This window comes from Battus philenor, unplaced genomic scaffold, assembly GCF_028537555.1.
Source record: "Battus philenor isolate CCGP_79_NKW_IND1 unplaced genomic scaffold, ilBatPhil1.0.hap1 SCAF_3, whole genome shotgun sequence".
NCBI classification, from domain to species: domain Eukaryota; kingdom Metazoa; phylum Arthropoda; class Insecta; order Lepidoptera; family Papilionidae; genus Battus; species Battus philenor.
In genome coordinates this window covers 8091129-8194094 of record NW_027181693.1, presented here as the reverse complement: position 1 = coordinate 8194094, position 102966 = coordinate 8091129, and the positions used below count along the sequence as shown (strand labels likewise).

At 31.0% G+C, this 102966-nt stretch overlaps 7 protein-coding genes and 1 non-coding gene across 10 annotated transcripts; 5 read left to right on the top strand and 3 right to left on the bottom strand.

Moving 5' to 3' along the window:
* Positions 1-11557: 11557 nt before the first annotated feature.
* Positions 11558-47629, bottom strand: Roc2 (Regulator of cullins 2). The gene is made up of 2 exons (XM_068770490.1): positions 47388-47629; positions 11558-11845 (listed from the first exon to the last, which is right to left on the bottom strand). The coding sequence occupies exons 1-2, from the start codon at positions 47539-47541 to the stop codon at positions 11664-11666; spliced, it is 336 nt and encodes a 111-aa protein (XP_068626591.1). The 5' UTR covers positions 47542-47629; the 3' UTR covers positions 11558-11663.
* LOC137926787 (facilitated trehalose transporter Tret1-like) lies at positions 30384-36418 on the top strand. The gene is made up of 4 exons (XM_068770488.1): positions 30384-30868; positions 33392-33853; positions 34373-34486; positions 34640-36418. The coding sequence occupies exons 1-4, from the start codon at positions 30794-30796 to the stop codon at positions 35894-35896; spliced, it is 1908 nt and encodes a 635-aa protein (XP_068626589.1). The 5' UTR covers positions 30384-30793; the 3' UTR covers positions 35897-36418.
* On the top strand, positions 40129-44892 carry LOC137926788 (facilitated trehalose transporter Tret1-like). Its single transcript, XM_068770489.1, has 3 exons — positions 40129-40271; positions 41746-41865; positions 43390-44892. The coding sequence occupies exons 1-3, from the start codon at positions 40185-40187 to the stop codon at positions 44650-44652; spliced, it is 1470 nt and encodes a 489-aa protein (XP_068626590.1). The 5' UTR covers positions 40129-40184; the 3' UTR covers positions 44653-44892.
* A 1544-nt stretch (positions 47630-49173) lies between the features above and the next one.
* On the bottom strand, positions 49174-60460 carry LOC137926786 (uncharacterized). The gene is made up of 13 exons (XM_068770487.1): positions 60307-60460; positions 57510-57753; positions 56853-57030; positions 56274-56428; positions 55656-55954; positions 54586-54845; positions 53701-53899; positions 53173-53442; positions 52704-52898; positions 52475-52630; positions 51638-51869; positions 50444-50634; positions 49174-50315 (listed from the first exon to the last, which is right to left on the bottom strand). The coding sequence occupies exons 2-13, from the start codon at positions 57740-57742 to the stop codon at positions 50173-50175; spliced, it is 2511 nt and encodes an 836-aa protein (XP_068626588.1). The 5' UTR covers positions 57743-57753; positions 60307-60460; the 3' UTR covers positions 49174-50172.
* Positions 60461-60832: 372 nt separating this feature from the next.
* TRNAS-GCU (transfer RNA serine (anticodon GCU)) lies at positions 60833-60914 on the bottom strand. The gene has a single exon. It is a non-coding gene; the product is annotated as a tRNA-Ser (tRNA).
* Positions 60915-72381: 11467 nt separating this feature from the next.
* Positions 72382-98528, top strand: LOC137926945 (GILT-like protein ZK669.3). Of its 3 annotated transcripts, XR_011107722.1 has the most exons (4): positions 95256-96166; positions 96405-96557; positions 97791-97976; positions 98222-98528. XR_011107722.1 is itself a non-coding variant. In XM_068770693.1 (3 exons), the coding sequence occupies exons 1-3, from the start codon at positions 72402-72404 to the stop codon at positions 98462-98464; spliced, it is 462 nt and encodes a 153-aa protein (XP_068626794.1). In that variant the 5' UTR covers positions 72382-72401; the 3' UTR covers positions 98465-98528. The 3 variants fall into 3 exon arrangements, 1 of the variants encoding a protein (XP_068626794.1); XM_068770693.1 differs by lacking the exons at positions 95256-96166; positions 96405-96557 and adding an exon at positions 72382-72434; XR_011107721.1 differs by lacking the exon at positions 95256-96166 and having other exon boundaries at positions 96200-96557.
* Positions 92610-94750, top strand: LOC137926979 (gamma-interferon-inducible lysosomal thiol reductase-like). Its single transcript, XM_068770743.1, has 5 exons — positions 92610-92753; positions 92833-92903; positions 92975-93124; positions 93722-93907; positions 94203-94750. Exons 1-5 carry the CDS (start codon positions 92672-92674, stop codon positions 94434-94436), a joined length of 723 nt encoding a protein of 240 aa, XP_068626844.1. The 5' UTR covers positions 92610-92671; the 3' UTR covers positions 94437-94750.
* A 552-nt stretch (positions 98529-99080) lies between the features above and the next one.
* On the top strand, positions 99081-102639 carry LOC137926652 (GILT-like protein 2). Its single transcript, XM_068770322.1, has 5 exons — positions 99081-99217; positions 99291-99364; positions 100055-100228; positions 100997-101170; positions 101851-102639. Exons 1-5 carry the CDS (start codon positions 99160-99162, stop codon positions 102076-102078), a joined length of 708 nt encoding a protein of 235 aa, XP_068626423.1. The 5' UTR covers positions 99081-99159; the 3' UTR covers positions 102079-102639.
* The last annotated feature ends 327 nt before the right edge of the window (positions 102640-102966 follow it).

Here is a 102966-nt window from a genome sequence, read left to right as displayed (position 1 = left end):
CTATAAAGGCATGTGGTTACTGTAGCTGTTTCAGTTTTAGTTAAAAAAAGTAAATATTTATTATATTTGCATTCACCAATATTTCTTCGAGTTTTGTTACATCGTTATAAAAATAAATGTTTTAATTTCACACCAAGTTTTGTAGCTATGAAGTTACCAGTGGATATGAGGAAAACGAGTTGAAAAGTGACTCATTACGATTATTATTTAGGTGGGTGTGTCCATATATATTAATACAACAAGTTGTTTTGTGAAACAAATGTGACCGAAGTCACGAGTCACTGTGACTACGTGATATCGGATGACGCGCGGGGGCTTGGTATAGCCAGCCAATGGTAGCTTGCCAACGGACCAGTGTGTTAGTGACGAAATCATGCTGTAATTATTGTTAAATTTTACCCACTCTCTGATAATTATTAATACTTCGGGAATATTAAAAAGGGTAAAGAGAAATAACTACTTATAGAATTAAACATGCTAATTTTTTTATTAATTGAATTAAATTTCGTCATGTCTCTCCTGTTTAGACGATTTATTTTCTATTCATTATGATTTAGTTCCAAAGGTCTGAACCTACAAAATAATATTAATTTCGCTTAATCCGCTTAATTCGCTTATCCTTAATATTTTAATGTGCAAATCTATATATTCCTTATCCAAATTGTACGCGGTTAAACGAAACGTTGTCGTTCTGACATTTGCCTGAATTAAATTAAATTAAATTTTATCTTCACATTTTCATTAGTCTTACCTTTAACTTTTAACACGTATACTTTGTTTTTTGGTAAATTACATGTAGTTTTTATTGTAATTGTTAAATTGTTATAAGTATACGTGCATAAAAATTTAAAAAATATGTAGATATTTTTTTAGCATTGAATTGAATTTGGCTTTTCTGATCGTAACTTTGTTTGGGCGACTAATAGATACAATTATGATTTTGTAGAAGAGAAGAAATGGAATTCTAAATGTAAAAATTCATCCAACTGATGCAACGTTGCGTAGAGGTTGCCAGCTGGCATGACGGAATTAGACGTCGTCGGCCAGTCAGCGGCGAACAGTATGTGCGGTGGTCGAGCCACGCCTTCGCGCCTGGCACTGCATAGCGCAGCAACTTTCTAAACGTTTGACGTCATTGACCTCAACAGCCTAAGTCTATTACTAGATATAGATACTTATGGTAACATTTTTTTTTGCAAAATTGACAATAAAATATTATCTCACTAAACTAAATTGCCAAATGTAATGTATATCTTTTGTGTACGATTAATAATGCGTTGTAAATGAATCTTGCTAATAAATATTTCCTTACCATGAAACACTAACTTAATGTTTTCTTATCGCACGAATTCAAACGTATGACTAAACACGTGCCCACTTTGATATTAAGTGCCCCGTCACGATTATTTATTGATAAACTTTATTTTTGAACACATCGATGAAGTTTCATTTTTATACTTTTTTTAGGAAAATATTTTCAAATAAATTCTGGTGACAATAATTCCCACAAATTTACCATTTCACAAAACATTCACGTTTTGTGGTATTAAAATGATAAAATAATACATTATTAGATAGTTAAAACATCTACTACATTCAAGTAAATCTTAAAAAGCAAACCACATCATACCAAAATATACAAATTTCTTCCTTACTGCGATCAACTAACCAACATTTTGTTTTTAAATATTAAATAATTATACTACCACACACTTATCATATGACAGGTTTAAATTGTCCGGTAAAGGTTATGTTGGACACCCAAGCATAATTTGCTCTATATGTAAGATGGTTGTCTTTTTTAATGAGAATTGGTAGTTTTTTTAAAATAGATACAAAGATGGAAAATAAAAACAAATTTTTCCGGGCTTATTAATGAAAAGAAATTTTTTATTCTTTCCACGTGTACGTGCACGTGTAGTTCGTAAACTCGATACCAATCTTAAGATATGTCGATTAACAAATTTTGATTAGTCCTAATTAGTTATATATGAATGCAGATTATTTATCTACATATATCCATCATCTAGTGACCTGCCAAGGTTCAACATACAAATAATAATTTTCACATTGTCAAAAAAGTAATGTGATAAATAAGTTTTTTTATGCAGTCACATAATTTATAACATTCAAAAATTATTAATTTATAATTTTATTGTAAATAGATACGTAATGAAACAAATAATTAATAACATGTACACAATTCGAAAAAAAGTACAAATTTAATCTTAACAAAAATTTTTGCATTGAATTAATTCGGTTCGGAACGATTTTATTATTTCCACCCCTATTTGTCAAAGACTCACATCGTACAATGACCAATGGCCTTTTTTTTTAAAGTTTTCTTAGAAATTTTGCGAAGTTAGTGTTGTACTCATTTTAGTATTGATAAGATAGCAAAAATTACAATTTGTTATATGAGTAAATTCAGATTGGTACTTAGTTTATTATCGCAGGCGATAAGATTTATTGTCTGTGGCCGATTGTGAAATGACTAAATGTTTTGAACTATAAAATGCGTTTGTTATGACTTTATCAAAAAACATGTAATCCGTGTTAAAAATAAATTTAAGAATCATCCATTAATATTCTGTAACATTGCTTAATCAACTCATTCATTCGTTGCGTGTAGTGATCATATTTTTTTATATATAAGAGTTACATGAGATTTTTTTCTTTTTTAATCTAGTCGATTTAAGGAGTAAAATAAGTATGTATTCAAAGTTGACAAGCAAATAAATTGATTTATGTATACATAAATTTAGATATATTGAAAAATAAAAAAATAATTTTGATTCCACCGATAATTCTGTTATAATTTTTTTGCTTTATTACTAATTACTTTAATTTATATAAACCAAGGCTAACAACGCTGTAACATAAACGCGTAAAAAAAATGTAAAACTTTTTAATGAATAGAATAGTTGTCAGCCTATGTCTGTTCCTGAATAGATTATGTATGCAACTATTATCTGCAGGGATAGCATTTCTCCAAAAACTTCCTTTAGTTATACAACGTGTAGCTGAAATCAATGCTATGTAATGATTACTTAAGATGCAAAAAATAACCAATAGGATATCTTTGTCAGTGCACAGAACTTTTATTATGTAGTAAAAACTTTATAGCCTCATGGCGATTGTTTTCTGTATTTAAATGGATGGAGATAGGTTTTTTTTTATGGTATAGTAAGCAATAAACACAGACATGGTCATAAAAAGATTATTTCGACTGTAGTATGACGCTTATACATGTACATGGGATCCGTGGACATGGAAAAGTGTTACCACTCTTATTGAGTGGTAACACTTTTAGTTCTTTTATATCAATTTAATAATATTTCAAATTGACTCAATTTTTGTAACCAAAACATTTCCGTTCACCTTTAATTATAATACTTTTAATTTTAGTATAACAACTTTAAAAATTATAAATTTGAAACTGTCATTTTGAATTCAGCTTTTCCAGAATCTTCCACTTAAAGCAACTCGCAGTATCGTAATAAAACTATTAAAGTGTTATAAACAATAATTATCGTATCATGGACCATTATGGTCCTATAAACGAACTAATGAATATTAATCGCTTGAATCAAGCAAGTGCTTACATAACTTTATAGAATAATTAAGTGTTATTTGACATGCGCATTACGACTCCGTTGACACCGACTCAATAATATTGTTTTAATAAAAAGAAATAGGATACAAACAAAATGTTTATTCGTAAGAGTTGTTAGGCTATGTCTGTTTTTCAATAGATTTAGTATTTAACTATTATCTGCGGTTCTTCCCTTTTCTCATTCACCCAATTCCGAAAACCGTTGCTCATTCTAGAGATGATAGAATGATAAAGAACGATATAGGTCTTACTATTTTGTCCAATACTATTTCACCTGTCTAACATTTACCTAAACTGTACTCATAAAAACGTTGTCAATAATGTTACGATCCACGCACCCTCAAACGCAACGAAAGACATTCATCCACAATGCGGTCAGACCTTGTTAGAAGATGTTGGTTTCAGACAGTTTCCATCTGATCCAATTGAAAATTTATTGGGCAGGCCTACACCTAACAGCTGACGTCCAGTGGCTTAAATGATAATGATGGATACATTTATGGTATTATAAAGTAAATAGAATTTTGTAGTACAAAGTTCTGCCTTAAAACATTCGCTCTTATCACCTTAGCAGGAGATTGTACGATTTATAGTAGCAACTTTGTCCCCTTATCAAAACACAACAATGTAATACTCTACTGTTTTGTAGTTATAGGCTTCAAATCGAGGTCCTATTATGCTCAGTAATATTATGACACAACCGTCTAAGGGCTCTTAGTTCATTAAATTGTAAATACTAACGGACAAACAGGATTTTTCCGTGACCAAAAATATAATTATATGCGACGCAGTTGTTTACCTTCACTAAGAGTGAATTACCACAGGTATTTTAATAGTAAATAATAATAGTAATTAATGTTGCAGGTTGTTGCGAAATTTATGATATCAGCAAAAAACAAACTAAGCTTTTAGAAATGATTAGCAAAAATTATTGTCGGCTGACGCAATGATTGTTTCATCCAAGGCTAAACAAAGGCCAATGCGTTGAAAGTACTGATTACAGTACGCGGTGGAGACTCCTGATTGGTCGCGCTGGGAGGCCTGGCCGGGTGTGGCGAAACGTGTTATGTTTCATTCTATTGAAATGTTTGTAGTCTTTCAAGGTGCTGATTTGTAAAAAAATAGTATACCAGGAACTGGCTAGCCATTATAAATAAACTCAGCTTTCGGTACGGTCGCTGAGAAAAAAAATGATTAAGGCAGGCAGTTATGTTAATATTGACATTTTAAAAATTGACAAAAAATAGACTCTAAGTTGTATGTTTAATGACAAAAATGCTTTAGTACCTACGCTTATTCATGAATAAGTATATTTAGTATCTTCAAAAAATTTAAATGCATTCTATTACAAAAAGTTATCATAAAGAAATAATTAAAATGGTACAGAAAAAAGTGTCGAATGCTATTACACTAAAGATAAGTCTTTGTTTCTTGACCTATTTTCATCAAAGCAATGTAACCTTTCATTAAAAGTAATAAAGTCTGGCGTCAAGAACAGTTGGCAACATGTCGTACATTTTTAACATTCATTGCCTATTTAAGTAATCGACAACATCAGAAGAGTTGATTTTTAAAAGTACCATACTACTCATTAAACTTGTAACGTATACAGATTCTATATATTGATAGGTAGAGCATAATTCTTTATTTAAAACGCGCAAAATTATGTTACATTACTATATCTAAGTATATCTAAGCTATGGAAAGCTAATTCGCATGTAATTAAATTAAATTTCGAATAATTTATAAATCAAAATCCATTGACACTTTAAGATTGACATTAATTTTCGTAATTTTGTTGAAATGTCTTTTATAAAAATTATATTTTATATGATATATGCGATATTTGATCGCATATCAGTACACAAATGACTATACTTTACGTTGTGACTATCGGTATGCAAATATACAAGTACTGTATGCTGTGTATTTAATGCAGCTCGTTGCGCAGTATTCAACTGCGCAGTTCTAATCATGTCTTCATATCTATAAATTTTTAACTAATTTCTGTTTGTTCTAGAACTAATTTTATTGACATATTCAATCTGTGAAGAGTCAGGAAATTTTGTTCCACCACTTTTAATATAGATTTATATTGTGCCATGTAATACAATTTTTTTTATTTTATTACTTTGATCGTTGTATAGGTGCCTTTTTTTCTTTACATATGTCTTGAAACGTTAGATCGGAACATCTAAAAGCAAGGAGGGAAACATTTTCATATTCAATTATGTTTTACCAATACCAATAAATTACAATCAATAGTCTCCATTTAATTGTATTAATGTATTCTTTACGAATTCTTTATTAGACAAAATCTGACTAAATAATAGGTAAATGATAGGATATATGGGCGGTGTATTTCACACTCATTTAAATATGAAAAAAATTGGGAAAATGTGGAGAATGTTGACCATAGATTATTGATTCTTTTTAATTCAGGCGATTAAGCAATTCGAAGACGGATGTGTTCGTTTGAATTAAGTGATCACGAGTAAAACATGGACATAAAGAAAGACTTATTATATAATAATTATTTATTATGCAAATACATTGTATCAACATTACAAAATCTTATTACTGCGCGTGCCTGTTTTAAAACCTTCCACATGGTGTATCCATTAGCATGCATAACACTAAAACAAATACGCTACAACGACGTTCTTTGAATATCATGGATGTATTTAAACGACATTATAACATGTATTATTTAATAAATCAAATGGCGTTATTTATTTACCTTGAGAATTACAAGTCTATGCTGTAGTTTTCCATTTAATAGATATAATAAGTTGAAAGAATGCAACAGTATGATGAAAGATGCACATGCGAGCGATGTACCTCGACTTCTCACTGGTGTGCAAAAATAAAACGATAACGGATACCGTCTCGAAAGTTTAAATTAAAGACTCACTCTTGTAGTGCTAAAGTTAAAACTCTAATGAGAGAAGTGTATTTTTTTAACAAATTAGGCCTTTTTATTTATAATCAGAGATGTTGGTCGCTGTAACCTTTTTAATTTCTTGCAACTCGTGAATTCTGTATCTACAATCTAAAAAAAATAGCTTAAAGTAAATGTTACAGAATGCAGCTGTAATGCCTTTGAATCCTGGACGAAAATTCCAGTCAGGCAGTTTAACGACAATTCTAAATATGTGACCTTGGAGGTTAGATCAAATCCGTCAATTTCAACAAGTTTAACAAGTTTTCATTATAACATTTCGAGCAAGTTTTGCATAGTCAATTTTTAACGCCTGTTCGTTTTTTGATATTGAACACGTAATAATTTTTTTTTTCATAAACCAATTTGCATATGTGTAACACTTTGTTATTTATATAATATAATAGTACAAAAGTAAGGTTTTTATCTTTGTTTTAATTAATATATGAATATTTTAAATTCTTTGGATCTGCTCATTGTTTTTTAATTAAATCTAAATTTTTCTCATTTGACTCGATACTGGATATCAGTCATCATTAGCGACATTTAAGAAAAGTCGTACATTATTTATAATAAAAATCATTACTTCATTTGAAGACATTATTAATTCACCTATGAATATAAATTCTTCTAATTTATTTTACTATCTAGATTTTGAATTAACTCATTTATTATTAATATACACACCTAAATGTATATATACATGTTTACGTTTTGGATTCGACAGGCATGTAATTTAGGAACGCTTAAAATAAACATTTATGTATCGACAAATATAAACTCAAGTGCATGTTGTACGTGACGTTTTATCAATATGTTCAAGCAACTACGCGATCAGGTTGAGACAGAAAAAGTAGCTATTTTACTTGCACCGACCGGTCCACCGTACCGCTTTGTTTCAGAACCGGTCCAAAAGTAACTTAATAGACAATATGAGAAGGCAATTTATGTATTGAGCCAAACAAACACAAAATAAAGAATTCTACAAAAGGACGTCGTAAATTAAAAGCTACGTAGAACTACGATGTTTTCAACTGATTTGACATTGACATCATCGATCAGATGAATTAACCAAAGTGGGTGAATGTAACCGGTGCATGACTAATAACTGCATTATTGTACAGCTGTTGGTTTATTTATATTTAAAAGCTACAGTTATTTAATATGAACACATTTTATTCAACAGGACACATGACTGGACAAATGATGTGGAAGCATTTTACATTTTGACCTCATTTTTTTACCTATAAAACGATGACGGTTTTTCAATTTTAGTGACATTGTCTAATAATAATTATAACACTAATTCTCGGTCTATCTATGCAAGTGCCAGTCTCATAGTATCTCCTATGTACACTTGAGACCACAGTGTGAATTTGCTTCAGCTAATAGCCAACATTGTGTTAACAAAAGTTTGAAATATGTAATGTAACAATGATTGTGAGTTTCTAGTAATTTGTGAGGAGTCGGTGTCTATCGCGATTTTCTAAGCGAACAGGTCACACGCATATTGTGATGCATGCGAGATGCAACGGATGCATGGATTGATAAACAACGTTTAATCTCTTAGGTATCTAATTTTTAATTCAAAATAAATCTTTATAAAAGCCTTAAGGTCATCCAGAAAGCAATGGAAAGAGTTAGATTCGGAGCTTAGCTGCGAGATCGAAGTAGAAACGAAGAGATCTGCATCCGATGTAGCTTGAAGAACTGCTCGGCTGAAGTGGCGGTGGGCGGAGCATATCACACGTGCAATCGACGGCCATTGAGGCCGAAAGGTTCTCCAGCGGTGATCTCCATAGATGCGGCGTGAGTACGAGGACTGATGGTATAGTCAAGGTCGCGGGATACAGGCTGCGCAAGGGCCTTGCAGTGATCGTCTATCGGCTAACATTACGACGATAAAACCTTTTCAATAATGAAAGACGAGACCTCGGTAACATCAGGAGGATAATTTAGTTATTTTACAGGATTAGTTTTAGAGAACGCTTTTTACAGAAAGTAAAAGATTAGAAAATGGCAAAACAACGATTTTATTTTTTCATATTATTAGCTGGTATACTTTTATATTTTGATAGTTTTACGTACTGAATAGGAAGTCAAAAATGAAATTGGTATTTATATTATTTCAGACCATTATCAAAAATTAAGATTATTGAATATATTTATTGCTCTAAGTGCATTTTTTTAGATTTTTTTTACATTTTAAATATACATTGTATTATTCATTTACAAATTTTAGCTTTAAAAAAACGTGGTGAAATTAATTTCGATGTATTCAAGTAATACCAATACGTGCACGAAGAATCGCGGAAATTCGCAATTCTCTTAAGTAATCTACAGTTTTTATATCGTGTTTTATTATTACTAAAACGTGATCTTTTTTAAATACACCGATAAGGAGTGTTGAAAAAAAATCTGAAAAATTTGATGAAATTGCTGATTTTATTACAACAGCGGCACGATTTTAGCCTAATTTTCATGTAACCAAGCAAGAATCTATTACAAACAAATTGATGAAGATGTCCATCGATAATTCCCTAGAAACAATATACTAGTTTTAAGTTTTAGAGGTCATATGTAAATGAGAAATCATGAAACGTTTTTAATGTTAGCTTGTATAGTGATAGGAGTCACCATTTAGTTAAGAGTGATTACTCTAAAATAAGTATACATTTTATTTTCTAGGAACCTGACAGTTCAAGAACTTCTAGCACTACAAAGTCTATAGAGAAAAATAGTAATAAATAAATTATTAAAAATTGAATTCGAACTTTATAAACGCATTTTATTACTATATTACAATTACGTTAATTATTATTATTAGGTGGTACGAAGTTCGCCGGGTCAGCTAGTACATCATATAACCAATGACTTCGTATACGCGTACAACACAAATATTGTTGATAAAATACCAGAAACAATAACTAGTAAATAATTTTATCTTATTTTAGAAATCTTTTTCAAAAACTCAGTTCAGAATTACAAAAATGGTAATTATTATTTACATTTTAAAAAAACTAAACAATGAATAATTTTTTGCAAAAAAATATCTTTTGCTTGAGGTTGGTTTTAATACAAAAAAAGTACTTTGTTCTATCACAGCTCTCGTAAATTAACATACGAACGTGCACGATTAGCATTATAAAACAGATTTCAAAAAGTCTTGCTGTAGGGAAATACTTACCCGCTGTAGTTAAACATTTGCCCCAAATAAACCTGATCTCGAGGTTTCATAAGAGGTCGCAATGTTCTTCTTATCCAAGGTTGGTAAAAATAAAAAACAAAGACGCATCGTGAACATGATCAAAGACAAGTTACTCGTTTGTGCCTGCATTCCGATGCGAAAATATAAAGGATCGTAGCCTTGATTAAGAATACCTTTCTTTAACTGTAATTGCGCCTTTCTTAATTTTATGACTCGGTGTTATGAAGTCAAACATTTTTTAAAGCAGATTTTAAAATAAATTAATTATGTCCAGGAAGTATTTCATCTATCTAAAATTTATGTAAATATTGTTTTGTTTTATTATACAAGTACAGTAATCAGATATGCAAAATCGCTTGATATTAAGCGATAGTCTCCGCATAAAGGCTATATAGATAAGATTTCGTAATACGCCATTGTGCATAATGCTCAGCTGGACAGTGTTCGTCTAATATCCCTTAGTACCTAAAGAAGAAAGCCTGCAACCAATGTGGTAGCAGTGTCGACTTACGATATTGAAAGGTGGTCTTTCATTCTGGGCTTCATATGCAAGCTTACAGTATCTCAACGAGCTATGTAGAGGGCTATGTACGGGATTTCTCTACGAGCTCAAATTTAGAAATATGTATGTAGACGGATGAAAGTAATCGACGTAACTCAACCATGGGCAAGTTGAAGTCCCAATGTGCAGGCCATAAGACGCGCAAAACTGATGACCACTGGAGCCTTAAAGATCTGGATCGGAGACCACATACCGGCAAGTGCAGTGAAAGACGTCCATCCATAAGGTGTAGGGACTACTGCCTTGAAGTCGTCGAAAGACGGTAAATTGTGGCCAGGCACAAGCGTTTCTATTGAAAATCATTGAGTACACTTAGTTCCGGCAGTGAACGTCCTACGACTGAAATGATCATGAAGTAATAAAAGACAAAGTGTTTATGTCAAAGTATATTATTAGCATATGTACTTAAATAAAAGTGTAACAAAATATTCACTTGGAGAAATTACAATAATACGTGCGAATGTATAATCTCATAATTGAACGGGAATTATTAAAATTATTAGAAATATTAATAAGGGATTTTTAAGAGGGAATTTGATAAGACACAGAAATACTTTTTTTAATAATAACGATAATGATAGAATTGATTTTTCATCATAACAATAGACATAAGGCTGACTCATGTGGTAAGTAATTGAAATCTTCTTAACCTTTTAATAAACAAAAACAGAGTAAGATAAGCGGCGTTTTCCATATCATGATGAATTACTATTTAGAATTCAGTGATTTATGATCACCAGCAGTGTATAAGTATAAGGTGAATGGAAAAATATCAAACAGCCAAGTGCTGTGTATATGGAGGACATGACCGTAATACAAAAAGCAGACTTCCATGAAGCCATACGTTCAGGTCAAAGGCCTCTATAATCTCAAACATTTCAACTCGGCTTTGGAGAGTTTTTATTTTTATTTTAAAACATAATTTAAAAACATTAAAAAAAAAAAATCAAGAATCAAATTACAGACGTATTAATTACTGAACATGAAATATTTAAAATCCAAATAATTTGAAACAAAGCCAATCTATGAAGATTGATTTCTGATTAAGCGATGTTTGGATTTAATAATGTGTGAATTATATATTCAGCAAACACTATGACACGTGGCTATACAGATGTTTATTGTAGTGGGGACGTTCGAGGGGTTTGAATAAAATTACACTTTTACATTTATTTTCAAATATAATTATTTTTTGGCGAAAAGTCACAGGAAAGAAAGAAAAAAATATGATTAAATAGTAGATCTCCAGTTTATTTTGAAAGAAATATTGTTGCAATTCAAAATGAAATCTATTTTGGAGCCACTGATGGAACTTACATCTTCTTGTGGGCAGTACCTACTTGCCCATTCGTTGAATAGACCACTCTTGTTGGCAGAGAGGGCATCGGTTGTTCTGTTTTACCCACAGTGACATGCAGCAAAAATGGAAACTGTGATTACACTCGCCCCACACTACGACGCAATCTTGTTTCCCGTAAGAATCCTTTTTGCTTTCACCTTGACATCTGAGACATGCATCTGCAAATGAAAGAAAAAAATATCTGTTACTAAGCCATGACCGAATTATTGGTCGCCATACACCTATGTACTAAAACGGTAGAGACCTTCGACCAAATAACTGTTATACGAATATAACTGTCATAGATTATTTTTATTTGCGAAGTACTAAAAGTACGAAGTGCGAAATAGATAACGCAATACATAAATACAGGGAAGAATCATTCGTGTCTAGTAAGTAAAGTGAACATAGTCTAAGTGGTTACAATACCGGAGATAAAGTAATCAACGGAAATCGTGAATGTCACGTAGGAACCGCACGATTGTATACTTTCCGGTAAATTTTCCACTTCTGTACAAAAATGACGTTATTATTGGCTCATAGTACATATTATCATATGGAATATTACAAGAAATTTTACCGCAGATTTGATGAAGCACAAATACAAATTTGTTAATTAATTTTACATGAGCGTTGCATTAGTTATTTGATGTGGTTTTCGTTGCGTAAAAAAGAAAATTCTAAGCTCACATTAAGGAAGGAGCTCGCATATAGAAAAATTAATAGTACTCTTTAATCGGACTTAAATTAATCAATGGAAAAAATACACAATATTTTAGATGTCACTGAAATTAGATAAGCTTTAAGTTTTCTACTAATAATTGCGATCACATAATATAACTAAGTTTTACACATACAATCAATGTTGCTACAAATTTTCTGTTATGAAATTCAATTTACACTTGTGGTAGGTTGTGACTATATATAATATTATATAATATAATATAACATATTTTATATAATATAATATAATATAACATATAATTTCATATAAAATATTAAACAAGTATTCTTATAAATTTATTTATTATCAACACTTAGTTTTTGATACAAATAACTACCAATGTTTGTTTATAAAATTATGTGCATTATTGAGCTTCAAAGGCCCCGCTAGATAAATATTTACTTCTTCTTGGACCAAAAGGTGTCTCAAAAACAGGTTTACATTTATAGTTTCTTGGTATCTAAACTGCTAAATTATTTTTTCGTATCCGTCCAATCTTTCTTTATGCCTTTAACACGCAAGCAAAAAAAAATCCACTTGTGTTATTCCTAAAATTTAGTGAACATATCTTTCATTATTAAATATGAGACAACAAGACTTTTTAACTCCTACTCATATAAGATGTTACTTTCCAGATTATTCCTACACATATTACACACACTAAATCTTTTATGTTAAATTTTTGGTTATAAAACTATATCCAGGACGGGTTTCTGCTTATATTAGCTTTTACGACCTTCTGATTCAAAATTTCTAGCTGTTCTATCTTTGCATTTTTATTTAAATTATACCATATAATACAAATATACATTTCTTTTAACAAGAATTGGAATAATTTATCTGAAATAAAGGTTTCGCAGTAAAGCTATAATAACACAATTGAAATTTTTGGCTCTTTCAGACATTGTATTTCAGGTCACTTTTCAATTTTGACTATTTTTTTAAGTTAACACCTGCTATAGAAAGAAATATAAGCTTGGATATACGGTAGGTATAAAATGTAGAACATCGCTTTCGACACTTTCTAAACAACCTTTTCTAAGAAACTTATTGAGCATATCTAAAATTTTGAATTATTAATATTTATATAACTTTGTCACTTGTTTATTAAGCCCGTTTACTATTTGATTTAGGTAGATGTTAAGACACTGAAGTAAATAGCTTTGTTACCACGATTAATTAAATTTATTTTCAGAAGACATTGACGAGGGTTATATAGCAGTTAAAACGACAAAAATGCACCACGAAAAATTGAATAAGTTCGTATTAAAAATACAGCATTGTTATAAATTAATTGTAGTCGTCTGATGTAGTGACGGCGAAATCGTTGTACCACATGTACATGCTGTATACGCTTGACCAGACGAGCGACGAGGTTTAGGGCGGTTCAACATCGGCCGTACCTTTGCGCCGAGCCACCGTGCTTACCCCACCTAACCACGCTTTCCTAAGACGCGGTACAGAGATTTCGGTAGCAGTCTAGTAAGACACCATTGTAAGCGACCATTTAGTTTATTAGAAGCGGCGGATATGACCATGATTCATTATTATAAATGAGGAATGTACATAATTATATCTCAAGGTGACAAGCGCGAAAACTCCGTGGAAAAGGTCATCGTCCTTCCACTATAACAAAAAAAAAGAACAAATTTTTCCTTTATCGCGCTTGGTTACGTACGATGGAAAGTGCTGATATTTACTCACTAGGGTAAACCCACTATAAAAAAGACAAAAAAGTAAAAGACCTCTCAGTGTCTACTAATCAGAGGTCAATTCGATAACTCGACACTTCATGACTTGAAAAACTATTTTAATTTTTATCAACCAAGGAGCTCGAAAACCTTGTACAGTATCCGGCGATAAACATTGCACGTCGAACTTTGGAAAGAGACAATCGGCTTATTTCGGCTTCGTAGAGCACTATCTCTGTCCCACACTACCTATGTGACGTTTTGTTAGTCGTATTTCGTGCGATAGAGATATTAATAGATAGAGAAATATAAAAGTACCGGTATATCGATTAGCGATAGATACACTAGGCTTGATGATTTATAACGTTGCTAAATCTATCATTACACCTGGTTATTCAGGAAATGCGCAAATTAACGTACGTCAACGTCATGTTCACGGATAAAAATACACGGCTATAAATGTTTGGTATTACCAAAACAGAGGTTAAATTTAAATAACCTAACACAAAATTAATGTTCCAGATTTTTGATTGTAATTACGGTAACATCTTTTTTTAAAAAAAGGTCATTCTAATTATTTTTCCATTAATTAGTCCAAATCGGCTATTTTTTATACTGATTATAGTTGTTTTTTGATTGAAATTGGTAATGTTTTTATGGTTATAAGATTACGCATATCTTCATCAAAAGGGAAAAGCAATTTTAATCACTAAACGTACAGTTTTATACGTAATTACGATTTTCGTACGATAATTAATTGCACTAGCAAAATCAAACGACAGGAAAATCGTTTTAGCGACGTAATGCTATTATTATGAATATACAACTAAATCTGTTATTTGGTTTACAAGGTCTAATACATAATCGAATATTTAATGATTTATAGGCCGAATAGAATGTCGTTGTATTATTTAGACGTTGATGCGTTAAGAAAAAATTAGGTGACTGCCACTGACCACATTTTACAAGAAAATTTAATACAGCAACAAATTTCTTTTTTCAAAAAAATTCCTTTTATTGAAAGATAAATTGAATTTATTATTAGTTTTTCCATAACGTTATATAAATAAATACTATTAGGCAAAAAGCGGTCTAGTAGCTAGTCTGTAAGCCAACACGGTAAAGTCCGGTCTAGCACGGTGTCAACACTTGACGAGACGAGTAAACAGCAATGAAACGAATATAAAAGCGAATCCAATGAAGTACAGGAGGTTGAAAAAGCAACATAACATGTCGACAAATGCACATTTAAATATGCCAAAATCGTTACAATTACTTTTTATATATTATATAATAAGAAATAGATTATACTGTTGACCACTATTAACATTATAATACTAGATTAACATATAGAAATAATAATGTTTTATTGATTTATGAGTAATTTCACGAAATAATCATTTCATAATTAGTAATAAAATTAAAAAGAAGAAAGGGAAATATTTATAAGGCATGATTTTTTGTAGCTGACGATAACTTTCAATGACATTATCCAAATAACATCTTCACGTTCTTATGTGACAAGTATTATCTAAAAAAAAATAATGATCTTTTTAAAACTTGTCAAAAAAAATTTTTTTTTTGTTTCAATTAATTATTATAAGATAATACAAAATACATATTATATATATATATATATATATATAATATGTATTTTGTATAAGAGCCACACATATATATGTATATATATATATATATGTATATATATATACATATATATGTGTGGCTCTTTCCTTTCAAATAATATATGGTAAACCCGATCTAAAAATTCATGGTTTGAGAAATAACAAATAACGTCATGATAATAGTAAAGTAAACAAAAGTGTTTATTCGGATTACTTCATATTAAAATCAATTGTTCTTTGCTATATGTTCCTGCAGATTTTGTACTACCAGAAGTTATTGGATTGCCGCATTTTAGCATAAAAAAATAAGTTAACGTAGCATATTTTATAATGATCACTTCAGACGAGGTATTTGGAAATAGGCCAGAAAGCTTTAAAGTTTTTTTGCTGATAAATTATCTATAAATTCAACCTTTTAAATCTTTAACACCCACAAACAAACATCCTGTATTTAATAAACAAATAAACTTCAGTTAGTTTATTTAATAAAATGCGAACATTAGAACAAATACACGCAACCCAATAATGTGTAATTTAATGTACTATATAATAAGTACTACATTATTTCAGTTGGTCGTCCAGCAATAGAAGGATTAGACTAGCAATCGTAGATCGTGGTTCGATTCTAGAAATATCTTCTTTATTTCTCAAATAAAGAAAAATATTCTAAAGGACATTCTTTCGTCACCACTTACATAATCGTAAACAAAAAGTCATATGGACGTTGTCATATCCTCGATTACAGAATACAAAATTCTGTACAGCACTTGAATTATCACTTATCTATATAAAGGATTAATTCCACTCACCATAGCGCTCTCTAATATGGAAAATAAAGGAAAATACTAAGCGAGAACGGACCAACATTTACCAATAATCAGCAAGCTACATTACCTCCTAACATCCACAAAGAACTACTGTATCTGTACTATTTTTAACATCCTTCATAACAGACATTCCGTGGAAGACTTCAAATTAGACTTCAGCCTCTAACTTTTGAATCTATAACCGAAAGTTTTTGCAATTGATTACATGTTAATGTAAGTATATTCTGAACAAGAGTAGATTAAAATAGAATATTTTGTTAGGCCAGTCTAATAATGCAAATAAAAAATTAAGAGATTGTCGATAAGAAAAAGTGCGAATGCCATAAAAGAAATATTGAATATTATTACGATTTTTAAAACCTTAACTAATACTGCGAAAAACATGAGTCATGACAATAACGGTCGCAATGCGGCGTTTTTGTATGTAAAAATAAGGATGTGTAATTCGTTGAAGTATGAAACAATTAAATCATCGGCTGACAACCCTAAACTTAACGATATCTCTCAGAACAAATATTCTCAAACTCGGTTCCAGGAACGACGTCACACTGGTAGGCTTGTAAAAGTACATACACGTTACTCTTTATTTTAGCGATAGGATGTGTTACGATAAGTGTGTTTTCGAGACCAACGTTGCACATAATTGCTTAAAAATTTTTTTATACAATCGCTACGAATGGTAGACTGCACTACAGCACGTATTTCTATAGACCATGTAAATTGTTCTTCAAAACTCTTACCTAAGTTTGGTATGATATTTACCTTTGGATTTTTTGCTCAATTTATTTAAAGTAAATGTTAGAGAATTTATAATCATAATTTTATTTAGAAGCTAGTGCACTGATAGGCACCTGATACACTCGTATAGAAACACAATCTGTTCATAACAGTATGACGTACATGATTGTTGACATTGAATGTGTTTTAAGCTAATATACGATGTTATCAAAGCTAAAATACATCAAGTTCATCTTCATAATCATATGAAAATAAATGTTCCTTTTCAACATAAATATAATTATGTTAGGAGATCAATGAAAGGTTTGTAGAAAGTGTCTTTGATAATAAACATTTTCCTAAATCCTTGACCTGAAAACATAAAATTTACATTTCATTTTAAACATGTTCAGTGTTCTTATGAGTAGGCACCACAGTATTATTAAAGTATTTAATTGCTTCTAATTAGTATACACACATATATATGTAAATTTGACATTGAGATAATTAACTGAAAGAATTTGATAATGCCCAATATATTTAATTACACAATGAATTAATTACAGATTAATTGCAAAGTAGTGTTATTACGTGTATAATAAAGTATTTTAAATGATTATTACTAACGCAAAGCATTCACTCAAAAAATGAGCCCCAAAAACCTTAAGATATACGTACGACCTATTTAAATATAAAAGTAGACACATAACTTATTTACTGGCCAAGTATTAAAACACGTATAAAAACATATATTTTAGATCCATTTATTTTTATATGTAAAACCACGCACGTGTATATAACACGATGATCTTTACAACTATGTACGCACGTACATAGTTGTAAAGATCGATGATTATAAATTTAAATGTACCAATTGTAATATTATTTTCTACCCCTGACATCACGATGACCTAAATGTTAGTTTTGTGTTGAAACGGGACGATAAAAGGGAATCTTTCTTATTCGTTTACATTTACATTGTTTTATCGTTATTAAATGGAAATCATAAATTCATAAAATTTTGAAAGCAAATATAAAAAGAGGGAAATGTAACGTTTAGGACTTATAAAAAATATGAGTAAGTAAATCAAGTATTGGAGGCGCTTCGGTTTACATTTTCACACAGGCGCATGTTAATGTACGTGAATAGTGTAGAGATGTGTGGGTCGTATTAACATTACAAAACATTGAGAGAGTGTGACCGGTTTACGTTTGTATTTCGCTGCTTATTCAGGTTCGTCAGTGGTCCTCAATCTTTATGAAAATGATTCTTTATGTTGCCAACCGAAATATCTTTAATATAACCTAAGTGAAGAATGGTAAAGATTTTGTCATAGCAGTTACTAATAACTTTGTATAAACCTTTAAAAAAATTGACGCCTTTTATAATATTAAATAATATTTGCATTAACTTATACTTGTAGAAAACTAGCTAATTTTAATTTTAGAAATCATTTTGATAACAATTTACTTATTGTTCACAATGTCAAAGCGACATATTAAACCTGTACAAAAAATGTTTGCAACAACGTACCTACCAATGGACCGTTGGTTCGTGTACTTTTCTTCCAGTACTTTTCCATCAAAACCTTGGCGCATTTGTTAGCCAAAACAGATGAACGTATAACCATCTCTTTCGAACAAACGCATACATCAGTACTGCTGTTTCAGTTTGCTGGGTAGTTTTAGACATTGAGTAATTGAGAATGATGGTATACCAAATGATGGAGAAAAGTTTAAGATTTATGTACTATGATTGATTAAGAATTCTTATGATTGGTGTTGTAGATTAAAAATATATTTAAAAATAGCCATCCGGACAGAATTCATAACGTCCAAAGTTATTATTAGTTATTGCCTGTTGCAGCCCAATAAAAAAATTTCAGCTTGGTTTATACTTTATTTATTGATTTAATGTCTTAATTAAAAAAGCATGTATTATTAACAAAAATAATTTTTCTTTTTCGTAAATTGCATCACTTTAATAATGATTTGATTATATTTTCATTGTAATGTTTTAAGGTACACAATATTTTTTTGTATAATTACATTTTAACACGCCTTTTTGTTGATTATGACTTATCAAGTAGAGAGAGGTGTTTTAGTTTACTCTGTGGTTTGTATAGGAAATGAATTGTGTTATTTTTACTATTTTACTTTCAAATTTTCCACTTTTCTCTCCTCAATAACTTTCCTCGTCTTATCGAAAATTTAAAAAATGCCGAATGAACTGAACCGTATTTGCTTGCTTGCACTAAGTAACACATTTGGACTTGAATTTTTATTTTCATATAGCAATAAGAAACCAGATGATATATATTATAGTTTTATGATCTAGTCACTCGATTGAAACGCCATTTAAAATCGTACCAAATTTTAATGTTTTTTTTTCAAGGAGAAATAACTAGACTTTTTCACCACAGATCCACATTTATAAATCTACATCTCCTAAAATAAATTATCTGTAAATGTCGTCCATTACCAGTAACAAAAAGAAAGTAATTTTGAGATACATATAATATTCTACCATCGTGGACTGTTATAAAAACTATTTATTGGTTAAGATTTGCTTTTTAATATTTTTAAATATTAATTATTTAGGCCATACCATTAGGTACATTTAATGGTATCATTAAGCGAAATAACTGATGGCCATATTACATTTCATCGTTGTTTCAGCCCATAGACATTCAGTACATATATATATAAGCGTATATAAGCATCCCCAAAGATATCTATGGGAGGATATACCATAATTAGCGATCGCGATGCTTTAACTCTGGAAACTTGTTTGTGAGTAGTGGCAATCTTATATAATTAATGTACAAATTGTGAATTATTTAAGATTTAATTTTGGGAATCGAACTCGCGACCTTGCCGCTGGGCTAATACTACTCATATCATATTAATTGGTCACATTGAATCTTTACAGAAACAACAGAGTTTTTATTAATGAACAGTTCATAATGACTTTTGAATATTCAACTATTGGCAACAAGATTATTATCTAATTAAAGCTTATGGAAATAATACAAACATTAAAATGCAAAATAATCTATTCGAGGGAATCTAAAAATTGCGCCCAAATAATCTAAAATTAAAAACTTGGAAATACCTTTTTTACGTTAACACAAAAATTAAGTTCTCATGGATATAAAGACAATACAATTAAAACAGTAATTATAAATTGTAATGCATATAATATCCGATATCAACATAACCTCAAAAAAATTAAAAAAAAAAACAAAACTTTAACATTTCAGTTACATGAAAACAACAAAAAATTTGAAGACGGAAAAAAAGTTAGGGTTAGAAGCAATTTTTCTTTAATGTGAATTAAACAAAGGAAAAAAAGTGTTTTTGATTTTTATTAAAATTAAAATAATTTTTTTTTGCATTACTTTCTGACGTTTTAAGATCAATAATGTTTTATGAGATCTTATTTTAGCTAACGATACTAAGAAAATAAGTATAAGGATTTAGTATTAGATTAACATAATCAGCTCAACTCCTTTGTCTACTAGGTGCGCTTAATAATGAATTAATGTATATTTCTAATTAACAGAATTATGATACGTTTCTGCAAAAATTTCTAAAACAGCTTACATATAATATGATCAACTAGTTATTTCCATAATAAGACAACCTACGTATACGCAGCACTGCGAAGAATCAAACATTTACTACTGATAAATAATATTGTATTTACTCGAGAAGCAAGCCGCTACTAAGTATCTGAACATTGTGCTTTTAAGATAAGTAAAATTATATAAAGGTGGGATCAACCCAATGCTTGCAAGCCCCATTCAATAATAAACCAGAGATAGACAAGGAGCGATAACAAAGTAACTTAAAATTAATATTAAAAAAGTAACTAAAAACAGTATTTGGTATAAAACGATTGATATCACGAGAATTTTTCCAAGCATGTTCTCTCAAATTATAATATTAATAATAATGTTGTAAACTACAAGAAAGAAATATATTATTTTTTATTTACATTTACTACATAGATGAATTTAAAAAAATAAAAAATAAAAGATAAACGCAGATCTCAAAATATTATATTTAATTATTTATGGTGACAAATATACGTTATATATGTTTTGAGAGTTTATAAGTTGATTTAAAAAAAATTAAAGTCTTTTTAATAGAAATAAAATAAAATTTTCCTAATTATTATTATTATTATTTTAACATACATACCTTTAAACCACGTTATATTATATGTAATATATTAGATAAATAATCATAATATAGATCAAAAGATATCTCAGGTTCACATAAATTACCTGAGAAAAGTATAATACAATAAACACATATTTATTTGAAATAAAATAGTGTCTTGAGTTTTAAAAATTTATAACACCGGGGATAAGTCAATGTAATGTTCTTAATATAACTCTCGGGAATGTACCACAAATAGAATCAGTCGTACGATGCACTCGCGGTGGATAATTTTTTTAGCCATGCAGCCCGACTAACATCTAGGCTTTAGTTTTTATAAACGGTGCCTACTTAAGTTTTCTTAGTCTTAAAGTTATAAGTGAAGATACTTTAGGAACAACTGAATTATAAAATAGTATTATAGTAGAAAAAAGTCTATTTACGTAAATAGATAATACGACTCAACATATGAATATAAATTAACTTCATTAATTACAGATAATTGCGTTCATTTTAATAAAACATTAATCTTAAAATCTGTTGACTACAGCCGTAGAACGTACACTGGTGAGAAATAGCACCTAGCACCAGCAAGGTCGTCCTTCACCTCGCTCTGTGGCAGTCCATGGTCTCCAGGCCGCATTCTTACGACCTAAGATAAGAGCTGGGGCCTTAAGGTGTTGGAGAGGCGACTACAGAAAGAAAACAGCTTTATTCCACCTCTCTAATGATTGTAGAATTTTTTGATGCTTTTTGTACGTTGAAACACACTGGTATATACCAATCAGAGCGTTGAAAACACAGCCTCTACAACCTAATCCTAGCAACTAACGTCAATAAGGGATCGGGAGAGCGGCAATTTTTAAATCTTTTCAGCAACACTCCGTTGAAGGTTTCTTTTTAGACGCCTTTATAGTTTGATTTAGGGTACCAAAGTCAAACTCCTAATGTAGCTTTTATATTATGTACAACTTACAATAGTACAAAACATATTATGTTCATACTGCGTAATAGTTAGTGCAATTACTGGTTTAAACAAATGTACTATTTGATGAACTAAGCGCGTGACGCCAGTGCGGTGTTAAAAATAATTTACTTATTTTAACCACATGTAAACTTAAAATGTATAGGGAATATTCCTTGCATACTTTAAAATGCAATATTTTCGACATAGTTACCTTTACCAAATCTATCATCCTCTGAAAAAAGTCCATGGATGAATTCCTAAGCTAGCTAACTAAAATGAGGTAATATAGTTTATATAAAACGAATCTTAAACATGTTAAAATTAGATTAGAAATAAATAATTATTACTTAAAGTGGTAGACTTTAAAAGAATAACTAGGCTGAAGTCAATGTTAGTGTTTACATAGTTTTTAAACAACATTAATTTTAAATATATATATTATCGATATGTCTGAAGAAATAACATGAAAACTTTTCTTTAGCACTAGAAATGAATTACTGCTTGAATTGTTCTCAATGTAATGGTCGTATTTTACAAAGTATATATTTTATTATAGATACTATTTTTTCATGAAATACACAAATATTTGCTATTTCACATAAATGTTTTAACTTTTTTTTAAAATTACACCTATCATATATGCTATGATAATACAAAGATATAAATTAGGTTTGAAAAATGGACGCATTTTTCCTATAAAACTTAAAAAAAAACTTTATTATCAATTAAATCTCCTGCTTTGTAATAAATATCAATGACTTGTTATAATTACAAACTTGTGTTTTATATTAAAAGAATCATGGATTTATAATAAGACTTTATGACGGTTTTGAAAGTCATTAAGGTACATATGTTAATAATTATATGAATCGACAACGCATGATATTCTTAGTAATTTTTTCTTATATCAGAGCTACCAATATTAATTTTATGAATCAATATTTTCTTTTGATGTTGATGATTAGACCGGAGAAGGCAAAGTGCCAAATTACGAATAATTCTTTCGTTTAATCCAGTAACTTCGAAAATAAGGGTAACGAAATATTCATTATAAAAAAAAACATACAGTGAGACTGTCATAAGTTTAGATAATCTTTAAAGTTAGATAGGCTCGTTAAATTTAAATATAAATTTATCAAATTCTCGCTTATAATTATTATATTAACATTAAAAGTATATGTTATTTTTATTAAAAAGGCAGATAAAGATGAAGAAATCTCAAAGTTTTATTATTCAAGTGGAATAGACAAGGAGCCGACGTGTTTATGTTGGGGGCTCGACTTGTATGACCTTCGAGCTTACGCAAGAGTCGTTCAGGCAAGGACGGCCATTGCTACTCGTTTTATCGCACCACCTAGTTCCACGAGTCCAATTCACGACTTCCTTCTTTACGTTTTACACGATAATGTTAAAGTGTAAATGTTACTTTATGCATAATTCTATTGACTTTACAACAATAACCATAAAGTATTATAAACATTTGTTTTCCTTATTTTCTTAGTAGGATTTCAACGATATCTTACATATATTTTATTGAATAGTATAAACGTTTAAGACATACCAAAATAAAAACATATTACACGTGTTTTATGTTTACTTTACGTGCAGGGTGTTAGATTGTAACGGAATAATCGCTAACGTCACAAAACATACCGAAATCATGATTAACGAAACAAAGCGTGAAAATAACATTTGCGTGTCTTTTAGAAAGTTAATGTTAATTTAATGGAGGTTACAGGTCGGCAAACGCCGTTCAGGACACACCCACAAGGTGGGTAGACGACTTTGATAACGATGGTTGTCAGAAGACGCTGGATGCAGGCGCATTTGTCGGCGGTCTGGCGGGCAGTGCACTTTGCTGCACGACTACCACTGCATGTGCGGAAGTGGCTAAATATTGGCCCTTATCTTACTTAGGATGGACTTCCGCAACGTAACACCTCATTCCATTAAATAATTGAGATGACGTTACTTTTAAACATTAGATATAGCACCAGGTTCTATCGTCTGCAATCAAGTTTATATCCAGCTATGTCACTGATCCCTGATGTTTATGTCTAGCAATAGATGTCTTACGACTGAAATGATGATGAAGATGTATAGCTTGATATTATGATTAGTGCGAAAATAAAACATTGAGATTCATAATAACAGCCGGTTAATTTTTAAAGGATAGAAAGATTTTAGTAGTATGTTTTGTCAAAAAAGTAGCTTAAATCACTAGGGTCTCTTATGCATTTATAACCACAACAAACAATACTTAAAACGGCAACTAACTGGACTGGACAAATTAATTAGAACATGTCTAACAAATATGCTAAGTGAGTGCTGCATTTGTAATATGTAATTAGTTCAGTTAACGTTAACGGTTAGAACCAACCAGTTAATATTCTTTGTAGTTAGTTGTCAAAAGCATTTTGAATTATTTGTTTTAAGGGCTAAAGAGAACGGAATTTATGTACTTTAAGAATATGCCTGCAGTTATTGGCCTGTCGCATTCCAATAGAAAAAATAAATTAATGCAACTTATATCTGAGTTAACATTATGTACAGGGTCGTTGGACTACATGTTAAACATTTAAAGATTTTTGTTGACTAACAAGCTATATATTCACTCATTTCAAGCTTTTACGCCTGTAAGGAATTACCATTAACAATTTAACATATTTTGTTATAAATACTTTTACTATTTCTCTATCGCGTCTTTTATACACCTGTCAACTTGTCGCTTCGGCATTACTCTAGATTATCTGGTAAAGAATGTCTAAACGTTAGTAAGCCATTACAGAAAGTGTGAATACAGCTGTTCTAAGCGTGATAGCTACTGTCACTGAGCAGTTCTGTTTGAACATGACATTTCATTTTAAGGGGGCGTGACTATTAAGTCACAAGGTAACTACTTTAACAAGGTGCTATGTCGAATTTTATAGTTAAAAATTTATTACTTACCATCAAGTTACCGTTATTCTTTCTTTAGCGAAATAATTTTTAAAATAGAAATAAAGCGCAAAACAAAAGTAACGTAACAAAAACTTGGATAATTTCCAAATTTCATTAACACTTTCAAATTATTCTTTCAGACTTTTATCATGGTAGGAACCGTATTTAGAGCACAAAACTAAGTAGATGGAAAAATTACGTAGTCTATGTCTCCGTAATTTATGGTATATTGGAAAAAAATACTTCTTTACACACCTCCTCCTTGCATAGTTTCCCCAATGCTGGGATTGTGACTACCATGTTGAGGTTCACCGTGAAGTGTGCCGAACACGTCACAGAAACAATAATACATATATTTTAAACAGTTTTATTACTTGGTATAAATGTTATTAAAAGGGTAACTCTTGTAAAAATTATCACAAAAATTAATAAACTAATTAAAAAAGCTTAATACACGAAGTTAAATTAATACTTGTACACCAGAACGGGCAGAGAGCTTAAAAGTCACACAAAATCCTGCTTAGTACTATGTTTGCACAAGTATGCCTATAACACCAGGCTTTGTTTACTTTTCTCGTAGTAAATTTCATTAACTAAGGCAATATCCAACTTGTAGGATAGCTCTTACTTACTGCTGCTGTCAGGCGATAGATAAAAGTACAAGTAACATAAACGCTATTATGCTATAGGCTGTCCAAGTTGAAACACGACTATTGCATGTTATAATAATTTATTATGACTAAGTTATAATTCAGATTTGGTTAATTTTTAGACGCTTACGAAAAACTGTCTCAAGTGCTTTAAATATCAACAAAAAAATCTTTGATTCAGAAACACGACATATCTATTAACTATTTAAGTGCTGTGCAAGAGGCATATCAAATTAAGTCGACTGAGTGCTTAATCATGTGAAGATATTATACGGTAAAATGACACTGTGACAAGTATGAAAGTGTTGATAATTCATGGAATATCATTGGATGCAACCCTGCAACTGCAATGTCAACCACTTTGTTTCGAATTCCAAAAATTATATTAGTCATTTTATCAACTGTCATTGTGTAATTAATTATGCTACCTACGTTACTCTGTAGGAAAATTTCACTCATATATTACTAGTAGAAAAAAAGTAATTATCATAAAAAAAACAATACCAGTTATATTTACTTACAGGTTCTGTTTTTCATGAAATGTTTGCATTCTGTATCTGTTCTGGTTAATCATATCAGCCGATAGACGCCTACGGAACAGTCTTGCGCTGCCCGCAGCCGGTGACTTTCCGCGACCTTGACTATTTCGTAGGTCCAACTAGCATGAGGCTTACCCACGCTGCGTCTACCGGCTAGTGTGGGCCACTCAAGTACCTTTTGGCCGCAACGGCCTAGTCAATATTTTACTTTTCTTATATAATTGATTAAGGTCGCTTAGGTTTTAAAGACGCGACGTTAAAGTATATTTAAGTATCAAATATCTTTGCGGTAATCTATAATTAGCCGTCGTTTATATAATGTTTTATTATTCACGTAACGCTTTGTGTTGTTTCTTGATGCGCTACTTAGTAGAAATTGTACTTAAAACGGCTATTTCGTTGTCAATATTTAACAGTAAACTCTAAGTGACAAATAACAATTACTTTTTTTACACTGTTCAACTTACAGAACTGAGAATAGAATAGACATTCATCCATGATATTTTATAAACTTTAGTATGTTATTTTATGATTGTCTTATGCAAATTACAAGTATATTTTTTGTAGTGTGCTTCTTCATCATCGGTCGCAAGACGTTTACTGTTGGACATAATGTGGTTAATTCTTTATTATGAAGACGTTTTAAAGGGATAGTGAAAGTTTTCGTAATATTACATTTTTCACTATTAACTGGTTTATATTATTCCACAAACTTAATATAGATTTTTAAATATATTTAAATAATACGACAGCAATGTGATATAACATTGGTATTGAATGCCGTAACAATTGAATTATGACGAAACTTCCACCTCCTGCACCAGCGGAAAGTTTTTAATCGTTCCTTTATCTAAATTTATTGATAAGATAAGACACTGCCGATTAGGCGAGACGCGTGACACGCATCTCTATATTATGATTAAAAATTATCTTTATCTTACCGTCTCGGAAATACACCATAGCGTCGCGATGATAGTCATTGTCGCAATTTTCAATAGAAATTAATTGAAAATATGTAATTGATTTCGCGAATAAATGTTTTAATACTTACTATACTTTCATACAAACACTCAAAATTCTGAATATCAAGAACATAAATGACAAATAGACAGGTCTTGTATAGATAAAAATTGTATATGTAAAAAAAATTTACGTGTAAAGAAAATTGTGTAAAAAAAATTCACACCGACTTAATTATTTACTTAATAACTTTGAAGATACTTCGGAATTACTGTGACATATGGATGTTCAATACCTTAATTCTATCCGTGACCATGGGTTTCGCAAAACATCTCGAAACATCCGAAACATCAAAATACAACAGACCGCGATATAATTTGCTGAAAAATAGTTTTATTTCATATGTCAAAGCTATAAATAATTGAAGATAAAGCTGTTGACTAAACACGTCATACTAACGAACATACTTTCTTCAGTGTAAGCGCGGGCGATGGGCAGTGCCATGTAATGCATTCCGTTCAAGAACGTTCGAGACTCGCGGCACCCGCTCTTTGCACTTAGTAATATTCCACTGACTTTTTGAAATCGTGACGTGTATGCGTATATACGGATGTGTGGGTGCGGCCTGCGCGTTGCTTCCCGCCGATTTTTGTGGGCTTGACCAAGCTACGTAGTAGTTAATAAACAGGAAAAGTATTAATAACCGTTTTGTATGTACCAAAAACATTGGAGTTAGTTTTACTAGATCGACGAAAATCACATAAGGTTTAATTTTTAGTTTATTAAATAATTCATTGGTGTCAAATAAATGATTGATGTTAAAAAAATTGTGCAATTTTAAATCAAAATCGCATGTGTTCGTTGCCGTAGTCACGTTGGCAACATATCCAACCATTGACCGTGTTTCTGCGTGTTGCTCTATGACGTATATCTGATGCAAAAGCTAGCGAGCTAATGTTTGTGTGTGCGTTATTCGGAAGCAGGGGCAGTTAACGTATGGTTTCTAAGCTTGGAGTACTGGGCGTCTCGCGCCCAATGTCTCCGTTGTTTATTCCTTGCGCACGTGATCTGAAGCACGCTTGCCTAACCATTTTTTTTTTTAAATTGTTAGGAACTTACGCCACAAGTAAATTGATTTACGTGGTCGTATAATATGAAACAATTTACTACCTATAATAACTGTAGTGAACCGTCATAATTTTTATAAATAAATAAATAATCTTAATAAAGTTTATCGCCTTAAAAAAGTTAATATAAAACAACGAATTACACACATTAATAATGATTAATAACTGAAGCATGAATGTAAACACTTCAAATATGCTTTGTGTTAAAACGCTTTCATTCCGAAACTTGAATAAAAAGTTGATTTCTTTGTTATCATTTGAGCGTAAGCATGAAGTTCCTAATAACCAAATTTTTAACGAAATATTCATGAGTTATTACTTAGGAAATCTGGCGTTAATTCTGCATACCGTCTTTTTTAACATACAGGATGATTTCAAAGATGTAAAGGTGTATATAACTTACTTGCCTTCAATTAATGTTTGGGATACGTTATCCAAAATCAATACTTTCTAAAATAATAAGCAACGTAACGATAGTATTGCAAGAATAAGCGTTTGTATTGTCAAAAGCTATTGGCCTGTCGAATTCGAACAGAGGCAATAAATTGATATAACATAATTCAAAGTAATCACTTTATACAGGTTGATTGAGAATCAGCGTAAAAGCTTTATAACTTATTGCTGACAAATGATCTATACAGTCATCCCTTTCAAACTTTCCCACCAATAAACATGTACATTTTTTATCTGCAACACGTCTGACCGTTAATAAATTTTCCTTACAATTTTATAGGGCTCTATTATATTATCTGATGTTAGACTTACATTAAACGTGTGTCTGAATGCTTGTTGTAATTAGAAAAATAAATATACGCGTTTACTAACAAAACACACAAAGTCGTAAAGCTAATAAGAAAATTGCAGTAGTTCGTTTGCGTGCGATACTTGTTATTCGAAGCAACGAGCCCAGTCTTAAATGAAAGGCATACCACAATACAATTAATGAAGCGTCCGTCCGCACCGGGTTTTACAGGCCACGCGCTCGCTATGACGTACACGCTCCGCCTACATTTCAACATAATCATAAATACTATTGTGGTGGAAATGACGTGAAGGTGTATGTATATTAAAAAAATGTGCTACGCAGATAACAGTTGGACTTTTTAAAAAACTATCATGTAACTTTAATATCCTCCTATGGATTTTATGAAAAAAAAATATATACGATTTGTTCAGTAAATATTTAATCGGGTAGTATGTGAATACTGCGTCTAATAAATATTATTTTATCGATACCAATTTATTACACTTTAGCCAACGACTCTTTTTTTCATAACTTTGATAAGTATCACCAAGGCCAATGAAAATCATTATTTGAACGATTGTAAATTACAATAAATTCAATTACATTCTGCGTACGTTTACTTTATAATGAATCATAACAAAAAATTAGCATGTATTATAATCATTTTAGCTGTAAGGCGTCCAGTGCTGGACACAGGCCATCCCCTTATATTTACAAGACCAGTTGTTATCTTTTTTAATTTCACATGAATTATTACAGCTAAATTCTACAAATCCAAATATAATAAATTATAGACAAAATCTGATTCTAATGTATTATGCAAATATTTAGTTCAGGTGTACGTTCAGAGACGCCCGGTCGTAGTGTGCGTGTACTCACACAAAGGTATACACACAGACGCGGTGTAGCACATTCGTACGTTCACGTAAGGGGTTTGCGCGGAGCGAGCGGGGAGAGCGTTGACGCCGGCGACTGCCAACCTCCCTATAAAATACGGCGCTGCCATCTGCAAGTTTCAATAGATAACTTGAGCTCTAAAGAAATAGATACGTGCTGCCAACATTTTCGTGTGTTGAGCGGGCCTGAAAAATACTTGGAATGTTGTGCACCCTTGCAGGACAGCGACGCGGAATAAATATTTAATTGCATGAAAACCAACCGGTTTTATTTCTATTTACATTTCGGCTAAATTAAACTGTGTCAAGTCGCGACTGTAGTGTACGTTCGCTTTCCGGTCGCCAGGAGTTACACATCCTCGAATAAAATACGTGCGAATGATGTGTATTATTTAATTGGTGATTTCTCGCGAATCTGGATTATATAGAACTTTTACAATTAAGAATAAAAACTGTTTTTTCAAGTGTTATATTTTATAGACATTATCACTTCGACGTTCCTTGACGTTATTTAAAAACTATACTTAAATTTATATAAATAAAGTGGTCAAAATGAGCTTCAATAAGAACAACCCCAATCCGATGGGGAAAATCATGGGATACTTGAAGCAGCTCTCCACCGAAATGGTAAGTTAATATGACACAATACTTTTATACACTATTTTTAATTTACTAACTGGCGTAATGAACACACTGAAAACCACAATTATTTTAAAACATGTAATAAAAATTCCGGACTTCCTTAACTACTGCATAACATTTTTTTTATTTTGGTAACGAAAACTCTGGAACGAACGTGACACGCTGCGTAAAGCGACTGCCTCGATGTGCGGTCGATGCCGTCTGTTGCTCGGCAACCAGTTTACCAAATCATGCCCTGTATTTGTTTGGAATTAGAATCTCTAAACGAAATAAAATTGGAAAAAAAAAAACTAGTGGTAAACACACGCACTAACAAGGTCGTCAACAAATAGACAGCCTCCGTCTTTGAAATATTTGTTTCGTTTTTCAAGCGAAGTTATGTAGTTATAACCTTTCAATATCCTTTTAAACATAGTATTATAGAACAGTTTAAAAAATTAGAAATATAATCATTAACATGTGATGTTATTATTAAGTTGAAGTCCAAAATATATAGAGATGAGGTGTAATTTACACCAACTTAATTTACCCTTTTGTAGTGCCATCTATCGACGAAGTTGTAAACATATAACTTATAAATCTATGTGTCTTTCAAACAGTAAGTGTTGGTATTATTTACCGGTAGATGGCATTGTATAAAACAATTAAGGAATTATGAAATCTAAAATGAAGAGATGATTTTGGACTTTTGGGATTCGTATTTCAATGTGAAAATAACACACAAAAATGGACAGCATAAACTTTCATGCAGGTCCTAAGTTTTGCCATAGATTTAAAAATTTGCGTATTGAAAATACATTTTTGGTGAAGTCCCACCAAAAATATAAGGAAGATATGTTCGTTAGTTTTAATCTTAATTTCTTTTTTTACCTGGCTTACACTGCTGCCCTAGCGGCTATTGTACAGTCCGCGGGATCGAGGGGTCAGAGCGTAGCTTGTATTTAACATATTAGTTTGGTCTGAAATGATAATTAATCGCAAACCGGTATTCAACTTGTCATAGTTAACAAAATGTTCAACACTAACATTTCTTTAATTCGGTTTCAAACCCGGAAAAAAGTAGTCCTTAAATATCTTTTGCGACATATTTTTTAAAAATCTTATTGAAATTTTTTTACGACTTCCTTTCATAGTCAACTTGTTAATACTTACTTTTAGATTGCGATTAATAAAAACTAGCAAACTTGCAACCAGCAACTACGTAACCGATAGAAAGAAATTAGTACAAGCAAAAAATGTAAATTATATATTGTTTTCACGTGATTTATAATAATTATCAATAAACTTTTACACTTTTCAATTAGTGTAAAAGTAAATTATTAACTTGTAATATAAACTAGAACAATACGATTTAAAACATTAGAAGGAATAAATTAATCATTAGAATAATAAGATAAAATTGAGCAAATAATGATAAATTGGGACTACATTTACATTAAACGTACACTATATTGAAAGGATTTTTTGTCTTGACATAATTTATACGTTATTTAATTTTTTTTTATGAAATAATTGCAAGCACGTCGCCAGCAGTGCGAACTTTAGAATGTAAATGAATGTTTCTTCTTATCAGGCACGTGCTACTTGACCCATTAACGCAAAAGACCGGGAAACCGACACAACAATATAGAATTTCTTGAAATGCCAATTAATAACCATATTTCATAAAATTCTATATCAACCTTTATAGTTACTAAATTTGACTCTGAAGTCTAATGACAGAAAGTACTTGTCACTATCAAGGATTTATTTATTATGTTTTTTATACAAAATATCCTAAATCTATAGTAAAATGGTTCGTGATGATGAATTGCATAAAACTGTCTCTAATTATAACACATTTCATAATGACGTCTTTAAGGTAATGGCTATATTTTCCCATAAAACAATATAGAAATTGTGATATGATATATTTATACTCGATGAAAATCATTACAAACCTTTGTAGCGGCTCGTCAATAGAAGAGTTTATGTATTTTGTTTCATAAACATCATTATACTCGACAGCCGTCTGTCTGATGCTATCAATAATCGATATAAACAATCGTCTGCTACTGGTCCATTATTCGAGGAACCTCCGTTCTGGATAGTACCACACTATCGTTTTGTCACCACGTTCATTACAAGGAAATTATATAAAAATTAATCCTGTGTGATGTCTGAGCCAGGAATTGTCGTGGTGATCGGGTCAGGGTGGATGTTTTATGTATCATTAGGTTATCATGTATATACTACGATAATACGGACAGTAGTTAATAAAGCAATGTTTTCTTAAGCCTGACCTCAGTCTCGGTTGCTTCTTATCTTCTATATGGTTCACTTACGAACATAAGATAGTAAATATAATAAATGGGGTATATTTGCGGATATTAACATCAGTATTGACTGTTAAGTGAGCAGGACATATCATACTATTTTAAGGAGCAAATTGTTGGTAAATATTCAACATGAAATTAAAATGGTTTTTATTTTTACAAGTTTATTAATGAAATATTTATTTGTTATCAGGGTGGGAGCGAACAGACCCGGCGCGGGCAGGGTGACGAAGAGCGCCTTTATCGAGCCAGGGGACAAAAGTACGCCAGGGTGCCATCTCGGCCTACATTATCAGCATCTACCACCTGCACCTCGTTAGCAACCTCGTGTGGCTCCCAGGGAACTCTCGCACCTAACTACGCAGCAATTCCAGAAAACGTTTCGACAGAGAGTAGCAGTGAAGACGAACAAGATTCCTTTGAGAAAACTCGTCGCCATTTTCAACAGTTGCGGCAAATCAGTTTAGGAAACGAGTTTAAATACAAAATGGAAATGGAAATCAAAAGTGCTAAGGAGGAGAATCTCCGAAATTCTGTGCCCTTCGTAAAACAACTAAGTACCGACAGCAACAAAGTTAAAACCGATTACACAATCAATGGGGACAGCCAGCCGTACAGCGCTCCGACTACTCAACGTCTCTTCCTTTGGACACAGGTTAGATTACTATTAATGCATTGTAAAATTAACTACACGTATTTAAACAATTTAATTTGCTTACTTAATTACAGAGTAACATTAATGTTGATACTTTGTAAAATTTATTTCCAAGGGTGTGATATTTTATGCATGAGGTATTAGAACCTAAAAATAGAACTTATAGTAGCTAAATAACCATTGGATTCTTTGCATTTCTGTATGTACACTAAGGGGTTAAAGGAAAAATCCATATTTATGAATAGATCAACAGGGGTGACGTACATATAAGACCAACCCTACCTCTGAACTTCAGCACTTTTCAAGAATACTTTCTGTAACTACGTCTTATCGAACGATCCCAGAGCTTTTGTAAATGGATTTTAAAAATACATATTAATCGATAAATTAATAGATTTTTTAATTTAGTGATACGAATAAAATTAAATTTGAAAAATGGTTTTTAAACAGGTCATAGTTTTTAATTACCTATGCTTAACTTTATTCAAATAATAATTATTTAAAACTACTTTGTTACAGATATTTGCGGCTCTCGCTGTTTCTATGGGTTCAATGATAGTCGGTTTCTCATCAGGCTACACATCACCGGCACTTACGAGCATGAACGCAACTTTAGTTTTCGGAAAAGAGGAGGTAAATATACATTATCTTTGAGATGCCATAGAAAATGTAAAAGATGTTAATAATTAAACGTTAAAAACTAAATTAATTTCATGGAATTTATTGAAGCAGAAATTAAATATTTTAGTCTGAATCGAGACAATAATGTGTTATTTTGTTTTACAGAACAGTTGGATCGGTGGTATAATGCCGCTAGCAGCATTGGTGGGTGGAATTTTAGGCGGTCCCCTCATAGAAGTCATCGGACGGAAGTTAACTATAATTGGCACCTCGATACCATTTTTTATTGGATGGATGTTAATCGCCAATGCAAATGGAGTGGCGATGGTATTAACGGGACGCGCTTTTTGCGGATTAAGCGTTGGAATCGGCAGTCTTGCTTTCCCTGTTTACTTAGGAGAAACGATCCAACCGGAAGTTCGTGGATCACTAGGATTACTACCAACTGCGTTAGGTAATACTGGAATACTACTGGCATTCTTTGCCGGCATGAAGCTAGAGTGGAGGGAATTAGCTTTTTTGGGCGGTGCTCTTGCTATTCCATTTTTCCTATTGATGATAATAACACCGGAAACCCCACGTTGGTATGTTACAAAGAGACGCGCAGAGGATGCCCGCAAAGCTTTGCAGTGGTTGAGAGGAAAAAATGTAAACATTGAGAAGGAAATGCGAGAACTTACTAGATCACAAGCGGAATCTGACCTTGTCCGCGGTAATCAGTTCAAACAACTGTTCACAAAGAAATATGTGCCTGCGGTGCTTATCTCTTTAGGACTAATGTTTTTCCAACAACTAAGTGGTATAAACGCAGTCATATTCTATGCCTCAAATATTTTTGAATCTGCAGGCAGCACCATTGATCCTAAATTATCTTCAGTCATCATAGGAATTGTGAACTTTATGTCAACTTTTATTGCAACAGTACTTATTGATAGACTTGGAAGAAAAATACTTTTGTACATTTCGTCCGTTTCAATGATTGTGACATTGGTAACATTGGGATCTTATTACTACCTTCAGAATGTTGGAGTCGATGTCACAGCATACGGATGGTTGCCACTTGCCTGCCTCATAATATACGTGCTAGGATTCTCTATTGGATTTGGACCCATTCCGTGGTTGATGTTGGGAGAGATTTTGCCATCTAAGATCCGAGGAACAGCGGCATCGTTAGCGACTGGCTTCAATTGGACCTGCACTTTCATTGTCACCAAAACATTCCCAAATATAATCGTAGCTATATACATGCATGGAACTGTATGGCTATTCTCTGTGATATGCCTAATTGGGCTATTCTTTGTCATTTTCTTCGTGCCAGAAACTCGTGGTAAGAGTTTGGAAGAAATAGAGAAAAAGCTTACAGGCGGTTCACGTAGAACAAGAAACATTAATAGTAACAAACAAATGCAAAATGGTTGTTAAAACATTGTGGGAGTAAGCTGGATTTGGTGCATGCTTCGGGCCGGAGTAGAAACTCCTTTACCCAATATTTCGAATTTGAGTTAGGACAAAAGGGGGGAAGCGGTGATACACGTGCAGGTGTACGCAGAAGACTGACTTGGATTGTAATCATATATTTTTGTAAATCAGTAGTTATATATAGGAAAGCACTCGTACTTTAAATATAAGTAAATTATAGTTCCTTTAGATGTAATATATAGCAAATTTCACCATTTTTAAGCATAAATAAAATTTTAAGTGTATGGATTAAATATATCATTGGTGGTTCCATTAAAAGCCCAGTATCTTTTAGTTTTTATATATATAAATATAAAAAAAACATGACAAAGCTAAGGACTAACAGAATGTACTTTAGAAGTTTAAACTAATAAATGTACTTTGAAGCTCGATTTAACTTAAAAGTAATGGCGCTGTAATATTTATAAGGATAGAATCATGCGAATACGTTTCCGTATATTACGGAGGCATTATTTATTATATTTGTTACTATTTTAAATATAAAAATTAACATATATGTGACTTTTATTTATTCGTTTGCTTTATATGAGAGAGGACTTTTCAAGTGTTTGTGTGTAATAAAAATGCCTTTGATTGCTAGGGAAAAATTGCGTTGGGTCTTTCTGAGTAACCAGTTATGTTAGGTTACATACGCCGGAAGGAATGAGGGTATCAAGCACGTATTGCATACTGGGAACAAGTTTATTCCCGTTTTCCGATCATACTGAATAGAAGCGTTGATAGAGCTTCTTTTTGTCACTCCGTCACCCAGCGCTAAGGCTTTCCGAAGTGGTAGTAGTGATATTAGCCAGTCAATAGCAACCGATTAAGTCGACGTTCGGTGTTGTCGAGCGCCCTGCTGTCGGGGTTCTAAGCGGGTGTTCTTGTCGAATAACAGCTCAAGCCAAAGTCCCCTTGTGGGGGCCCTCGAGTCTAGCTATTCCATGGAGCACCAGCCCCTGCAATGTAAAATAAGACTTTGGCGACTGTAGTGGCCCGAGCCGTGGCTCCTCCGGGAGCTCTTGCTACCTTAACGGAGGTCTTAGGTTTAGGCGCCCTCTACTTCCTGCCGCCTCGAACCAGCAAAATTCCTCCGGTCCGGTCCAAAAAACTATCCCCTTTTTATAGCTGTATTACATATGTACTTATTGTTTTAAGACATGGTCTCACAGTATTCTACATATGCATTAATTGTGTAACCTTTAATTATTCCACAATATTCTTATTGGGCATAATTAAAATTTTTCAATGTTGACTTCTGCTATTAGGATAATACAAATATTGTCAAAAATATAAAAATCTATTTTTCGGATTTTGGTTATGTGAACTAAAGGAAAGTCTGTTCAGCAGTTATTGATTTGACACAAGTTCTGTTTAAAGAGGCAAAAGTAACAATTCGACAAGATATAGCTACAATAGAATTGGAAAAGATGTATAAAAAATGAATTTCATTGCAAAAATTTCTTTAAACTTTTTTTATTTTCGGATCTAAAGAGAGCTCTTAAAATAGTGAGAATTAAATATATGTAGAAACGCTTTATTACACAACAATAATCGAAACCAAGAAATTATCAAGCTTAAGACATTTTTATGTAGGTAACTGAAAAACGCAATAAGGAAAACAAAGGTCTCTACCATATTGTTTTAGGCTTCGATTTTTAGGTGCGAAAATCACCTGTAACATTCTGTTTAACTATTCCAGAAGTTTCTATTAGTATAGCCCTAAGAAAAAAGGGGATACGATGGCATGGAAACAGCTTATCTCAAAAACGAAGAAACGACTGAGAAAGGGAAACAGTTCGTAGCTTTTTTTAAATAAAATACATATCAAGTCTTAGTAAATCAATTCAAATTTAATCGCTCCAATCAAATACTATGGTCGAGTGTTGGCTTTAACAGAAACCTTAACCAATCTAGCGATGTCCAAGCATTTGTCTCCGTTTTATAGGCTCTAATAATAATACGATTTCCAGAACTAGATGTAGCTACCATCGCATATACGTATTTAAATGTAGCCTTAGTATGTAGTATAAGAATGAAGAGTTACCCTCTATTACGTAGACACTAACCTTCGAGTAAAAAGAAGCGAATTACTAGACTGTGTACGATAACCTTATGTCAAAGTTCAAGAAACTAATGATGAAGTGTTGACTTTTTGGTTTTCATCATCATCATCATTCATCTTTATGATTTCTAAACATAAAGTTTCAACAGGCCCGGTAGGAAGAGGCCTACATTAAGCATCTTCTGACAACCTTAACATGGTCGTCCACCTTGGGAGTCTTGAACGTCTTACACTACGCTTGTTCATCCGTGGTCACTACTCCAGAATCTTAATACTTCAACGCCCGTGGGTTCTGTGCGCTACGTGGCCTGTTCACTGTCGCTTCAATTTGACAATCCCCTGGGCTGTCGTCAGTAACTATTACGTTATCAAATCAGTTTGTCTCCAAACCTCCTTATTCCTTATTTGATTTCGCAAAGATATTCTAAATAAAGCGCTCTCCGTGGCTCGTTGAGCGACTGTGAGCTTGCCAAAAAGGCCCGGAATGGGATATCACATTTCAACGCCGTAAATCATCACTGATAACATACATTGTGCGTTCTTTGATTTAGATGACTTTGACGAGCTTCAGATACAAGTAGAGTCAAAATTGATACATTTTCTGCCGGAATCAATTTCAAGGGACCCATTTGTGTAACGCTAATTAAACGACCACCAAATCATAACTCCGAAATGAATGTTTTAAAACACGGTACCCTTCGCATTTAACGATAACTTGCAATTACGCTTTGTTAATAGAACAACATATGCATCATGTACATACATAATCGTTTAAAACATCCTTGATTACGTTCATAAATTTTGTTTATCGATCGATCGTCAAAGCGCGCAGTAACATCACGTGTGGGAATAAACTGATTAATTGTTTTTAATTTCTCGTATGTCGCATAACTACTGTTATAGTAGCATTCCATTATAGCAGTTTTTAAATAAAAATCATAAAGCCGTTGACTGGTTACAATCTGGCATTGATCAATCTCAATCTCAATCTGGTATTGAGGATAAAGTTTTAAACTAAAATTATAATGAAAAAAAAGATATACAACTCAATAATTTTACCTATCTTGGTACCAGCGTTTTGGTATTTTTTTGATACTCTTATATAAAGATATTACTGTTATAAATGGCAGTATGTAAACGTGGTAATATTTTTTCAAAACAAATCGTCTCTTATGGAAATAAAACACCAGTGAGAAATAGCGAAGGGATAACTTCAAGGTTCAAATCGCACTGACCGTTTCAAAACTTAAAATACATTTCTAATATTTTTTATCATAATAAACCGTATACCATTCTAAACATTTTAAAACAGTTAACTAAATACACACATGCTTTATGCAAAAAAGGACTAATAGATTTATTCAAAATGTTCTTTAAAATTTTCTCAATGTTATAAACCTTTATTGTTAGTCGTCTAAAACAAATATTTCTGAAAACTTCATGTTATAACGTTTACAATTACAGTTCTTCAAACCAAACACTACAAAAAACATTATCGTAATATTTTTGTTCTTCAGTCCATTGGCCAAGTATATATTTTTAATGAATTTTTGGAAGTATTTCTTTGTTCATAAATATTTCTAGGCATTTATCATTCTAATACCAAAATCAACAATTATATACACTAGTATTTAGTCGCCATCGACTGACTATCAATGAAAATTGTATGGTAGTATAAAATAACTTACTAATATTTTGAGCAATGAATTGCGTAGCAACAATATGGGGAAGCCGATTACGATAAACTTTGCTTTAATAAAAGAAGACGAATAAGAAACTGAAGAAGATTTAATGCCTATGCATTCCAAACAAAACTAATGTCATAAAACTTACAAACCGCGAAACGTGTATAATTTTAGTCAAATTAATTTTCTGCTTTGATAGAGAAATCATTCATTGAATTCTTCACGCAACGAGTGTACGTAATAAGAAACGTTGAATTTCAAACACAACACGACCACTAACGAAATTGTAGCTTGCCGGCGTCAATTTGAAGAAGCACATTGTTTTGAATCGCACAGCCTCGAAAGCCAATCAGTTTTGTCAATCAATTTGTGCTCATATAAATCGCGCCGAGACCAAGTTAGAAGCTTACTTCTTCAGTCGCCTATGCCGGACGGGTGCAGTCCGTTTTCAGACATCATTACGTAAAGAACTTATATTTGAAAGTTAACTTTACTAATAAAAATGAAAATATTAATGAGAGCGGACACTCATTACAGTATAGTGGTTAGAGACAGTGAATATGAAGAACCAAAATATACTTTCTCGCAGGTGTGTATTGTAATAAACCAATTAATTAAAAAATTATGTAGCATTTTTTTTAAAAGTTTATATATATGCATTAAATTGAACATTAATTTTCTGGTATAATTAGCAGTACATTATAAAGAAAATAAAGAAATTATTGTGCATGGTTAGAAGTATTTTTTCCACTAAAGGAAAGATATGCGCACTATAATTCAAAATTAATATTTTTGGTGATATCACTAAATAAGATTCAAATAGATATACCATTAAAGTATAGAAAGGAGGCGATAGACTGCAGTAATTACTTAAAATATATTTATGTTCATTAAACATTTCTTGTTTAAAACTCGTACCGCGAAGTCTTCTTATACTTTGATATAGAGTTTGCGTTTATTTTCTCAATGGTTATTTTCACGATTTTTAGGTTTACAAGCTTTTTTATGTAAATCAATTATTAAGTTATTTATAATTTATTCGGACAGAAGCCTAATTTTTAAGAAAGTTAAATAACACGAATACTTTTTAGGCCCTTAAATAGTCAATGCTCAACATCTACGATGTTATTTACTGTAAGTATGCGTAATAGAAACAATCAAAGTCGATGATTGCTTAAATTAGCTGTAGGCGGAGCGCACACACCTCTATCTTTAACGTCATACATGGTTCGATCAATATTAATTAGAACAATACAATTTTTAGTAATGAAGATGAATGGTGATTTATTTACTAAACTTTATTAAAGAATATTACAATTTATTTCAAGTAAAAACATAGCCAAGATTTATAAAAGTTTTGCTATTTTTGATCGGCTAAACACGAAGATTCTGACAAAATATTTTATTACGACCAAAAGGACAGATTTTTCGTTAATGTTCCAAATTCATTTTAAGATTTTAATATTAGTTCAATTTTTATTTTGACTTTTCGGTCATACGTAATCTGCATTCCGGGACTATTATTTTATGTAAAAAAAGAGTAATGAACGAGATAATGACATAATTAACAACTTATAAATACTAACTGGATGTTAGGTTCAAGAACGCGAATTAATCTTCTTTGTAATTGGATGATGAACACGAACCTAAAGAAATCATCAGTTAATTTATTGTTGTTGAAATCGTATTAATTCTTTTATTATTGTCATGTATAATTATTGTCATTTATCTCAGTAAAACTGTGAAAGATACAACAATAAAAAAGAGGAGGATACTAATGAAATCTTTAGTTATATTTGGACAGGCCATAAATGTTTTTTTTGTTGACTAGTACTTTCTTTTTTATGTATATTTTGTTCTCGTGACAACGTAGCGATTGTCGATGTTACTCTATCAAGCAGTGAATATCACAAGTATAGGAATTTGTAAAAATCGGCCAATGAACTGCATACTGTATTAACGGTACTATTGCTAAAGTTACAACGATGAATACATTTTATTTTAGTTATAACTTTTAATTATATATAGCCATATCCTAATTACAATGTTAAAAACATTTTCAGGTATTAGCCGCAGTGGCAGTGTCTATGGGCTCTATGATAGTAGGCTTTTCTTCCGCTTACACTTCCCCCGCCCTGGTTACAATGGAGAACAGTACTTCAATATCAGTCACAGAAGAACAGGTGATATTATTTTTCATATTTGTACGTCGCGCTTTATTTTAGCATTTAACAAAAACTGTTTTTGTACAATTATAAATATAATAGCCATTTCTACCAAAACATATACCAGGGATGGCCAACCTGCGGCTGGTAAGGCACATGCGGCTCTTTGAAGGATTATTTTTGGCTCTCGATAAATGTACCCAACAAGCTCCCTTTTCATTTTATGTCATAATATTTAAAAAGTGTGATCGAGAAAATCAAGCACTCGCCATTATTAACTTAACCAGCGTCTGACATAATTACTGAAAAGTGTTTTCACTCTCATTCATTATTCATCAAACTTTAAAGACTTTTTTGTACCAATTGTTATGTTTTCAACAAATGTAAGTTCTGTTATTTTTTTTAAATAATTTTTTTGCATACTTTTAATTGCGTGAATAATTAAAAATATTGAAAAATGCCTCGTTTCAATGAGGTTGGCCACCCCTGTCATATACCGCCATTAACGTATACGTAAAAGTATGTATGTGTGAAATTGAATTACAGTCAAGTTCTAATACCGTAGCAAATGGCTACATAACAGATTTCGATTAAATTAAAGAAAGAAATCTTTAATGAGGTGTAAGTTGAAAATTGCTCAATTTTTTGTCTCTTTTGCCAGAAAATTTATAGTGACTGAGAATAGTCAACAAATAAATTTTGTCTATAAATAGAAAGAAATTTATAGTGATTTAAATTTAAAATGAATGAAGTTTTTTTGCGAAAAATTACCCTAATTCAATCAAATATACTACAGTTTTTTTTACATCTAGCATCTAACTCGCTGTACTTGAACTTCAAGCCACGGTTAAAAAGCTTTTAATTATTAAAATTATTATAATGCTCAACACAATAACATGTTCATGTGCCGGGTTTGACTATTTAAAGACAATACGTAAGAGCAAAATATGTCAAAACAATTACTTTATTATCACGCGATTTTTTTTTGTTATATTCTGTTATAAATGAGAAATGTAGCAAGTAATTTGAGCGAAGCAATACACAGTTATGTTATGACATTACAATATCTACAGGGATAGATACGTATACAGGGATTGGAAATTAGAGTAAAAGCTTTAAAGAATTAAACATATAGCTGAGATACTAATAATAAATAAACTAATGATTACATAGTAATAAAAAGCGTTTTAGAAATTCGTATTACTACGTATTAAAATTAAATACTATTTACTCTATCTATCCTTGTAGATCTTATACTGCCAGAAGATATTGGGGGTTATATTAAGGGTTATAATATATATAAGGGTTGATATTAAAGGTTACAAAATGATCTTCCTGTATGTATAACCTAAAAAATCATAAAATACGAAAAATCTCAGCATTATTAAAAATATGATTTTAAATATTTCTTAAAAACGATTACAACTACTTGTCGGTTTAATTGAATTGTCTTAAATGTGCTAGCTGTAGGTACTTTTTACTTTTTTCAAAATAACTTTATGGTTTTTTTGATTAAAATAACGCAAAAAAAATTCTTTCCAGGCCAGCTGGGTCGGCGGATTGATGCCTTTAGCCGCACTTGCTGGAGGAGTAATAGGAGGTCCATTGGTTGACTACATCGGACGACGCAAAACTATATTGTTTACAGCTCCACCATTTTTTGTTGGATGGATTTTAATAGCTACCGCTAATATTGTACATCTAATATTGGCGGGACGTGCTATCTGTGGTTTATGTGTTGGTATTGGTTCTCTGGCTTTTCCTGTATATCTTGGAGAGACAATACAACCCGAGGTTCGCGGTACACTTGGGCTATTTCCGACTGCTATTGGGAATATTGGAATTTTATTATGTTACGTCGCAGGCAAATACCTTGATTGGTCACAACTAGCTTATCTCGGAGCTTGTTTGCCTATTCCATTTTTAATACTCATGTTCATGATCCCAGAAACACCACGATGGTACATTTCACAAGGGCGGAACGAAGAAGCACGAAAAGCATTGCAGTGGCTTCGTGGTTCTCACACTAAAATCGATAATGAAATTCGTGACATAGCTTTGTCAGACGCGGAAATAGGCAAAGAATCGTCTGTTGCTGAAATTTTTAGCTTAAAATATATGAAATCAATATTCATCTGCTTAGGTTTAATGGCTTTCCAACAGCTGTCAGGTATAAACGCAGTGATATTTTACACGGTCAAAATATTTAAAATGTCGGGCAGTGCAATTGACGAAAATTTGTCAACAATTATAGTGGGCCTAGTTAACTTTATATCCACTTTCATAGCTACAGCTTTGATAGACCGGGCTGGCCGAAAAATGCTCTTATACATATCTTCAGTTACAATGACTGTAACGTTGGTAATACTGGGTACGTTTTTCTACGTACGTGACAACCTTAATTTGGATGTATCTACATTAGGATGGCTTCCACTTACTAGTGTCATGATTTATTTATTAGGGTTTTCTTTAGCATTTGGACCCATCCCCTGGTTGATGATGGGAGAAATATTGCCAGCAAAAATAAGAGGTGCCGCCGCATCAATTTGTACTGCATTTAATTGGCTTTGTACGTTTACAGTTACTAAAACGTTTCACAACATTTTAGTGGGAATAGGGCCATCAGGCACATTTTGGTTGTTTGGTTCTATTTGTTTTATAAGTTTATTTTTTGTGGTAATTTGCGTACCGGAAACTCGAGGCAAAAGTCTTGAGCAAATAGAAAACAAAATGATTGGTAGACCCGCTCGAACAAGAAGAATGAGTTCAATAGCTAATATCAAACCATTACCTTGTGGTTGCTAGTATGTACATTCATTATTGATTATTATTAAATTATGAAATATTGTAAAAAATAATTAAAATCCTTTTGACTATTGACCTAAATGTTTAATTTCAAAACACTGTATACAAAAATTGAGACTGTTGCATATCTTTAAACATAGAATTAACACATTTACTATTTAGTTTTTCTGATCATTATTTTACAATTAACAATTAAAAATAACATTTTATTTAAATTTTACTCCACAGTTTATGATTAGGTACACAGCTATTGAGATTATTGTGAGCTATTAATTTAAAATACAGATAGTATTTACTTATAAAAATGTATTTTATTAACTATCAGAAGAATTCATTTCACATTTTAAAAAAATGTTATAATAACCATCACACCATTGATATACAGGATTATTTCTTATAGGTGTAGAAGCTTTTTGGTGACAAATAAACATTCACACCTTTGAAGCTTACACCTTTACCTATTCAATGTAACAATATTGAGTTTTCTAGAAAAAAGAAGATAATTGATAGAAAGTAGTAGTAGATATAAGCGATTATAATTTATAATTTTTAATGTATATATACATTTCAACACAATATTAATCATATACTTATTAAAAAATGCGGAAAAACTACATAGAGACATTAATAAATAACTAATGAAAAGTCTAAGTATTTGTAATTCCTCATATTTTTAATATAGAATCTTCATTATTTGAAGAGTAGAAGCTATATGTATAAGGAAGTAGAAAAGCCAGGAGTTTGTAATAACTATGCAAAAATAAAATATTAATCTTCTTAGCATAAGATACAAGATTTTTTACTATTATTGAATATTACTAAAATTTATTATCATTTTAATGTTCACTTATATTTATATTTACCTAACAACACATTTTTGTGCTTAATGTGTACTTAAATGTTTTAGTTTTTATTTAGTGATGTAGCTAACTATATTATTCACTCATTCTTTTTTAAATTCATGAAAAATAAATTTGTAAAAGGAATGGTTAATATACGAACTTAAGTAGTTTTAAAACAAATCAAAGAAAATTGTTGAAAAATGAATTTATTTATTTAAGATTACATTTAGTTGTTAAATTGTATTAAATTAAGTTTGTCATTATCAAATAAATCCACTTATTTATTTTTAAAATAGTTTTATTTTAGTGTAAAATTTGATAATATAAACATTTAAAAATATTACCTTTCATAACATAATCTAAACACAGTGTGAGCCTATGGATAGGATATGGATAGGTATAACATTGTATTTCAGTCAGTTTTCATTAAAAAAATCAAGCAGTGTATTTTATGTAATGCATATGACTTATCAGCTTATCCTTGTTCATCTTGTTGGTACATAGTGAACAATACTATATTTATTATCATTCTTATTGTTGCTGTCACTTATGGAACCCAAATTTTATTGGCGTTAATACTATTAGAATGCATTGTTTTAAAAGATATATTTGCCATATGACCAATTATCAGGTAAAAATAATTATAAATTACTAAACATGTGCATCACACTAAGATCTCTTACTTATAAGACAACCTTTCCTATATTAATTTTTTTTTATCTTGCAAATTAACCCTTCCAAAGTAGAAATTGCAGACAAAAAAATGCAAGCATTCTCTTTATCTATTGATGTTGAACTATGAGTATGTATGCAATTAGTAATTATATGCCATTTTCTAACAAAAGTCAAAACTGAATGTAATAAAATTACATGCGAGGATATGTAGTATTATGACAATACTATATTTACAAACCAGCATATTTCTTCCAAAAACAAACAGTGTCCATTGGAGATGTGTAAGCAAAAAAATCAAGGATAATTCTTGTCAGTCTCAATAAACAGCTTTCTTTTATTTCATTGGGATTCAAATGTCAGCGATACATGCAAAATTCTAAACAATATGTTATTGGAACAATCTTAGAAATTTAATCAACAAGTAAATACTACAAATTTAATTTGTATTGACTGTAGATGGGTAATTAAGTTACTATGTAAAAATTAATGTTGAGAAAATTGTGTAAAAAAAGAATTTATGACCTCGAAACATCAATAAATTCAACATTTATACATCAATTTTATTTCTTGTTATAATTATTATGTCTTGCATAGATTATGTATTAATTAGATGAATCTGTAATTGGTAACCGAACTATAAAAATTGACGATTTAAACTAAGAAATCAATGGTACTTATTTAAAATTTAGGTTTAATTGTTCTATTATCAATAAAGCATATATATCAATAGATTTTACATGACTCGTTAATGAAACTGTAATAATGAACGAATACAATTATTTACTGATGCTTATTACTCACTTTTTATAATTTTAAATGACTTTAAAACAAAAATGTAAATAATGCAAAGAAATTCTTTAACTAAACTTAAACTTAAAAATTAGCAGGCATAATAGGAATTATTCTAAATGATGGAGTAATAAATATTTATAAGGTTTCAAAGATATGTTAGAATAACAATAACATTTTGATGAGAAATTTGGATTAACCATATTGCTCACTGTAAATTGATGTTACACACTTCTATTAATGTTTTTAACTATAAAGGTACATAAATATAAATTTATTCCCTAAAAGTTATTTTATTTCTTAAGTTAAGAACCAACCTTATGGAACCCCTTTTCAAGGTTTGACATACAGCAATATTAATTGTAATATAAATGCAAATAGAACAGTTCCATGTAATGATAGAGATATGAAGAAATTCAATTTACTTACCCATAACCTGAACGCGGCAAATAGCACAAGTATCACATTCTACATCCCAGCTCCACATAGCGACTGCATTCCACTTCTTAAGCGTGAACATTTTATCTGACTTTTGACCTTCACCATCACCACGATCAGGTATTTCGCAATCTTCTCCTGACATTTCCAAAAAACTTAAAGATACCCCAAAACTGTTTTTTGGTTGTGGTAAAAGTAACTTGTTTATTTACTAATACATTTACGAAGACTGATACAAAAAAAGTAAGAAAATTGTACCAATAATAGCAAGTACTAAAACATAACTTTTATTATTCTTAACTATTTTTTAATATTTCTGTCTTTATTTTGTAGTAAATTTACAGATAAACTAGAAATACTTTAATCATAACTTACTTTTTACAGCTACGGTCTAAACAAAGTAAAACACGAATGTCAAACACAACGGTAATGTCAAAATAACAGCATTATTTATCATTGCCTTTTGAAACCTTTATTGACCTTGAGAATTTATAAACATCAAAGCCTAATCTATTTTCCATGGATTTTGTTATCGCCTAGAAAATTTGTTATTAACGCTTGTTTTTTAATATTCCATCAATTATATTATTTGCTAATACTAAACTTTAACTACAGAGAGAAATAGATAATTGTTAGTCAATAGTAGAACAGAATTGTTATTAATTAACACTGTGAATTAAAAAATCTTGGAAATGTAAGAAACAATTGCAGAAAAAAAAGATTGTATGAATGCCTAGTTTGTCATATCTATTTTATTGGTTACAACATATAAATATTTATAATACCTTATTACTTTGCACCTAAGTATCTTTATTATGGCTGATATCGTATTGCTGGTTATCCTCTAGTAATTTATTATCCCGAAGTATTTCATATACGGTTCGTTGGCGTTTAGAATGCATTGAATCATTATTATTTACCGGCCTCTCATACACCAACGTAATTGTTCTACAAAACTGTCGCGTCCGAAAATATGCTGCCAATTGGTTGCTATCACTTGAATATTTAATTTGAATGATTTAATTGATTACAGTTCGAACCAATTACAGCCAAGTTGTAGAACAATTACGCATTAAATATTTATATGTTCTTTACCAGATGTGACAAGGCTCCTACATAGATCTAGCAATTTTTCAAAATTCGTAATTTTCGCTAGCCGCAATTAAATACATATATAAAAGTTATGCAGTATTAAAGTATAGTAATTATATTGACAAAATATAAATAAAAGTACTAAATATGTATATTGATATGTATTTAAAATGAAACACGTTTATTTTACTTCTCGAATTTATAAGGATGTTGTATCCTGGACGCGAGTTAAGCTCGCAACCTGAGTCTTCGATCCGGTGGTAAACATGCTAATGATGGTTGATAAGCACATAACAATAGATGTCTGAACTGAGAAATTTTCCTGGTTTTAAAAAACCAAAATGATTTCCGGAGGATGGAGAATCTTAAAGCATTTTTAAAAAAATGTACATCTTCTAATGGTAACCTTGACGTAGTTTTTCTTATGCTGCTATTTTTAAAAAAAATGGACTTCTGGGAACATGGTGTGCAAATAGATAACATTACTTTTCAAATGTAATTTTTTAATTTTATATTCTGACAATAAACAAACATTTAGACCGTTCTATTTTATTAGATCCAGATTAAACATTAAAGGAACGTTTAAGGAACAAATAAAACACTGATCTCATAATATGAAACAGTTTTTATTGTATAAAGGTCACATTCCAAACATAGCAGACAGATAACTAATACAGACCTAACAATTATTCTCATTTATGTTTGAAATGAAATAAAACATAGTGCTTATTAAAAAATTATATATATATATCTAAAAAATTAAAATTAAAATCAAATTAACGCATTATATTTCAAGTAAATACATAAATACATACCCTGTTTAACATTCAATATAAAAATGCGCCGCGGACAGAATTGGGAAAATGAATAAAATTCTAATTTCCGTAAGTTTTTAATAACAATAAATAAGGCAGGTGGGTTACTTGTCTAATTTATTAAAAAATATATAATGAAATATTAGCCGTTGTCGTTGCTGAAAAAATTGTGAATTTAAGAAACAATGTTTCTCCAATTACAATTTCATTTATGTAATGATTTATGTATCTTAACAACTTACAAGCGAATTTGACTCAATGGTTATTTATTTCGATAAAAATTCATTTTAAGTGTTACATAACCATGTCAGGTTAACTAACAGGCAAAGCAATTAAAAAAACGAAGTAAACAAAATAGCTATAAGCAATGACTTCTATTACGTTCTATGTACGTACTTTTCTTATAATTTATTTTATCAAAACAACCTATGCACTCTTATCACTGAAAGCATCACGCGCAAATAAGATGTCCGTATTTATGAATTCTTATACTACGTAATTTATAAAAGAAACATTTAATTACTACAATCGTATTTAATGTAATTATTATAAGGAAGATATTTCCCTAAACATTTATAACGATTTTATATTTCTAATGTAAATTTTACTGTTTCAATATTTTAAGTCCAAATTATTACTATAGTGTTATAGAAACCGCTATATCACCTCTAAGTAAAATGCGACAAAAAGGGTGCTAAAGAAATGAAGTGCCCCGCTTCGCCGCGCGCATACCTAAGGCGCGGTGTAGCATTTTCGGGTAAAATCTTAGATATAAATTTGCAAATACTTTTATCATACTTTAATCACATTTTATTACGATTTTAACCGATCACGGCCGAACTTGCCGGACAGTTTAAAAATAATAATAATTAGTGGCTATAAAACTGATTACTTAAAACTGCAAACAGTAATAACACAAAGCTAATCCTCAGCGAGTCACCGCTACTGAAACATCCCAATTCTTCAACTTGAACATGATACCTAACGTTGTACGGAAACCGGCATGCGTTTTCTGAAAATAATGAAATAAACTAAAATTTCACTGATATTTGACATATTCGTAATGAAAATATGAGTTAACGCTAACTGCGTTTGCATTTAAATATCCTTCAATATCTCAAGAGTTTGAAAACTACTTACCAGTACAAACAGCACTTAATGATGTAGTATCAGGAACCAATGATTGTACGGAAATGTAAAAGAGCGGACAAGAATTAATTGTCCAGTATCCCGCGCATGCATTTTGTAGTCCTATCTCTACATTCCCACCAGACGTCAATGTTTGGCATGTTACTGTGCCTTCGTCAAAACCCGAAAGTGAAGCATTTTGTCTGTAATTAATTATGTAAATGTAAACGTTATATTAATAAAGTATTTTCCTTCAAACGGCGTTCAAATACAGAGTGATTAGTTGTAGGTGTAAAATCTTTAAATGGGTTAATGTATAGGTTATTTGTTGTCAATAAATAAATACAACAATCAATAGTTTCAGAAATAATAACCTAATAATAATAGAGAAAGAAATGGCGTTTTCAAAATTCGGGTTATTACATGTTAAAATTAATTGTTATATACCGTCTGTCACTGTAAACTTAGTGCAGACAGAAATTATAAGAATGCAATAGGCATTCGAACAAAAACAGCAACTTATTTCAAAATGACCACTTTGGACAGGGTGATTACAAAAAGTTTTGAAGCTGTTCACTGATAAATACATTATTTATTTATTCCTTTAAAGCTTTTATAACTATAACTCTCTCTGTAATGATAGTCTCTGTAAAGGATAAGCCTTCGTTCAATATTCATTATTGTTATTAGATTGTCATATCGTTGATGTATTGTTATAGGTTATAGCATATATATGGCTTGGCAATAAATGTACACAATAGTCTTTCAAGTTATGTTTTAAAAGTTTTTAAATGAATAGTGTAGTAGTAACCATCTTCTTTCACTTATGTTTTTCAACTGATAGACGCCCACAACAAGGACCAGGCCTCCCCCGTAGATCGCAACTATGACCGATCCTGCGCTGCCTGCATCCGGCGACTTTTCGCGCCTATGTCGTTGGTCTACCTGGTGGAGGGCCTATCCACACCTCGTCTACCGACCTACGGTCGCCAATCGATAACCTTTCGACCCCAACGGCTATCGGTTGCACGAGCAATGTGCACCCCCCCCCCCACTGCCTAGTACCACAGGAGTTTATTATTTAAATATACACCTGCAATGGGCAAACTTATTTGAATTGTTACAATCTTATAAGAAACAAAGGTAAATGTTTTCATAACTTTGTTTTATAACGTTGCGTTAAAACAAAAATGTTTTTTTTCTTACCTTGGCTGTGTAACAAAACGTGAGAAACAAATAACGAGACTTCCAATTCCGGCCCCGCTTCGTGAAATACGAATTCTTCTATTGCTATTATCGTCCTGATAGAAATAGTTGGGACTGATTGCATAGAAATTGATATAACCAGGTTCTACAAAGTCTTCGAATTGTCTTGTGCCTGAAGATGACCCGGACGGATATAATGATCCGCATGTAGGATTTATAATTCTTCTTCCACCTGTAATAAGTGTAGACATGATTTTTTAAAGCTCAAATGAAAAAAAATCATAAATTTTAGATTAGTTTCTATGAAACATCGTGCGTGAAATATTAAATTTAATAGTTAACTGTATTTTAATATTGATATTACAAAATAACGAAGTAATGACTTTTCACTTGAATTTTTATAAGCTTGGAGTGTTATATTCTGGTAATAATCTTATCTAATTATCCACATAGAATTATTCACGGTGACCTCTTCTGTACGCCACCACAGAAGAATACCAGAAGTTAACAAATCGATGGTTTATTGTGTTTAGTTTTACAGTATCCTTAAGACAGTAGATGAGCAATTCATTCCCAAGTTTTATGATCACTTAAAATCCATCATACTGTAATAGGTTTTATAACAAATTTTTGTTTAATGTATGTATTATTTAAATCAATATTAGTTATATGGACATTAACAAAGACATTACTTGAGAGTGTATTGTAATACCGCAAAGTTGTCCTCAAAAGAATTAATAATTATATTTATGTAGCCTAGAGAAAGGCATAAGCTTATGGCCATATATTGAGTATGTACTATGACATGTAGTTTATACTGCGTATAAGTATACTTACTTTGAGCAATCCTTTCCAGCACCGCATTCATAGTGATCTCAACATTAGTTCCTTCTGTGTTAAGAGATATCGTTCTTATATCATTGTGTACATCCCGTACAAAATTCCACAAATTTTCAAACTGATTTGTTGCGGTTGCGAATAGGATCCTTAAATCTAAAGTATACAAATTGTATTTAATTTGGTATAAGGGTTAAATATTACAAATAAAAATTAAAGATGCACGTACCTGGTACAGTTTCGTTGAGGACTCTGATTTGCTCCAAAGCGCCTTGGGTTACTTGTACATTGCCGCTATTTAAGAGGAATAGCAAGACCGTGGCGTTACCACCGACGTAGTTAGCAGATTTTTCGTTTTCTAATTCATTATGCATCATTATTCTGATATTCGTTAAGGTTGATTCTAGATTAACGCCTGTGAGTACTGTAAATTTTTCTATTATTTAAAATCCTCTTAAAACCGACACTGTGTAATTAAGTATGAATTATAAAAAAGAAGTTCATGACGATGTAACAATTCATTATCAAACACATTAAGTATTTTATTTATTCTGTTATTTTATGTTAAATATTTCCTTAAAACAGAAAGGGATCGTTACGTGGGGGTGCGTTACACGCATGGAGGAGGTGGATATCTTGAAGGCATTTCAATATTATACATGTTTAACAAGTTTAGTTGTATTGAATAGACTACTTACACGACTGGTGTCTTGACATCGTGTAATTTGTGTGAAAGTCTGATATTGAGAAAGTTTTATTAATGACGATACTTCCGTCAAAAGCGCTTAACAGAGTCACACTAGAGCCATATTTACTGACTTCAATATTATCTAGAAGATATGATATTGCCGGGTATATGGCCTGGTATTGCCACGTTGCGTCTACTACTAGCATTAAATTAGTTTTTAAGCGATAATCCACCGAAGTCGCTTCTGTAGTGATGCAATTCATGTCATTCATATTATTTGCTGAAAATAATGGTTTTTAAATGTAATTAAAATCAAATTACTTAAATTATTTAACTAATAGAGTGCACATTATATATGCATTCAAATTATTAATTTAATTAAATATAAATTTGAAAATAATCTATTAGAATAAATCATCCAAAAATAAACATAAATCGGTTCCTGATTTAACAATTAATTCATTATCTCAAAGACTGATTCAAAAATTTTACTTTGATGTTATGAATTTGATGTTGTTAAGAATACTTTAAAACTTACTTGTGTAAGTCTGGAAATTAGAGACAGCGCTACCAACGAGACCTTCTAAGCCCCCGGTTATCGTTCCTCGTAAAGGTATATTTGTATCTAAAGCCGCTGCGAATGTGTATGTTTCTGACACCAAGTTCGGTCCGTTTATGTATTGCTGACTTAGTGCTTGTCGATTGCAAGCTCGAAGGTTTGAATTGTAAACTCCATTCTGTAATGCGAATTAAATCTGATATTTGAACAAGACTCACTTAAATTACAGAAATATCACGACTCGCCTTCAAATTCTGTACTGAACTACAAAGTAAAACGAGTAATTTAATTGTAACCATGTATTGGAAAATAAATTTCCGGATTTTATTCATTAGGAAGTGTTTAACTGTGACCGCTTTTTACTAACACGTCGTTAATCATAATTATGTAAAATTACTAATACGATAGTAACTACCATAACCAAGCGGAATAGCAATGCGTCTATTAAAAAAAAAATTGGGGGAGGGTTTTGCCTAGCACCGAACATCCTATGACTGAAATGATGATGAGAAAGACATGTTTTGATTTTTTAATTATTAAATCTGAGAATTATCGAATGTTACAAATCTAACGAGACTTTACTATTTTATTAAATATTAATAAGAGTAATTAAAAATGACCTAAGGTACAAACAAGTAATAAATCCTTTTAATTTTAATCTATAACACACCTAGAATATAAAACCATATTGTTATGTATTATAGTTTTGGGTCCTTCTTATTACAATCGACTAAATATTAGTCTAAATCAAAGTTTCCTTTGTTATTATATATGTATTTGTTAAATCATTTGTGTATTATAACAACGGTGCAGGAGATAATCTTAATACGGGAAATTTTTAAAGAAATGTCTTTGAGATCTTACCCTCGCTGTATAATACATATCCAACAATTGGGACAATTTAAGAGTACTGGATATGCCCAACACAGAGGACAAAGTAGTGCCGAGTATGTATCCGTCAATGTCACCGCGTATTTCAGGGTCAGTCATTTCGACATTGACGCGACTGTGAAGCATGTAGAACCTAGTTGCCTGTGAACTGTTCCAGTTTCCTGCTGTGCCTACAGAGATCGACGGGGACCCTCTTTCCGTTCCTTGAATTAGTACGGCTTCAGCTAAATCACCTGAAATATTATTAACGCAAAAAAAATTAAGATATTTTAAAATACATCAGTTTTAATTTGAGTATTATTCTTTAAATGTTTATCAACAATTAAACTAAGAACCTGAAATTTCATAATTATTAAAACGAATTCAAAATATTAGATACACCTACCAATCTATTTTAATTATTTTTTGTCGTACAATTTTAGATGTTTTTATATGAACTCTTTATTTATTACTTACGTAGAAGAAATAGAGCTTCATTTCATCTTGAGCCCTTAGCGAACCATAAGCAATACTTACTGATCGAAAAATTTAATAAGAAATATAACAACTAAATTTCTATTTTTGAATTCAGTTTGATTTTTTTTTTCTCGAAATTGGATTGTCCTGGTAGAAAAAAAATTATTTCGACCGCTATCTATAAATATATAAAAGATTTTCACCTATATCATACTCATCAAAATATTTCTGGCCCCTTAAGGCAAAAAATTTCGAAATTCCTTCCGTAAAGGAAGTGGATGAAGCGTTCATTAAAAATGCTTATTTTGCAAACTATAATTCTAGGAAGTATAAAACTTGGTCAGATTCTTTTTGATATGTTAAAAATTACCGAAAATACATTTAATATACCAATAAAATCGCACCCACAAAAGGCAGACACAAAAACGTTACTTTTCGAAGTTGTATTTGTAACACAAACGAATGAGATCACTATAATACTTAAACAGAAATTTATTTGGTTAGAATGTAACATTACTTTTTGTTATTCACAGTTATAAATTTTAGCATATGCGAGACGTACAAAGCATTCTCTTTATATTATTTACCTGATAATGTAGCTGGATATAGAGATGAGACTGTTGGCTGGACATTGTTGTAGTTAAGGAAACTGCTTTTAGCGAGTTCCAGCACGGGTACTCGCTGCAATTCTGCGCCGGCTGCTATTCCTGCTATGAGGTGTCCAGCAGAAACAGCACCCCATTTGGTGTTTACCACACCTCCGAGTAACGGACAGGTGCTCTGTCCTAGTACTTGACGTTCTGACTTTGTATTACCCACAAAAGCATAATCGACTTCCTCTTTTGGGTTATATTGTCTCATTTGGCCATTTTTATCGGTTTTTTTGCTAAAAAAAGAAAATTAGTGTTAGTGATAATTATACAAAACATATTAGATAAGAATATGAATATTTTACTATCGTTGAATATAGTATCCATATATTGGGTATTATTGGTACTGCAAATAGAAATCAGAGAAATGTAGTTATGGGACGCTAAAAATTGATTTGTTTTCTTTAGAAAATAAGAACAGCATTTGTAATTTATTCCTTTTAGTTATTCTGGTTACTAAATATTTTCATGACAAATTTAAATTACGGTGATTTTAAATATTTTAATTTTCCTATTATATGACGTTAACAAACTTCTTATTTGTCAGATACTTACAACGAAGACAAATCAATCATTTCGACGTCGTCTTTCACAAGAGTGACATCCCTGGCAGTTCTTAATGCTCGGTATTGGGACAGTTGGTTGCAACTGTTTTCATTTCCTCGCACACGAGCATCCACCGTTGTAGAGAGCATGTTATGTAAAGCACACTAAAATATACACAAAATATGTAAGGTGGGACTTTTACTATCTACTGACAAGTATATTTCAGTATTAGGTTATCTATACTTTTGAAATAAATAACAACAAAAGAAAATGGAAATTACTGCTACTTAATCATTAAAAGTTAGTTAAATATTACATTATTTATATTACTCCCCTTTTTTCAAAATTTCACACAACAATTTCATATTTTTGAGCGTATTTTTTAACTGATGAACAATTAAAGAATATTTATTTTTTAATGCCGTATTTTATAAAAACGCTCCTTAATATAGCCACATAATTTGAATGTGGAGTCTGTATTATTTGATTATCAAACTAAGACAGTTCAGGATTCGGCGGCATTATTTATTGTTCTTTTAAATTCAAATGTCGACAAGCGAAAAAATATTGACATATAACTATATTTACCTTCAACTCAGAATTTACAGTATTATTTGCTAGTGTTAGCAAGTTACCAGGAATGATTCTCGTCAAGAGTAATCGGTGTCGATAAAATGAATGTAATGTTGGTGCAAAAGGGAGAATCGTCGAAGAGGTGTCTAAATTCACTTCCGGTTGGTGAAATTCGATTCCATCTTGTCTATATCTGTAACGTAAAGAAAGGTTTTTTAATTACAGAATTAGAATAAAAATAGATAGAAGTACGACTAACGCGCGGTACAATGGTTTCAGTCGGACTATTGGGGGTTATGTGCTGGAAGGTTTTCCATATCATGTTCTATTTACCGGTTAATTTATATTAATATATGTAAGATACGCTAGAATATAGTATAACCTCCATTATATAATAATAAAATGCTATTGAATACAACGAGAAATAATTATTACACAGTGTAGATATTATAACGTAGACTTATTTTAGGCAGTCAATGTTGTAGTCTACAAATAGATGCGTTGGAGTAAACACTTACTATTGTCTGGATTTTGATAATGCTTTTACTAATTGTAATAAATGTATGGTGAAATATAAGATTTTTGTGTTGTACTAATTTTTGCCTTTTAATTTTCTGTATGATAACATTTTAAATGTAAGTACGTATATATTAGTTTGTAACCTATACTTACGTGTGAAGGAGTAGAGCCGCCAGTTGCCTCAAATCGACATTTACGTCAGGGTTGTCTTCAATTTTGCGTATTATGTCTATAAGCACGGCCATAGTGGTGGGAGGTAGATTATTTCTATCGATAAGACGTGGGTCCGTATAGCATTCCCTTAAATCTGGTGCTAGGCTTGATTGAGCTGTTAATTGGGCTTGGATGCCCGAAATCATCAATATAAATATTAACAAGCTGTACATTTTGCAATAATCTGAAAAAAAAATTACTAATAAGAATGAGTTTTTTAGGATAACAAAAACCTGTCTTTCGTCTTACATATCATAGTTCAATGACCAGTATGTTTTGTTACTATGTAAATGAAATAACAGAGAATTTTTATGGGCAGTGGCAATTTTATATAAATAATGCACAAAGGTATATGACTCGGGAATCGAGCCCGCGACCTACGATGGCAAGTCTCATAAAAGTACTCTTTACAAATAATCGGTTTTGCAATGAGGTGGAATATGTTTACCATGTTACGAATATAATGACATGTGCCCGGACTGTGGATTTACAAAAGAAACAATCTGTAAACAAACTTGATATTATTGATGCTTGTGATTTTGAAGGACTACAAATCTATATATTTCGTGATAAGAGATATATGACATTTCGTTATGAATAGTATACGTAATTCGACAAAATTAAATAGATGAAATATTTATAAAAAAGATTTTTAAAATTTGGTTTTCTACGTATTAAAAATTATTATTGTTTACTCTCTGCCTTTCACCGGACATTGAGGTCGAAAGGTTTTCAAGTGGCAACCAGGAGCCAGTAGACGCAGCATGGGTAGTCCTCAAGACTGATCATCATGGCGATCTATCTATGGGAGATCTCATGGCCACGCAATGGGCGTCTATTAGCTGATACTATGATGATGATCTGCCCTGCAGACTTCGTACTGCCAGAAGTTATTAACCACATTTCAGTTCCATCTGCTGCTACCTCACCACGAGCTGTTATATTACTACTTCACTGCTAGGTATTAAGACAAACTCTCCGTGGCACGACAGAGCCAAGACTCCAGAGATGGGACCTCATAAAGCCCCTAATTCAACAAAGTTTTTTTTTAGAATAAATTTCACAAGCTGTCAAAAATGATTAAGATGCTTTTTTCATTGTAAACAGAACGATATATTTAAGTAATGTGGTTCCTATAGTTAGATCAGATAGTGTCTCTTTTACAAATTTCTTGGTAAACGTAATCAAACACGCAAGACAAAGAATTGATAAAGAGTATTGATGACGAATTCACAGAGGTATTTGTGCATGTTATAATATAGCTTTATCTGTAATAACAAGGAGTGGCAGAATGTTAAGTTAACCTAATACGGCACAATATTAAAAGTTTGTCATATTTATTAATTGTTTTTAAATCCTTCAATTTACAAAATTTCCATCAGGTTATGATATTTATTACGTAAAATAATGCATAAAGCCGATATCATTTATTCTTTTCGGATCTCAATAATTTGTTGATAAATGTAAAACTTTGAAAATAAAAACACTACTTTAAAATGGAATATGGAATTATTAATGAGTTTAAGTTAACAACACACGGAACGAACTCATTCCACATTAATATTTCACATTCGAATAAACGCTTCTCGTTTATAATATGAAACATTTAATATTTATTGTGAGTTTTACGAAAATACGTTAATTATTTTAAATGAGTTTTATACGTAAGATCAAATATTTAGTGAGAATATAATTCTGTGATGTGCTGACGGATCTTTATGCCGTTTTTCTTAAGCCTACCTAAATTTTTACTATTCACCCCTGCAGATTTTGTATTGGGCAGTTGGATTCCAATAAAAAACGAATTAATGTAACATATTCACAGCGTTCACTTGATACAGGGTGATTGGAAATTGGTGTATTAACTATAAAGCTTGCTTGCTTGCTATTGACAAATGTGATGTTATATATAAATACATTCACTCCTTTAAAGCTTTTACACCTATAATCAATAATCCTGTACAAAGATTCAAACAGATGTTTGTAATATATTCATTTACGTTTAATCGCGATAATGTTGCATGTAGTATTTATTACATGTAATCGTATCTATACAAAATCGAACTAAGCTTAATAATCGACTACATTTATGTCATACATAATTGCACAGAAGTTTTTTCATCCGGTTTCTCTTCATATATATAATTATATTTTAATTCACGTTATTATGTCTACGTTTAAATGATAACTGCAAATTAACTTAATGAAAATAGTAAATCAATTTTTAATAAAATAATATTAATGTAGTATTATCAAAATAGTATTATGATAGATAGATATTATAGTAAAACAAAAAATATCAAGCTATGTTACTTTTTATATCAACAATCTACAGACAATGGGCGTATGAATTAACTTTAATGTGAAAATAAATTATTATACAACACATGTGCGTTCGAGTGAACTTTAGGTTTTCGCCGGTTTCATTTAAAATATGGCTTGAAGTATCTACATTTTATGAAGTGAAAATAAAAAAAAAAACCTGATAAATGTCTTATTAATAAATAATGAACTGGATTATAACCTTAAAAAATTTTTTTTGGGCTGCGAAAGTATTTCGAACCTATTTCCACCAGTCACTAATTATTAAATTATCCTATTTTCGGGGAAATTTGTTGGGTGACTCATCAGTTTGGATACACTGAATAATTAGCACAAAAGCAATAAACATTATAAATAGATTTAAATATTGTAGTGTCAGAAATAGATACGTAAATGTATAAGAAAATTAGGTGACCTTGTTAAACGAAGATTATATCAATATGAATCCGCTTTCACTTTTGTCACTTATCACTTCACTGCAGTAAGTTTATTAAACACATATCCACTTAATACTTAAATAATGAAATTCAATTACTATTGTTAATAGCAAACAAGGCACAGCAGATTGTGGCGCGCCCAACGTGTACTTTGCTAAGACTTGTAAAATAAAGGGCAACAGTTTTCACGATAAGATAATGAAAGCAGGTCTAGATAAATTCGTACCGGGCGATAGCCATACTGGAACTCGTTATCTGGGCTTATATCTGTTTTTTACTCGCGATTATGTTGATTGTTGTGAAATCGAACGCTCCATATGAAAAAGTTAATTAAACCAAAAACGTTACACCAATTATACATGTTTATATATTTTTCTTACATGGTTGTGAATAATTCAATTTGATAGTAGATTAAAACTCTTTGTTACAAGTCAAAAAACCTATATGTTAAATAATACGATATATATTCCATTCGGTTTTTAAAAAGCAATGCTATAAAAAAATCGACGAGGATGGGATTCGAACCCACGCGTGCAGAGCACATTGGATTAGCAGTCCAACGCCTTAACCACTCGGCCACCTCGTCATGTGTGAACAGTGCTGTATTCTTAAATATGATTCATATAAATTTAACAATTGATTAAAATATTATTTTTATTAAAATATCCTTTATATTTAATAATTATTAAAATATTACTATACTGTTCTATTATATATTACGAAATAAAAATGGTTCCAAACCATTTCGATTCGTATTATTTTCTCTATGAATCGGATTTCTTTTATGTTATTAAACATTGCTTGTATGTCTACAAAGAATATAAGAAAATCATCATAAAGCTTTATTGTAATTATAGTGACATCTATAAAACAATAGTGAAACTAACTCTGATAAGACAATGAATTTGATAGTGACATATAAAAAAAAGTCTTATGACAGAACAAAGATGGCGCTAAAATAAAAATGTAGGTATTATTTAATAACTTGCTGATCCGACCGAGTATTTTCAAATTATTGGCTCATTGTTGTCCATAGGTAAAATACATAAATAAACATAGTGCAGAGTTATTACTTTATTTATTAATGTAATGTCTAAATAATAAATTATACACAAAATTAAGTTTTCTATTATGTATACTGCGAGACGTTATTAATAATCCGTTTATAATTGTATTATTTTGATTTTTAGCACACGTTTTTTTTTTTTAATTTCATTTCAATATACCTTATTTAAGCTGAGATTGACAGACAGTTATTTAAATTTACTCTATAGTTGGTATGTAAAAGTAGTCAGTTGTTTTTTTTTTTTTTTTAATAGATAAATTGAAAAATTAACTTCAGTTGTAAACAATTAGCTAAATAACTTTTATGAAGACCGTGCACTTTTTTTGCAGATTTCTCTTTTTTACAACCGACTCCTGTTGTTGGCGCCAAACAATAGTACGTAAAAACTACCGTATTTTAGTTTGAGAGTGTCATATATGGTGTGTTATGTACTCTAAATTTGAGAAGGATAGACCGTCAGAGACATCAAGATGCCTTGCCATTTGTGGCATTGGCTGGCTTTCATTTCTGATTTAAATTAACATTAAAATGTCTCAGTAAAAAATAATTAAATGCAATCTTCCTAATGTCGTTTTTAATACCTTTTTATTTTTTACATAGTACAATTGCCTTGTACAATTCAAAGTAAAACAAATGAAACGAGAATAAAACTAAAGTTATGTTATTTAATATTATGTGTTGGCAGAGACGAGTAATAAGACGAATTGTTTGTAAATAGTGAAAATGAATCAATTTCAGTTTGATTGTGTTTTTCCCAACATATTTTCTATTAAAGATTTACTTATTGTTTGTGTGTATATGTTTTTGGTTTATGTAAATTTTACTTGTTGAGTGCACTCTCAGCTATGTTGCATTGCAATCTCATCTAATGGAACAATTCGTTTTGCTTGAGAAGCATTTGCAAGCCGCCACTTCAATTTAGAACGGGAATGGGTATTGAGATCGATTTATCAGCAACCAACGTAAATTAATTCAGATAGCTCGTAAAATATTACCCGCTTTCGTGTTTTGAAATTACCTATATTGTATCAATAAAATAAAACAAATAACGATAAAAAAAATATTTTTACTGAAAATAACTTGTAAATGAATATCAATTATTATTTATAAATAACTTACTTTAGTCGTAGATTATTCACCATTGGACACAGACCTTTCCCGTAGACCTTAAGTACATCTTCTTGAAAGAGGCTCGCATCTTGCGTCTTCCGACGACATGATTAACGTTCTATAGGAACCTTGCTGTTCCGTGGATATCCTTATACCTGATTCGATCTCGTAGAGAAATCTCATGCATAGCCTATTCCATGATTTTTTAAGCCACTGTGGGCTTGCTCATACCTTACATTGTGCTATTTATAATTAATCCAATATCGATTATTTGTAGCTTGTGCAATAATGCAAGATATTCAGAGAGGTCTTTTACTATTATTTTTGTTCATTTATTAACTTTTAGTTAGAGACTTGCATAATGGACAGCGCTGAGCACGACTGCAATAAGCAAACATATTTAAATTTGGAAAATGAATGATTTTTTTTGTTTTGTTCTTCGCGTGCCTAATTAAAATAAATAAAAAATAAAACGTTTCCCTGTAAAATAATATTAACTTAATTAAACATTACCATGTCAGTGATATGAAATGCAACATCTCCTTCGCCCCATAACTCCATTAGGTACGTCGGCGTTCTGTTAACCATAACACAGTAATGTCTGTACGTAACTAATTTTGTTACATAATACACACAACACCTGGCACCGATCAATTAAATTGCAAATAAACATTAACATATATATATATATATATTATTTTTTTTTTGTTGATAGTGAACTTTATTTATTGATTTAATATTTTGATAACAACAATGATTGCTTTAAAAATAAGGTTGCTGTTTCGCATACCGCAAGACTGTACTAACATGATTTCATTGTACTATTTTACGTTATTAAACTTAAAATATCGTGAATCATGTTTTTTGTTTCATTACATTCTACTGCGCCTATTTTGGTTTTGCTTGCAATGTTTAGCGGCTAGAGACGCCTGTTTTAATATACTTTTCTGTCTGGATATTAATACAATAGTTTTTTTTAATATATATTTTCCACGCACGTAAGATTTGAGTGTCTCATTTGGAAAAAAAAACCAGTCATTTTGTGGAATCATTGTCGAGTTTAGCTACAGATTAGTTAAAATATTTTATTTATGTAAAAAAAGCATATTCCGATTTTCATCTGTTACTATTTCTTTAGATTTCATAGTAATAAAATATTTAAATAGTTTAAATTTAACATAAAGGGAAGACCCGAGTGTTGCGTTTGAAATATATAAGGTTTTCAGAAAATATATTTATGTATCTTCTTACAAAATTACATAAATTTAATAATAAAATGTAAATAAGCTGTCATAAAAATATCTTGGAAAAAATCGTCTGCATACATATATATAATTCTTTAGATCAAACACAGTCAAATGAAATCATGTCCTCTACATAAAATCAAATCGATGATATTGATTGTGAAAAATAGAAATAGACTGCAAATGAAACAAAGAGGAACGGGGTTCTGTCCTGTGACCGTGCTCAAATTGTGAAACGTGAATTAATTGCATCGGAGGTAGTTCAACTCCTCACTTACCTCTAATTAAAAGTACATTCCGATTACACGCTTTATTAAAGCTGCGACTAATAATAAAAATTATATAATTATAACGGGCATAATTTAATCATATTAAAAACTTATTGTATAATTGTTCTACTGGGTTTAAAGTATTGAAAATATCATTTATGGGCCTTTAATAAAAGGTTTTGTGGTAAAATGATTTACAGTATTTTGAATATCGTTCATTTTTTCTTCATTTTTTATAAAAAAGATGAAAAAAACATTATTTTTTTTTTAGTTATAATTTTAATAAAAATATTTATTTAATTCGTTGCGGCGGAATTTTGTAAACAAAATATTGGATAATTCATATAATTATATGTTCATACTAAACATTAAAATAATTAGGCAAATTAACAAAGAACGAAGAAGTTGATAGTGATAGTAGTACATTGTTTCATAATATTAACAAGTAAGCAAAGTAACCGTCCGCATAAAGTATTTTTTGTTCAAGAGGTTATAACCTCGTAATATAAAATAATTGGTTTCTGTTTGATATTTAAAGGGTTTAGTACTGGTTGAAAACACTCCAGCGAAAGGAAAGGAAGTGGGTGCCTGATTGTGAACGTGATCTATCGCTAGCAACATCGAACCGTTCGAAACTAGGCGTCACATAAAAACGTTGCACGAATAATCTAATCCGAGAGAGATTGTGTGAATGAAGTTAAACCTTATGTTAATAATCAAGGTCTATGAAAAGTTTTTTTTTTTCTTTTAAAGTAAACTAATAAAGACTCTAGGTCTCTCCATTTCATGTTCTGAAGTATTGAAGTATGACTCATTCAACAACGTTGTTACGTGAAACTTTAACGAAGACGTAAAAATAGGTAACACGAAACCAATAATCGATTGAGCTTTACAGTATGTCGAGTCAGGTATTCTCTTATGCAAATTTAAGCTCCTTATCCACAGCCTGGACATCGGAGCAGGCTTAACCAGCGCCAACTCTATAAAAAGGCCTTGGCGGCGGATCCAGGGTGATCCACCTTATGTCTATCCTGGCGCCGTAATTCTGCTCGAGTCTTTATGATAAAAATTGGAGAGCACCGACTTACCCTAGGACGTTAAAGCATTGGACCAATTATAGTAGTATACGAAAGCGTTTCCGTAATTTTGACAAAGGGGGTCAAAGAAGACCATGAGGTTTTATCCGATATAAGTTCGATATTATCCTTTCATTTCTTCCTTAACCTAGTATCCTTCGGATGTCCACTATTGCCCACAAAAAAAGGACCAAAGAAAAGTCTCTAGTCAAAACCTTAATGTCAATTAATGTAAAATAATGTTCTCATCTGTGCACTTCTGTAGGAGCTTACAGTATGTTCACGTTAAGAATCAATGTTAAAATCAAATAAAAGAGGTCCATTGTCATTGTCTGCCGATCTAGCCACGACCTGTAACATTTTAATTAACTTCTCGATTACCTCTTGGCACGATACTTTCGTACATCGCAGGACAATGACGATTCACATTTTTAACGCGAACGGACTGTGATCTACCTTTTCGCGTCTCAAGATAAGCGTTTCGGACTATTGAAGACCAAGCTCTTACAATTAGCATAATATAATTGCAATAATTCCTCTTATGAGATGCGAGGTATGAAATAAAGGTAAACACTGTCACCACTTGTCTGAATGGTTTTCCACAATAGGTTGTATGCGGAATTATTTGTGACGCACGTATGATTTATGTAGTCGGTTGTCATGTTAGCGGGATTTCCGGACCAATACACATGTTAATAGAGCAGTATTGAGTGATAATTATTACCGAAGTCGGTCTTGTTTGTTTCAGGTTGCTGATATCTTCAGTGACAGTAATTAACTTACTCATATTGTCCATATTTCATGTAAGAATAAGTAACTTTTCTTAATAGATAGATAAATATATCCACTTAATTTTGCGCAAACTCTAAACCAATTTGGTTATTTTTATTAAAATTTTATTATATTTTGAGAAAGGTTCACTCAAGTATTGCCGTCAAACATTGTGCCAATCATTACCAAAAAAGGCGTATAGGATGTTTTAAAACAAAAAAATATTTTGAAGTAAAACGAATTTCAAAAGCTACACACACATATATATTTATATTAATATACGGTTATTTCTTGTAAAAAACAGATTAATAATAAATTAAATATAAATTTAACTATTGGACAGTATCAGGTCAATGATGATAAAACAAACATTTTACTTCAAAGTTACAAAGTTACAATTAACTATAAAGTCTTGTACAGTAATGTATACGTAGGAGGCATTTATATAATTAAAAAATCAATAAATATGAACTCGCTGGCTTAAAAAAGGAAAATCCACCCAGACGCGCCGTGACGACTGCGAAGAGTGGTGCAGGGGGTGCCTCGTGGGGGCATCGGATCGTTCCCTTTTGCAGCGACGAGACCACTGTGCTATTGAAAAATTTTCAATTTACAAGAAATTCTTCAGGAAATAAAGTAATACTTTTCAGAACATTTTCAGATGCTTCACCGTACCCATTTCCTATCAATGTTGTAGCTTCATTTTGAATGAAACACAAAGTCTAATCGAAGCTATTTGTATATAATTTACTAAAATATCGTTATTGTATTAGACGTAAAATCTAAATTTTCATAAATAGTTTTTAAATTTAGAAGTATATATGAAATTTTTAATACCATTTTTAATATTACTGTTACCTACGTTAGTTAGGATTGTCTGTATCTAATTTAAGGTTTTATCTATTAGTGTCTGATACTCAGCACTAGTCCAAAATTTTATTTTGACCTTATTAAGTCTACGAGGCAGGTTGTGCACATTTTTTTGTTAAGCAGAAAGTTTAATTGTAAATCTGTTTTTTCATACATGAAAAAACAATGTTGTTTAATTACTTTATCATATTAACTCGATTTAATGTGGTTATTACAAATATTAAATTTAAATAAAACTAAACTATATATATTTTTTATATATATAAGCAACAATTAGCATACACATAAAAATTAAATAATGGGAATTCATTTAGACTAAAGTATGTTAAAAATACTTTAGATGGTTTCAAAAGCCGAATTCAAACAAGTTTTTCAGATAAATAGACTGCAATTCGTAATGCTGATGTTAACAGATGTGGTGGCGTTGCAGACAGTTTCGAAGCCGCATGGATTGTTTCACAAATCAATGTAATGCAACACGAAACCACTCAAAGGGAAGAATTGTCTAGACTAGTCTGCGCCCAGACGAAAAGGATAATCTTTGATACTGTTATATTAAACAGGTAAGCAAATAACACTATCTGATTCTAAGGAAAATCTTTTTTTACGAGTGTAATATTCATTCATCGATTTCATATATCGTTTGTCCAAGTTATAAATTATCATGTCAAAAATGGTAAAAATGATACTTATGTATTATATATTTAATTTGTACGAGATATTTCCTGGATACGCTTTGAGGATTAACAGAACCAACGGATAACGAAAAAAAGATTGACTTTTTTATTGGTATTGATAAAGACGGCTTCAGGCTTAATTACAAGGTTTAACAAAAAGTCAAAGTAAAAAAACTTAAATCATGTATGATTAGTGTGCGAAAATAAATCAATTTAATAAAAGTATATATTTTTTTTAATTTACATAATATAAAACTGAATAATAATAACAATGTGAACGCAAATAAAAAGAAAACAGATCATAAATATGACAATACCATTTACTAGATTTCAAAAAGTTTAAAAAACTCTATGTATTATTATACGATATGTATACAGTTAAGATATAAGTCTCATAAATGTTTATTTAGTGTTTTGTTATTCTTTATATTAATAATGAAACAGTGCCCTAAAACAATAGAATTCAAAAATTACGTCAATATTTAAAAGAGTTTTGGTTATTTCCGGTACGTTTTCATTTGATGTCTTTGAGCATTCTCGTGAGCGAGAGTGGTTGCACAAACAATAAACACGTTTCCTCAGAACTCAGCGAGCTGCCGCTTTGTGAATAAGGGAACGTCACGTATGCAGTTGCTGAGTACACACTCCCGCACTGCGTAGAGATGGCAGGCTTCCACTGAGTGTATTAGAAATGCTAACTAGTTTACATCTGAAGTTTCAACGCAAATAGATTTCATCGATTTTATTTAATGTAAAGCGTCCTAACGAAAATTAAATTCTTCGGAAAATTGCACATGGTTGTAAACGAAAGATTAATAGCCACATAGACGAATTTTTTTTATATTTAAAAAGAGATAAAACTAAATATTGCTAATTAACACTTATGTCAGTCATGTTTTGATATATTTCATTAAAACCTTTTTTCCATAATCACAATAACCGCTATTATACGACAACACATGTTAAAAATAATTTATACGTATGTATTTAATGTGAAGTAAATTGTAATATTTAGAAAATTTTCATACTTAATACTTAATCATTAAAACCGATTCTATTAAGTCCAGATCAGTACTAGTAGTGAAACACATTTAAGAAGATTACAGTTTTATTCTACATTTAATTATTTTCTTTTACTTTTACGAACGCTTTATCTTAACACTCGCTTAATCATGTTTGATGATACGAAGACACATTACACAAAGTCATTTTCTCACTTCTGAATGATATGTAGCTCTCGAATTTTTTTTATTTATAAATCAAAATTGAATTTTGGTAAACCTCTCATTCTGAATGCTTAATAAAGTATCCTCAATTTTAAAGGTAAACTTTTTTCATTCCTGGACATTCTGAAATATCTGAACAGAAATTATTAATATTAAGCGTAAATGGTTACTTTAAACTTCTTTTACTGTTATTGAAAAAAAATCGAAGCCCAAGACTATAACGGATTTTCTAGTGTAATTAAACTACGATTTTTTTTAACTTCGAAGCCCACAAGCCTCGCTTAATTAACGGTAAGGTAATAAAATGTTCTCAATGAAGTGTTAGTGTTGTGCAAATTACCGAAACCTTTCACACAGAAATCAAAATAAATAGTAACACTAGTTTAACACTCGCGGTCATTTAACGACTGTGTCTGGTTAAGTTCTTGTAGTAATGTAGATTGCGGATTCCCATTTCGCAATCTCAGTGCAAATGAAGCTGTAGGGGAACTGCTGTTTTATACAGGCTTTTCGCATAAATTTCTAATATTCTAATTTTCCCATAAATGCTTGGAAGCAGCTTATTGAATGCAATGATGCGCGTTGCGTCGACTTCAACATGGTCGTCTGTGCACTTCGCGGGTGGATCTCCTACGCTGCGCTTGACAAAACAGGCCGTCCGTAGCGACTTATCGAATCGCAGTTACGCTTTCTGTGCAACCTCGAAACAGAATGATGAATTGGTATAAGTGATTTGCACTTAATCGCACCTCAGAACGCCCACAAATGAGCTAAGATTCAAATTTCTAACAATCTAGAAAATCTATATATAAGGAGGGCATATTTGAATAGGCCAAAAACATGCCTTTTTTGGTACGTAGTTCGATACAAAAAAAAGTAGTTTAGGCTAAAACCCCTTAATTTACATTTAACATTTCATTACGAAGCAAGGGTACGCAATATTAAACGGCAGTAAAAATAAAGGCAATTTATATACCACGATTGTAGAAAAAAAACCTCTTATATTATATTTGGCATGTGCAACTTACAGTCATGATTATAACTAATGATAACAACTCCAGAAAAAAAGCATTAATTGCTATTAGATTTTAGCGAAGATATTATGAAAGACAACTAGATATACCTAATATGTTTCCATCGTTAAAATATCACATAATGTTTATTAACATTTTTACTGATCTCAACGCTTTGGGCAAAATGTTATCATTAATCAAAATTATTCACCTTTAAAAGTTATAACGGGATGTAAATTTGTTTTAAACAAAGAGTTTTATACGCACGCTGATGCCAGACGGAGGGTGAATGACATAGTGGGTAGTCTGGTACATGCGCAAATACTTTACCTATGTATTAAGAGTAAAACGCAGCTGGTTCAATACACTCTGTCGGTTTATGAAATATAACACAAAGCGGTATAAATTTCTGTTAGCTATTGGCGATTCGATTATTTATTTATTATCGGTTTATTACAGAACTTTTTCGAAAAGGTATAAAAATTAATTTCTTTGGCGTATAAGCTTAACACAAAATATTAAAGTTATTATTTCTTTTTTTTTCGTATTCATTAAAAGAAGGGTTGCTATAATCGATAATAATAATACTCGTTATTGTTCATCTAAGCAATATAATTTTTAACGAGTTAATTGTATGTACAATACATTCTAATCATGTTCATATTCAATAAATGAAACGTCATCTTTAATCCTTGACTCAATAAGCTTAAAATAGTCCAACTGTTTCCCCACTAGAAAACAGTCCGCTGTATACTCCTATTAGACGTTTAGTATTTATAATTTTAGCTTTATAATATTAGCATATGCTTTTCTTCATGGCGTATGACTTAAAGCGCATAGTCCGCTTAAATTAATGGATAAAAAATCACCAAATGTCTTTTTAAGCCTTGAAAATATAAAATTTGCAAGAAAAATAGTAAATACAGTACCTTCTTTTTGTCATACAAATCAAATGGTAAATTATAACAACTGTCAACAACTATATTCTGTAACACAGCTAGCTGTCAAGCGTTTGACGTCAATCATGGCTTTAACAGATGTATTGGTATAAATAAATTGATAAAAAAAATTTACATAAATTTCATTAGTAAACAAAATAGAAATCATGTTTTGAAAGAATCGACCTTTATTATAATGATAATAAAGTAATAAATAATCTCATCCGTACAATATACGTTAGATTTATTTTTTTCTTCTATAGGGCTATGTCAGATCAACTTTTCATCATCGATCATTCATCATTCATTCGATCATCGAAAGTACGAAGCCCGTCGTGATAGCTAGTTTAAGTAAAATATAGTTATTTATTGACAGAAGTGAGTGTTATTGTACTGATTAAGGAAAGTCGTAACTATTGAAGTTATTAGACTAATTAGAAGAAATTAGACACATTATCGTATATCACCGGTACCGGTTTTGTACAAGATTTTGTATTTTACCCTGTGTAGCAAAGCACTTTTGTGACCGTGCGGGGTCGTTCTTTATTGGCTGAGAGTACTGATTCTGAAATAAAAAAGTAACAGGTATGGATTAGACAAGCTATTAGTAATAATTATAAACTATAATAAATTTTACTTAGTCGTCCTTTAATTTGTAGTTTTACATTTACCTTTATTCATATATACGGCGCGATTTTTGCACCCACTTGATCCACGTTACAAAATCTGGGCGAAATTTAAATATAATCTAATTGCTGTCTGCAAAATCAATAAACTCGGATTGTTCACATTAAGCTCCCATTTTTAAAAGTTTAAAGACAGTTGAACTGTTTATATGTTTTTATAAGATAATAGATGACCTTATAATAAAGTATAGTAGATATACAGACTACAACATTTATATAACAGAGGCAAAAATACTTTGCAATTGACGGAATTAAGCAAACAAATTTAGGTTTATGCTCTGACAAATGCAGAATGCTTCACTTAGCAAACACAATACGAAATGTTCTCGAATTTATTTGTTTCGATGGCCTCTCTGAAAAAAAAAATTAACGAAATAGTAAGAGTACATTTACGCTTAAATTGTTTGAATTTATTTCAACTACCACCTAAAATGTTATAAGCGTAATTTTATACATCATGTATATAACAATAATTGTGAAAGTAAGCTAAGAAAGACATCTCTGCTGATTATTTTTTAATTGTATGTCAATCGAATTTAAGCATTGTTTTGAGGCAGTTAATGACTACCAAAGGATATTTACCTTGCGATGGCCTGTCATAGTACCAGATACTTAAGACTGATCCTCAGAGTAATCCCCATTGATGTTCCCATTGATATCCTTCAAGTAGGTCTAACACAGAACTTGAATGCTTGGTACTACAGGCTGAAGCTTTGGTATAAATTTCTATTTTATTTACACTTATAGATATTACGCAAAAAATTATTTGCACGACCGATGAAAGTATATAAGCTAATTCAAAACATTGAATTAATGCAAAAAAAATTACCTTTATGTGAAGCAAAAATTAAATTGTTTGTAGTAATTCAGTTTGCAATCACTAGCCGGGTTGGCATCCACAGGCGCTCTGGACGGTTCTCGCACATAGCCGAGAGAGGAATCCAATTACTTCAACGCTGACAAGGTAATGTAACAGAGTTAAATGGTTTAAAAATAACCTTATTTAATTCGAATCGGATTCCAAAATTCTATTTCTAAGGCCATTGCGTATCACGGTATAAATATATATGTATATGTAAAGTCATACTATTATCATCGTTTCAGCTGAAGACCGTCCACTTCGAGTCATGAGCCTCCTCCATACATTTCCACTGGTATCGGTAAGAAATGGCTTGCATCCATTGTATTTTGGCGACCTCAACAAAGTTCTCTGTCCACCTGGTGGAAGCCCTACGCTGTACTTGTCGAACCGTTGTCTCTGAACTTTAAAGCCCCAGCAACCATTTGTTCTGGACGCTTTATAACTAGGCCACTCCCGCTTAAACTTGCTAATCCGTACTGTCATGCTGGGCTAGATTTTTAGAAACTCTCGAATAGTGTTCTTAAAAAATATAGAATTTTATCAATATCTATCAAATTACTTAGTAGAATTGTACAATGTTTCGATATACCTGGGCTGAATTCAAAAATAGCGAAAGTAACAATGAGTGGACAAATAATTAAAAATATGTCATATTAAATTACAGCGGTTAACATAATCAAAACTATAGATTTGTAGTCACATAGTCAAAATATGTGGATTTTAATTTCTAAATCTAATACACTAAATGTGCCAATATTATTATAAATACTTTACGGTTATAATATTTACCCAATCAAAATTAATCAAGTAAATGAAGGACTATACTTAAAATTTACCATTATTTGTTATGAACAATGGTAAAAATATACGATAATATATTTGAACAGCGTAATTAAATAATATTTTGTAATAACAATATTTTTATTTTTTTCTGCTACAGTACTAACAGAAAATTTGTTTCCTTTGTTTTATAAGTCTGAACATTTCCGCAATCTGCAGACTCCGCCATAAACACAATAGCGGGGCCCGACTTACTGAGGCTTTGTTATATTGCTTTTGCCTGCATTACCTACTAGGTTATAAGAGGAGATGAACTTGTAATTGCATTTTGGATTACTAACTGCTAGAAGATTGGAAATTTCCATTAAAATGCGAATTAAAAAACGTTTAATAGTTCATTGTCCTATCGAAAAAAATATTATTTGCATTTAAAAAGACATTGAGACTTTTTTGAGAGGGGAATTATAGGAATATTAAGTGAATATAAATAAATTATAATACGTTCTATTTATTTATTCTAAATGGGCACACCGCCAACAAAACTTAAAATTTTACGCTTGTTTCGTAAGATATAGTAAGAAATTAAATAAATTGTAGGCATATATAGCCCTGGCATTATTATGCTAGCTTATATTTGAACGTTAAAAAATTAATAAAACAACAACAGTATTAATCGGCTCGGTAATTTAAAAGCTTTAACGTTTAGCTTTAATACTTTAAATTTTATTAAAATTTGAGGTTAGATAATTTTTTTTTCCTTTTGAGTAACAATCAATTTCTTGAAACTTTTGATAATATTTATAAATGTATATTGTTATAGATTAAAAAAAAAACAATTTTTAAATACATATATATCTCAAAGTTACATTGAAGTTTTATTTGAAAGACATAAATGTAAAATTCGTTAAATTGGTATCATTCGTTGTTCCACTTTTAATATCACAGTCAGATCCGGCATTGTGAATTATCTCTTTGTTCGTATCCTTCATTTGAGATCACAATGAAAATGACCTTTTAATGATTTATCCGGCTTATTTTTAAATAACTATTTTGTTCATGAAATTTTGATGTCTATAGTACAGTCGTATTGTTCAAAGTACTTTTGAAAAATTAATTGAAGGAACAGGAACCAACTCACGTGATTTTAATTCGTATACGTACCTCATCAATTAGAAACACTGTTATACGAAAATCCATTATCATCGCCCTACAATAACATTGTAATTATGGGATACCGTGGGAAATTCCACCTGTTACATACAAAGCGGAAATTACACGCAGTTACTGAGCAGTTTAGGTCGAACTTTTCTTACACTTAATTGCAACCAAAATAGTTAAAGTGGAAATAATTGCACGGACATTTAATTATAACATTCAATATTAAGTGATGTATCACATCTTTTCTATATACTTCTATATTTTTCTTCTATATTTTTGTTTATAGTAATTACTAAATTACAAATTAACAAATTTATTTAAACATAATAAACTAGTTGACATTATTATTGTACATCTACAATAGTTATCGATCTTCAGTTTTTGATACAAATTAAAGTAATTAATAGCACAAAATAAATAATAAATAAATCTTACAATAATATTACGAATTCGAACACAAATACTGAAATATGTCCAATATCTAAAACAATATAGCAGATACTATAATGAAATTGTGGTTTGGCTTAATATACGCAAGGGTGGTCTTCTGATAACGGTGTTTGTATATATCGCAAGTGTTATTTATTAGTGACATCAAATTTATTAGTTTCGTTGATTGTTTGTGATGGTTATGCTTTAATGCAATAAAACGGGAAGTGCGGCCCGGTGCAATGTTAACTGAAATATATTTTACTAAAATGTAAACTGTCTAAATCAAAATTTTCAAAAATGTACTTAATAAAAGAAAACACAATTATAAATTTTAAACATCCAATTCTTTTGAAAATGAAATGCTAGAGAGGACGATAAATATAATAATACATACAAAGAAATCTACTGCTCTAAAAGGAGAAATACTAGTTATATAATACATGAGATTAAATAGTATGATATTGTTAGCTAACGGAAGCCAATTTGGCTATTTACTAATTTAGTAATTTTTTTTAAATAAAATAAATGTGCTATTTACTTTTTTGTAAAATAAAACTTTTAGTGAGATTACTAAAAATGTTATTTTTTAAAGTTTTTAAGCTAAATATTTTCAAGAGAGACCGATACCTAAGTTTTTTTTGTTTCAGAAGGCATAGTATAAAGGACTATCCTGAATGAAATTAAAATGTAAACAAAATATATTAAGCTGAAGAAAGTGTTAGTGAAAGTCACCTCCGATTTTATTTATTACATCTTTCTAAATTAAATATCTCGGAAGCTGTTGAACTTTGAAGAAGCGAATAAGTCATAAAGTTGATTTATTTTTTCTCTTTCATTATCATTCTTCATTCATAATAGCAAATCTTTAACAGAAATAAACCGTTCTATTCTCTAACTCAAATAAGAAACGTAAAACTAAATAACGTAATGATTTAATAGTTATATGAAATTTGTAATAAAGTCACATAATCAGAGACTTCTTGGAATTTTATATTGAGCGATAATATTAAACAAATTCTGCAGAGATGTTATATTGGGGGCCTTTATTACTGTTTTTGTCGTCGCGGCGAAATCGAAGTAGAATGAGGAGATTCGAAGATGCGCCAAGGTTGCCTGAAGTGGCAGTGAGCGGAGCACATCGCTCGTGCAACCGACAACCGTTGGGGCTGAAAGAATCTTGAGTGGCGACCACTAGCCGACAGATGCGGCGTTGGTTGGTACCTCTGGGAAGTGTTTTTTTTTCTTCGCCACCGCTATTGGGGGCCTCTCGTACCTCTAACTTATTTATGGGTTAGGGACTTTTATTTCTTTTTAATAAATTTTCACTTATATTTTTATTTTTGCGCTCTTCGTCTATGCATCTTAAGATCATTCATTCTTTCCTTACATTCAACATATCATGACCTCGTTCTGGGAAGTGGTTAGAAGAGGGTCTATATCTTGCGGTAGGCGTTTGCAAACTGAGATCACGATGAACAATGTAGTACCAAATACAATATTTAATTTTTATTACTTATTACTGGATTAAAAAGTTCAGTTACATATAAACTTAAAAATATATCATTAATAGAGCTCTTAGAATAGAACTTTCCATTATAAGTTTGCACGTGCATGTATACGTAGATAATAACACTCAACAGACTAAAATAAATTCCGCAGCAGCAAAATATTCACGTTGAAACTTCGTTTGTATGTTGTCTGCTGGGATATTGATGTCAAAACTTCATTTTCTAGACTTTAAGAACATAAACTTGTTCAATGTAAATTGAATAGTCTTTGCGAGGTATTGTTATTGTAGATAGAAGAATAAATTCTGTTTCATTGCTCTCTTCAAATATTGACGTTTTTATATTTGAATTTATTGTTATGCACAAAATAGTGATGATAGATGTACAAGATAGATTATAAATGTAAAAGCTTTTAAAGGTTAATATTTAAGTCATTTACTGTCAATTAATCTATCGTACACTACCCTATTCCAAAATCAATGGTTTCCAATATAATAAATAACGTAATGTTAATATAGCAAGAAAAAGTGTTTTCGAAATTCGGATTACTGCATACCTAAAACCATAAATAAATTTGTACGTATTGGTTTCTTCCGAATTATATAAAGGGTTTTAGGCGTAACATAAAAAAGCACATTTTAAAATTAAATATTGCTTACTAAAGTATCACTGCAAAAGTGTACTGCCAGAATTTAGCCTTTCGCATTTCAATAGACCACTTTATACAAGATGATTGATAATAAGTGTAAAAGCTATAAAGGTTTCTGCTATGAAATGAGCTATACATTTATTTCTTTAAAGGTTTTACGTAAGGTTTGAAGGTAAACAATCAAACTGTCTATTTTGACTTGAAGATATTAACATCTTTGATGTTAAAGAGACATGTATTCGTTCATAATCAAGGCTGACATATGTAATCGAACGAAATTGCAACATCTGATATGAGTTAACTAGCTATCGGATAGGTGATACAAGGATAGCATCTCTATAACTTTTAAATAATAACTTTACAGCTTTATAAAACACGATTTAATGAACGTTATGTAATGCTGCAAGCGTTTTGTACACAAAAGTCTCAACGTATTTTCACCTCTATCGGGTAAAATAAACAAGGCTTTTAATCAAACCGGCGGTGCAAAGCTCTGTTGCCGGATGACCTGACACGGCAAACACGCTATACCCAACCTGTAAATACACCTACAATCTATGTAACCCTTTGATCTTTTGATATGCAAATTATGAAAAAGGAAACTACATAAACACACTTTTAAGGCGAATAGTTTTAACGGAAAAGGCTTACTAAGTATTTATACTATGTATATATAGAGGGGGAGAATGGTTTATCCAATCGTAACTAATATAGCCCGAAGCATGACAGCTTTACATATATCTGTATCCTCTATCTATATTGAAGCAGTCTATATCCTGCGATATATCAACTTACAACAAGAAAAGTCTATTTAGAATTTTATAACTAAAAACTAGACTTTTAAATCTTAAAACTTGGAGAGTTCTCATCATCAAGATAGCCTTTCCCAAAGTTAAGTACGATGCCGGTTTTTCGTTTATGGCTTTATAAGAACGCACAAGGTCACCCAAAAATTGAAGAGCGCTATGCTCGGAGGCTCGCTGTGAGATCGAATCAGAAATGATGGGATCCGCAGAAAAACCAACGTCACCGACATAGGTTAAAAAAATTATCGTCTGAAGTTGGCTGAGACACGTCTCTCGCGCAACCGACATTTGCTAAAGTCGAATAGTTACCACGGCGTAGATTAGTCTCCCGGGTCAAGTTCGCCGGTAGTCGCTGGATGCAGTAACACAATAAAAGCTCAAATTTTTCCGCCCTGTATGCGTGTAGGTTTTGTCACCCAATTTCCATGACCTTCATTATATTACGGTTCCATTCCATGACGTTATTACAATAATCGAACAATTTAATTACATCTACTTACTATTATTTGGGCTAAACATACGAAATCCAAAATATTTTTTTAAATAACATACCAGAGTATTTAGGATAAATAAATAAATCGTTAGAAGGGTTTAAAAGTGGTACAAAAATAATTAAATTATATTCTGTATTTTTAGTACAATAACAGTATGTCCTCAAGTAACATACTTAGTTAACTGTATTGATTTTAAAATCCCTAATACTCTTAATCGTACTGCTAAAACATTTAAATTGTTTCATAACTTTTTAATTTCATTAACATTTATTTTTATTGTAGGTATAAATTTAATTTTAAGCAAAAAATAATTAAAGCATTTATGTGAAAAAGCAATTCATCTACTGTTCACGCGCTTTTAGTTATAACTCTTTTTGTTTTAGGAAAAAAAAAACGTGATTTATAGAATTCATAAGTCTGACTTTATTATTTTCACGTACAGATAAACGAGAGCAATAAATAAACTAACAATAATTTAACTTTTTGAAGTAATTATAAAGTTCCATACAGTTTAAAAAATCTCTTTTAAATTTTAAATAAAATACATACTTTTATAAATGGGTATCGAATTTCCGCACTGAAGCACTTTATTTGAAAGAAAAAAAAATATCCTTTAAAAAATCTAGAAGAGAGAGTATTATTAAATAACATTTCTATTGAAACGTTTTCTTATTTAAAACGAAATTTCACTCCCCAAAAATTGGGCCACATTCGAAATTTCAGATACTTATGAAAGATTGAAACAAAGAGGAATTAATACAATGTTTGATCCAACTCAAATATTAAAAATGAAGCACGAAATGAAAGCCGTGTGATGAGTTCCGCAAAATCTGTAAGCTTTCTGTGAAATTGCAGTATAAAGGTAAAACTCGCTTATTTTACTCACTGCACATATTAAATTAATTGGAACATGATAACAAAAACAAAATGTATTTTTTTTTAAATATTACCTCGGACTTTGCTTCTGAAACGTAATGCTTATGACTTTTATATCCACATGGTAATAATATTATAGTTTTAGACGAAAAATACGGAAGGACAAAAAGTAATATTATATTTTGATTTATTTTAGTTTTACAGTTTTAAAAAAATATTAATAAAGAGATTTGTACTACCTTAATTTATATTTCTTACTTTTGTACTCTCTTTTTAATAGTGCGTGGCAGTACAGTACTCTTGTTACGTTTAGTGCGCTTGTTATTATAGCTGTAAGCTACTTTAAAAAGAGGGGAATGTAATATGTGCGAGGACGGAATCATTAGACGAAATCTATTGTTCGCATTTCTATTCAAAGTGCGCCTAGCTTTTATAGAGACGCATTTGCAGTTTTAATTACTGGCTGTTGATTGCAATAACATGATCGAAATAAAAATAATTTTAATGCAGACAGAATATTATTAACACAGACATGAAAAAAGTCGCTTTGACGTGTTTGCGAAAAATTTTGTGGTGAGTTTAATATAAAATATATATTGTATTTACTATTACTAATAACAATACAAAAAATTTTACTTTGTTGGTTAACAAAAGCTCTAGATATTTGATATATGTATAAGGTAATTACCTTTTACATACATTAACACTTAAATTTACGTATTGAGATGCGATATCTGAATTTACCCATTCGCACGCACCATTTCACAACTCGTGATATTGAGGCATAACCCAGTTAGAGTAAGCGCCAAAGGTTAACATGAATTTTCTGCCCTTATGATTTTCATTTAATCATCATTTTTACAGCAGCAATTCTTATGTTATAGCCGTTTTTGATCTTCGTCAAAAGTAATATGAATTGTTCGACTTATTGAGTTATAATCTTACGTCCCGTGTGGGCAGTGAGCATCCACAGTGAATTTACAAGTCGATCTGTTGAGCGTTTTACTTCGGCAGAATGTAGTGGCATCAGTTTTATTAGAGCCACGTTTAAATATTGCTCGAGGTTTTCTATGCTTGCTTTAGTGTATGGTAGATAACGTGTGGCCAATTCAATTCCACTTGCGCCACTTGATCTGTTGTTCGATGTTGCATTCATTGTACATCTCCAGAATGTTAGCATTTCGATACGTAACATTAGTTTTTTCGTTACGTAATCTTGAATAAGCACAGCTTGAATAAAGTTTGATCTCTCTAGTCAATTTACCTGATTTCCCTGCAGGTTGAAGTTGTGCGATGACCAGGGCGGCTTTGATTTTCATTTAATCATGGTCCTCTTCCGACTGCTGTGAGCATACACACATACAGCAAGTATCTTTTTGTGTCTTTGTCGCTGAATGTCGTTTATATGATCTTTGTCATATTGATTTTCTGATTCTTTTCGTAAATTGTCTATTTTGGTTTGTCTGTTTGTGTTTGGTTTCGACTCTGCAGGCATAGATTATTTGTCGTAATCCAAGTTTACAAAGGATTTTACTTCGACAGATCCGCATCTCTGGGCGTTAGCTCTTTTCATAATACCATCAAGGGTTGTGGGAAACATCTATATATGAGAATGTCATATAGGAGAATGTCACTGAACATCAGTCTCTTCTGTTTCATTTTCCAGAATAATTTTGGTAAAGGACTTTACAAAGGTTGATGTTCTTAGATGCGATAGTAATTTCTTCCATTCTAGATGTCAACTAAGTAGATTAAAGTTCAAATTTTCGTCGAGCCTGACCATAGATAAATTAAAAAAGGTTATTATATGAATGTTCTGATGCCAAACATTGCCACTGTGTCTACGGACATAATTAGTAATATAAAATTTGGTCGGTGTCATACAATGCATCTTTAGAATAAACTTATTACTGTTACTTTTTACCTGGTTCGGATTCGGGTTGAAGCAAATTTCTCTCTTTGCTTAGCTAAAACTTTAACTACACGTCTGGAAACTTCATACTCAGTAGTTTTGAAACTTCAAGCTGTTTACTTTAGGTTGTATGTAATCAATATACATTCGATGAAGATCTTAAGATACATTTATAAAGGAATTATAAATATTTCTTTAGTTAGTTATGGAGTATAAAATGTGGTTAAACGACCGCTGAATGTTTTACTTACCTATTGTCCAATATTACTTAACTTTTTTATCTACGGCAACTTTAAAACTCGCTTTTAAATATTTATTTTAAACCAAATATGCTAGTGACGTACGCCATTAGATTTATTCAAATTAGTTCATTATAGTATGTTCGGGACAAAAAATCATATATTTTTGTTAAATTTATGAAAAACATCTTTCTTATAGAATAAACCAACTTATTTACACAATTCACAAATAATTTAGTACCATCATATGTATGAAATATTCCAATAAGAGACACGACTAAAGCGGATTCGTCAAATTGTAGAAATGCGTCAAATGAATTTTTCCCAAAAGCAAGTTTTACGACTTCAATGAAGCGTTTTACTAACTGCCAATCCCCGCTTTACGAAAATTTATATTTTCTTTATTTTTATGTCTTCATCGCCTTAGGTTACGTTTTTATCTTAAACTTTATTTGAAATGGCTCACTGTATGTTATATATTTAAATTTGTTTTTTATATACATAACGAAATTCAACAAATGTTGATAACAGGTAACATTAAAATGAGTTTTATATAAGGAGAAAAGTGGGACATAATACACATAACTCAGGTCTAGTTAAGGCCATATCATAAATCATAAATCATTTAAAAAATAATTAACATGATTTACATTAAGGACACCGTTAATTTTTTAAAATATGTTTCTTCCGAAAACAAAGGTTTGACGATATTTTATCACTGATTAGATATCACCATTAAACATTCTTTTGTCAAATGAAATAAGAAAGGTAAACAGCCTTTTACTAGATAATTTTTTATTTCATTCAATTATTTAGTACATCACTCTTTTGTTGAATGATGTAAAAAGACTGTTTTAAATAAAGGTAATTTAAAAAAAGTTTGTAATGTACGTGACAATTTTCAAGTCATTTTGGTCTTCAATAGTATGAGTTTATCTTCAATCCGAGCTGTAGAATAATAAATATCTATTCTTTTTTCTAATTCATGTTATTTTATTAAACAGCAGAAATTGCGAGAATTTAATACTTCATATGAACTTATTTTTTATTCAAATTAAAATTAGATGTATGTGCTTACTTCAAATTGTTATTTACTTTAATTATATAGAACTTTTCAAACCTTGGGGTTGTCTATACTCGTATTATAATGTGATTATGATACCTTTACTTTATTTGTTAAGCATAGTCTTTACTATGTACTATTGATAACTTTCTTTTCTGACAAAGATCGAGAACGATTGTAGATGTATATAAAATTTGATGATATATCTCGGAATAAAACTTCGTTAATTTGAATTTTGGCAATTGCAATAAAAAATAGATTTGCCTTATCATTTATTGAGTAATAATTTGTTACTATTCAAATATATGTGAAAAGGTTGGCAGGCCATAAAGGACGCAGAACAGATGATCATTGAAACTTTAAGATTTTTGGGAGTAGACCAAGGACCGGCAAACACGGCGTAAGATGTCCACCTATTAGGTGAATAGACGACCTTATTGAGGTAGTAGACGTAAATCTTCGGGGAGACCAATCTCCTATAGCGAACTTCCTGTGGCTGAAATGACGATGATTATTTCTGGCATAAAATTATTAGAGGTTAATGTGTTTTTTAACAAAAGTCTAAATATTGTCTACTGATTATTCACTTTAATACACATGTTTTTTTACATAATACTTTAAGATCGCGTAAAAGTTAATACTTAAAAGACAACCATAAATTTGTATATGCAGTAATTCACATCATGAACAGTCGGTGTTCGTGAAAAGACGGAAAATAGAGAGCAACAACTCATTCAGGAATGTAAAAGCGACCGTATAATGCGCCGACGGCATCGCCTCTTGCTTTTGTATGGTGTAAGTGTCAGAGCGTCTTAATAAAACTAGAACGTTACGTGTTTGTGGACAGGAGTTCAAAAGCAACGTTCTTTTAAACCACCTATCAATCCTAAACAAGGCTGACAATTGACAACAATTTTTAATTGAAAATTATAATTATCCTAATTTATTCACGATAAAACAGGCAAAATTATTTGAGTCGTGTGTTTTTATACAAGTTGTGAAAAAATTCTTAAGAACGAACATTTGATCTTTTTGGAAAATTCTGTTGTTTAACATAATACGTAAATACTGAATTTGGAATCATTAGTACAGGGCTATTTCAATTTAGCACAAACATGTTCACTTTGTTTTATTTTATTTGCGCTACACATATCTAGAGCAGATAATATAAAACAATAGAGGGAAAAAAACAATGAATTCGTAGATGATTTTTTCTTTTTCTATATAACCTCATTTAAAAAGAGAGCAGAAAGTTTCGTGGATTAACTTTAAAAAAATAAAATGAAAATAGATTAAATATTCAGTTACAAGATGTCACCGTTTAAACAATGTGCAATTTAGTGTTTCTGTAACTACCCGTTTCAAAATGTTAGTATTCACAACGCAGTATCAAAAATCTTAACGAAAAATTACTTCTATCTTTTTTGCGGAAATCACTCTTGTGTTAAAGAAGTATCGACTAATCTGGTTCATTCAGCCATTATAAAAAGTTTTAAATTTTCTTTGTTCATACTATCATTTTAAAAATAAAATTTACTTATAAAATCCTCTTATGTAAATTTAACATCATATGAATTTCGAAGTTGCGCTTAATTTCGAGCTCGCTTCATTGTATGAATTGTACGTAGATTAAGTAAATATGTGTAATCAAATTTAATGATTTAATAAAAATATTTTTGTGAAAATCCATGTAGACAAATTTGTAAGAAATTGACGGCTACGTTTTACAACATTGTAGATAGTATAAGACGTATGTAATGTTGTTTTCTTCGATAATGTTTTAGCCTTCGATCAGACAAATATTTAAAAAAAAATCGTTTGTTGATATTTTTTGTCATTGATAGATGCTGTTTTCCCATAGACTGGGGCTTGGGTATGAGGCGCCAGAGTGTTGGTGACTTGATTTAACTAAATTAGGGAGTTTCTTTGGGAGCCTCTGCTTGAATTGTTACATTATTTATTTAACAGGATTGGGCGGTGAAGAAATGTTAAGACTAAAGTCTCCGATGAGGCTGTCATTAGAACTCAACATAGAGATTTGAAGAATCCAGTAACATTGCTTAGGATAAGTGCCTTCGGCGCTCTACCTCAATCACGAAATCTGTAAATGCAAACAAAACAAGTGGTCGACCATAGCCAAAACTCTCAAGGAGAATCGGCAAATACAGTTGAAACCTGGTTATGTTATTGCACAGTTATTATTTTTATCACTGAAACCGTTTATTGCTAAATCAAAAAGTAAATTTATAAACTTTAAGTACGAAATGACACTGACTAGTGAATTGATTGTTTGGTTGATAAACTCTTTACTTTTGTTTATTTTTCTGAAACAACTAAACCACTCTTTTTAATTCTCTTCTTGTTTAAACTTGTTTCTCTTTCTTTAGAACAAAATCCTTTTTATTTATTACATTTGAGTCACTAAACAAAAAATATATATTCTGTAATCGAAATCGATAACTTATTAAAGAGCAAGCAAGTAACGCAACGTCTGGGAGGGAATGTCAAAAGTTCATCGCGTTCCGTACGGTCACCTACCCCCGTCAAGCATCGACGATGATAATAAAATGACACATGCTCTGAAGGTATTTGACACTTCTTTCTATTTATATCTCGTTTACTACACAGTTATTTGAAACTGTTTTCATTGACAATAATTGATTTACTGTTTAAAAATAAGTACATGAATGTACTCGACACTTTTGTACCTCGGACCGCGAAGATACTTGTATCTTAAATATTGCAACACTTGTGCAAAAATTTTACCAAGCAAAGAAATATTTAAAAAAAAAATCTTTAATATATACTCCCTAAGACATGTCTCAAGTTTGCCTAGATCAACAATTAAAATAAATAAAATTATACCCTATCTAGATAAATTTAAAGACTGTCAACAGCCGCTGGGGCATTAACATTGTAAAGTGTGAAAATCACGGAATAGTAAACGCAGAGTACGATTTTTACTTACAAGGTGGACAACCTTGTTAAGGTCGTCGGAAGACGGTCTCATTAGAAACATTTATGATTTAGGAAGGATTATGACAGTGATTAGTCTGTTGTAAATAATGCATACAATATTATCAAAGGTATTAGATCAAAATTAAAAAATTTGTCCTCTGACGGTTTTTCGTACAGATAATTCCCAATATCTATAGTTCGTTTACCTTACTTTGCGAGCCGTCTCGAGTTTTGTGTCTTGAAATCAGATAAAGGCACGATTTTAAAGGTACAGATTTCTTTAATTTTCTTTTACGTTGTTTATGTACTTATAACTTTTTGTGTTTCGAATCTTACCATTCGAATCATCTTACTTATAAGTGGTCAGCAATGTAAGCAAACCACTGAATCTTCATGAACAGAACATGATACAAGTTAATACCAAAAATACCAGACTTTCATAAAAGACTTATTATTGGTAAAGATAGTTACTTTATAAAGCAAAATTCTTCTTTGCAAAGTTCTTAACATTGCAATTTTGTATTTCGAAATTATACATGGCATATGCGTGCAGAACAGATGGCTGTTGGCATTCGTACTGGAGTAGTAATCTTATTTCATCCTTCTGGTTTGATATCCTATGCCCCGCTTGCCAGTTCGTTGTCTCCAGTTCAAAACCCTAAGACCCCACAGGCCATCTGTTGTGCAAATTATGTAGCCTGCCCATTATCAATTCAACTTGCTAATTCGCTGATCGATTTATTGTAATTACGGTCATAATATGAGCTTGCCAATGAGACCCGAAGGGATAGATCACGTTAAACTGCCGTAAGTCATCACTGGCAATACACATTAGCCGTAAATCTTCGACTTTAGGTACCAAGGGCTATTGGACGAGAAGTTAGTAGTTTCCAGAAGCAGCCGAGTTGGGTTCGACGACTGGCCTCTTTTTTAAAGTTTGACTTACCTACCTAGTTTGACTGTTTGCCCCAGGTACACGTATGATTAAAAAAGTAGAGATTCCTAGAAAATTATTATACTTGATATTTTTTTAATACATACAAATGTTGATAAGCTCTTGATTAAATAGTAAACTGTTTATATTTTAATATCAACTACATTGAATTTGGTTTTAGAATAAATATACACATAATCTATATAACACATTTAACAGCATCCGACCACATTAATTCAGGTCAGTGGTCGACATGATGGCAGTCTGGTCCCTAATCTGTTTGATTAACGAATCGAGTACCAAAATAAATATATCCTTAATATATAAATTGAAATGGTTAATTACTTTTGTGCGAAAATATACTCGTATATACCGTTGGTGTGGTAATTATTAAAATAAAATAAAGAGTAACAGAACAGCTACACAAAAAAAACAATATGATATCATAGTATAAATATATATATATATATAAACTACCTATCCAAATATACATCTATGTACCGTTGTGGGCTAAGAGACTTTAAATTGAATAGGGACAATTCTTTTGCCGAGAATAAGTCAGCTGGGAATGAATTTTACTAAATTCCACCCTGCTTGAAGACACGCTGATCAAAAGCAATCAATATTTTCTATATACTGCTCTTTTAGGTATAAAACTTGGCCAGAACATATTTTCACGTAATAAAAATTATCAAGAATAATTTTATGATTACACCCTCAAAGATAGAGCAAGCCGCGCCTAGTAGGCGGGAGATAGCTAGTATCAATATATGGTAAAGATTTATTAGGTTGTTTGAAATAAAAAAAAATCAATGCTTTACAAAGTATTATATTTAAATGTTTTAGCTTAGTCATGGATGATAAATACAAAGAAAATTATTTCGTAAGCATGGTTCCGGATGAACACTAATAAATTGCACTAATAAGCATATAAAGCATAACATAAAAATATTATTACACCTATAAATTAATTACACAGCTAAGACTGGATGAAAAAACCTACATTGACCTGTTCACGTAAAGTCCCCTCGCTATTCACTGGAAGAAAACTGAGAGTGAAGAGTCATTGAAGGTAGTATAGTCGGACGTAATCCACTATGGATATGCTCTTTGCATACTTCAGATGCTATGAATATCTGGAGCAACGTAAAACGAAGTTGAATACCTTGTTGGACATTTACCACAATTTTTTCAAGATTTGAAATGCACTAATTCTCTATTTTATTTAAAACTGTGATCTTATTAAAGTGACTTTAAAAGTTTATAGAAAAAAAAAATTTCCATCATTTTATACAGCACATTTTCATGTCAGCTTATAGACGCTCACTACAAGGCATTAGCCTCACTCAAAAATCGCTACAATGACTCGTCTTGCCAGTATCACGCGATTTCTCACGATCTTGACTGTATCATCGGTCCACCTGGTGGGGATCCTTACCACGCCGCGTCTACTGGCTCCTGGTTGTCCCTCTAGTAACTTTCGATATTAAAATAACTATGAAATACCTACTCACGTAATTAAAATAAGACACGGATATATCTGTACCCATACTTTACATTCATAGACAAAATTTCATGCGATTAAATAGGAAAATTGAGCCAAGAGTTTTATTTCCACCTTTGACATATATACTTTTAAGAACGCAGCAGTAGAAAAATGTTTTAATATTTTATGAATAATAAGGCACTTATAATAAATGAGAATAATTTATAAAATTTAGATATGCTCTGATAATTCTTGCATTTTTCCTCATTATATTAATAGCATTTCTATGATTATTTTTTTTTGACGTTGCAGTAATTTTGAAAAGTATTAATATATTATATTATTATTTTTAGATTTCATCACTAAATCAGAAGATTAAATTAAATCTTTCATACGAACAAGAGATAACAGGAATTCCCCAAGTACTTTCTCCGCACTTACTTAAAAGCTTAATTAATCAGAAAGAATTTTCCAGTACATATACCGGACATGATATTTATTTTAATGTATGTTATAATAATTTGTTCCTAATATTTAAAACTTTCGCATTTAAAAATAAATAACGTAGCTCATAATTATAATTCATGATGGATATGCAATAAAATTTTTGATCCTATTAAAAAAAGATTGTGTAAAAAAGATATTATAAATTAAATCTTAATTTGTAGTGTTGTCGTTAGATAATAAAAAGAATCACACAAAAAGAGCGCTGTTTTAGTTTATTTTTACTCATTCGTAAAATTAGTGGTAAGCACCATAAACTTGATTTTAATATTTAATTAACATAACGGGACTTCGTCTTCTATGGAAAACCATGTTATACGGAAAACATAAAAATGCAAGTTCTTAAGTCGCAAATAAAGAGATTAGCAAGCCGACGACGGAGGGTCTTCGAAGATACGTACTGACAAATACCTATATTCAGTTACAAACTGTGTTGTGCAAAAATGTCTGTAAACAAATTGAAGATACGTAAGACTCGCCATTGTTGGAAAAATATAGACATGGAAATTTTCCATCATCATCAAAATTTTAGCTATAGGAAGTCCACTACCAGATATAGATCTCTCGCATAGTTTTATATTATTTTTAACTTATTGATGCATACAGTAGCTCCTTGCGTTGAGCTTGCCGTACCGTGGTCTCTACTGCAGAATATTAAGACCCCAATGACAATTGGTTTTGCACGCTATGTGGCCTGCCTTTATTTATTTACTTTAACTTGACAATTCAATAGGCTACGATGGTTTCTTTCGTCCATCAACAGATTGCCTCGTTTCATTTGCCCTAGTTCGATCTCGTACCTCGCCATAGCTTGTTGGGCGCTTGTGAGTTAACCAATGAGGCCCGAAGGAGGCAAAGTTATAGATGATACATAAATAACTTGATTCTTGATTGTAAATCCCTACAAACAACTTTCTGCTTATACACACGGTGAAACGCTTTTAAAATCAGCAGCGGGGATGTGGTTGCAACTACCACTTCTACTCTCAGCGCTAATACATTCCTAAGTGGAACTAATGTTAGCTTTAGAACTACTCCCGGTAATCCGGTAATTGCGTTCAACCCATTGTTAAATATTTTATTTTTATCAACACTGATTTTGGGATCACTTAATTATCGATTATCCTTTTATACGGAATGTTTAGCTTAAAAAAATTATGCTTTCATCATCATATTTGCCCTTCAGCAACTGCAGTAGTTAAATTTATACAGCCTTACACGTACAATCGAAAGTGTTAAAAAAAAAGTGGATTGTAAAATTCCAGATTTCAATACCGCACTGCAAACTATTCGTTATAATAAAAAGTAACCTAATTTAAAAATTAAATTATATTATTGTTGATATTCTATATAAATACATTTTGAAAACTAGGTAACCCTAGAAATACCTGATGGCTTTATTTAAGAAAACGATAATTAAAATGATAATCAAGTCCTTTATATGCGATAAGTCTTTAACGTAACTTTGGTCGAATTTTTTTATAATATGTACTTGTAATTAAATGTAAATCGGATTTAAAAAAGAAAATGCAATCATCTCCGCTTTTTCAATTTAGGTAAAAATAATATTTTTGAATTATACTGTTTAAAACAGGACACATAAGAAAATAAAAGATTTCCTTTTGCAAGGTGTTCTAAATATTAAGTGAATTTCTGATGGTGATCGCTTATTACAAGCTAACAAGATCTGAAATAAAAATTATGGTCATCGAGTTTCGGGCGATTATGTTTTTTCTTCACAATAACATTAATTTAAAATGTATACATATATATAAAATACGCGACCGGTAACATACTGTTGTTAATGCGTCAGTAACAGCCCCTGCGGTTGTTTTCTCCTATACAGATATAGAAAACAGTTAATCACTGTGAATAGTTACAAATAAGCGAATAGTAGATCGGCTATTATACGTGACGTATGCATATTTATTCTATTGCCTTAATTTTAAACAATAAAACAGAAAAACGTTCACGATTATCTAATAAAACGTTAATATTTATTTTTAATTATTCATTTTAAATTTATTTACTATGTACATTCTTAAGTAAGTTTGACATTGACTACTCTTCTTAACACAACTGTATTAATAAGATATTCATAAATTCTATATGGCTTAATTTTATGCCAATGTAGTAGTAGTTAGAAATCCATGAAGATTTCCAATGGATATGCACAAGTAAAATAACCGTTTATAACTTGAACCTTAATTATTAATACCTCCTCAATTAATATACATTTCCTATCTAAGTAGCTTAAATTATAATTTATGCTCTTACGTTTCGAGTTTCATCTTTTTATAATCTTCAATTAAAATTAATTTTCGATTCGCCGCTGTATGCGCGGTAAAAGAATCACACAGCAACCAGCTTTAAATGGAAACCAAAATACGTTTATTTGGATGTTGACAATGCTGATGTTTATTTTTTGGTATTGTTAAAAATATAACAATACATATTTTTTGAGTACATTCACTTTTTGCTTCCTTTCACCGTCATCGTAATTTCGGTTGGAATCGGCCTGCACTCAGCGTCTCTAAGCGACCTTAACAATGTTCCTGTTTATGTTATGGGTGAACGTCCTACGCAGCGTAGGCTTGCCGGTTCGTGTTTTTCACTCCAGAACCTTAAGCTTCCCTAGCTGCCATCTGTTTTTCGCACTATGTGACGTTTACACCTTCACTAGTATATCCGATGGGCTAGTAAAGTAGCTAGTACAGTAATCCCGAGCATATCCTTTCCATCGCTCACTAAGCGACTGTAAGCTCGCCCATGAGGCCTGAAGTGAGAGACCACGATTCACTGCCGTAAGTCATCACTGGTAACACACATTGGTAGTAAACCTTTAATTTTATTGCACTGAGGGATATTGGTCGAGATGATATTCCGAATTTTTTCAAACGCCGCCTAAACGTGTTAGATTCGACAATTTTTCTTAACCTTGATTTTTTCTACTAAAGTAAAATGAACGAAAAAGATTAAAGACAATTCATGTTGAATTACCTTTATTTTTATTACCCTCTCTCCAAGTGTGATCATTATAAGCCTATTAATATTATTGTTAAAAATAGAAGTGAAGATGATTCAAAAACTGTTCAGAAAAACGAAAATAACGTCATAAAATTATTCACGTGCTTATAAGTTTCTTTAATGTAAGCCGATTATCTTGTCAATTTAAATCACATCGATTAATCTAGTACTATCACAGAAAACGCCATTATCGTGTTTCATGCTGACATTTTCTTACCTGAATTTTTTTTTAATTCAGCAATTAGTATTATCATAACAAAAACTATGTATCTGGTTAAATTAGAGCGAGAATGGAATTTTTTTTTAATTTATTTGGCCTTCGGGCATATATAAAACCAAATGAAACCTGCTATTTACGTATGTAGAGGTTTAAAGTCTGTTCTTATTGTAATATATAGCTGCATCAACAGATACATGTACATACATGTGTTACATTTAGTCTACCTAATGAAACAATAAGTTTAAGCTCAACTTTTAACTCAACAATATAAGGTAAATTTATTTACAGTTAAGTATAAAAATATAAAATTTTCCCGAGTTTTATTTTACAATAAAACCTAATGAGAATAACACAGTTACAATATCACGAACGTATTGTTAATATATAATTCACGAATTACCTAAAATGAAAATACTTACAAAATATATTTATTTGAGGATTTCAAGCACCATTTTTCATTTCAGACTATGATTGAATATACCTAAACATTTTAAATGCTTAAAAGTCTAAAATAAAATACATGTAATAGATTCAATTTCGGTTTTATAGTAGATATTTAATGTTATGTTTCAATAATCGTCCTGTGTTCTTTGTGTGAATGTCAAAGTTCTAATTAATAAAACATTTTTATGTCTTAAATTGTTGAGCTTTAAAATCGTATTTGATATTCTAAATAATTAAATCTTTTCTCATGTTATGTACACGAAGGCCGAAAAATGATTCGTTTTTATAGTAACATTTATTTTTAAGTTATTTTAAAAATTATTTGTGTATCTACATATAGACAAAGGACTTTTTTTGACCTACATACAAGCCATTCCAAAAATTTGTGCTTTATACCTGAGTAGAGAGAAAAATATTCAAACATTTTACAATTGTTTGTTTCAGCATTTGTGATATGAGTAGAATTGAAATATCTCGCTGGTATTTCCCCGAATTTTTTAGTTTTACTTTAATATGTTATCAACATAGGGTAATTATCGGTAAAGATATACACAGCTAATCAGGGAATTACACAAAAAAGAATCTATTTTTTAAACTAAAATTTATTTATTTTTAAACCATATTTTTAAAACCGAATATTTTATTTTAGAGTTTGAATAAATGTAAATAAAAACACAATAAAAAATTAAAGTTGGATTATTTCGTCAATTAATTATTTTCCATTATCAGAGTTTTAAATCTTTTAATGGAAAATAATAAGTCAGCGCTAGTCTGCAGTGAGGTCAAAAGTTTATACTGTTGTTTAATGGAGGAAGGCGAAATATTCACCTATATAACCTTTTGCAAATAAGACTCAACTGTGACACGCCGTCTGCTACATTATTCCAAAAAAAAATTAAAATTCTTTATCTTCCATTCGAAATATAAACATTCTTAACCGCCACGTTATCAGAGGCATAATTGTTACGTATATATAGCTAGCTCACTTTATACAATAAGTTAACAAGAATCAGTCGATTACTAAACAGTTCCTCTGTTTATTGACATGTTAATAATGTCATTATACGTTCATTGTTTATTTTACTTTACCGTTCACAGCACCGTCTATGCCTTTGAACAGAAACTACGTAAGTATATTCTATTATAGTAACATAATATAAATTGATTCGTTTCTTAGTTACGAACTTAAATAAATTTAATTTTCAGACAATGCAAATTTAAATACTTTAAATCCACAAGAAGAATCCGTAAACGTTCTTAGGAAAGAAAATTTTACGGTAATTTAAATTTCACACGGGCTTAAATATAATAATTAATTGTTTTATAAATAATTTGAAAACAATTTAAGGTTAACACGGAAGAGAGAGTGACAGTGCAATTATATTACGAAAGTTTATGTCCCTATTGTATACGATTTAGCATCGACAGATTTACACCTATTATTAAAAAACTTGGTCAATATTTGGAAATTCAAACATATCCTTACGGAAACGCTCAGGTAATACGTGTTAATTACTCATTTATTTAAATTAAGCACGCCAAAAATTATGTACGTTTACATTAGTTTCTTATAATATAGTTTTACAAATTTAACAGTTTGCCTATTCTAGGCGTACATTGTCTTGGTCATAATTATGCTATGCTTTACCTAAACGGTAATAAATGAGTAAAAAAGAATAGTAATAATTAACGAGTTCTTAGTAAAAAAAAGTACTACAAATAATGGATGTTAAATTAATTATAAAAAAGGTCATTTAAGGTAAAAGTTGTATACTAGAAATGTTTGTTATCGATAAACCTACAAAGTTAAATAAAATTAAGGCTTATTAGTTAGTGGTTGGTTTTTTTAGAATTTTTCTAAAACACATTTCGTGATGTGTTGATCGTTAATAATGTGATCATGGCAATCTTAATCGTGTTTTATAGTAATAGGCTGCACTGAAAGCCTAAATATTTGTGAATAATGCGAGAAATAATAATAATTTTCAATTGCTAACTAAAATTTAAAGACATTTATTAATTTATAGCAATTCTTGATTAACTTTAAATTTTATGGCTAATTTTATCTAAACATTGCATAACCTTAATATTTTAGACATTTAAACGCAAAGGGAAATACACATTTCAATGTCAACACGGACCTGAAGAATGCTATGGCAATAAACTTCACGCTTGTGCGATAGACTTAATGCAAAATAAAACACAAGCATTACTCTTTAATTCCTGTTTAATGGATTCAGCAAGACTCGGTCTTGGCTCTGACAATAATGCTGCTGACTCGGTAAGCATAGATAAGTACATTGACTGTAGTGTTTACAGTAAAATATATGAACAACTTAACTCAGCGTTCACACTTTTTGGAGCTTCGGAATTGTTACAGACTAAATATATTCAATAGCAGAAAGTAAGCTATTTATTTTTATCATTTATTATATATAAACAGTTGTAAGACGTCCAATACTAGACATGTGCTTTCCCAAGAGATCTAAAAATTTTTTATTAATGTTTAAATTTCAATTGTTATACATAAATATGAAGGAATTATTTATGTAACATTAACAATTTTAACTTTTCAGTGTGGAAATATTCAGAATATTAATACGACTATGATAAAACAATGCGCTGAAGGAGCTAAAGGTGTCCAGCTTCTTAAATACTATGGTGATAAAAGCAAAGAAGCAGGATTTCATTATGTACCATACATACTGGTTAACGGAAAACGCACGAGGCAAAGCAAGTTTGCGAAAAAAGTTTGCGAAGCTTTTGCCAATACTCCACCTTCATGCCGAAAGATGTTTCATATTGCGTAAAGTGACAACAAAAACCTATATAAATAAGACATTGATTGATATTACCTCTATTAATCCACAACTTTAATATGATTATGATTAATCTTTCCTTTTACAAATTAAACGATTATCAGTTCGGCATATAAGTAAGTTTTTGTTTGATTGTTGATCTGATACTTACTGCGTTATCTAATCTATAGTTTTTTTTTTATCAATACGCTAGCGCTTGGCCCCTCCTGTCATTATGGACACCGGGAGCGCAAATGTGGATATTAATAATTTATTCGAGTAACGTGCCAGTTATTGCCACTTGAGTTTGTTGCGGGCTTTTTTTAAACCAGGGCTTAGAACTCTGTGAAATTGTTGAAGCATTCCATTATAGGGAAGTTCAATATGATTACAGTTTATTGGGCTCTTTCTACATTCTTCTCTCGACTTACACAAGTAGTCACTGTAAAGTATTCTACGTGAAAAATAATTTGAGAATTACACTAACTACTACTACTAATATTAAATAAATGTGCAAAGCTTTGTAGTTCTTAATCTCTTCACGTCGCAACTCTTTGAGTTCATATTCCAACCAATAAGTTTTCAGTTCTTCTGAGATATTCTATGTCGTTTATGCATTTTTTTTTGTTTATCTCTGTGCACGGTTTTACATTTCAATCGCCTGTAAAGTATCTGAATAATCTTATAACAAAATTTAAAATTACCTTTATAAAGCAATAATAAATATTGGAAATTAATTGCTATAATGTATTTAGGATATTGTGAAAATGATAACAAAAAATCGGTCTCAGTTTGTCCTGGCGTCTTAAGTGCGCGTTTCTCTCTCTCGGACTTCAGTAACTTTAAGTTGAATTACAGTGGAACTCGATATGATTCTTGTATCTATCAAATTTGGCACTTTTAACATTCTTCTCACGAGGTTCACACGTGGCTGTAAACGATCGTAGGTGAATAATAATATGAATAAATAAATAAATTTAAAAAAAGACAAAAGAACAGTTGAGCAATGAGGTCCTCTTTTAGTGCCGAACTAATACAAAGCATGACCAATTGTAGCGGATATACAGTAGACGCTGGTTCACATCCTCGTTAAGCCGCAAAAGTCCATGAGACGCTGGAATACAGTGGACTTGAACTGGCTAACTTGATCGGTCGTCACTAAGAAACCCCCATAAGTAAAAGTCTTGGCGAATGCGGTAATGACTGCCACATTCCATACTTTTAGTCACTGCGTTAGTTGAGAGGTAATAGTAAAAACCATTTGATGGGACAAGAAGGCCTACGGAGTCGGAGAGTGTGCGGAGAGGAATATGAGAAAACGACTCGATATGGAAGCGAAGGTGTCTAATAGTGTAGCAATGTGCCGAGAGACTATTTTGTTGGCAAACCGTGCAGTGGCGATATAGAATACGTCAGATTGCCGCACAATAGTATTGTTTATAGTGAAAATAAATTAAGAAAAATGTTCAAGTTCTCTAACTATACACCCTTACGTATTAATTAATTTAATACGTTTATGAAACAAAAGTATAAATTCTTTTTATTATTAAAAAAAACATGCTACTGAATGTGACAATAAAACTGACACGAATAATTAACGAACAGTGGACATTTATTTCGTCTATTTGACATACTGAATATGTCGGCTAGAGCTATCAAATATTGTCTACAAATATTTTCTCGATATTTATTTGCATATTTTATAGTAAGATGTATAGTCTACGCTAAAAAAGAGAGAAATTGTAAGTACATAACACTAACCGTTTATCTCTGCACATTCATTTACTTTACACAATTTTCCTTATTATTAATTAACTTTGTTAAACAGATATTTCCACGGCAAATCTCTTTAACGAAAAGGCAGAACTATTCAGATTTATTAAAAAAAATAAAACGTGTCCGGAGAAAACGGTATTTAATGTTTTATCCTCTTTCTTTTAACATATAATAATAATAACAGTATAATTTTTGTTTTTTAAGACTCCCAGTGGCAAGCCAGAAGTTACAATACAAATATACTACGAAACTTTATCCCCAGAATGCATACAATTCAATAGCGAGACATTAAAACCCGTGATAGAAAAATTAGGACCGTATCTAAACATTCAAACTTATCCGTACGGAAAAGCACAGGTAATCAATTTTGCAACTAAACAGTAGTTAATAACAGGAATGGCCCAAGGTCAACTACCACTTAAGCAAGTGTATCCCTGAGACCTTATTAATTATGGGTCATAGATGAAACGACGATGTCTTGTACACGCTCTTTACAAATGACATTGCATTTATTAAAGGTTTAGAGCCTAGCCTGCTGACACTTGATCTATGTGGTCATATAACTTGACAGGACATTGGTTCCTTCATTAAACCTTGACTGAGAAAGAGACATAAATATCAATATCGAAAGTGTTGCTCTCTTGCACTCCTATCGACATGTATCATCAAGATCTCCAGTCCAATTCCAGAAGCCGACAAGTTGACTAAATGTGGTAACGATGACACTTGGCAACAAACTCATTTTACATACCCACATTCACGTGACTTGTAGAGCCGGCGACTCAACATTTGCTCTTTTAAATGAAAATTATAACTTTTAATCTACATTATAATATTAATCATATAAATGTTCCATACATTTCGATCAACTAAAAACTCTTGAATTCTAGAGATTTATTTAATATTATATTTACATTTTATATTTAAAACTAAGAAACGGTAGGTCTAATATATCTTGTGGAATATAATATATGCGTATACCGACACCCGTAAAGGAATTGTTAACTTTTTAAAGTCAAAATTTAGGCATCTTTAGTTTAATTTTATATCTTGTATTTATCATGTGTCTATCACTGTTCATTTAAGATTTTAAATTATGGTGGATAAATAACATTATTATAAATTTAATTGGGAAGAAACCGTTAAAATACCAATTTAATTAAAAACACCTCTCAGAGATTCTCTAGCTTGTATGTAATAAATAGCCAGTGCAGCCTTTTTCTGTAGAAAAAATATAGAATTAATATCGGTGGCACTATCCCATAATAAAATACCGTAAGAGAGAACGCTATGAAAATAACTAAAATATTCGAGTCGAGCTGTATTAATAATATAGTAATTATAAAAAATAATTGGCGTACCTGGCGTACCTTGTTTCGACCTTATTACCTAACTACCGAGCAACTGGCTCCTCAGAATCTATTATCCAGAGGTAACCAGGCACACGCAAGTGCAAGCCCTAGTAGTCAATAATCACAATTAATAGCCAAGGTTAGGAAAACGTTTTTTTAATTTAATTTGACATATATCACATCAAATTTCTATAATTAGTGTTATGAAGTAAATTTTTCTTACTCCTATTAATTGCAGAGCTACTCACAAAACGGAAGACTTGTAATCGAATGCCATCATGGGAATGAAGAATGCTATGGCAATAAATTGCATGCTTGTTCGTTAGCACTAGTGCCAAATAGAACTAAGGCATTGCTTTTTAATTCATGTATGATGTGCCCGAAAGGTGACAGCCCTGGCTCTGATGACGTTGCCGCTAACACTGTTAGTATTAAATAAATGGAACATTAAATAATAATTTTATTAAAAACATAAACTAATGTTACTGTTCCGTAGCTATTTAGATTACGATAAAGTGATTATTTATTTATTTAATTCCTAATTGCACAAGAAATGTAGTTACATAGAATAAACAAAAGAAGTACAAACTCTTATGGCAAACCGCGAATGAATCATCGGTCATTGGTTTCTGAGAATGTAAACACTTTTTTTAATTTGAATGTTTTCAGTGTGGCAAGATCTATGATATTGACGCCCTTACAATAAAAGACTGTGCAAAAGGATGCAGGGGCGCTAAACTACTCGAACACTATAGCGAAGAAAGCAATAGAGTACACTATGAAGACGTCCCGTATATATTAATTAACGGAAAACAAAACAATGAAGATAATTTTATGTATCATGTCTGCGCGACTTTTGCAAACCCCCCGCCTCCGTGCCGGAGGATGTTCGATTTTCGAAAAAGAAAATAAGAATTAATTCCGCTGAATACCTATTCTAAAAATAATATTATACAAGATACGAAAAGATTGTCGACCACTTTATTACCAATATTAATTTATGTATACATATTATGTTCATACAAACAATACATTTATTATTAATAATTTATTGTAAATCATTTTACAATTTATATTTCCATTGATATCAGGATACATTTATAATGCACGTTGAAAGGTAAATGAATGCTCCTTATTCGCGTAATAGAATATTGATTGAACCTTAAATCTTAATTCGTAAATGTGAACCCTCGTAAAATATACAATTGTTAATACCTATTTAATAAAAAAAAACTTATATTATTTAATGTTGTAGCTAAAAAGTAACTCACAATCAATGAAATGGGCTGATAGGTTTGTTTTTGATACGTATAACTAATTTTTATTAACAGTAGAAATTTATTTATTTCGGAGAGGGCAAAAAAACCTCACCTCACGTGCAACGTGTTCTTGAAAGGTAGCATTTGTTATGCCGTTAAACGCATGAAAAGCGATAGGAAGAATTTAATTTTGCCTCTTACGGTGAAGTATTAAATAAAATGGATTCAACACGGTTGCTTATCGACTGAATCACATATAAAAGCTATCGAAACGCATGACAAGCGTTTCCACTATAACAAAATACTGGTTTAACTGCACATTATTAAGCATTATTAATAAGTGGTCCAATGTTTCGTTGTATTATATTTTTAATTTTTATGTTCCAACAAACAAGTGGAAATTTAGGTGAGATTTCCGGTGAATATTTTTATTAATTTGTGTGAAATACTGTTTGTAATTATTGTTTTCCGATTTATAGACTGGAAAACAATACCCCGGAAATTGATTTCTTATAATAAATTACTCCATTCATATCCTGATATGCGAAATGAAGTGAGTAACTTTAATGTTATTTATTCCAATGTAAAAATGGTGGCTGGTGATGCAATCTAAATACTTGAGATATAAGTCAATTAAAAATACTGCGATTGGTTAGGTTTAACTTAAAAATTGTGATTTTTCCCTTAATGAAACAGGAACACTATCTAAACTCTGTTAGCCACCTTACTATTGCATCAATTTTTTATAAAGATACATTTTTAAGTTATATTTTCTTACGTTATCGTAGCCAATAAAGACAAGGCACGTAGATTTGTCTGTTCCATTAAGTTGTTATTATTCTCACATAAGTCCGGAGACACGAGAGATTAAAGGTTACGCCAAGTTCATAATAACAACAATTTTGGACTTGATAGCGAACTGAAGCAGTAAAATTTTTTCCGAAATGTTTTAACAAATTTATAATTGCACAAAAATTACATTGCATTCCGAGCATTTCGAATGTTGCAACGCTCAATCATACAAGAAATATTTTTCATTATCATTATACGCCGTTAAAGTAGTCAAATAAATAAAAAAATTACATTTTACTGTCAATTTTTAACTTTATTCAATTAAAAGATTATATCGCGGACCGCTCTTTCCGAGAACTTCTTTCGACGAAGCTATGACAGCCCGCAAGGCTATCAGCGTCAATATCAAAAGAAAGAGATGAATTGAAAGATGTTAATTATTTGGCTTTAGCAATCCCGGAATCCTATGGAAACCGTTTATCTAACCATATATTATGAGAGTTTCTGTGAAGACTCACGTGACTTTATGACATCACAATTAGTAGCAGCATACGAATTATTGGAACCGTACTTGGACGTTCGCCTGATACCATATGGGAAAGCGACCACAAAAGTTGTAGATTCCGTAAGTAAATGTTTTAGACGTCGATATAGCTATTAAAGGTTTATATTTTAAAGGTAAATATGTCTGTAATATGTGGAGCACGCTGTTTATACAAATTTTATAATAAAAAAACATCATTCTGACACTAGTGTACGTAAAACAATCATCATCATTTCAACCTTGGAATATCCACTAGTGCGCATTTTCCTAAGATTTCTAATAGGATTCCAAAATTATTAGCAACAAATTTCGTCTCCAGCGTCGTCCAGCGGCCTTTGTTCAGCGCATCATATAGCCCACTACCACCGCAACTTTCCAACCAAACAATAACCAATTGATGGCATTTAATATTCAAAATCCGCTTTCTTCGTTACTTTTAGGCGTAATTATATCATTAGCTTCGTAATAAAAAAAAAAACTTTTAGATTGAACTGATTTAGTCACTGTTGCCTGGAAGAAATAATGATCATAGCTTTAGTACGTAACTTTAAGAGTCTCGTGCAGGAGAGAACGAATCAAAATAAGTTCTTTTTTTACTAGGTCATGAATGTATTAATTTTATCAAGTATTCATAGTGTTAAGTTTAATAGTTGAATCTGAATAAAATATAGAAAACACAGTTACGCTCATAGAACACCTGAAAAGTACTATTTAGTTTGTATCAACAATAACAATATAAAACTGTTATAATAGGCCCTCTCGCAAAAGAAATTAAGACTAAACTTCGTATACAATACCTACATTGAGTGATGCTCAACATTATTAAGCAAAATAAAATCTTTCTTCCAGTCAGAATACTACACCTTTAAATGTCATCACGGTCCGCTGGAATGTTATGGAAACAAGTTACATGCGTGTGCATTAGATATTTTCTCTTCTGAGAAATCCGCACACATCTTTAATATGTGTTTAATGGATTTGGATCACACAGACAAGGGCTCAGACGATGTAGCAGCGAGTAAAGTAAGCATAAATTCAATATTTACTTTATTATATAAAATATAAATGACAATTTATTATAGGTATAAAAGCTTTACATAAGTATATGTGTAGCTCATTTGTTAAAAGCTTTTACGCCTATTTTCAATAACCGTGTATAAAGTGATCGCTCTGAAATAAATTTCATTAATTTATTTTTTCTATTGGAACATGACAGGCTAATAAGTTCTGACAATACGAAGTCTGCGAAGACATCTGTACTTTTAAACCATTATTGATTTTAATATGTAGTAATTCGAATTTGGAAAACTCTTTTTATTACTGTGTTTTCATTACGCGATTTATTATTTCTGAAATCATTTAGTTTTGAATAGGGTGTACCATAGCATTGATAGCAATTTGAACTATATATTCACTCCATTAAAGCTTTTACACTTGTAACCAATCACCCTGTATACGTATGACATATTTGAAGAATGATTCTTGCCTTAGATGTGCTTGCAAATTTGTATTAATTTCCTCAGTAGCAGCATAAACTGTCTGATACTAATAAAACATATCTGATAATAATATTAACTTAAATGTAATAAAAAGATAATAGCTTGCAATTTTGATATTTTAATACTTGTAAATACTTTCAATTTCTATTCTATTTTTAAAAGTGTTACCTGTTCATAAATATATTTAAACATATACCTTTTCAGTGTGGCGCCTCATTAGCTTTTAACGTCAGCTCTGTAAAAGACTGTGCGAAAAATAAAACTGGAATATTTTTACATAATTACTATGGACAGCGAACGAAAATGACGTCATTTAAATACGTACCTCATATACTGATTAATGGTGTGCACAGCAATGGTACGAACTTAATAGCGGATATTTGTGCAACACTCACAAGTCCACCACCAGGATGTAAGATTTTCGTTTATTAGCAAAATACTTTGAATAAATTTATTAACATTTATATAACTTTATCTACACCCACACATACATCTCTTAATGTCAATTAATAGATATATGTGCGTATACAATATGTTATATATAATATTAATACAATATGTATGATACAATATTTATTATGGTGTGAAACATTCAGGTTGATAGGTTTTAAGTGTAATTGCTTTAAAAGGGCAAATGTAAATCTAATTTACTGTTAATAAATGTATGGAATACCCTTTCTAAAATTAACTGGCGTATAGCAAGAAAAAGCGTTCTCATAATTTCGATTTCTACATATAAAACAATTATTCTTTATTATTTGTCTCTGCAAACATTGTACTGCAAGAAGCTACCTATCGCTTTCCTATAGAAATATCACACATTATAGAGTTATATCTTTATACAGAGTGGTAACGTATAGATGTTGAAGCTTTACAGGTTTTTGCTGACACATCGGCTATTAGAGTGAATCCCTTTAAAGATCATAAGTATATAATCAATTAACCAGTATAATAAATGCTTATGTTAACAAATAAACTATCATTTTTTTATAATTTTGTGTATTAGTGTTCATGGCTCGCGTTGTTAAGAAAATAAAAACATATTATACGTTAAAAAAATGTTATTAAAAATACGTTTCAAAACATTGTTTTGCATAATTAATACGTCGTGAGTAATAAAAAGAAATGAAAATCTTGTGCAATAAAAAAGAAAAATGCGGCCTTCAATTTGCAATTTACGTCCTGCGAGATGAAGCCATCGCATCTTATGCGCCTGCAAATTAATAGACACGTTCACAAGACAGGCCAGACATGAAAGCACTTGTACGCCAGGCGCTTTATCTCCGTAGTTGCAAGCCATGCGGAATCTTTTAATTTGTA

Bases quoted from the DNA above. Each gene is read 5' to 3' on its own strand.
- Roc2 (XM_068770490.1), bottom strand. From the start codon at position 47,541: ATGTCAGGAGAAGATTGCGAAATACCTGATCGTGGTGATGGTGAAGGT. The intron at 11,846-47,387 runs GTAAGTAAATTG...TTTCATTTGCAG, and splicing joins TTGCCGCGTTCAGGTTATGG to ATGCATGTCTCAGATGTCAA.
- LOC137926945 (XM_068770693.1), top strand. From the start codon at position 72,402: ATGAGCCTCCTCCATACATTTCCACTGGTATCG. The intron at 72,435-97,790 runs GTAAGAAATGGC...TATTAATTGCAG, and splicing joins ATACATTTCCACTGGTATCG to AGCTACTCACAAAACGGAAG. The intron at 97,977-98,221 runs GTTAGTATTAAA...GAATGTTTTCAG, and splicing joins ATGACGTTGCCGCTAACACT to TGTGGCAAGATCTATGATAT.
- LOC137926788 (XM_068770489.1), top strand. From the start codon at position 40,185: ATGAAAATATTAATGAGAGCGGACACTCATTACAGTATAGTGGTTAGA. The intron at 40,272-41,745 runs GTGTGTATTGTA...AAACATTTTCAG, and splicing joins CAAAATATACTTTCTCGCAG to GTATTAGCCGCAGTGGCAGT. The intron at 41,866-43,389 runs GTGATATTATTT...AATTCTTTCCAG, and splicing joins TATCAGTCACAGAAGAACAG to GCCAGCTGGGTCGGCGGATT.
- LOC137926652 (XM_068770322.1), top strand. From the start codon at position 99,160: ATGTTTCGTTGTATTATATTTTTAATTTTTATGTTCCAACAAACAAGT. The intron at 99,218-99,290 runs GTGAGATTTCCG...TCCGATTTATAG, and splicing joins ACAAACAAGTGGAAATTTAG to ACTGGAAAACAATACCCCGG. The intron at 101,171-101,850 runs GTAAGCATAAAT...ATACCTTTTCAG, and splicing joins ACGATGTAGCAGCGAGTAAA to TGTGGCGCCTCATTAGCTTT.
- LOC137926979 (XM_068770743.1), top strand. From the start codon at position 92,672: ATGTTAATAATGTCATTATACGTTCATTGTTTATTTTACTTTACCGTT. The intron at 92,754-92,832 runs GTAAGTATATTC...TTTAATTTTCAG, and splicing joins TGCCTTTGAACAGAAACTAC to ACAATGCAAATTTAAATACT. The intron at 93,125-93,721 runs GTAATACGTGTT...TTAATATTTTAG, and splicing joins ATCCTTACGGAAACGCTCAG to ACATTTAAACGCAAAGGGAA.
- LOC137926786 (XM_068770487.1), bottom strand. From the start codon at position 57,742: ATGTACAGCTTGTTAATATTTATATTGATGATTTCGGGCATCCAAGCC. The intron at 53,900-54,585 runs GTAAGATCTCAA...TTCGCATTACAG, and splicing joins ATATGTATTATACAGCGAGG to AATGGAGTTTACAATTCAAA. The intron at 53,443-53,700 runs GTAAGTTTTAAA...CATTATTTTCAG, and splicing joins TAATTTCCAGACTTACACAA to CAAATAATATGAATGACATG.
- LOC137926787 (XM_068770488.1), top strand. From the start codon at position 30,794: ATGAGCTTCAATAAGAACAACCCCAATCCGATGGGGAAAATCATGGGA. The intron at 33,854-34,372 runs GTTAGATTACTA...ACTTTGTTACAG, and splicing joins GTCTCTTCCTTTGGACACAG to ATATTTGCGGCTCTCGCTGT. The intron at 34,487-34,639 runs GTAAATATACAT...TTTGTTTTACAG, and splicing joins TAGTTTTCGGAAAAGAGGAG to AACAGTTGGATCGGTGGTAT.